At 38.1% G+C, this 144,179-nt stretch overlaps 2 protein-coding genes across 3 annotated transcripts; one reads left to right on the plus strand and one right to left on the minus strand.

The window, feature by feature from the left end:
- Positions 1–231: 231 nt before the first annotated feature.
- LMBR1 (limb development membrane protein 1) lies at positions 232–74,882 on the plus strand. Of its 2 annotated transcripts, XM_076331920.1 has the most exons (17): positions 232–587; positions 16,149–16,221; positions 18,998–19,037; positions 21,514–21,653; positions 28,060–28,163; positions 49,355–49,481; positions 49,906–49,974; positions 52,499–52,563; positions 53,725–53,797; positions 59,913–59,993; positions 61,046–61,122; positions 61,370–61,447; positions 62,338–62,411; positions 62,661–62,751; positions 64,249–64,315; positions 68,634–68,795; positions 71,475–74,882. In XM_076331920.1, exons 1-17 carry the CDS (start codon positions 525–527, stop codon positions 71,555–71,557), a joined length of 1,467 nt encoding a protein of 488 aa, XP_076188035.1. In that variant the 5' UTR covers positions 232–524; the 3' UTR covers positions 71,558–74,882. The 2 variants fall into 2 exon arrangements, with proteins under 2 accessions (XP_076188035.1, XP_076188036.1); XM_076331921.1 differs by lacking the exons at positions 232–587; positions 21,514–21,653 and having other exon boundaries at positions 16,146–16,221.
- Positions 74,883–81,590: 6,708 nt separating this feature from the next.
- On the minus strand, positions 81,591–97,904 carry RNF32 (ring finger protein 32). Its single transcript, XM_076332367.1, has 9 exons — positions 97,875–97,904; positions 96,918–96,977; positions 96,136–96,406; positions 91,307–91,449; positions 89,576–89,608; positions 89,014–89,138; positions 88,685–88,793; positions 82,376–82,540; positions 81,591–81,995 (listed from the first exon to the last, which is right to left on the minus strand). The coding sequence occupies exons 2-9, from the start codon at positions 96,939–96,941 to the stop codon at positions 81,756–81,758; spliced, it is 1,110 nt and encodes a 369-aa protein (XP_076188482.1). The 5' UTR covers positions 96,942–96,977; positions 97,875–97,904; the 3' UTR covers positions 81,591–81,755.
- Positions 97,905–144,179: the final 46,275 nt, after the last annotated feature.

Genomic DNA, 144,179 nt, shown 5'->3' on the forward strand with positions numbered 1-144,179 from the left:
CACGCCCCTTTCCAGCCTAACTCCGCCTTCCTTTTAGCCACACCCCTGGACGTTGGTTCGCCCACCCTTTGCTTGAGGATAGACCCCGCCCCTTGCTCCTCCCCCTCCCCGGGGCTGTTTGGCCACGTCTTCTGTCGTTTAGCCCCGCCTCTCCCCCGGGCGGTTGGGGGCGGGGCTGTGGTGTGCGCGGGGACGCTGCGTGGTGACGCAGCAGGAGGAGTTGAGGCGGCGCCGGCCGCCCTTCCTCCTCCCTCTCCTCCCTCTCCTCCTCCTCCTCCTCCTCCTCCTCCTCCTCCTCCTCCTCCTCCTCCTCCTCCTCCTCCGCGCCCCGCCGGACGGTGACAGAGCGGCGGAGCCAGCCGCGAGCGCCGCTGCCGGGGCCCCTCAGCCGGCGCCAGGGCCCGGGGGAGCAGCCGGCGCTGCCGCTGGCCATGGTGGCCCGCCTGCCACCGGGGGGGCAGGAGCAGGAGCAGGCGCGGCGGCGGCGGCCGCCATTGCGCGCGGGGGCCGCGGGACTATGAAGGATGGAAGCGGACGAGGTGACGATCCGCGAGCAGAACTTCCACAGCCAAGTGCGGGAGTACACGGTAGGCGACGCCGTCCTCGCGCCGCCGCGACCCCGCGGCCGCCCGCCCTCGCAGCTCCCCGGCTGCGCGATCCCCCCTCCCGCCTTCCTCCCTGACCTGTCATTGCGGTGCCGCGGAGGCCGCGCTGCCGCGGACCCCCCCCCCCCGCCTTGCTGTACTCTCCGCCCCCCCAGCCCCCGTCGCCGGGCAGCCGTGGGGTTGTCTCGCTCTTCCGCTCCGTCGTTGCCTGCACTTCGCTGCGTTGCCCCTCGCCCCAGCTGCCGTGCCCGGGCTGACTCGGGTGGCCTGTCCCGTGCGGGCATAGCTGTGCGTGCATCTCCCCCTCCGGGCTGGGCGTGGGGGCCGGCAGGTGAGGATCCCAACTCTTACTCGTTGTGGGTCTTCCTCTCCCTGTGCTTTCGGCGGAAAGGGGAAACACAGTGCGTACGTGCAGGACATAGGTGTGCTTCTGAATGTGCTCCTTCGGGCTGCGCTACGCGTTCAACACCTCAAGCTTCAAGTGCAGCCCTGTTACTGTAAGGTATGCATGCGATTTCGTGTTACCGCTTGTGATACTAAGATCCTCCTGTCTCTTGCTGCACTGTTTGCGACGGATGTGTGTAACCTTCGTGTTTTCCCTAACCCCTCGTGCCGTTCTCAGTGCTGCTGCGTGCCCCATGCTCTCCAAGTGGAGCAATAGAGTGCGGTGCCTTTGCTGTCCCATCTTCTGCAACCTTCTGTAGTCAAGTGCAACGCTACACCTTACGTGCAGATGGAGAGAGCTGTTGCGGTTTCCTCTCTGCCTGCCTCATCATTGTTTTTCAGGACTATTCAAAGCCGATAGAGGTGTTTTGATGGAGCTTGTCTCTCTCCTGCTTCAGTTCAAGGAAGGCAATACATGCTGCACATAGGAGGCATGCAGTGTTGTCTTCTATGCACATGCTATCCTAACTCAGCTGGGTAATTGCATTTTCTTTGCAGTTACTGCTGTCTTGACTTCTGAAATAAAAATATAATTTCATAATTTAGCTTTAAATATTTTTCAGCTGTATTGGAAGACAATATTAAATATCACTGTTAACTGATTTATGTAGGCCTGTGGCTAGGTTATTTGATAAAAGAGACTTGCTTGGATCCCTAGTGTGTTAATTTATTTTCTATATTTTAAGAACCCATACATTATGACCTTCTTCTTTTGGTGAAGTATTATATTTCTGGGATATCTTTTTCTGAAGAGTGCAAAACAAGTCTGTATGAAGAGAACTGTTACTTTAGGAGATTTTCTGGACCTTTGCTTTTCTGTGAGTGGATGTAGTGTACGTCATGAGAGCTGTGACCGGTGGAGGGGCATAAAAAGAAAAATACTGTTTTGTAAAGAAGTCTTTAAGCATTATCTTGATCTCCTTTGTGCTACGAAAACACAGGTGTATACACAAATCATGTACCTCTTCGGGATGCTAGCCTCCATCTTTTCCCTAGTGTCCATTTTTCCATTTGTATTTCTTTGTGTGCTAATTATCTCCTACTTGCATCTACCGGAGTCTTGTTCTGATACATCGTATCCTACGTATTGTGCTTTTGTACATAGTGGGATGCACAAATTTTGAGTCTGAAGGAATGGCTGTGTGCAGCCTCTCCAGGTACTGTTGCGAATAATGAAGGTCTATTAAATTCTTACAGAACTAGCTCACCTATACTGCAGCTACTTCTCTAAAGCTTTTTCAGCCCCTCTAGAGCAATTGGTAACTCTTCCTATTGGTGTAATCATGTAAGAAATCACATAAGACATCAAGAACTTGTATTTTGGAGGTGCAGCGTTGCTTTATTTGGCTGGCGGAGGCAGAATATTCAGTGAATGACTTCTTGCTCTTGAACCTGTACTTTGATCTTTAATATTGATGACAAGCCATCTATGTTATTGTTTAATCAGTGGGGATAATAATAACAATTTTGCCTTTTAAATCGTGCATTGGTACAGTTGTGATCTTGTCTTTAATTTATGTTGGAAGACCACAGGGTTTTATGAGTGCATAAACTGCTGCCATCCACAGCTGAGTATACAACCTTCTTGTGGCTCTTGCATAGCTGCAGAAACATATTGCAAGCATGATTACACTTGTGGTTAGTTTAAGCATAACAAAGTACACAGAGTATGTTGCTTACATGTACCATTATGTTAACATCCCCTCCTAATCATTCCTGCCCTTGCTGGTCATGTAGTTACATGGTGAATATAATTTCTTAAAATATGCAAATAGACAGTTGTCGTGTGGGTGTAGTCATCGGCCCCTCAGCTGGAGGAGGGAACATATTCCACTTTCTGACATGTGCACAAGACTTTCATTCCAGCTGCAGGTGGGCTGGGGGCAGTGGAGCAGTTAATAGAAGGATTTGATGTTTGTTGTGTAATATTACAGTGGAGGTAACCTCTATATGCCTGTAAGAAGTAAGTCAAATTTATGGACTCTAGTAGTATTGTCTTTGGAGACCGTGGCCAGATCTTTACTGGAAGCTGAAATGATGCATTCATGAGAGAAGAGAAATCAAAGTGGGTTGATGCAGTTGAAAACCCTTTTCACTTTTCTCTTATGAATTTTCTTCATTTTCTTTGAATAGATACAGAATTTCTAGATTGTGCTTTCTGATGGAGTCCTAAGGGCACGCTAAGCTTAACTTCAGTGTAATGCTTCATTTCTGTTTCATCTGTTCTCTGAACTGGCAAGCTACAAACTTGTTGGTAAAGTTGTGTTACGTAACAAAAACTACAGGCTTGTTATCCTTCTGCTGGTGGTGCCTGTCTCTTTCTGTGGGTGCCGACTTGCGCTAATTCCACCTTGAAAAGAGAAATGTTTCTGACACATGTTTATAGATTAAGCAAGGGTAGTAAAAGATTATTTTTTTTAAAATAAACCCTTCATCTGCTTTTGAGGTGACTGTCTCTGTGATTTAATGCTTAATTTAATTCGGGCCCATTCACTCTTGACCTCGTTTGGAGTGTCTGTATGGTACCTGTTTTTTTTCAAGAGGGTGCCTGTTTGTAAGAAAATGATCTGCCTTGTATTTTGTTGCTTCACGAGGATGATCTTTTACTAATAGGAGGTTAACTCCCTAGCCTAGTTTCATCATGGCTCTTCAAATGTGAATCTGCTGTGTTGAGGATCTGTTGTTTGGAATAGTTATTGAAAACACCCAGACTCTTTCGGACTCGTATGAACTTTAAAATTCGGAGTCGGTAAAGTAAACATGGAGATTGAGAACTGATGACCCAGTATAAGAGACATGGCACAGCCATGAGTTTGCTCTAAGTCAGTGAGAGCCTTGACTTCAATAAAGCTGGAGTCATACTCGGTTCTAACTAAAAGGGGCATCTTGCTGAAAAACAGCTTTAGTCGGTTACAAAATATAGAAGAGCATCTGTGGTCTGTACTTGATCAGTATTCGTATGAAAGAGCTGTGAAGGCTAGACAATGTTCTGTGCTGGTCTGATACTATCTGTTAGTTTTGTACCCTTAATTAGTTTGCCTTTCTTGGTCCTTTAGATTCATTTATAGTTTCCTGAGATCTTGCCCATCCATGGAAGATATTTAAGCTTTTAGGGAGCTGCTTTTCCCTTGTGTCCTGTTATTATGTCTGTTTATACAACATAATTATAAAGTGTTCCATTTTCTGCTAGTATTGTTGTGAAGTGTTTATTTCAAATGTGAATCAAGTAAGTGCAATGGTTCAATCTCTTTGTGTTCCCCTGGGTTTACTTTGTAGAATATTCTTGCACTTTTTTTTTCCAGTTTGAGTCTTCTATTCTGCAATATTAGTTTGTATTTTTAAAATTTGGATCTACTTTTGGATGTTATTTTTCCATTTACAAAACGTAGGATTTTGAGTTTGTAAAAATAGACACATACACTTGGTTATGAGGTTTCCTTGGCAAAATAAACACGCTATGCTTGCATCTGTAGTGTGGGGAAACCTGCAGAAGAAAACAATTTGGCGGCCATAGAATTATTAGTTAGAAAGCTTAAGAACAAACATACTATATTTGGAAATGACTTAATTATATTAAATATGTCATGAAAAAAATCAGTCCTGGCAGAACAAGTTCAAATACAAAAGTGCTATTATAACTCTAATTGCTTTGTGCAAGTCCAGGCAGACGTTGAAATTGGTGTAATGTGTAGTTTTATGATTAATGTCGGATGCTTCCATTTGAAGGACTAAATATTTTCAGGGGTGTAGGCCTCAGATGCTACATATTCAGAGAAACATAGTTTCTCTACTTCTTAATGCAATTCCCTCTACAAGGCTTTTTTTTTTTAACCATACCACTTTTAAGTTTATTTTTGCCTCAGCTATATTAAAGTTTTTTTTGTTACAGGTGATACGATGGTTATTTAGCGTGTGTGTGTAAATCTGAAGCTAAAAAATAACTTCCAGCAGTTTAGGAAGGCCTTTTTAGGTAGTTGCAACTGTGTTACATCTTTGATTTTTGTATGCAACTTTACACTAACACCACTGTTCTTGTTTTCTTCTCTAGTTTCTTTTTGCACCTTTTGTCCTCTCATCCTATTTTGGGGTAGAGAGGTGTTCAGGATTCTTCTATATGAACTAGTGCAGTTTGGTTACTGCTGGCATTTGTGCCCTATGGCTGTAAAATGAGAAAGCCGATTTTAGCACAGTACTCCTGTTGGTAGTGTGCTCTTGTTCCTGCCCAGCTCTGCTTCCTTAAATTTATGCCCCCAACGAAAACTGTAATCTGCACAGACCCTTTTTTATGCTGGAAGTGATGATATTCTGATAGTGGGCCAGGAAGAAAATGCTGACTAGAAGCACAGGTGATTTTTTTAAGAACAAACTTATTACAAATACTGAAACATTTTTGTTTGAATATTTATGCAAGTTTTATCTCTTATTCAATAAAATTGATGCCTTTCAATTTTTTTTTTATCCATGCTCTGAAAATTTGAGGAGTGATTTATATCTTAAATGGCTTCTTGTATCTCAAAAGTAACTTTGCCTACGTTTTTCAGTATTGCTTCTTTTTTTCAATGCTTTGGAAAAGCATTGTAACTGAATAAAGGAGTATTTGTGGTAGTGGCATGAGATATAAGTCTGAAAGATTGGTGCACATTTAATGTAATTACGTATATAAAACATTCTGTCATCTTAAAAGTATACCTTTACTTGTAAACATGGGTGCTGTACTGAACTTTTAAGAAGTGATGAGTCATATTCTGGCTGCTGGTCCTGAGGATCAGCACTGGTGGATCCATCTGGAATCAATAGGCATCTCCAAATACTTGGCGTAGGCAAGTGGCTAGAGAGATGCTTATTCCCAAAACAGGAACAAATTTTGGCGAGTTCCACTTTTTCTGTTTACATAAAATAAGCATGAAAGGCTGAAGTGTAAAAAGTTGCTATTAGTTACAGTTCAAAATAATCCGTTTTGAATACTGGTGTGTTTATTTGTGGTAGCAATTGACCAAAAAGGTGACACACTTCATGGAAGGTACAGACATCTGTTTAAGAAAATTTGGATTAAGGTGTAAATTAGGTTTGAGAAAATGTAATGAAAAGTGAAAGAACTGACAGCAAACAAAACCAGTTATTGATTACAAGACCACAGACAAACATATCCATCTTGGGTTTTGTTTGGATAGCTGGTCATGTAGTAGAGGGACTGGATAAGATGGCAGGATGTAACTGGGAGATTGTAGGGTTGTAATGAATGTCTCAATCTTTGCTGCGAGGTAGGTGTGCTGAGTGTGATTGAATTTATAAGCCCAAGACCCTCTGGAAAGAAGTGTTTTCAGAGATGTTGAGGGGTGGGTGAAGCGGAGAGCAGAGCAGCAGAGGAGATGGTGGTAATGTCAGAGCGGAGGGAAAATCTGAAGCATGTTGCCAGTGAAGTTATGATAAGAAAGTGAGAGTTCAGTTCTGGTGACATAGATGGGAATTTGGGTTAAGGAAGACTAGCTAAAGAAAACATTTCATTCAATATAAAAGCGTACTGCTTTTATTTGAAGGTTATGTAAGTGATTTTTTTTTTAAACTGCAGTGCTTTCTTCTTTCCTGTCTTTCACCCTCCCCTATTTCATTTGGTATTTCTCCTCATTTAGGAGGGCAGTGATAAGTCTTGTTGAGAAAGTCTTAACTTCTGCGATACTCTCTCCATGCCCTCCCCCTTACCTTGAAAACCACTGAAGCTTTCCTGTAAACATGTACTTCTGTCAAATGACTAGGGATGCCGACTTCTTGGTAACATTAATGTGCAAGAATTTACATAACTTATAACACAGGAACAGGAGAGACTTTGAAAGTCATGATTGTAGTTTATGTTTATATGCATATAATAATTAACAGCCTTGGTGGTTGCATCACCCTAAAAGGTAAGCATGCAGCTAGGTAGAGATGATCTGGAATAAGTTACTGTTGGAAGCCCCTTCTTAGTCATTCACATGACAAGTGAAATTGCTTCATACTTTGAGCAGCTTTGGTCTGTTGCTCTTTGGGGCCCGGTTTACTCTCATGAAGATGGTAACAAAACCCATGTTGACGTTTCATCAGCTTGGTGTTGCATATGTATTGTAGTGTTGCCGAGCTGCTTCCTACACAGAAATTTCTAGTTTCTTGATTAACTGAATATATTAAAAGTGGTTTCTAACTACCATCAACACGGTTCCAAGAAAAACCCCAGTGCTTTGTAGTGTTTCAATATTCGAGTGCATTGATAATAATTTGGCTTTGAAAATTTTGATTAACTGGAAAATATTATTATACAAAACTTTGTTTCAGTTCCTTTATTTCCGTATCAAGTGTCCTCTCCACAGCAAGTAGTATGTGTATAGATGGCATTGAAGTCTGTGTATAGCTGAGTTTAATATACAAAGCATAGAAGCAGTATATGTGCATGACTTCCACCCCTCCTGCCCTTTACCTTCTTGTCTTATGGTGGTGTGCCTTCCGGTGTTAGGCTCCACGATTGCAATCGAAATGTGGTGCTTCAGTTTTACTGTTGATTTTAAGTGCCTGTTTATGCATTGAGTATCCCATTTTTTTCCATTACCTAACTGTACTTTCTATTTTTAACATATTTAGCTGATGGGAAGAATTAATGCTCATGAGATTGTGTTGAATTTGACAACAGCAGCATGTCTAAAATATTTCCTGAGTTTAAGACTGTGATAACTTAGGTCCAGTAGAGTCTGCATAATTGGTGAGAATTATGAAAACATACAAGTATTGCAGTTTATGTTTTTGTTTTGGGAGTGGGGGTGGAAAAAAAAATGTGCTACTTAAAAATTCTATAGTATGTGTGAGAAGACAAGGAAGAGTTTTTATGAGTTAGGAGGAGAAAATTCATTAGCTCTGTCTTCTAAGATAGTTATGAATCTTGCCCTGGAAATTAATATTAGCCAAAGAAGCTGTCTTAACACAGATTGTTTACCAGGTTTGTATTAATGAGACTTTTGAGGTTATTTTTTCAGAAAAGAATTTTTAATGGAATGACTCTGAAGTTTTAATATAACCGATTATTATAGCCTGGCTGTAAAAGGTTGAATAATACCTTCATTCAGTGGCAGAATGTTAGCATGATCTAGGTTGGTGCTATTGTTGTTAATTCTAGAGGGTGTTTTTAAATCTTGCACTAATGCTGAAAAATATTCATGAATACAATTTTAATGGCACTGCTGTAGCCCATACAGGTCAAAGAAAAATGACTTGCAGTCATTTTTTGAGGGGTTTTGAATGTATCACTGGGTATAGAATACAGTACCCTGAACAAAGCTATCTTGGACCTATTACTAAGGGTTGTGGAGGTGTCATCAAATATTTGTTTTTCCCTTTACCCAGCAACATAAATATATTCCCATTAAGTATATAAAAGGGAATGCAAAAGCTAACAAATTCATACATTGATTTGAATTCCTTCATTGGAATTAAGGAAGCCCCTTCAGTGGGGCTCTGCTGCTGGTGAAGTTAATGTGAAGGTAGTTTTAAGTGGATGACATATGGAAGCTACCTTCTGAAGGGCTGTAGATGCTGGGGGGTTTTTTATCTTCAGCTGAGTACTATTTCTAGCACACGGAATATGTTTTTGGATTTTTTGTACTTTCTGTTAGATCCTGGATTTTTTTCCTAGATGAGCAAGTCTAGGCACCCAGCCTCTGAAACACTTGCGATTTCTTCATGACTTGGGAACCAACAAAAAAAGTGGTTCAACCTCTTGCCACATGTCTTAAGCCAGGGAGGAGTCATGAGAGGAGACCATACATGTGGGGGAAATCATAGGTGTGGAGGGCTGTGTTAATGAGTAAAATTAATCTGTAGTCATAAGATGTATTTGACATTTTCTCATAAGCTTAAACTTGGTGTGTCATGCTAAGCGTAAAAGGCTGGCTGGGTTAGAGTGAACTTAATCTAACCACAAAGCGCAGCGTTTTTAAGAATAAGTACTTAATACCTTGTTTTGAGAAAAATGAGATGTCCAAAGCAGATGATATTATGAATGCCAAGGTCAAAACTCAGAGCGGAGCTAAAAACTTTAGTTTTCTTTAGTGTACATAGTTTGTTATAAGTAACTGGATGTTGACACATCCAAAACAGGTGGAACACCTTGTTTGCTTTTTAGATGTCAATGGGATAATGGAGTTACTAGAAATAGACCGAGGAGAACTGCTTGTCTTCACCTCTATTTTCTTGCTGTTTATTCCTGCCATCCTTTCCACGAGTCAACATAAGTAGTTGCCAAGTGGGACAGTAGGAGGAAGCTTTTTAGTTGCCGTGTGGCATTTTAATGCACATTTAAAATACTTTAATAGCATGAGAGCAGTAAGAGATGGGTGTATGATGCTATGTTTAGTTGTTTCATATTATAGAAATTAAAACCCAGAAACACTACTACTTTTCTGTAGGTAGTAATTACAGTCAAGCAAAACACTGACAGTTCCGTTTTCAACTCTTAAACATGCTCTTAGATGTATTCTACAGGGTGATGTTACCCAGGGAGACTTCTGCCTTCTCTTTTCTCTGTGCTGTTTTTTCTATTTAGGGAAAAGGACGTGTTCTGTAAAGTAACAGCAAGAAGTGGAGATTATTCTTTGTTATATTCTTCATTATGTCTGTAGCTCTTTTTTGCTTATCCTTTGTCTAGAAATGCTAGTGGATGTAATAGCAGTAACTTTTTTGCTTTAATATTGACATAGCCACTACTTTATTTTAAAGCTATTTCCTTCCTTCCCTTATTCCTTAGTTTTTTGGAGCTTCTTGATCTTTCGTTTCATATGTAGCATAGTACAGTGCTGTTCACTTCTTGTCTGTTTTCTCCTCCAGGTTTACTCTCCTTAATCTAAATGCTAGTATGCAGTCAAGCGGGAGGAAATGATCGCTTGTTCGCTTTGATGCTTTTCAAGTGGAAATCTTGAACCTGTGTTTCATGCTTGGAAGGGTGTTGTTATGTCAAAGAACATTACTAAGGTCTGTGACTCCTTTCTACAAAGGAGTTCTGTGGTGGTTCCTTGCTGCTAAAAGATGTCGTTCTCTAAGATGTCCAGCTTTTTCGTAGTGGGAGGACATCCCTGATGCAGTCCTTCAGGGGCCTGTGCTTACACTAGTACTTTTAAACACATTCATAAATAACCTGGAGAAGGGTATGAATTATGAGGTGACAAAGTTTCTAATGGTGCTAACTTATTCAGGATAGTAGAAAAGAAGGCTGACTGGACCCCAGCCTCCTGCTCAAAGCAGGGTCAGCTATGAGATCAGACTAGGTTACTTAGGGCTTGAAAACCTCCAGGGGTGGAGATTGTACAACCTTGCTGGGCAACTGGTTCCACTGCTTGGCTCTCCTCAAGGAGGGGATTTCTCCTTACCTCCAGTTTCATCCTCCCACTGTGCACCACTGTCAAGAGCCCAGCTCTGCCGCCTTAATGACCTCCTCATAAGTACTGGCAAGCTGCTATTGGGTCCTCCTGAAGCCTTGTTGTCCTCAGGCTGAACAAGCTGAGGTCCTTCAGCCTGTCTGCACCAGGCAAGTGTTCCAGCCTCCTGACCATCTTAATGATCTTCCCTGCTGCAATAACCAATGTCTTTCCTATATTGGAGGCTCAAAACTGGACACAGCAGCTATGTGTGACCTGATGAATGCTGACTGGAGAGAGATAATTACTTCCCATGATTATTGGCTTTGCTTTTGGTAATATAGCCCAGGATGCTCTTGGGAATGTTTGCTGCCAGGGCACACTGATTGACAGGTATTGAACAATTTTTGGACAATGCAGCTGTATGCTTTTTTCCTAGTATAAACTACAGCTATAATTCCTGCACAACAGTTGGGAAGAATATTGTGCTATATAAATAGAAGTGTTGATCTTTCTGTACACAAAAACGCAGCTTTTAGTGCACACACACGAATTACAATGTGAATGATGGTTGTATCTTGTGCATCAGGATAAAGAGAGAATCTTGTGCATTTTGAGCATATTCTTTCTTAGCATGAAAGTATAGCTCTAGCACTTGCAACAGAATATGATGCTTTACCATTCTGAGGCAAGAATTTCAGTGCCAAAATTTTAAAGATCATCCACATGGACAAAATAATGTCAGCTGATCTTTAGTAACTATCAGTGGGATAAGTACAATGGAATTTGAGTTAGTTCAGACCTTTATTGCTTGTGTTTAATGCTGGACTCTTCAGTGCCAGCCCCTTAGGTGCACATAGTTATGAACTGAAATACATGCAGTTTATCTCCAGCTCCATTCTCACAGGAGCTGAGAGCTGTCTGGTACAGATCCAAAAGTATGACTTGGATCATATTTGGATGACTTTGGATGACAGATCCAAAAGTATGACTCTTCCACAGAGTTGGATACAAGATACCTAAGAATGTAGTGCAGTGCATCTCCAGAAGTAGCCTCTCTTGGCATGTCTAGTGTGTAGTCTAAGCAGGAACATAAAGCACTTCCTTTCCCAAATGAAGATTAAGAACTACAGGGGACTTTTGCTTGTCCTGCCAGAGGTTGTATTTAGTCTGTGCAAAGAGAATTACATGCTCGAGGACTGAAGACTTCTTAATGTGCCACTTGTTAAAAGGGAGCCCCTAGATGTAGCATAGAATCCATGCATTTTGTTTTCAGTTACTGAGTGGTGTGGAGGGGGAAACACAAAAAAGACATTAAAAAATTAAGAATTGTTTTGCTTGACTGTTTGGCTATAACCATATAAAATTCTCAGACTCCTCTTTATTTCCTTTATATTTTCATGCAGCTGGTCAAACATGGACTAAATGTATTTCCCCTATAATGTGAGAAGGTACCATAGCTGGGTTTAAAGTAGTTTCCCAGGAGCAGTCTAACTTTGGCAACAGATCCACAACTACTTTACCCCTCTGTAAAGTTGGAATGAATTTAAGGAAATAAATTTTAAAATTGGAAGTTATTATTTGTTGTTTTAAGTGGAGACTATCGGGGAATGTCAGAAATCCTTATTCGTTACAGTTGTGTACATTCTCTGCACGGTGTCTTCACTGTCTCCTCAAGTCAAACCTGGAAGAGCTTCATTTGAGGTCCAGTGAAAAACTCCTTGCAGAGAACTTAGGCTTATGAGGAATATAGCTTGTCCTAGATTTGCTGCATTTGCAGCATCCTTAACTTTTGTCAGCTCTTATTGTAGAGATGGGTGATGGCATAAAACACTGCTTTTTGGTTGAAAACGTGGCTTGCAGTATGATTTTTAATAAGTGATTAGAAATGAAAGTTAACAGATTATTTAGAGTACTATGAACATATGTATATGTGAATTTGCCCTCTTCTAAGTTTTTTTAAGAAAGTCAAATTAGGAGTTGTTAACTGTATTTTCTGAAGCCACATGACTATTGGTAGAGTGTTTCTTTTGCATATGCCAAGGACTATATCCAGGAAATGCATTGAAAGGTATTTCTTAAACCGGGGTCAGTGCACCTTAGTAGAAGAGCTTTAAATGAATAAGAAACTGGCTGTAGTGTACGTGACAATAGGTGTTGCGTTTGGGGGGGGGAAAGCTACTATTCAGTTTCCTCAGGTATGAGTATTAAGAGCAGTCTTGCTCAACTTAGATGAAAATTAAGTAAAACATTCTGTTGTTAGCACAAAACCAATTCTTTAGGAGATATAGTCAATACAAAGGAGGGTTCAAACATGGTGCAGAAAGGACTTGATGACCCCAGGATAATAATGTAGTATGAAATTAAGATGTGGTTTTTAAAAGGAAAAAAAAAAACAAACCAAACATGGTGATGAACTTGAACCCTAAAACCAAGTTTCTACTGTAACTTGGGAGCTGCTCTGCTGGAAGCAATTGGGGAGGACAGCGTGGATGGATTCAGTGATTGGAGGATAATGCTAAGTTGCTAGTGTGATTCTCAGGTGAATGTGTTGAAATATTTTCAGTACAGAAAGGAAGGCTTAGTGCTGTTATATGTAGCCATAAGACCTTACCTGGAGTACTGCATACAAGCCCAGTCATTCATAATTGAGAAACATGAACTGAAGCTAGAACAAGTACAGACAAGGGCTGTATTTTTTTTTTTTCAGTACAAAAATATCCTGAAACAAAGAGCAGTATGAGGAGTAAGTACACAGGATTGCAGTGTGACAGGACAGTGGAGTCTATTCTTTGGCTATCATGGGCATCACATTCCTTTTCCCCAACTTAACTGAGTTCCACTCTAAAAATAGTTAGGATGCTGGCTTTTCTACTCCCTTTAGAAAGCTGTTCAGAATGCATGGTTAGAAACCCTTCAGGATCATAGGTTTCACTAAGTATAAATTGAGATTGAAGTAATATTTCTGAGTTTGCTTATTGACTTGTTTTGGTCAGTATGAAGAACTTTTAACTTACGCTCTTTTGCTAAGATCCTAAAGCTTTCACTGATTATAACTTACTCAAATCTTTTCTTGGTGATCATTTTAAAATTATGTATATTTTCAGTAATAACTTTATCAAATACTTACAAAATTATTCTCAGTTCTGACAGAAGTAGAGGGATAATTACACTGAGATACATAGTTACACCTTATTGCTGAGTTGCAAAGTAGCTGTCATCTAAAACTGGAAATACAGCATTTGGCAGTTCATGTTACTGGACAGCTTTTTCCTGCTGTGCCCTCAAAATACCTGTTATCTCAGCGGTACCTTATAAGTACAGACCCACTATCACAGATAGAATAAAGGTCATCTATTTTATTTGAAGATACAAACAAGATTGCTGTAACTTTTATTCTTGTTTTAAATAAAATTAAACAAAAAATGAGCTTAACTATATCTTTATTTTATACAGGAACAGTATTATTTGGGTCTGATAGATTTTTTTTTTAAAGAATTTTACTGACCCTGTATATGTGATACCTAATTATCAAAAGTGGATGCCTAAAATTAGATGTCTCTATCTGTAGCCTTGGTCTAGTTTTCAGAGGAACTGGAAACCTAGAGAAGGACTCTTCTTTCAGCACTGGCATTGCGTTTTCCGATACTGACAGGACAAGCTGTGTCAGAGTACTCTGAAAACCCAAGGCTGTTCTCAGTTTCTTTTGTTCTTCCCGATTCAAAAATATACTAGCTTTTTTTATTAAATCTTAATAAATTTATTTATTAATAGAATTCTTTGTTTAAAGAATTAAATTCTTTGTCAAAACCCTTTCTTCTTTGAAGCATCCTCTGGAAAGTTGGAGCGGTGCACTCTATTCAGATTGAATATTTGAATTCAGAGATCTAGTTATGCAATCTAATTTCCAGCATCTGTATTTCAGATATCAGCACTGTGTGTTGCCTGCGCGGAGAATGAGCTCAGTTGCCACTTTCAGAGTGGCACCGTAATACTTCTGGGGGACATCCGTAGGGCAGTTGCAGGCACTCACATGTCATGCTCAGACACTTGGCTATGCTTTGGGTTTTTTGTCTAAAATGTCTGACTACACAAGAGAAATAACTCTCCCAATTTATTTTTATTAGTATTTCTTAAAAAGTCTGTCTTTCCTGATTGAGCGATACATTCTTTCCCCCTCTGATTCTGCCGATTTGGATGTAATAGGCTTATTTAGATGTAAATTTTCAAGGGATATCATCACTACCCTCGCTTTCACTTTTTCCTTTCTCTTAGGGTAGCTTTTCTGCTCCTGATTTTTTTTGAGACAGTAAGTTCTTAAAGGCAACAAATCTTTAAATGACTGATTAAAGAAATAGTTCAGCTGTTGCCCAGTGAAGTAATTTTGCAATTTCAGATCACAAAGGAGATTAAAGCTCAGACTGAAGTAGGACACATTTAGGGTGCCAATACTATGAATTGCAGATCCAGGCAGGGCCAATTAAACAAAACACCTTGTACGGGTAATAAAGCAAACCCAATTAATAGTAAAAACTGCTAAAACAGTTTTGCCTGATTCAGTTGGTTAACTGCTGTGTCTTAAGACTTATTTGGTGGCTACAAGTGTTGTGCACAAGCAAAAGAACTTAACAGTTTGGACTATGTCAGGTAGCTTCTCAGCCTGTGGCGTGTAGGTAATCTGTTTCCTGCAAGCTAATAAAAAGCAAAATACACTGTGTTGATATACAGCACTGTTCACTATGGCTGCTTAGGTACTAGTGAAGGCTAAGGGCCACAGCATCACAGAATGGCACGCTTCATTCTTGTTTTGTTTCTGACTGACTCATGTTTTTAATAGGTATCAACAAAGAAGATTAAGGAAGCAGTGTTGAGCCACTGATGCCTCATTCAGGAGCAAATAAAATGTTTTTTTTTCTTTTTGTTTCCCACAAAGGCTTGGAGGGTTAAAACTGTCTTGCTGTTCGATTCTTTTCCTCCAAGATTTCCAACATATTTGTAGGTGTTTTGGTATTAGGTATTACCTTATTGTACGGAAATTCTAGTGATAAATCTTAGAAACAACTTGATGCAAGTCACACTGGGCTCAAGGTACATCTGACCTAAATAAGGTACCTATTTTATGAGGAGGGAAGTTGTGCCCTTGGCTTCTGACTGTAAAGGAAATGTGTTTGACTAGCTTATGCTTGGACATCCATTCTAGGCAGATGAGTGTCTCTTTTGTGTGTATTGTTGCCTGGAATTTGTTTGGTTCAAAACACGATGGAAGTAGTAAACATAACTGCTTTCTTCTTTCCACAAAAGTTGATGGCTTACTCCAAAATAGATCTTCAAGAGCCCATCGTATAAAATATGATTACCCTTAGGTTACATGTGAAGGGGAAACAAAGCGTGATAACTTCTACAACTCAAGTGGATTCAAACTCTAAAAAACAACCTACCCCACCCACCCCTCCTCCAAACAAAATCACACTGTAAATAAGGCTTTTTTTCTTAATTTTAGAGTAAAACTTGCTGGGCGTATAATTGATCCAATGCCTGTTACTCTAATTAAACTGTTCTTATTGGTTTAACTTTCTATTAATAAGATAAAACATAAGTGTTGACACTTACATAGAATGCACTTTTGTTGATCTGAATTCAATTTGAAGTTGTTGATACTGGATTTCCTGTTTTTTATTATAATCCAGGCATTTCTTCACAACCTAAATAATGCAATTTTTTTTTCCAGATCTGTTTTCTCCTATTTGCTGTTCTCTACATAGTTTCCTACTTCATAATCACAAGATACAAAAGGAAAGCAGGTAAGCATAGACTTTTTAATATATTCAAAAATAATTTTGTTTTTCAAGTGAATAGGTGATTCTTTTTCTCTCCTCCTCCACAAGTAAAGCGGAAGAACTAGATCTCTGACCAGAAGTGTTTCCCAGGCTGCTGGTCTATGGCAGCCTGGACTGATCTGGTTGCATATGCTGCTGTCTTGCCCTCTATCTGCTCCCTTTGTCACTGAGCCACGAGTTTCCATCGCCTCCCTTGTGCCTGCTGGCACTTCTCAGACACTTCAACGTGCCTTCTGGTATCCCTAACTAAGGGAGGGAGTGCACTGAAGCATCTCAGAAAAGGATCAGTGAGTGCTGTAGTTGGCGCTCTGAGTGAGAACGGGTGGCTGTTATGGAGGTGGTGTGGATGGCCACAATCAGTTGTTCTGTTGTGGCTCCATGGCAGACTAAATTTTAACGGTTTTGAGAGGGAAGAAAGGGGAGAGTTTCAAGTAGATGCTTCTGCCTCCCTTGCCTTTAGATCCTGTTGTTCTCCTTTCATGTCAGCTTTTCCAGAATAAGTATCTTTAGGCTGTGTTCTAGCACCAAAATCAAGTTTAAAGCTTTAGCTGGTAAAGTGAAAAGGTTGCCAGTAATACAGAAGGGAAGTAGCAGATTTCTTCTAAAAAGCCTGCTTTGCTCAGGTACAGTTATTTCAGTGTTCTTAACCTGTTCCTTATGACGTTAGCACTGAAGTCTTATTCCTTGAGATAATCCAGTATTTTTTTCTTTAGAAACATTGTCTGTCTGAAACTAATCTGTAGGGACCCCTGTCATTTTCTTCTATATTTCTTCTAAAGACAAATAGCATGAAAATCAGTATAAAATGGCAGAATCTTTGACTCTTGACAGCTTATGTGGGACCTTGGTGCTCGGTAATACTCAGTCAGTCACGCTGGGGAAGCATTCTTATGCATGATAATTTTGGCACTTTGAACTTTGATAGGAACTGTTTATTGAGCTATAGTGACCTGTGTCATGCTAGAGTTGCTTTCATAGATGGACTAATGTTTATAAAAGTAAACTCTTCAAGAAATTTAATACCTTTAAAAAAAAAAAGTGCACCTCTTTAAACATAGAAAATAGTTAAACGAGTAAGATGGATATTATCTCCTGATCCTGATATGTATTTTGGATACTACAAAGCTGCTACCATTTGGAGATAGGAATTGGTTTGGCAAATACTATTGGATGTAAAGACACTTCTATTATCTTTTTGGCAGTTGATCTCATCAGCTAGGGAGAGGAACTGCTCTGCAGCTGTCCTGACTTTATGAAAGTTTTGTGAGCATTTTGTTAGGCTAACTTTGTAGCCTGCTAGGATCTTCCTGATGAGACACATTTGAAGAGTTTGCACTTCTGGAAATCTTTCAGGACAAATTGTTTGCTGTTTCTACAACAAGCTCTTCAGCCAAAATGATTCATAAGAGACCTTGATTTAGTCTCTCAAAACACCATGAGATTCCCATGAAAAACCCAGAAACAATAACCCGATGTACTTTCACAGAAGAATTTCAAAATAGTTGTTAGTTGTTTCAGAATGTTAGTGGCTACATTTTTATTTCAAGTGTGTGCATGACTCTTAAGAACTTGAAACACCTGGCTTTATTTATTCTTAGATTTTAAAATAAAATTGAGTTACCTCTCATGGAAAACCTGGGAGACTTAAAAGAAGAAAGCTGACTCTAGAATTATTTCAAATGCAGAAATGCATACGTTTGTGTACAGATGTGTGTAGAGAAGGATATAAAGAATAAATGAAGGATATATTAGTGATTGACCTCTGAGTTAAATGTTGATAATATTTCAAAAAGTTAGAATATTAATTGAGGAATAAGTGAACAAAAATGGTCTAAAATGTGAAATTCCAGAAGGGAAACAATGAGCATGACATCCCATGGTATGGAATGTCCCTCTGGCCAGTTTGGGTCAGCTGTCCTGGCTGTGCCCCCTCCCAGCTTCTTGTGCACCTCCAGCCTTCTCAGTCGGTAGAGCATGGGAAGCTGAAAAGTCCTTGGCTAGTGTAAGCACTGCTTAGCAACAACTAAAACATTGGTGTGTTATCAACTTTGTTCTCATCCTAAATCCAAAACACAGCACTGTACCAGCTACTAGGAAGGAAATTAACTCTATCCCTGCCGAAACCAGGACAGTATCTTAAATCCAAACCAAACAAGAACAACAACAACAACTCCTCTCCTTCCCCCTTTCCCCCAAATCCCCAGGAGCAGGGGGGAGGGGTGAGTAAGGGGAAGCAACTGCGTGGTCGTCACTACTGTTCTGGGTATGCTTTCTTGTTTTAAAAATACATTAACACTGAAAAACATCTATTTAGGGATTTATAGTAGTAGTTAGTAGGGACCCTAAGACTTTCCTGTAGCTTGCCTGCTCTCCGTAGTTTCAGAGATGCCTGAAGGGACAGTTCCTAGCAGCAACCATGGTAGTTGTAGTCTGAAAGCTTGTTTGCTGTAGAGCCTTCTGGAAGATGTTGCCAGGAAGTTTTGATCTGCATATTTAAATAAAGTGAAATAGCTTTGTGGTTACATTGATTGAAAAGAGTTTAAGACTAGCAAAAAAAAAAAAAAAAAGAAAAAAGAGTATTCACTTTTGGTAGGAACATTCTTAAAATATTGATGCTAATAAATTGTTTTAGAAATTCTAAATTTTAATTGTAAATTAAAATTATTCCTGTGTATATACATTTTAGCCTGAGGAAAGACAACTAAGTATTGAATATAACCTGCTGTAATTTAATTTTCAGATGAGCAAGAGGATGAAGATGCCATCGTTAACAGGATATCGTATGTATAGCTCTTTTTTGCAGAACTTCTTTTCCTGAATATATCATTATGATAGGAATCTTGTATGTTTCCAAATAAATAACAGTCCATTTTAAATGTGACAGCAAATAGATTGCTAGAGGGCAGTGGAAAAAGATTTGATCAAGTGGCACCTTGTATTATGAAAGGCGTGGCAAGAGGCAAGGCAGTTTGGTCTAGGGCTTTTTTCACCTGTGGTTTTCCTGGTAGGCATGAAGTTGGCCAGAATATTGCATGAGGAGCTCATGTAAGAGGTGGAATTCAGTGCAAAGACCTGCACCTAAGTTTAGGTCTCTGAAATGTAGGTATTTATATGGGAGGTAGGTGTTTAAATTCCTACTGTAGTCGATGGAAGTCCTGTCAAGGGAGGCAATGGATCCTGGAAAGAAAGTTAGCTCACCCTGAAGGAGACATCTGTATTTGATCATCTTAAAAAAAAAAAAAAAAAAAAAAAAAAAAAAAAAAAAAAAGCTTAAAGAATAACAAATGGAAGACAAACACTTGCCAGACCTGCTGGTCTGCCAGCAACTCTCTCTCCTCTTCCTGTTCCTTTGTAAAGATAGATATTAATCTCTCCTATTAAATATGTCTGAGGTTTTACAGAACGTCTGTGAGCTGTTGCTGCCCTCTCAGTTAGGTGATTTGCTAAACTAAGTGGACTTACTACTTGCTTATTACAATGTTCTTAGCTCTTCCATGGCGGTACTGTTATCCTCTTGGAAGGAGAGCTCATTGAGTATTTTATTGATTTGTCTTGTACCCTGGGAAAGTGCTGAGTACATTGCAAGCTGTTCACTTTTAGCTGTGCATTTGTGGCAAGCTTGAAAGATGTACAGACATGATGTAAATCTTAGGCGCGCTTGTCCCAGTAGTGTCTGATAATATTTTTTCAATGAATTTGAAATGCTTATTTGCCACAAAGTCTACTTCAGATCTAGAGAGAGAAAAATACTTTTAAATGCTGTGAAGCTCTTCCCTCTCAAGCAGAGGAGCATCTCTCCTGTGCTTTTAAGACTACAGCGAAGGCTCTTCTAGATCAAATAATTTTCATAGCAGCTGTGGTCTTAGCCTGGTTCTGAATTTTTCAACATACGAAGAGTAAAATTTGTCTTGTTAACTGTTATCCCCCTGCATCTATTTTCTAGTTTAGCTCTAAAATACAACAAATATCAATTGTAAATGCTGTGTTCTTCATGCGAACACAGCGTAAGACAAGATTAGCACTTCTGTCAAGAGTAATAGCCTTTCATTAAAAGTGTTGTTATAAATATAAAATGCTTCTTGTTCTTTCAGCCTAAGCTTTCTTGTTCCTTAAGTGTGCATGTTATTTTCCAAAAAGCAATAACTGTCAAACATATGCAGATTGATATTTCTTTGCATGGCATAATTGTCAGGGTGGGGGGAGAAAACAATGGCAAACTGCTGTAGCACCTTGAAAGGCTATAGTGTGTTAGGTTTCACAGTTCTGGCTTAGAATACTTAAACATCCTTAAATAAAAGAAAAAAACACCTCAGAAACCAACAACAAAAACATATAAGAATATATTTTTAAAATAAAATTAGTTACCCAGACTTTATTCTGTAAGTTAAGTATTGTGTGAATGAAGAATAGATTTGTGGACTGTTAAGGAAAAGTAAGATATCTCTGTAAGCAACTTACTGACATTCCTGTTGTAGGAATGATCTATTTAAGTTTATCTTTTTTGTCATGCAATTTTGAGAATTATTTCTAATTTTCTTCTAGCACTGGATTAGTTCTGTAAGAATGTTTTTGTTGGTCTTTTTTTTTTTTTAAGAACACAGTTTTTTTTTTAATGCCACGCGATGGCATTTGATATAAATTGTGTTTGGGATCTGAAAAGAATAAGCTTAAAGATTTTAAATAATTCTGACAATTTCTCTGTATTGAGTTTACAGATATCAGAGAAGCCCAAGCTATGAGATGTTACTCAAATAACTAGTTTCTTAAAGAAAAGCGCTATTTTTTCAGTTTGGTGTTAAAATATTTGTTTATGTATAATTATACTCACTTTTTAGACATTAAAAAGCTGCTCTGCTTTTAAAAATTGTAGTAAGAATATAGACGGGAATTTTTTTCATTGAGTGTGTATGTGGGAAATGAAAACTAAAATAGGAGACTTATGAAAAGATATTCCATGAACTCCAATAATTGATCCTGTGTATGACATTGGAATTGAATGCGTGCAAGTCCCAAGAGAATAATTGTGGTAGCTGGTAAAAACTAATTATTTTTACTGGATTCTGTAAACTACTTGGTATTTGAAATTTGCTTTTTGGAAGGGAAATATTGTGGAAATCAGTTTCTCCTGCCCCTTTACAATTTAAGAATGGGTTGCCTTCAGATGCTGATGAATAGGTAGGCTAACTACTTTTTTTTTTTTTTCCCCCTGTTCAGAGCACGTTGGTGGTAACAGTGGTGCATTTCTTTAAATTTCAGGCTGTTCTTGAGCACCTTCACTCTAGCAGTTTCAGCTGGTGCAGTCCTGCTTCTACCTTTCTCAATAATCAGCAATGAGATCCTGCTTTCTTTTCCACAAAACTACTATATTCAGTGGTTAAATGGCTCACTAATTCATGGTTAGTACTCAGCATAATGTAATTTAAAATGGATGTCTTCATTATACATGCACAGATATGTTCTTATTTTCAAACTAATAATTCCATTTTCATTTAAGATGCTAATTGAATTGTTAATATGTTATTGGCTAGTTGTTTTTGCTGCTGTGTGATATATCACAAAAGTCTGTCTTAACTGTTCTGTTGGGCTTTTTTAAAAGAATTATGCAGACTTGATGGAATTAAACCAAATTCCCTGCTTTGAATATCAATGTAGAATAAGAGCTATTAGAAGCTAACTTGAAAACACACAGTTCAACCTTCTTCCTCATGTGTTAATGCAAGATTAATAAGCCTGTCTGTTTATGATGATACATAAATTTATTCTCAAAATACAAAATTTGTTTTGAGAAGCTTGCTTGCTATGAGCAGTTGGGATTAGATAGTTAAATTCAACTGTTAGTGATTTATTTGTAAACAAGGAAAATTGTAGAATAGAAGTGTATCGGGTGTGGTAAAGGGGCACAATAAAAGTGAACTATTTCAAGGAAAACAAGATGCAAGAAAAGAATATTACTTGTACTTGCAGTGATGATGCCTTGATGTCTGGCAGAGTGAGTTTTGCATGCTTTCCAATATTGGTTAACATGCTTACGACTATGACATGTAATGGATACTAATAGTTGAAAATAATTTGGACACTTCTATGTGTCTAAGGGAAATAACTGGTGGAAACAGGACATTCTTTAGTAGATTTGGATGGAGAAAGAAGATAGTACCTTCACTATGTGAAACTATTTAATCTGGAACAAATAATTTACAAGTTAACTGTACTGTCCTTTTTCTGTTCTTGTGAAGGGATAGTAATTGGGCTTTGGAGGATTTTTCTCTGAAAAATGTACTCTTTTTGCTAAATGTCTAATAATACTCACAGATAGCAAATTAATGAATTCCGGATCCAAATTTTTTTACAACAAATTAAATGTGGATAGGTGAAGACAGGAAATAATGCATATTGTCTGTCATTTTTCTGAAACTAGATGAGTATTTTTTGTGTTATCTGGACAGTAAAAGAATTTTTTTTTTTAAACCCTTGAATAAAGAGGAGCTGACTGTAGGTGTGGTGGTCAATGATGACCTTGACTGTGGTGACAGAGTAGTTTGAGACCTGAGAAAAGTGAGGAAGGAAAACAGTAGAATAAAGACATTAGATTTTAAGAGGGTAGACTTTGTCCCCTTCAGGAAATGTGTATGTGGGACCTTGCTGGAGAATGCCCTGAAGGCAAAGGAAGCCAGGAGAGACTCTTACTTTCAAGGGTAACCCTCAAGCAGCATAATATGCACCTCAGTGTGCAAGAAAATGAGTAGGTGTAATAGGAGGTTAATGTGGCTTAATGGGGAACTCCTGAGCTCAGAAACAGAAAGGAGGTGTACAGAAGGTAGAAGTAGGGATGAACAGCCCAGGAGGGGTGTAGAAATATCACCTGGGTTAATATCCTGGTGTGAAATTGGGAAAGCCAGGGGCACAGCTGGATTTGCAACTGGTGAGGGGTTTGTATAGAGCCAGCTTCTTCTCTGGGGCATGCAGAGAGAGGCAACAAGCAGTGTTTGCAGGACATAAAGCAACAATTCTTCACAGTGGGGGTGGTTGAACACTGGAAAACGTTGTCCAGAGAGACTGGGAGATCTATATCCCTGGAAGTTTTCCAAAACTCAGCTGGCTAAAGCCCTGAGCAACCTGATTGCACCTGCAGTTCAGCTGTTTTAAGCAGCAGATCAGACTACATGACTTTAGAGATTCTTTCTAGTTGAGTTATTCTGTGATCTGTTTTGTCACGCATCATGGGGGATTGCTAATTTGGTATGTCTCCTACTTGGAACAAAAAAACCCAGCTAACTTTCATTTTTCACACATATTTAGCTGCTCAGATTTATATTCTTTACTCCCGAACATGAAAAAAAAATAGTAAATGAGAAATAATCCTTCCTTCTGTGTCTGAATTGACTTTGGAAAAATGACAATAAAATATTTCAGAGAGTGAAAATTACATAATAACCAAGTCAGAAATTTTCACTGTCAGAGTTGCTACGGTACTTGAGAAAACTTGGGTTGATTAGAATTCTGCTGGAAAAAGTAGCTGTCACATAGGAAGGCTTTTGAATTTTCCAGTGACCATCTTCTTTTGATTTTAATGTGATAATCTTTTGGGAGTACCACTTTATGCATGCACAGTATAACTTATGTTTCATAAGTCCAATAGTAATGGCTAGCAAGGAAGTAAATTCAGCATCTTGGTGTTTCCAAGTTTGACTGTGTATTGCAAAGCTTACGCTAGGGGTAGACGTGACCAAACTAAACCAAGATTTACCACAGCTGGTGTGAAGACTTCAGAAACATTCGGAGATTTTGGATCTGACCACGGGCTTCTGTTACTGCAACTTGACAAAAATCGGTGTACTTTATTTCAAAACCTTACCTTGGGGAAGGCCTCCCTCTTGTGGTATTCACTAGGTTTGCACAATAGCATTGCACTGCTCTGTAAAACCCTATTCCATGTAGTGGCATACCTTTTTGACGTTAGTTATGAAGTACCCGCGCAAGTTTTGAGAGCTGGAAGTGCTATCACATGAACATTTTCTGAACTTGAGTGCTTATTGCCATAACACTCTGTCTAGCATAGCCTTCATATGTGGTTTGCTTACTGCTTTGCAAATGTTATCAAATGGGAAAATTTGTATTGCTTTAAAACAGTTTGGTTTTGCTAGATTTATCAATTACAGATATAGTCTGAGGTACTTGAATGTAACATTAAGGGTTTTTATACTGTAGACTGTTGCATTAGTTGTGACATATAGAAAAATAGAAAATACATGCCTCTAACTTTTGAAACTAGGCAGAAAGCCCATACCTGGATCCAGTATAAACACTCTTACCTAATGCATGTTGAACTAAACCCAGAAATACTTCTGACAGCTGGATGTTTGCTTGTGCTGTTGTTGGATACAACCACCAGGTGGGGGTAAAATGTAATGAAACTGCCATGAATAAGAAAGATGAAAAATTGCTGAGGATCTAAGCTGTTTGCCAAAGACTGAGAGATTTTTAATTTTTGTTTTATTAACTTGTTTTATGGGGCTACAAATGCAAAAAAAATTCAAAATATTCCAATAGACTGCTTAAAGCTTTTATATATGTTGATATCTGCATTTCTGTCTCATACAATGTTATGATGCAGTCAGTGTAGTAGTAAAAATAATTATTTTTCTGAGTCTATTTTAATTTGATTTCTGAACTATCAAATTAGGATAAGAAATACAGTAGGGGAAGAAGAAGGCCCTATGTGTTCCTTACTTTAAGGAAAGTGTACATGTATGTCAGCAGCAGTACAGCACTGTCATTACCTCTCATAACTTTACATGCATGTTGTAGCTCTGTAGTTTAATATTCTGTAAATGTCGTTCCTGTCAACTGCTAGTGTGTAAATTTTCAGATTTTAACTTCTTAAAAATCACCCCAGATGTGCACCATTCTCCCCTCCCTTAAAATGCTCTGTACATACTATGCAGCTCCTAAGCACTGTTTCACATTGTAGATACACATGTAATAGAGCTGCTGAAATTAGGACAACCAGGTATTCAGCTTTATATCAGGTAACTGAATGCACTATCTGTCTTCAGTTAGAGAAAACCACTGAAATAAGACCCCCACCCCGATGTAGTAGTATTTCTACTCTAACACTGGTGTCTTCATTTTCTGAAAAAAAAAAAAAGAAAAAAAAAGTACACAGACTGCTTGAGTTAATGTACAGAGGTACGGGCTGTTAATGACATTCTTGCTGATGTTGCTATGTGTGAATGTTCCTTGAATGGTAACAGGAGCTTCCTGGCTAAGCAAATTCAAAAGGAAAAATCCCCCTCTTTGTTAACTGGAGTTTGGCCACCTTTAGGCAGTCTGTTTTCATTAGCAATTGAGTATTATATTTCACGCATCTTTTGGAATTTTCTTGTTTTGTTTTCTGTAGCTTATTTGGCTAAGTTTTGGTTCTTGGTGTCCTGGTGCTATCAGTTGCTGAAGTAGTAGATTTCTTGGCCCACCACATCCCTCCTCCCACCCCATTTTTATTTCTCTTTGAAATTTAATTTCATTTGAAGAAAAAGGAAGTATGTATGGTGAAGGCCTTTTTTTTAAGGGGGTGTAGGTGAAGATAACTGCTAATTATTTTACATTTGGAACTAAATACAGGAATTTCTCTTACTAACAAATTCCCCAGATGTGCAGTAAATGTCTCTTTCCTTGCCTGTTCTTTCCAAAATGGAAATTTCAAAGAAGAAAACGAACAAGCCTCTACATGAGAAGAAATAAACAAAGCTGTTAGTTCAAGTTTTCTTATCATGGGGGATGTTCTTTTTTGGATTTCAGGTGATACAATAGGGTCCTAGAGAATTGTAGAAATGTGTGTGTTTTGGGGAAGGTGGGGGACTAGGCCTGTTTTTCTTAACTACAAAATAAAAGCTGTGTTTTCAGGATGCAGAACATGTGACACTAGTTAAACCTGCTACCTGCAATTTAGTACTAGTGTAGCTAAGCTTCTGCTCTTATAAAGAAGAAACACCGCATCCTGCACAACTTTTGATAGGATGATGATGGGTTCATGTTTATGCACCCAGGAACTGGCTGTTCTGAAAGTGTTTAGCTTACAAAATCTTAATAGAGCAGATGCCCTTAATGGAGATCAGTTATCACTTCAGGTTGTTTTCTAAACCTTTTCCCTTCCTGCAGATGTCACGTGTCTTACAGATGTCCTAGTTTTAGTCAGTTGTTGATTTTTCACCTAGATCACAGAATGGTTGAGGTTGGAAGGGACCTCTGGAAATCATCTGGTCTGCCCCCCCCGCTCAAAGCAGGGTCAGTTAGAGAAGGCTGCTCAAGGTGGTGCCCAGTTGGGTTTTGAGTGTGTCGAAGGATGGAGATTACAAAGCCTCTCTGGACAGCCTGTTGCAGTGTTTGACTGCACTCACAGTTGGAAAAGTTTTTTTCCTTATGTTTAAGTTGTGCTTTTTTGTTTTCGGTTTGTGCTCATTGCCTCTTCTCCATTCACTGGATACCACTGTGAAGCGTCCGACTCTGTTTTCCTTTCCCCCTCGCTCATCAGATATTTATATACATTGATAAAGTCCTCTCTTCTCAAGGCCAAACGATTCCAGCTTTCATAGCCTCTGCTTGTGTGACAGATGCTCTAGGCCACTAATCATCTTTGTGGTCCTTTGCTGGACTTGCTCCAGTATGGCCATGTCTGTCTTGTATGGAGGAGCCCACAACTGGATGCAGTGCTCCAGATGTGGGCCACCAGTGCTGAGCAGAGAGGAAGGATCATTTCCCTCGACCTGCTGGCAACACTTCTAATGCAGCCCAGGATGCTGTTGGCCTTCTTTGTTGCAGGGGCACATTGCTAGCTTGTGTCCAACTTGATGTCCGACAGAACCTCTAAGGCCTTTTCTGTAAAGCTGCTTTTGGGATGGTCGGTCCCCAGTGTGCGCTTTGCCCATTTGTCCAGCCTGTTGAGGTTCACTTGAATGGCAGGCCACTGCTCCTCCCCATTTTGTGTCATTGGCAAACTTGCTGAGGATGCACTCTCTCCCATCACCCAGGTCATTAATGAAGATGTAAAACCCAGTGTCGATCCCCTGGGGTATGCCACTGGTGACTGTCTTCCAGCCTGACTTCATACTGCTGGTCACAACCCTTTGAGCCTGGAAGCTCAGCCAATTTTCAGTCTGCCTCAGAATCCGCTTACCTAGCCCGTACTTCATTAATTAGTCTGAGGAGGTTATGGGAGGTGATGTTGAAAGCCTTACTAAAGTTGAGATAAACAACATCCACTGCTCTCCTCTTGCCCACTGATCCTGTCATCTCATTGTGGAAGGCTGCTGTTGCTGTTACCGTGATATCTTCTTTTAATTTGGAGGTGGTGATGGCATTTGTGTATTGCTGATGTTAAAATCCATGATTTGTCTAAGTTTGTCTTGAGGAAAAAATATGGGAGGAAGTGAGTACACAGAACTGAATTTTGCAAGATTCACTGATGGGAGTAAAATACTTTTGTCCTGAAAATTTTTTGAACAGTTATATCTAAAGAACCTTGAGTGGAATATTGTGGAAGTAGTCCACCTGAGTTTGCAGTCTGTCTTCCAAGACTTCAGACAGTTGCTGCTGTTTAAGTTGGTATTCAATTTTTATTTGAAGATTGTTACGCAGAGAAATGGGTATTTTTCAGCAATGACCTGTATATAACTATGTATCCATAAAAACCTGGCTTCTGTTAGCACTTGTGTGTGTACTACATTGTTATATGTAAGGGAGGAAAATGTAACATCTTTAACTTTTACAGCTGAGAAACTTATGTAAACTTTTTCTTGTTTGTTGCAGGTTTATGGAATCTTGCTTCTCTTTTTTCAAATTTATGCTTGTTTGTGTTGATGCCTTTTGCCTTTTTCTTCCTGGAATCGGAAGGATTTGCTGGTTTAAAAAAGGTAGGAAAATACTGTTAAATACAGAGTAATTACAGTATATATTCCATTTTCAGCCCTCGTTTCTGATGCAACTGAAATTACAAATTTGGGAGGATTTGGTGCTGGGATGTGTATGCTTATGTGAATGTTTGTGTACAGATGTGCACTCTTGCACAAGCAGGTGAAGCGAGTATGCAGTGTGTGGCTGTGAGTAATCTTAAGGGGGGAAAAAACGTCCTTGAAAAGCCGTGTATACTGAGATCAAGAAAATTACTTAACTTGTAATTTTTTTAATAATGAAATGGTTTAATCAAGATTTTATTTTTTGGAAAATTATTTTGTTGGGATGCTAAAAGAAGAGAAGGTTCAACAAATGCACTAGAAATAAAGTAACAAGGGAAAGTACAGGCTTCTTACTAAAGGGAAGGATGATTAAATAGCAGATGACCCAGAGAAAACAAGCTTGATTTGTGAATTTTAAAGATTACAAACATCCCAAAAAAGGTTCAAGTGTAGTCAGTATTAACAATAATATGTTAAAAAACTACTTAAATGGGTAGAGAATAACTAAAAATATTCAACTTACTTGAATACATTCAAGTTGAGAGGGCTGAATATTTCAGCAAAGCATGGAATTTGGCAAAGCAATTTCTGAACAATAAGATGATAACGATTATATTAATATGTGAACTAAAGAAATATAATGAAAAATTACTATAATGGGAGGCACAGCAAAAGGAATTTCAAATCGTAAATATCAAATAAATTAAACTGGAATGACTGTCTGGGGACCAATTATAGCACGTTTTCATTAATCTTTATCATTGAAATGATTACACTTTTGTTTTTAATGATACTACACTTGAGGGAATTCTGCACCCTTTGGATGACAGTTATTAGAAAGCAAAGGATCTTGAAAAGTGGTCTGAAATCAGGAAGATGAAATGCATTAAAGATGGATGCAAAAGACTGAGTCATTGGTGGATCGCACGTAACATAAATCAACAAGGGGATGATTGTGGTAGGAAGGAAAACATAATTCCTGGTTGCATTGACAGGAATGTGGCATGGAGGCAATGAAGTTGCCATTTTTGTTCTTGGTGGAATTGGGGAAAACTCAACTGAAGTACTGCATCTAATTTGGGATTCTAGGGTTCATGTAGACACTTAAGAGAGAAAACAGAGGACAGCAGAGAAAATAAGATACTTAGAAAGTACAGCACGAAGGAAAATTTTAATTCGGGGAGAATAATGTGAAAAAAATGGAGATTTTATTCTATGGCTGAAGCTACCGGGAGATTACATAGGCTGAGCATTATAGCTGTGTCAGAAGGGACCTGCCGGACCCAACCAGGATGGTGTGTAAATACTTGTTGGTGTAGCCGTTCTGAGCCAGCGGATGCTACCGCAGTGTTACTTTGTATTGACTGAACTGTAGGTGTATCCACCTTCAGTTACGACTTTGGATGACCAAGCTAATGAGTTCAACCTCAAAGGAGTTTGGTGATGGGCAAGTATTGTCCTTACTACTATGTTTAACTCTGCTTGCCCAACTTGGCTGGAAAACACTCTCCTCTCCTCTTCTTCCTTCACTTCCAGTATCTACAGGGCTAAGAAAACTTCCAGCAACTCAGTTTGTCCTTTCAGTTTTTGGGTGGAGGCCACTCCATTTTCCTTTTGACTCTAAGTATCTAGCCACAGCTAATGTGTATCTTTTCTTCTAAAAAAGAAATGTTAACTGGGTTTAGTGGGATTTGTCTCCTGCAGTCCAACCAAAACCAAGGATTCTGTCGTTGGTGTACCATGTACAGTACTGCTGGTGTGTCCCCTTGACTTGTAGATTTCTGTTGGCTCCAACAGATGCATTATGTATCCCAGCTGCATTAAACTTGCACTTTACATACAACTTTAATAGTTGCAGCATAACTTTTAAACTTACGGTACTGGCTATCAATAAATCCCATTCAAGATAAATAGGATCACCATTGCGTGTTTACACTTGGAAGCATTTGTAACTCCAGATGAGGTAGAACCATAATCTGTCTGCAGATATCGGGGAAAAAGACAACTGTTGGTGCCTTAGAGCAGTTTTGCTTCTTCATGAGGGTAGATGAGATCAGATTTTAGTATCAAAACCTGCCTATTATGAGGGGGAGGAAAACCCAATTTTTGGGATGTTTGTTACTTTAACTTCTCCTGGATGTTTCTGGTACATCCCAGAAGCCAAGTGTGATTCCTAGCACAGGTACTCCAGGCCTTTGTCCAATGTCTGTTCTACCTGGCTGTTCTATTTAAAAGTATCCAAAATGGATGCAGACATACACTGAACTGTTTTACCAGCTTTGAGTGAGCCCTAAAACTATGGGTGAAGATGTAGGAATTGTAGTCCATTTTTATATGAACATACCTTGTCTTTGGTTGCTTTTCTTAGGAAGTAAGTGGCAAATGTCACTTTTGGACTAAGTAGACAATTAAAATTGACTGTGCTGTTCTGTTCAAATTCTGATGCAGACAAATGATTCTGCTTGCAGTAAGTACTATATATATTTAAAAGAATTACATCACATAATAGGGTGATTGGAATCTGGGAAAATTTATGCTTAATTGAACTCAGGATTACATGTAAGCTTTTCAGTTCTAGAATCCATGAATGGTACTTCCCATCTTTTTTACTTTCTTTAGATTTTGGCACGTTGCTTATCTCTTTCAGAGAAAGTTTTGAGACCATGATCACCTTGTAGAATTTCGGTACTTTAACAAATTATTTTGGTTTTGATTATACCTGTGCAAGTTTAAAAAAAAAAATTGTCATATTTTGTCATTCACCACATCAGACTAATGGGCCGGAGGGATAAAACATCATTCAAATGCTATTACTGTTAACTGGCAAAATCAGATTTTAGTGATCTCAATTTAAAAGAACATTTCATACATTTGGCAAAACTTGCAGCATTTAAAAGAAGAGTGATCTACTGTAAATGTGAAGACATTCAGTAAGGAGGTTTGGCACAGGATATGTAGTCTTTATCTTTCAGTTGGGAGTTGGATACACGGAGTAGGGAAAGCAGTTGATTCTAGATACCTAGCTCAGCTCAAAACTTGGATAAAAAGGCTGTTCCAGTGGAAGCTTTTATGCAGATCATCTTGAATTTGTCACAGAATTATCTTCATTATAATGAATAGATAGGTCGCTTAAGATTTAGGTGTGCACAGTCAAGATACCTATTTGAAGGTGTTCATATAAGAATTACTTGTTGGATTTTAATAGAAGTTCTGAAAGTTAATGATTAAAAGAGGTTCAGTTCTGAAATTGAATGGATTTTTTCATTTTTTTAATGGATTTCTTTGTTCAGCTGAAATTAAACTAAAATCAGCGTAGTCATTATCACATATGGGTCTAACCCCTGAAGTTTTTAGCCATCTGTTTGAGTATTTATCATGGACTATGCTATAACAGTTGGATTTTTATCTATTCACTGTAATGTGAACTCTCTGCAAGCTATGAGATTTCAGATAGCTCATAGGTTACTACTACAAGCTTTGTAGAACTTTTCTTTCGGTGTTCTTGTAAGGAAGTATTGCCCCCTTAACTGTTTTAAGTTTCATGAATCAGAATGGGTTTGATTAACCATCTTCCAATTTACTATGGCTTTTTTTCTTGGTTGCTAGTATACTTTCTAAATGGCACATGGCCCCTCTTATAGACTCTTTTTGATTCCCCAGGGCAACAGTTTAAAGCAACCAAGGACTTGCATATTGTGCAGAGGAGAGAAATACGGAAATTAGGCACTCACCATGGACGGATGCAATGTTGTACTGAAAATCAAACTGATTCTCTGCCTAGTTTTTAATTAAAACCACTATGTTAATTCCAAAAGGGCATTTTTGGGCCTAAGGGGGTTGACCATGCCCTTTTAAAGAGCTTAAGTGCTCTTCCTTGCTATAGTTTATATCCATTTAATGGCAGTTGCAGACTTCTATTATCAGGAAAATAATTATAAAAGCAATCTTGGGGGTGTATAATATATGTATGTGTATATGTATATCTTTGTGTATATATGTGTACATGCCATGTGTGTATTTATGCACACAATGTATTTTCATGCACATGTGTGAATTAGATTTTTCAAGACTATTGAAGTAGTTGGAGGTCGTTGTGATATATTACACCGTAGCCGGTGCTATTAACTGAGCTATTGGAGTACCTGAAGTAAGTTTAATCTCCTGCATTGGTATTAAAAACTTCTTCATATCTTTCTATATTCTTGTCTTCCTTTGTAGAGTCTGTGCATAAAGTTGTATTTCTTGTTTAGATAATCTTTCAGTTCTTTGTCACTGGCGTTCTCAAATTCTGTAGTACAGTTATGAAACAAAGGTGTCAACCATGTTTCTTCATGTCAGAATTAACCTCATTCTTTATCATTCTCTCCAAAAAAGGAAGATTGTGGTATTTGCAGTTGAGCATCTGTAGTTCACAGTGCTGGTGTTTCCATGTGTGATAACAGACTGCACAGAAAATTACGTGTGTACTGCTGTGTGAAGGAGGCAAGCATTTTTGAGGAGATAATTGCTATACCTTTTCTTGACCTTTAAAATATGCTTTCTCTTGATGTAACTTCAACCGAAATTTGTATTTGTTTGAAGTTGACAAAGATAAAGATGTTTAGGAGTAATTTCCTTGTAAGAAAATACAAACAGTGCAATTTACTGCCATGAGAAACTGGAATAACTAGGTATTGCATAATCACGAGTGTAGAGTTTTTAAAAAGGCTTTATGAAGTATTTTACCTTAATACTGATCTTTGAACTTGAAGTCATGGCATAAAGTTTAACATGAGCGACAGCAACATCCTGACCAATTATCCAAATTATCCAGACATCCCAAAATGTTCAGAACACAACACACAGAGTCTGTGGATTAAGAGGTTAACTCCTGAAACATCAAAAGAAGTGCATGATAATAAAAACAAATAGTACAAAAATTTGAGGTAACTTCCTTGCTTAATTAATTAGGTAGACCAGGTGGAAGCGAAGAGGCCAGAGCTGGTGCTCAGAATGTCTATAAAGCTGAGCAACATGACAGCACAATGGAGGAGGAACAAAGATTTTTTTAATATACTTCTATCCTGTGTCACAGTTTGAAATTGTCCTGGTTTATGTCCCTTTTGGCAAACTTACATAAAAGTGACCCTGTACTGTATTTTATGACCAGATGACTTTTTTCCCCAGTGGCTAATTTGTATCAGACCCCCATCTTAAAGAGACACAGAAATGAGTAGGAAGTCCAAGCCGGTTTGTCTCAATGAGCTTTCATTGCATGCTTTCATTATTTTTGCTCGTTTTTGCCACTGATCATCCATAAATTGTTGGAAATGAGTGATTAAGGAAGTGCTGCTTAGTGTTAGTGGCACATGCACATTCTTGGTATGTTTTTTGTGGGTGAGAGGAAATCGCGTACTGCACAAACAAAAAGGAAAACTCCTGCTGGGAACCTTTCAAGGAAATTTAACTTGCATAATGTTTTGATCTTGGTGTTTATTACAGAAAATAAGAGTAATATTTCACCAGCTATTGTTATGTGTCAGCTAGTCTCTCCATCTGCTTGCCTTTCCTTGAAATCTCTTCCCAAATTCTCATTGAGTTTATTTTAATAAAAACACCACTTAAAAATGTAGCAGTTTATTCATATACTTAAGGCAGGTGAGATGGGCCAGTGTTCAGAACAGTTTATTGCGTAGTGCTTGCTACTGTATAAAGATTTGGCTGTCATGACTGCAAAGTCCTGCCTGTTAGCAGTTGCAGCTTAGCCTGTGCAAGTAAAATGTGGTGTGTAGGTTCCCTTCCAAATAGTGAAATACAGTGGTTTCTGCTGTTAAAGGCAGATTTCTTCCCTTCCCCTCTTTCGTTGGAGCAAGGCTTTTAAAAATGCGTTTCATAAATAAAATGACTTATTTGGGGAGGGAGTGAATCGTTGAAGCTTTGCAAAAATACAGTTACTAGCATTTTTTTGAAACTGCTTTTCTTGCTATTGGTAAGGTAAGCTAAGGTAAGCTATTGTTACCTTGCTGAGCAGCTGCAGCGTGTGCGTCTTCCATCTCCTCAGTATTTGAGTTGATTTGATACACTCTATATTTATCAATAGCAATGACTTTTCCTAGTCATGTTGTTATATAAAAAGACTGAACTAAGCTTAAGTTTCTAAAGTGTTGTGTTGCAGTGCATTGTATTTGCAAACTCTAGGTACCTAAACATAGTAATAAACATAAGTGAAAAGTAAACCTGCCGCTTTTTCCTTTCTTGGTGGGTACAGAAATTCTAATTTCTGTATTTTTCCATGTAGAAAAGCTGTACTCCCCAGTTTTGCTGTGTGTACCAGTAGAACTCTGGTACAGCTATAGGTGTAGAGCACTGTAAAATGTATTTTCAGTATGGGATGAACATATTTCCTACATTGGCTTCAAAGTTAGTTTTGACGTATTTACTTCTAGAAAGTTTTTTGCTACTCTCAAGCACTATTCCATGGAAAGCAATCGTTCCTGTAATACAAAATACTGGGGAAAGTGGCTTGGAAATCCTTTCCAATATGAGATTATCTCTAATTAAAACCAGACAATTTTCTAAATTTGTCTTGATTTTTCTGGAAAAGTGATTTGGAGAGCACAAGAGTCTTGAACCTTGTTTGGAAACAGCATTTGACTGTGTTTTATGCTTGCGTGTACCTCCAACTGCAGTACCCACGGGCCACCGTGTGTAATGGCTCACCAAATAGTCTTGAGGTACCCTGTTAACAGTGTATGTTTATTTGGCATTTAAGCTCGTATTTATTTGTCTATAAAATCATTCAGCATGTACTGAGACTTTAGTGCTCTGATCTCCATGAAATTTTTACTAGTATGTAACTGAATTATTGTACATTATATTACAACCCTTTACTCATTCCATTAGTAATACCAGAGACAAAAGTTGTTTAATCAGTCACATCAAAGGCAGCTGTTTGGTTTTGTATTTTTGACGTAAGCTAACATCTTAAGTTCAGATATGAAGTCCAGTTCTTTAAACTGGAGTCATTTAAAATGACACCACTTAAAATTTATTAGACTTTGTTGTTGTTGTTTAGAAGCAGATCCTGATTATTCTGGGATTCTGATTTGGCAAGTAGCTTGATCAGGGTTTTTCCTCCTCCCTATTAAAATAAAAGCATACTTAACTGACAGTTATACAAACCCGTAACATAATCTGTAAGATATAAGGTGGGTAGTTAAGGACTGTCTTTAACGGTAAATCTTGCACTAAGAATGGTGCATACCTTGACTCTTCGTATGCTTCCTGATTCTGCTGAAGTCTCAGAAATGGCGTGTACACAGCTAAATGTAGAGTCTGTTTATAATTTGTAATGTAGAAGACAGGCACATTTAATATTAAATTTTAGAAGAGCTTATAAAATGGCAGGAAATGGAAGATGAGGAGGTTTAGCATACTTGCTAGCATGTCACGTTGACAAGTGTCTACACTAAGCTCTGAAAACATGTTAAAATTATAGCTTTACACTACTAGGTCCTTTATTTGCAGTTCTGCAGAGGGGAAGAAAAAAAAAAAGAAATCTTACCTTACAGGTATATTTCAGCAAATAAGTCTGAAAAGAGTTATGTGAGTGTATAGCCTGCTTTTGAGGACCCGTGATTGGAGTATGTAACTATACTGTAGATTAGTATGAGATGAAAATACATTTGTCTGTAAAAGTATTGCAGGGATGTCCGTTTTTCTGTCCTTTCACAATGACTGTAAGACAAGTTAAAGACAGTAAGAACATGAAAATTACTACAGGTAGGTCAAGAAGAGGTTGGGAATGTTGGTTGTATTAATTTTTGTATTACAAAGCCTAGACTTCAGCATGCATAATCTTTCTTTTTTTTTTGTGTGTGCCTGTATTTAGACATTTAGGAACAAAGGCTGTGCAGGACCGGTAAATAACACGCAGGTATTCTTCAACTTAGGGCCATGTCATGTTTCGATGAGAGATAAAAAGAAATTCAAGAATCAGTGGCTAGGAGAGAGAAACGTGTGGCTGTTGAGGAATAATGGCTTAATGTGAATTTGTTTTTGTAGATATATAAAACATTTTATAAGGTTCTATAAGATGTCTTAAGTCAGTTGGGACATCGTATGCAAAATCTGTCCTTTTTATTTTACCATAAGGAGATCTATGGTTTGTTGAATATATGTAACAGTTGTGTATCTGGGGGCGGCTGAGGGGGAAATAAGTGGATGTTGGTTGTTGCACACATTGGATCAAGATGTGATGAGATGTGATCTGTGCTCCGTTTCATTGAAGTAGTTAAATGTCAGTTGGTTGCTTCCATAAATTAGAATGTACTTCTTTTAAAGAGGCCTCAGTGTAAGTTACAAAAAAATAGGCTAACAGGAGATAAGCTAATGGTATAGTTTATCTGGCATAGCTTTTCTGCACTGCCTGCCTCACTGCGACTTCATTAGCTGAGCAATGATTCAGCCTTTCTGCAGTAGTTTCTGGGGTTAAGATTATAAATACTTTTTTTGACCAACTCTTTAATGTAGATAGAAAAGCAAAATGTGTCCGGTTAGTCTGTGTTCTTGCAACAATTTCATGTATTTGAGCTATGGAAATTAGTAGAGTAACAAGATGAAATGAGTATACTCGTTTAGTAATACTGGGGTAAAAATACTGTGCAAAAAAAATCCCAAACATGCTTAGTGTTATTTCAAAATGTGTTGGTTTTTTTTTTCTGACCGTTACTCCTCTAGCATACTGTGAGATACTGTATTAGGTGACTGATGCATTATGAGTAGAGTCATCTGTAGAACTAATTAGTTTTAGAAGCTAGCACTGGAGCATTAGTTTTTCCACCTCATCTGAGCCAGGAACGAAATGCATTGCTGAACTTTTGTGCTTTCCCCACTCCTACGTCGTTCTGAACTTGTACATTTCTGCTGTATTTAACATGCTTATGTTTTGTGGAATTCCCATAGTTCATTGCTAAAAGCTTTAACATGTGGCTGGAAGCCTGCAAATGGCATAAGATGTGAATATTTTTCTCTGCTGCTCTCTTAGTGAATAAATGGAGTGGTTTTTTTACGTTACAGTTTTTATTTGTTTTTAGGATAACTTATGGAGTTCTGCATGAGTAAAAATAGACATGCTAAATACTTCTACTACTTATAAAGTGTACAGGTGGTACAGCTACCAATGCTAAGCTGGAATGTCGTCATTTATCATTGATGTAAACTGAAGCACTGGGTTCTAAAATACTTTTTTTTTTTTAAAGATACTTTTTGTTTTTTAGGCAGAAATTAGTAGTTTTCAAATTTTGCTTGGATGGAGCATTCTTAATGCCCTCTGTAGACCCTTCTGTTTGTGGTAGATGATAGCTGTATATCTTAAAAACCCTTTCTTTTTTTTTATTGTCAGTTTATAATAAAAGTCATATAACTACTTCATTTAAACTAGAAAATGTTGCCATCCTTTGGGAAGGAAGGAAGTATTCACACATGCAGGATCCCTGAAAAGGCTGTGATTCAGGGCATCTTAGAAGCCCCTTCTCTTAGTCGATGGAAGAAGGCAGATGCCTCTAAGAATTTGGCATGTCTGAGTTAGAGGCTTCGCGAAGGCAATGTGAACACCTTTCCATCTCAGTGTTTGGGTTTCTTTTATTAAATGGTAAGAAACATTAAATTGATCTGCTGCTGTTTTTATTTGAGCATAGTGATTTGTTTTATAAAAATGGCTGGTTTATGCATAAGGAATATTTTATTAAGATTTAAATATTTTCACGTTAGTCTGTGTTTTCGTTTGAGTCTTCATTGACATCAAATAGTGACCTTTCAGGACAAGCAAAAACTTTGTATCTATTTTAAGTCTTTTTATGCACTTTTGTTACTTTATATAAATAAAAAAGACTTTACAGATTTAATAGGAATGTCATTTTAATTCAGAAAGGAAAACTGCCATATAATTTTATATTGATAGTGGCAAGTTTTAATATAAATATCTGAATCATAGAAAGGCATGAAACAATTTTCTAATAGGCTTCCTTTTATTAAATGAGGCTTTACTAGGTAAACACCACTTCTGATTCCCTCTCTAAAAACAATGTTTTTTTCATTAATACCAATAACCAGCCATGTGATATTTAGACCTTTAGTCTATATTACTAGAAATACTCCACATTAAGGATTACTCTATATTAAGAATTACTTACTCTGAATTGACAATGCAAGGAAGGAGCTAATGCATCTGTAGTGAGGATTTGTAAGGCAGCCAACAACTTTATTTACAAAGGAGGGGAGGAAGGAGGACCAATGAGTTTGTCTCACATCCCTGGCCCTCTTTTTTTTTTTTTTTTTTTTTTTGGGTGTAGCTTTTCGAAGGATTTCCCAGCTTATTAAAAGGAACTTCCAGCAGCCTGGTGCTTTGGCCGATTCCTAGAAGTGTGCTTTCTTCTTGATCTTATTCACCCTTGCAGGGGGTCAGTAATAGACATTGACACCAAAAAAACTTCAGGTTTCTCTTTATTTTAGAACTTTAATAGGGAACTGTGTGCTTCTACGTGTCATTTGCTTTTGGGAACTGTCTTCATGGTTTCTTTCTGCCAGAAACACAAATCACAAATTCCAAGTCTTTCTTTATACTTTTGTGTTACTTATCTTAATCCTCTGCCAAGCTACAAAGAAGTTGGAAAATATCTATTTATCTTCCTATCACTCCAGTCTAGCAGGAAAGATTCTTTCTGATCCAAAAGTAAATGATTAGAAGGAGACTCATAGTGTCAGAAATCCCACAGCTCCCAAGTTGTTGTTGCAGGTGGCTTTGGAAAGGCTGGGAAACTTGGTAGGTGGAGGGAGTGGAGCATCTAAGAGCTAATTAGTGAGGGCTGGGCTAGTGAATGAAACAACAGAGGAAACTTGTGGGGGAAAGGGGTAGCATTGGGACAGTCGTCATTTCACTATGTGTACCCTTTCATTTCTTACTTCCCTTCTCTCCAAAAGGTTTGGATTATATGCTTTTACTGTAGTGTCAGTAGATCTGCATCTGTCCTTTTTAATAAGAGCTTTGACATAATCCTGTTTTTGGGCTGTTTTTTTTTTTTAATAGCTCTTTCTGCAAAGGAGGGAAGGGCAGGATGCAGCAGCGTAGTTACATACATCTGACAGCTGTAGGCTGTAATTATTTTATTCCAGCTAGTAGGTGTTTGCATTTTCTCTGATATTCTGTCTAGCTTTTCCTCGTTTTAAGAAATTGGTATGGCTTCTGTTACAAAATTTAGAGGGAATGTTTTTCTAATATACTATTTCTATGTTAAATATGCAAGAATAATACCTACATGTGGAAGAGCCAGGTGTATGTTCTTTCCTTAAGTAATTTGAATCCATGTATTTGAAACAATACTGAAACAATTTGAAACAATACTGCTAGGCAATAAATGAATCTCACGTTATCATTCTCACTGGAGTCTGTCTTGTACTGGATAATTAAATAGGTCCTAGAAAAAAAAGTGAGAAAGAACTGTTTTTTATCCCAATCGTGAGGATGCAGGTCTGCAAGGAGTCCATCTTTGGTTCTTGGGTTATTTCAGTGAGTTATTTGCATGCAATGATGTCAACAGGAAAGTTTGGCTATGGACCCCAAAATATACTATAGCACTGTGGTTTGGGTACTCTTTTGGGACACTGGAGAAGAGGGCCTAAGTTTTCTTTGGCAGAGGAGTCACTCCAGTGGGTGTACTGCATCCTGGATAGATGTCCTCTTCATGAGTCTACTAAATAAAGACATCTTTTTTTTGACCTCTAGTTGAGTGATTTTGGTCCTTCACTTCCAACTTGGCAGACATAGCTCTAATGCTTATTGGTACATGTCTTTAGCCAATACCCAAAGAATTAATCATGTTTTTTTTTCCCATCAAGTTCCTTTAACTTTCATTTTGTTTTTCTCGCTCCAGTTCTTAGTTTCTCTTCGAAATTTCTGTTTTTTGTTACTTATACTGTGTAGCTAAGTTCTATACAGTTGAATGATTTCAGCTGCCTCCTCTTGCTCCATTGACAGAATGGTAACCATCATGAAATCATTTGGGAAAAGATGCTAACACAAAAATCAGCTGAAAGTTGCTGGGAATGTTTTGTGACTATAAATTTTTAAGACTTGTATTGTGGGGAAAATAAATATAAACTTTAAAATACGCTCATTGTGTTGTGATGAGAAGTGTTCATTTTAATCTTAAAATCCCCACAGGCTGGAAAGATCATCTGTGAGGGAAGAGGTGGTGTGGGAGAAGACACAGTCAGCACTGGTTAAAGTCTGAAGTCTTTGGTTCTTGCATGGGCAAGGAAACTTTTCTCTGATTGCTTTAATCTGATGCCTGAATATATTATTTCTTGATTAAAATTTTTTAGCTCGCTCTGTGAGGGTTCTGAGTCATTGGCTTCTACATTCTTAAAATGAACTGAGTTTTCCTAAAACTACAGCTTCTGGGCTTTGACTCAGTAATTTCTGGTAGTCTCATAAGGTAATGACCCCTTGACTAAACATCAGTGTGCTAAATGTAGTATGCGTTTCCATGTTACCTGATGGAAAATGGGTCTCCTTTACTTACTAAAAAATTGTTTCTGCACTGCCTTGAATAGGTCAGAACAAAGATTGCTCAAAGTATGGTTTCTAACCATAAAAATGGTTAGAATGCTTGAAGCTGATCTCTTCACTAATGCTCACGAATTGAGAAAGAGTGGGTATTGCTAAAAATGTTATTGATGTGAATATATAACTTCCCCAACCTCATACCTGCTGTAATTCTCGTTCTTTTTTAGTGCTTCCATTTATTTTCTGCAGATGTTAGCGTGCATGTTTGTTGCAGTCGGCCTCTCACTGAACAAACCTTAAGGTTACTAAGACTCCTTTTTGTCACATGAAAACAATGGGCTTCATGTGTACTTTAAATGTGCCATGATTGCAGAAATCTTTCCCAGGCTTTCCCCATGGGTCAGGGCATGGTGTAAAAAGTAATGTTTACCTACCTTGCAAGAGGTCAAGATGTCCAAGCAGAACTGTGTTCAAATATTCAGCACCATAGAAACTTTGTTAGGACTCTGGTTTTGTGTGTAACGTGTTGTAATTTTTACTTCATTGATAGTAGGTTTTTTGATTTCTTTTTTTCATGCACAATTTGCAACCAAATTAAAATGTAGAATTAATTAGAATTAACAAAAGCCATACCACGTCGTATGTTGGTGATGTAGTTCCAAAAACGTCTATCTTATAGGAGCTAATAACGTGTTCATCAAAATCACTGTAGCCAGGTAATGTTCCAGCAAAGAAATGCTTCTTCTTGAGGTAGGGGTGGGGCTGTAGTTCTTTGGTTTTACCAGGAGTTTTGCCTCTTACGGAAAGAGAAAATGGCAGGTTGCAAGTTTTTATACTCCTTCATCAGTGTTAAAACACAGGAGCTCTTGGTAAATATTATCTGTACATGTATGTTGAAATCCTTATAGCATTAGAAAGCATTAAAAATTATGCTTATATTGCTGGAAAATAACACTTGTATTCCGAATCACAACTGGCAGAGCAAAAATTGGCAAAAAATGGCTTGATTGCTTTCATTTATGTAATCATTCTTTCCCAAAAAGTAACAACTTGTGAGTTTCTGGCACAGGGTTGTGTCACTGCTTGGAAGATAACAGTTATCTTCCACAGTGTGTTTCCTGGATGTATGGTGTGTGTTTCACCTTAGCTTTGCAAGAATGGCAGTGGTCAGAGACTTCCTTTTAAGCCTTTCCAGATTTTGCATGTGACTCTTAACGGAGAGAGGAGCAGTCAGCAGGTTTCTTGCCTATGCGCTGTCCTAGTGAGTCCCTGTAGTCAGGAGAGATCCCTGTGCTAACTGCTAGTTACACAAGACACCTGAAACCTTGTGGACAACCAGCGTGCAGTGCAAGGTCTTCACTTGTTACCTATGCTAGCTTAATGGCAAAGCATTTTGTATTGTTACATTTATGTCATTCAAAATAGTTATAAAACTTCAAATGGGGAAAAAACCCAACACTTCTTACTGTCTCCATTATCAAGAAATCTCCCTTTTCCTTATTGAGAAGCTGTAAGAAACTATCACCAAACATATGTGCTCTTATAAAGTAAAAACCAGCCTGTAGGTGTTATTGTGTGAACACACATAGTGGGAAAAGTCTTAATGTGTTGCAACTGGCCTAACAGTTGTCCTGCTTAACACAAATGTACTGGGGAGGAGAAATGGTTTCCTTAGTAATTATACTTTTTGACTTTCTTGTATGACATCCATCATCCCTTCAGGACTGTTGTTGCCATTTGTACTTCATTGGGCTTTTCAGCTGAGGAATTACCTTTTTTGGCCATGTGCTGGTTTTTAATGTTTTGGATAGTTATCATCCAGGATGACTTACCTGTGCTAATCATAATAGGAAAGAAACATGGTAAGATTTTGATGATGCCTTCCAGAGTAGCAACTAAAAATTTGTCAGAACACTTCTAGAATAATTAAAACCTTTCTTGCTAAAATTAGGCTTTTCTGGAAACATGAACCCTTAGGTCCGCTCTGCCAGGCAGCGTAAGTAGCTCAGGATTAAACAGTCTAAAAACTTCTAAATGCCTCAGCTATTGAATTTTAAAGAAGTAGAAGTCAGAGTCAGATATCTTTAAGGCTGTACAAACCACAAGATCCTTAGAATGTGTTTGTAGGACAGCATTTACTTGTAGGCATGCCTTGAGAGCTTCAGATGCTCTTTTTGTTCATCTTTTGTTTTTTAGGGTCCCCCCCATTAGTGTACAGAGAAGATGACAAATATTACTAGGCTTCTGGCAAGTTCCAGGCTGCTGGGACTGGTGTGTTAAACATCTTTCCTTTAAAAAGTATTTCACTTGGTTAAGCACTCATGTTAAAGAACTAGGCGGATTTTGAAAATGCGCTGTGAGTAAAAATGTAGGTGAGCTGTTGAGTCTAAACTGTGAAACTTTGAACTTTATAAAACAAAGGTGGGGTTAGAGGGTATAATCTGCCAGTCTTTTTTCCCTGATTTTTCTTGATAAACAGTTTAATTGTAATTTCTATCAGATTATAGTAATTAGCTTCCAAAGGTTTTTGTTGACCATATTTTTTTTTTTCATCCTCCACAAGAGACTCTTTTTTTTGTGTCAAGTTGGCCTGTATGATGCCAACCTTCTGCTTCCCTGACAATAGGGAGCCACGTGGGTAATTCAGTTTCAGACGTCCGTTTTGCCTTACGGATAATCTGAGACTCACTTGAGGAAATTGCGAGCTGTTGGATGTGTTTTGTTTTCCTGTTTAGCAGTTACCAAAGATCATCTTATGTGCTTGTAGTGTTGGAAGCAATGACAGTTGACGTTTTGTTCTAGATACCTTCATGGAAAAAGACTTTTAAATTGGGCTGTTAAAACTAAAATCACTGTCCAGCAAGAGAAGTGCTACCTTCCTTCAAATTGTGGTTCATGTTTCCCAAAGGATGGCCCTGAGTCCATCCTGAGAACAACATTCCTCTCATTTTCAGACCTACAGAGAAATTTATGTTCAAATTGAAGACCAAAGATCAGATGCTTCCTTCCAACACTTCTACCTTTCTTTTAGCTCGCGTTATTGCTGTCCGTTTCCCTTTTGCTCTTTCTGTTTCACTTCCAGTTCATGTCTTTCTCCTTCTTCTTAGTGTTTTATAGCCTTCCCTCCTCTCTGCATATCCCTGGGGAGTAGGAGCAACACCAACAGTTACAAAAGTGAAGATGCTTTCTGAGCCCCTTCTCCATAGTAAAAAAATGTGTTCATGTCATGCTTATTTTTTGAGATCTTCAGGGAGTGTCTGAAGAAGTAACCATGGCCTACATTGCTTCATCCACTTCCTTTGGGGACTACGTGTCCTGGTTACAGATTCAGATTTTCTAATTTTCCTGACTGGCAAATAATCTTTCTAATCCCAGGCTTTATTCTAGACAAGTTTTTTTTAAAAGCAATATAATTTTTCTAGATCCTCCTACTTCCCTTATTTCTTTCCCACTCCTCTCTCCTCGTGCACACAAACATAAGTTGAAGTCACAGCAATATTCTCAGTGTGTAGCAGTGAAAGTATAAAAACCCACCACCTTAATGTGTATTTCCATTCCCCATTTAATTTTATAACTTCAAGCTCAATTACATTTTGTGTAGTTTGTGATTTTCTTTTTGATATCTGGTATCTGTAGCACTGTAAAAAAGACTTTTAAAATCTTGGTGTGTTTGGTTTGGTTTTTTTGTTACCTCTCCAACTTAAGCAGCATCCCAGCAGTAATTGGCCAAGAGAAAGTAAGGGATTTGACCTCCTTAAAATTGACATGCTAATAGAAGTACTGCAGGGGTCAGCTTGTCGTACTGAAAATAAAGCAAGTGTATTGCCTGAGCTCACTCTTCTCGTTCAGAATTGTCTTATTGCCGTATTTAAAAACAACCCAACTTAGCCTGAGGTGGAGTGGAACATTTTTAATTATTCCTAAAGGCTATGGTTGTGTTCATCTCATAAATCGACAGCATGGGAGCGTTACTTAAGGCTGTGTAGTTAATGCTGTACTGAAATCTGAGTTTGATATTTTAATTAATAGTGGTGTCAAGGTTGTTCTGCTTATGCCCCCCTTAATAAGCTATATAGACACTTATAATTTGCTTCAGTCTGCATCTTACGTTTGAATTCTTTAAATACTAGAATGTAGAATAGATGCAAATCAGTCTTTTTTCCTCACTGTGTCAGTATCCTGGAGGTGTCCTTCTGGTGCTTTACTGTGCAGTCCATGCTTGGTTTGGAGATAAATAAATCCCTTCTCCCTTAAAACAGGTTAAACTGTAAGTGGAATTGCATTAAAATAATTCATAAGACAGTGAATTAGTTGTGGTATATGCATTCTGTTCGTAATGAAGGACACCTTAAGAATGTAGTAGTAGTTGTGTTCTCAAATGCAGGTTTGAAAGCTGAGATCTGGAACAACTTTCTGAAAAACCTGATGCAAGCTGGTTGGTTGTATAGTGCCTACTTTCCTTGTTCTTACCTGTCAGAACCATTAGGAAAAGAAGACTAGATGAAGACTTGGACAACTTAATTTTCCTTCTTGAATACAATATGGAAAGCTAAAAATACAAAGTATTTTCCCATTCCTCTTTCTTATAGTCAGTTTAGTTTCCATAGGAATGTTAAGCAGCGATCATAGGAGCTCATGAAGCAATTTCTCCTGATTAAACAATCGAACTGGAAAACCCTGATGTAAAAGGTGACTATTTCTCCCCCCCTTCTTCCCTTACCTGCCCCTGTATGTGTACATACATATGCACGTGCATACACACTTACCTTGCTGGGTAGGCCACCTCCTTCATTTGTGTGGTAAAGGTTTCCTTTGTTTCCAGTTACACACTGACAATGAGGAATCACAGAACTCTTCCAATTGATTCAAATGCAGTCACTTTTTTGACACTAAGATTTAGTGCTGTATGACTATTTTCCCTTGCTTAGTTAGAATGCTAATTTGAAGTAGTCCTATGTACCTACACTACATGTTTTTTCAGGTTGTATTCACTTGTTAATTCTGTAGTCAAGACAGATACGATGGTGTAGACCGAAGATGAACAATAAATGTACTCTTACAAGCTGATTTGAAACTACCAGTTTTAGATGGGATTGTTGCTGGTTTTGAAGATGGTAGACTCTAATGCTCCTTTTCACACAAAGAAATGTGAGGAGTAATTGGATTCAAAAAGTGCAACAAGTATTATGTGAAATAGAAGTGGCAATATCTTCCATGCCATGAAGATATGCCGTGACATTTGGTTCATCTAAGAAATCTGAGTAATATAATGGGGCTGTGGGAGAGAAATGAAATGACTCCAAGAAATGTTAAGCCAAAACCAAAATGTCAGTGAAGAGGTTTTTGCTCAGGAAAAAAAAACAAAACTCAGCGTTGAATTTCAAGGTTTATTTGCATAGTTTTGCTTTCATTGAAATAAAATGAAATGTTGCTTGTATTTACCTGTTTTTCTCTCTGTTCTCAAAGTCAGGAGTATGGATTTTTGTCCAGCTCTTAAATTAGTGATGTTACTAATGATAATGTTCAAGCTTTAAATTTTTCACCTGAAAAAACAAAAGTACCTTCAGCAAAAATAAGTAGTAGTAAGGGTGTCTAAGGCTCACTTCTCATTTTTTTTTTTTTTTTTTACTGTGAGGGTGCCTGAGTGCTGGCACAGGTTGGCCAGGCAGGTTGTGGACTCTCCATCCTTGGAGGTACTCAAAAGCTGCCTGGACACAGTCCTGGGCAACCGGCTCTAGGTGGCCCTGCTTGAGCAGGGGGGTTGGACCAGATGACCTCCAGAGGTGCCTGCCAACCTCAACCATTCTGTGATTCTCCAGGAGTTTTGTGTGTGTGTGCGCATGGGGGGAAATTCTATACCTCTCATTCCTTACAGACAGCAGCTACTTGACAGGTACACTAATGTGTGTGTGAACTAATGTGCCTGGAACATTAGTGTTTTAATAGGGCACAGTTTTAAGGGTGCCTAATTGAGATTTAAGTATTTACCTAAATGCTTTAAGCATCTTTTTTTTTTTTTTTTAAATCCTGGACTCTTACCAGGTATTCATTAGTGCCTATGACAGAATATTTCTACTTAGTCACTTCACTGAAGTTCTTCAAAATGTTACTATTTTACTATTTTTAAATGATCATCAGTGTGTGAATCCTATTGTGTGTGTGCTGTGTAATATAAAAATTGTTCTGCCCCTTGGAGTGCACTGTCAGTCCTGCTTTTCAATACATACATGAGACTGTAGTATCAGTGATGTATCAGATAGGTGCGGAGATAAGTGTAACTAGTGAGAACAGAAGGAGATTGATCCAACTTTCTGAGAATCAAAGATTATTCAAACTAGAATGGAAACCAAAAAATGGGGAAGGCTCATTAGGCAGGTAACAGGCTTTGTCTAGAGTTTGTGCCAACGGTACTTTTGGCCAAAAGCAATGGTTACCTCCAAGTACTTGCTGTGGTCATCTCTTTTTTTTGAGAGAGTGTTTTTGTATTGTCCTAATCTTACCTGTCTTCAGAGAACACTTACAGTAAATATGAAAAAATGTTATTTACAGTTGACCATCTCCATCACAGTGTGTTTCGTGTTTATCTGTTTTGACAATTGTGCTACTCCATCCAAGGGAGGAGGATTTGGTGTTCGGGTTGCCATGTAAAATGAAATATTTTCCAGGTTTGTCCAGAAGAATCTGTTGCTGTGAAACTTGAAGTCAGAGAGGCTGAGATTTGTGCATGTGTCTCATAGTAGGGAAGTAAGGAATCCACTTTCTGTGGCTAAAGCTTTCAGAAACCCAGAAGGTAGCTTTGTATTTTCCTCTTCCTAGGAGAGAAAAGGAGTCTTCAAGGTTTTTGGAAAGCTTGAAGCAGATCTTTGCTCATGCATCCTTGAATGTTTTGGGTTTTCTTCTAATCCTGTGACTTTCTTCTGTGGTAAAGTGAAGGCTCTATATCAATGCTCAGTATTTAGACTGTAATCTGTTAGGTTCCTGGTAACTTATTGCTAGAGTTCACAACTTTAATATTAAACATGTGGCTATTTAATCTTCAAGTACGTATATTTGGCTTAGATGCTCACCTTCAAAATAACTCATAGAAGACAAAGTTAGTTTCTGAGCACTACAAAAATAACATTTTAATAACTTAACAACCTCAAAGCCACTTTTATTATACACAAAATACATTCTAGGAGTAAATCCATATCTATCCATACTACCTTTAATTTGAAATTTGCTCTTTGAGATCCTTTATGGAGTTGGACTTAATCTACCCACTTAAGCCTTAAGGGGAATTTTGTGAAGGTCTCTTTTTGTCTGTTTTTTCCTTCATGCTACCTTAGCTGTTCTGCAGACGGCTGATGGCGGAGAGGAATTGGTGTGCTAGAAGAGGTCAATGCTCATGATTAGGATGCCTGAGGTCCTCATTCATGGTTGGATGCAGTGGTTATGCAGGGAGCATAATTTTTAGGGTAAATGCCATGTAAAGGTTACCCTCTTGTGTTAAGCAGTGAGGGAAGAGGTGATAAAAGTAGACAAACAATAAAGTAAAGCAAACTTTCTGCTTTTAACTATAAAGTAGACCTTTCAGTGGAATATGCCCAAGTTGGGGTGAACCTATGTGAGAAACGAGATTGGGTTTGCTTGTGGAGATGTATACTGGCAAGGGAAGAAAAATAAAAGTAAAATTGTTATGTGAACAGCAATCTGATGGTCCCTTAATGGCAAGGATGTCTGAAGAAAGTGTCCCAATAGCTTTATTGCTTGAAATCATTAAAACTGGTGTTAAAAACACGGGTAAAAAAACCCTAAATATGGTTTTGTATATTATTTTGTATATTTACATTTGCAAATCTAACACTCAACTATTAGAGTGTTGTTACATTTTTAGAGTCAAGAGCAAATGCTGTGATATAACCCTGTAGAGCTGCGATTTGTGTATGTTGTAAGCGAGACGTACGTGTTTCATTCAGCGCGGAGCATGCAAAGATGGGAGGTAATGCATGTGGTGGCGGCGGCAGCAGCAGCGTGTGGGCAGACTAAGACCGAGCAGTACTCCGACTGTACGCTTGAGGGCTCTGAAGACTGTGAGGAATGGCGCAGAAGCAATTGCAGTTTAAGAATGTATTTTAACTAAATTGGTGCGTTGTACCTGCGCGGGGTTTAATGCTTGCTGGGCCATTTGGCTGTTTGCCATAATTGTCTTTCCATTCCCTTGATTGGAATCATAGATAAAAATTTGCTAATCCACTTTCTTTGCTGAAAGTATTAGAAAAGTAATCCATCTTTTAAAGATGCTTGAGCAAAATCATATGGTATAAAGAATACTTTATGGAATAATGAGATTAATGAGAACTGTAAGGCGTACGCAATTTAAAACATTCTTCTGTGGTTTTAAGGGGAAAAACGCAATCTGGGCACTCTAAAGCCATAAGTACTTCCTTTTTTTATGCACTGCCTTTTAAATGTGCATTACGTGTTATGCTTTTGTCTACATGATAAAATGTGCCTATATATTTAAGAAGGAACTGCTATTTATTTGTATTTCTTATGTTTGAAAATATCCGATTCAAAGTTCTTGGCTGTGTTCTTTCCTCCCTCTCCCCTCTTCTGCCCACAGGGCATCAGAGCACGCATTTTGGAAACCCTTGTAATGCTTATTCTTCTTGCGCTGCTTATCCTTGGAATCGTATGGGTGGCTTCAGCACTCATAGACAATGATGCTGCCAGTATGGAGTCTTTGTATGGTATGGAATTTAAAAAACCACCACACTAGTTTCTTTTTAATTATGGAAATGGATGTTTTCAATTAAATGTATTTCTAGTAAATGCTATGTGAGTATTGCACAGGTTGTGAAGAAGCTGTATTAATTTAGTCAATACCATTTTTTCTGTTAAATCAGTTTTTAGCATGCTGAAAAGTTCCATGCTCATGTGGACACGCCGTATATTAAAAAGTGACTTAAGTGATAAAAGCTGAAGATATTTTCCAAGCTAAAGTACTTGGGGATTTAGTTGCCTGCAGGATTATTAACCTAGTAATTCTTAGTTTATACTTGAAAATACAATTGTTCAATCCTGAACACTTAAGAAAAGTTAATTCAGTTGTGTTTGTGACATAAGTAGCCTATTTGTAATAAGCTAAGGCAGTGCTCGATACTTTCTTTACAGACCTCTGGGAATTCTACCTCCCGTATTTATATTCCTGTATATCACTGATGGGATGCTTGTTACTTCTGTGTAAGTATTCTCCTGATTATACCAAAAAGTGAATGATTTTATTTATTTTTTTCGAAGATTAAAAGAAACTGTTTTTCATTGTGAAAATTAAGATTGTTAAAGTTGAGTGTGAAAAATGGTGGTTTTGTTTTTGTTTTTTTTTCATTCTTAAGTTTAAATTTATATCTAAATTTGTTCGGTTTGGGTTCTGAAGTTTGTGAACAAATGCTACCTTACGCTTTCAGGTTTTGAGGAACTTCACACCTCGCCCAAAATAATTTCAATTTTTAACTTTTTAAAGCAGGTATTTGAAAAATAGGGACTCCATTCTGCAAAGAAAAGCACAATTTTTAAATGAAGTGTCTTCAGGAGGTCAGCAGTATGGAGAGAAAGTTATTTTGGAACACTTAGTTTGTCCTATATTCAGTAAATGATCCTTCTTCCTTTTTTAATTGAAAAATCTTCCTGTATAGACAAAAGTTGGAACACAGTGCAATTAGCTTTCATAATCACAAAACTGGTATCTGGCCAGTCTGGAGGTCAGTTATACAATTACATATAAAACAAATGCAATAAAAAAACCCAACCTTATGCCAACTGGTCCTAACCAGAGTTCAGTCATCCATGTTTAGGGGAATAAGAAAGATGATGGAAGGCTCCAAATTCCACTTGTAATTTCAGCCTCTCCCCCACCCGCCCTCCCCAAATAATTTTTAGAAAATTGCTGAGAAGAGGACAGAACATCTCACTTTCTAGATTATCATGGTTTCACCTGTTCTCCAGGCTTTACAGGTTTACAGCTAACACTTACAGGGCTGTCACTGTGGAGAAAGGGTAGGGAATGACAGTTTGAAATTATAATTTCCTTAAGTTAAATAACTTCCTTAAAACTAAGCAGATCTGTCTCTGAAAGGTGTTGCTCACAGAGACCTCGGTGAGTCTTCTTATGTTCTCTGTACGTGGAGATTCTTAAATCCACTTTAATGGAGGGAGAGGGGGAAGTGTAAAAAAAAAAGTGGTTCTGAATGTCTCATGTAGGCTGTTTAAGAGTGTGATTCACAAGAGTTGCTGAATGTTTTAATGGGGGAGTTGGCTTACAAACTTCCTACATCTGTCTTGCAGTTTGTTTCAGCAGAGCTGAAAACACAGCATGTGTTCTGGGGCTATTGTAAACCAGTTCACCAAAATAATTGGGATTAAATGCCAATTTTTGGAAGAGTTATTTGTAATTTATACAAGCAAAGCACTGAAGTTATTTAAGGCCCTCCAAGCTGTTATATCTGTGTAGCTGAAAGGGCAGCATACAGCAGTGAGAAAGTGGTAGATACCAGGGTAGAGTTTCATGAGATCTTCAGCTGGCTTAATTGCTGAAGCAGTGTATGAGTAAGGCTTATTGCAGTGGTGATTTGGAGCATCGCTTCCTTTCTCTTTTCTCCTTTGCCTGCAGGCTTCCTCTGTAGTAAAGGAAGACTAGCTTAAGTTAGCCTTTTTGAATACTCTTGTATTTTTACTGTAATACATAGTAGTCATAGTGAAACACTAGTTAATAAAAATAAATGTAATCCTCACTATAAAATCTTGCGTGCTGCTTCTCTTTTTTTTTTTTTTGACAACACTGTTTTATTGTAATGGAAACTACAAATGTATATCCTCATCCATACTGTTACAAATTCCTTCCATCTCTTACACACTTCAGTATTTGAAGGCTGTTCTCCCTAAACTGTTGATTTTTACTAATAATTTTCTATTATAATGATTTGAACCTTTCTCCCAACATACATAGATGCACCATACCTGGAAACCATTACAGGCTATGATCGCAAAGGGCCAATTGTTATTTCATAGAAAAGTAGCTTAAAATCTGGTAGCTGAGCCTACTATTAACTGAAGTTGCAGTATAACTTTCAGAGCAAAGCAGCTTCATGATCTCTTGACATTACAGCGACACCTGTGCTGATAGATTAAATGTGCCTGAGATGTTCTCCAGTGCTGTGGCCAACTAGTGTTGTTCCATCCATGACATTGCAGTTTGCGGAAGGTGGCTGTGTATGTATTGCCTCATGATAATGGTTCCTGGACTGCATGAACTCCAAAACTGCACCTGGGAATTGTTTGGGAAAGTGCTAACTGGCCCAGGGCAAATCATGCCAGGGATAGTTCTAGCAATTTACTGGTGTAGACAATCAAGTCTTAATGCCCAGGAATGTATCCTGGCACTGCTGAACTTACTAGTGTAGACATAGCCTCTGGTGCCATGTGCTTTGAATAAATAATTACTTGAGCAAGTTTAAGATATCTGATTATATGGTGTTCCTTGTTGACAAAAAAAAATTCACAGTTATGCTCTTGGAGGTGAGAGATGCTTGTCTTGTTCAGAATTCATATGATAGCAGTGTGTTTTAAAGTTCGTATTGGAGTTTGAAGCTCTTGTAGTTCTCTTCAAAACCATACTGGGTTATATGTAGAACAGCACATTGAACATCCAAATAAAAATTGGTCTTTGGCTTACAAATCACTGTTTTGCATAATCTTTCTTCCTCTGCAGTATGCACGCCGGTGGGACTTTCACGGATGTTTACAGTAATGGGTCAGTTGCTGGTGAAGCCAACAGTAAGTGTTACACAAATCTGTCCTCGTGTGCTACCTGTTAGAAGGTAGAATGGCATTAGGGTACTTTTTTTTAGAATGCTTGCACTTCTACATAATTCTCTCTTCAGTGCATCAGAGTTTCGATAGTCAATACCTATGTACTTGCTTAAAATTTTTTGGATAGCACAAAAGCCTATGTTTTCCACAGAAAAAGGTTGTTTTTTTTTTTAATAGTATAGACTTCCTCTGATTTTCTAATTTATATAACTGCTACTGGTATTAATATTTATTGCCAGTATTGCCTATTATGTCTGTTTCGCAAATGCCTGAAAAGTGTGGACTTGTTCTGAATTCAGGAGCAAAGGATACAAGACCAAAGTAAGGCTGGATGACAAGAAGGGTACCTGGGTGTACACTTAGATGGGTGAAATGTAGGTAGTTGGCATCTGTAAGAACTTGTTATATGTAGATACTCTACTGTTCTTGTACTGAATGCTGTGAGGGAAGGGAGAAGTTTGTACCATGTGCAAGTGCTCTAGTGACTCTGCTGTCATGTTTCCTAGTTTGTGTTTACTAAAATTTGGGTGCACTTAAGTCTTGCATTCCTTTTCATTAGTCAGTTCAACCCTGAAAATACAAAGTAAATATATAGTGGTTTGCTATCTGTAAGCTTTAAACTCGAAGGAGCTAATAGTAAGGTAGACAGACTTCATTTATTTGGTTTTAGCTCCCAATATCAATTTGTATTTGCTTGAAATGTTGGCTTATGTGAAAAGTCACTTAATATACTTTTTCAAAATCTGCGGTTATTTTTGTTTAAATCAAATTAAGTATGAAGGTTGATAGGTTGTTAATTTTTTCCCAAGAAATTATTTGAATGATTTGAATATAGGTCAGATGTACTGTCCCTTCCCCTGTTCCCTAAGTCTCTTTAGATGGAAACTGAACATAAGAACTTTAATCTGAAATGAGAACTTAACAGAAAGTTTGCTTGCAGTAAAGAAATAGATCTGTAACAGAATGGAATCTTTCATGGAGTTCTTCTTTGTGTCAGTATTGTAAATTTGTAGACTATATATTTAAAATACAGGTTACTAAAACAAAACAAACCTGACTAGTGCAGTCAGGAAAAACAAGTGAGACTGATACTCAGTCAGTTCATGTTTCTGTTCCCAAATACAGATCCTTGAAGACCTAGATGAGCAGATGTATATCATCACGTTAGAGGAAGAAGCAATTCAGAGGAGGCTTAATGGTATGCTTGTTCTGATACTGCTTTAAATACAGTATTTAGAGTAGAGTGGTTCTGGTCACGAGTATTGATCTCACTGTTACATAGCCTCTTCTCTCAAAATAGAAAATTTCAACATCTTAGTAGGTAACAAGCATTATATAGGCTTACATTTTATTGCTCACTGTGTTGTTCAAGATTGGCTTTTGTGTGTGTGTGGTTTGCTTTGTGTTGTTTTTTAACATGTTCATCAGCTCTAATATGTGAATATTCTGAGACTGAGAAAGTAAATTGAGTAGTTGACCAGACCCACCGTCCTTACTGCAAAATAATAGTAAATGACTGTATTTTAGCCTTGTCTGAAGAACAGTGAACTTAACTTAGAATAGCAAGAGGCTCAACTTCCTGTATTACGAGTTTTGTTTTTTGTTTGGAGGGTTTTTTCTGTTTTAGTTCATTATTATTTAGAATCTTAAGTAATAATTCATTAAACATCAGAGCAGTCCTTTATATTCTAGGAGCTATTTGGTGAATTTAATAATTTTAATAATTCTAGTAATGAATAATTACAATGAATAATAATACAAGAAGTCTAAAACGTTTGTATAGTATTACAATTTTGCACTTCTTGATAAGATGTTTGTTTTGAAATATTTCAAAAGCAGTATGAAGCTTTGGCTTCTGAGAGAGGGAGTATTGTAGCATGGCAGGTACCAATAATGGAAAATATATCAATTTTATAAACCTGGAAATCGTGTTGTACAAATTATTTTCTGAATTGCTTTTAACTGCATGGATAAGCCATCCATCCACAATTTATACAATTGCTTCAGGTTGGAAAACCAAAGAATATTCATGTCATGACACATCCATTGTTGTGTTGTCTTATGACTTATTTTAGCCCTAATTTTCCTCATTTCCTGCCTTTCTGTCTTACTCTTCAGTCTTCTGTCATGTATCTCAATCTTTTCTTCTTTCAAGTCTCAGTAAGTCTTCTTTCGAAGTTGCTTGGTCAGCGAAAGTACCCTTGATAACAGTAGATCGTGGTTGTCATCTTTATTCTGGTATTTAAAATTTGTGGAGGAGTAGTGACTTCTTTGTGCTGAAATCAGCCATGGTTTCAGTTTGAAAGTAATGTTCACCTTTGCTGTTTTGGAAGCTTAGGTTTTTATACTGACACAGGTATATATATGCATACACATACAGACACGCAAAAGGTGCACACAGTGAATGTCTTTGAAGCTGTGATGGGATAATTATAATTGTTCTGTGTGTTTGATGTTAGCTAGCAACTGTAAAATATTTGTTACTGAATATTTTATGTTGTCATGGTGATCGTGCTTATGTACAAGAAAAGTGATACAGAAAAATGACCCAATAGTTATTCAGGTATCTATTAGAAGTAGTGCAGAGTGGTTTCCACTATTCTGGTGGAGAATGTGATTATTTAGGTGATGATTGTCTGCTGCTTTTCTGCGTAGAAGTCTGTGACAGTTGCTTATATTGCAATTTAGTAATATCACTTGTGAGGTGGACCTAGTCTGTTTGTAGGCATCTATTTAATTGGATCTGGATTTAGGACATGTGCAGGTGGCTTCCCTAACCACTAGCCGAAAGACTGGATTCTCTTTCAGTGGATCGGTTAGGATTCAACGTAAAGTGGAACTGCAACCCGCCCATGTTCCACAGAGCTCTCACCAGCCTGCTCTTGAGAGGTGAAAGATGTGGGGCTTAAATGTCCTTTGACAGGAGAGGGAACTGAATTCTTCTGTTTGACGTGCTGAGGGAATGGTACTGACACCGCCATCTGAAGGAATGCTTGAAAACCCATAGTTTGGTGTACAGAGAAAATTAACGGACTTAAGCTGAAAAGTAAATAAAAATCTAAACTTGGATAGAGCATGTATGTGGAGGGCAATATGTTATATGCACAAGAAGATACTGTGCAAGATTTTTGTGAGTAATTATTTAAGTAATTTTAAGAATGGTTCTCACTTATGTGGCAAGCATGGAAAGCTTCATCTCTGCCAGAAGTCTTCTTAATACATACAAATTACACCAGAAAAACCCATAACATTTTTGTCAGAACTCTGAAGACTCACGTTTATCATGTTTGTTGCATTTTTAAAAAATGTGTACAAATGGAGGTGTGGTGCTAATTACATCAATAAATGTAGTGCTGTGATGTTAGAGGCCATAATCGGTGACTTAACACACAGGTTGTGTAAGTATTTTTGTTGCTGTATTGGAGCAGACATGTTAGGCTACGCGCTTCCCGTGCCATGGCTATTGCAACTCTTCCACAGTTGTGGTAGTGGAAATATATGTGCTTAAGTAACCCTGCTGGAGAGTTTTGCAGTAAAGTGTTCTGAAATATATACTCCATTTAGATGTCTAACCAAAGAGTTGAATTTTTAGTAAAGCTGCAGAGGACCAGAGCACAGGCTCAAGCAATACTTGGTGATTGTCAGTGCTGATTTTTCTTTTTTCTTGGTGGAATAATTGCTATCACACTCCTAACGCTGCTTTGCCCTGTCCTAATTGATATTTCCTCAGACAATGCCTGGACATAGGAAGGGGGTAACATGAATCACTGTTCCCGCTGAATAGGCTGGGTAAAGCCTCTGTTTTCAGAGGATGAAAAGAGTTTAGCTGTGTGAGCTGGTGCCCTTCTTGATTCATATAGATGTAACTGTTGCGGCGGTGATGCAATTGATAGAGCATTCTGTAAAGCTCTTCGTATTTGAAAATAAATCTAACTGTGAAACTGCATATCTTCTTTGCGGAAACTAATTTTCTTCCTTCTCAGATGTCTACAGTGTATAACTGAAAATCAGAGGAGGAGGGAGGGGAAAGTTTGATCGTGTTATCTAGCCTAGTATTTTTATCTATTGAAGAGATACTGGGCTTTGGGAAAATGTTTGTTTCCAGTGTATTATATTTCAGTACCCACATCACTCCTACAGTCGAAGAATAAAGCTGGGACTTTTTTATATTAAAAGAAAAAAGTTGCCTTCAGCTATTAGTTTTCCTGAATCCAAAGAGACGGGTGGGGTAGGATCAAAAATACTTACTTGATCAAAGTTATTGGCTCTGAAGGTATCCTTACATAGGTAAGAAAGATGAAAGGTGTTGTTTTTATTGCACGCTAGTAACAGTGTAATTTTGAACTAATTGGTGTTGAACTGCCAATCACCTAGGGGGAATGCAAATAGATACTCTTACAATTTCCTTTGAGGTACTGAAATCTTATGTCGGGGCTGGAAGAAAAACAGAATAATACCGTTAAATTGACCTTAAATGAGCTGCTTTGTGGCTTTCTTGGAGAATCCCTTCTAACTTTTCATTGCTAGTCCAAACAAGTCTCGTCTACCAATTTGATTTATTGGCTAGACAGCGCTGACATTGAACTTTGTGCGTGTTTGAAACAAAGCTAATGTTATAGAGCTTTTAAGAATTTAGCTGCATCCTTTTCAAATACTCTTTTGACTGATCTGAAACTTTGCCTTCCCCTCTCGTAAAATATCCTTTTGTATAGCAACCTGTTGTTTGCTACTATTTTTAAGGAGGAACTACAACAGCACTTAAATATGATTCAGAATTTCTACTGAAGTGCCTCTTAGGTACCTAATGTGATCACGCTGACTTTGTTGGAAAGACTCCCATGAATATCAGTGTGTTGAGCTCTGGATTTCTATATTGAGGGGAGGAAACAACATATATCTTGAATAAAGCTTTTCCTCAGAGACCCCTAAATCAGTTATGGAGAAGAAGAAAATGTCAGATGCTAACTTGAGTTTTCTTACTTTTTCAACTGCTTCCATTAAAGTTCTTGAGACTTTTTCCACTGAGCTCTGTAGCTATCCTTTTTTCTCAACTCATAGTAATTAGTCATTCCATAAAACGTTTTAGACTTTTTCAGAGGGAATGCATCAGCACAAAAGCTTATTTTTATAATGATAATGAGATTTGTGGTTTGTTTTTTTTTTTTCCAAAAAAACCCCTTTTTCTAAACCCCCCCATATTATGATTACTTATTTAAAAAACACTGAGAAATTAAACTGACATTCATATTGCAGGTACTTCAAGTCAATAGAAGTTGCTACAAAACAGCATTTGTAGGTCTTACTGCTTAGTCCAGGGATTTGAGATACTTTTATATTTGAAGCCACTGTAAATATTACCACATACACATTATATCACTGATATCAAAGATAAATATTTAGCCATAGCACAGAGGTTATGTGTTATATGCAAAAATGTGTGTGAAAGAAGCAGGTAATTAAACATTCAAAAATTAATTTTTGAAGCAGTTGGATGCCTCATTGATAATTTGACTGCATTGAACAAATCGGTATTAATACTCTGAAATAAAAAGAGTAAAAGTTAAAAAAAAAAAAAAAAAAAAAAAAGTCCAGGAAATTCACTTGTATATCTTGGTTTTCAGGTAGGACCTCACTGTGCTGGAATATGGAGAATGTGGGGGCTGGATGGGATGAGAAATTTACCTTCTTATCTTATACTGAGATTGCTGGATGGATGAGCAGACAACAGAAAATAAAGAAATAATGAGACTGGACTATAAAGTAGTGTTAGTGTACCAGCAACCTAAGTGCTATTTAGTTTTTTTAGGCAAATGATCAAGATATGAGATAAAAGCCTGGACAAGACTATTAATCTCATAGAAATTTATTAGAGAGTGTTTAAAAAAAAAGTATCTGGAGCATGGTGCTATTACAGGTTAGCCCGCAATCAAAGGTGAGGCTGAGGGTAGGGGATGGCCAACAGGTGAAGGGTGTCAATGTAAATCAGGAAAGAAGATAACAGAAAGGACTTAGGGTTTATTAAGACCCTGAACTGTCACTGCCACAGAGTGTTTCTGCAGAGTGAGACTGGCCTGGAATAGACAGGGATAATATGAGCCCTCTTAACTTATTTTCGGCTGAGGTTATTCAGAAATAAAAGAGATGAAAGTGGGGCAAAGATGAGTGGAGAGTGTTTCTAACTCATCCCGGGAAGAATATTTCCGGTTTGTGATTGCAAAGAGTAAAAGTTAAAGTGGAAATTATGGGATCAGAACTGAAATAGCAGATCTCTGGTCAGCATTTCAGAGCTGCATCGTTGCTCGAACACTGTGCAGTAGAGCAACTGGAATCAAGGAGAGAAACCACAGTGTGCTTGCACTGGAAAAGATGGGTGGTTGGAAGAGAATGGGAGGTTGAAGAGAAAAAGAATGGAGAGGGGAAATGGGCTGGGTCTCCTAGAGCCCGTGTAGGGGTAGGAGGAAGAGTTGCTGAGCAACTTTTAGACAGAAAATTAGCAAGGGAGAGAGGAATTAACATTATGGTTGTCAGTTTTCAGCTGGTGTAGAGGAGAGAGCTTGAGGAGAGAGTTGCACAACACTGACATGCACATGCTGTAAACTGTAAAAAGGAAAGTGAAAGAATATGGTCTCATGGGTGGTTGCGAGGAAGATCTGATTGTGGTTGTCAGAGGGAGCTCTGCGGCATAGAGAGACCGACCAAGTCAGGCAAACTGATACGAGCAGAAGATATGTCAACAAGCAGGTCAGCAGTATGGAAACTGAGTTTGCGGAGTAAAAAGGACTGCGGAAAGGAAGGGAGGAGCAGAAGCTGAAACTGGAGGTTTGGCCACCAGCTTACTTATTTTGGAGGCAAAGGTCCACTTTGTTTTAAGTTGCTAAATAATAATGCCCTTGAAGGGCATCCAGAGATTCTTTACATCTTGATATACGAATCATATAGAAATACAAGAATGAGGCATTTGAGACATCCTATGTCAGGCTGCCACACCATAACTGGTTTTTGGACCTGTGTGACAGTTCTGCAGTAGCTGTTCTCTTAGTTCTTGCAGCAGCTGGTCAACAGAATAGGCAGGGATCACAGAAGGTCACACTGTGAAACCTCTGATGTGTTGAACTCTTCTGCTTAGACAGAATCAGAGGGTTCTTGACTAAGCCTCTGCTTTTTGAAAAGTAGTTGAAGAGTCTCAAAGAAACGCTGCAGTTTAAAGTCACAAGTGTTAATGTGATGCTTCCTAAATCTGAATTGTCACAGTGTGTCTTACAGTACTATAGTTAGTCTCATCCAAAAGAAAATACTGCCTTCTGTTTTGAAAGGTGTATCTTCCACGGTGGAATACCAGACGGTAGAGTTGGAACAGGAGCTTGAAAAAGTGAAAAGCAAGAAAACGAATCTAGGTAATGAACTTTTTTCTGCTGTTCCATGTGGATTGTAGTTTAATAAATGACCTTAAGACGTTGTTTAGCTTGTAGCAGTCATTTGATTGATTCCAGTTTGTTCTTAACCAAATTTGTGCATTTGCAGTCCTTTCAAATTGTCATCGTTTCTACAAATACAGTACACGGAACCATTGCGCCCCTCTAACAAACAAATTTAAGTAGGGAGTCTGATTTGGATCTTATTTTTAACATAATTTTAGAGAAATTGTAACACTCTCGACTTCCTTGCATTGAAGCTCAATAGCATGGTCTTTTCATATATAATGATATGCTTATGATTATTTGGGATAATCCAAGACCTTACTTTCCTCTACGTTTTTGAATTATTTCTATAAAAGTCAAATTGTGTTTAAGAACAGTAAAATAATTCTTAGCAGGTTTGTGTCTTTTAAAACTGAAAAGTGATACTTCTGGTAATGGCAGCCACTCAACAGGAACCTCCTTCCTTACTCAAAGGCTTGCAGGATTTTGCATTTATCAGTGTGTTATATGCAAAACTAAGACTGTGGTAAGAAAAAGTTGTTGGGTTTTCTTTTTAGACATACTAGTGATGTCCAGTGAGGTAGTCTTGTCTTTCTTGCCTTATATAAGAGGAAAATACTGTTTAGATATTTGAAATTCCCTTCTGTCCCTTTGGGTTGTACTAAAATATACGTACATATGCTCATGTAAAGAGCATATTTTTAAATTCAGTATATTTTAAACTTTGCAGAACAGCTGTATGCCAGGGGAAAAAATGTTATGGTGAAGCATGCCTATAAACAAGAAAGAAAAATCTGCTTCTCTCTGTCTCCCCAGCGTTTCTCTAAAGAGGCTTCGTATTTTTGGCATTGCTTTGTGTACAGCTCTTCAGGGTGGATATTTTTATGAAACTGGTTGGTGTCGGTTCAAGATAAGATTACTTTTGTTACCTATAGTTATAACAAGCTTATAGATAGCTGAATGATTTTCACTTGTTTTATTCTAAGGTGATCTACGGTATTAAGCTTCTGTTTTTCTCTTCTGAACAGAACGGCGGAAAAAAGCTTCTGCTTGGGAAAGGAATTTAGTCTATCCAGCTGTTATGATATTGCTACTGATTGAGACGGTAAGAATTTTTACTCTTTTTTTTTTTTCCTTCTTTTTCCCCAACAAAAAGTATGAAGAATTGTTTGGTCATTTGGGGGAATAGTTTTAAAATTTTTGAGTGATGTATGTTTAAGGAATGAACTTGATATTCTTTTCTTGACCACTTTAAAAGAACTTAACATTATGAAATCTGGTGAGGATAAATGTATACATTTTTAAAATGTGGAATACTTTTAAATAACAAGACTGTTTCTACTTCTTTATAGTCCATCTCAGTCCTCTTAGTTGCTCTCAACATTCTTTACCTCTTGGTTGATGAGACTGCAATGCCAAAGGGATCAGGGGTAAAGTAAATTTCTCTTACGATTTTTTTATAACTTTAGTAAAGCTTTGGAACCCTTACAAAAGTGCAAGTGAGAACTTCTGCTTTAATAACATTGAAACTAATGAGCCTCAACCTTGACTTCACTTCTAGGTTTCATAAAACATTTATTACATGTCATGTTATAGTGAGTTCTTAATAAAACTAGTCCAGAATCTTTATGAAGATTCAGGGATTCAGTAAAGTAAATCAGTGATCTGGAGTTTGCATTTTACTCACATCTCCTACTTTTATACGGACTAGAAATGTTCCATTTAAGAAACTATGTTAAAAACCAATATGAAAAGCCTGTCTTGGTTTGTGTTCCTCTTAGAAAACATGACATTTTTTTCCTCCTTTATTATAAAAATACTTCAAGGAAGTAAAGAACAGCACATTGAGTAGTAGCATCTTTAATCATGAGGGTTTTTTTATTAACTTGGTAATGCTTTCCCCTGTGTATAGCTGTATATGAGCTTGCAGAGCTATAAAAGGTTGTGTGTTGTGGTGATGGCCACTCTGCCTGTGGTATTGCGAACAACTACAAGTGTCGTCTTTTGAGACCTCTTATTTTAGTTTCCAAAGTAATGGAGTACGTCTAAAATGCAGCATGGTGGGTAGATGCAGCATGCCTAAAATGTGAATCATTATACCTTCTGTTTTAGTAATACATTTCACTCAAGTTTGAAAGCTAGCTGATGCAATTGCATAGGATGGGAGACTTGTAGGTTAGAACATCAGAATGCCCCTTAAATACTGAATTGGGAAAAGGCTGTATTTCATGTAAGACGTTAGTTTTTTTGGTCCTCGTAGAAGTTTATGAACAGTTGCATGTATCTTATTAAATTATGCGAAGTATTTTTCTCCTTGTAGGGGCCTGGAATAGGAAATGCCTCCCTATCCACCTTTGGTTTTGTGGGAGCAGCACTTGAAATCATTTTGATTTTGTATCCTTTCTTTAAGAATTCTGTCTGTTAACAAGTATTCTGTCTAGTTTTCTGGGACACTGGTAATTTACTAAGACGCTTGCCTGGAAAGAAGAAAGAGATAGGCCAGTTCTTCTCAAGCACTCGAAGTGTGTTTTTTTTTTTTTTTTTTTTTTTTTTTTCCTTGGTTCTTAAGACTTTTAGGAGACTGCTGAGAACTTGAGTGAATCTTGCATTCCTTGGAGGTTCCTTTTTCCTTGATTCTCACAGCTATCTTATGGTATCCTCTGTCGTCGGCTTCTACAGTCTTCGTTTTTTTGAAAATTTCACTCCCAGGAAGGATGACACAACTATGACAAAGGTAAGGTAAAGTCTGTGATGGTGTTGGCCCCCTCCTCTCTTTCTTGCCACCCAAGACAAACTGGCTCTTTTAGTTAGTAATTGCCCTGAATGGCTCATTTGCAGTGATCAGTATTTGTTTGTAAGCTGCGTAAACACAAACTGGAAGATTTTCAAAATGCTGAATGAGTGGGAAAAAGGATGTGCTCTGTTTAGTTTGGATGGCATCCATTCACTTGTAAAAAGCTGGGAATAGCAGAGCTTGTTAACTAGCTATAGAAAAGCTAGTGAAAGAACTTTTTTCAAAGGAAACGTATTGCTAATGAGTAACTTTGATTGTGCTAACTGTACTTCAGGGAGCTTGTTTGAAATCTGAAGAACTTGGTTGCTAGAAGTAATACAGACAAAGTAATTCAAATTTGAATAATTAAACTAAGACTGAGGAGGTCTATTCAGCAACATTTTGCAGTCTGAGGCTAATTTGACTTTCTACAATTTAGCACTGGCTTCAGAATAACAAATGCTGTTACCTAATGCGGAGGAACATGCCTAGGATTTTGGCAAAATATTCCCACAGCTGACAAGGGGAGGCAATCAGTAACCAAGGAACAAATGTTGAATTTAATTATTTTTCAATGTGTTTCATTGTTTGTTTGTGTGTTTTTTTTTTTTAAAGTAATGGATAAATACATTTTTACCATAAATTGTTGGAAGTGAGAAAGTAGGTAAAAACACAGAATGGTTACAGTAGATAGGTAGTAGGGAGTTGGAATGTTCTTAATGTTTTCTATTGGTTGTTTACAGTACACCAGGAATAGTGTAGAAGTAAATAGTGAGTGCACAAATGTCTACCTACTTTCAAGAAGTTTTCTGTTTTTTTTTTTTTCTTTTGGATTCTGATAGAATTAGAACTGAAGAAAGTGATCCCTTGTGAGAGAAAGTTTCAATTACTCTTTAAAGAGGCTTCACAAAAACTAGAGTAAAATCTAACAGCTGTGAATTTTTTCGTACTATTTAAAGTAGTCAACAGGCATTCAATTGAAAGGAAGCTCTTTGTTGTAATTTTTTAAATAATGCTAATCCTGCAAGCAGTTACATACAAAGCTTAAGCTGATGTATCAGTCGTCTATTCTAAGCCCATGGAATGGTTCTTTTATTAAAAGTTTGCAGGAATTAAGTAAACCGGTGACGCTTTGCAACATGGTAGTTTTGAATTATTTTGAATCTAAGTGCGCATAACACTTTGATTAAAAGCAAATGATTACATATTTGATTTTTCTTTTAACTTGTCTCTTGGATCATCTTCATCTTGTGTAACACCATATGGAGGAGTGTGACAAAAGTAAGCCAGACTAACAATATGTTATTGTAAATTGCTTTAGGTTCAGTTCGAAGAATGTAATTTTTAGGAATTCTTCTTTTTCATCTTGACCGCTGTTTTTCTTTTTTTTTTTTTTCTTTCTTTCCCCCTTCAGCAATCCCATTTATCATTTAAATGCTGTTTGTTGTTTTCAAACAGATCATTGGAAACTGTGTCTCAATCTTGGTGCTGAGCTCTGCCTTGCCAGTGATGTCAAGAACACTGGGTAAGTGAAATGGAAGTATAAAACATTGTAATAAAGGATGTTTAATTGAGTTAAAAAAAAAAAAAGGAAAAAAGAACAGCCTGTAGCTGTACCTTTCGTGGTATGTATTTAATTTGCCATTGCTTTCAATAGAAAGAGCATGTATGTGTGGTCGCCTTTTCTATACCAACATGAGCTGTTGAGCATACATTCTAAAAAAAGATGCTAAGTGTTTTCTAGAGAATACATTCTTTTAAAAAGGCAGGTCAGATTTTAAACTTATTAAAACAGGAGATGGTGAGAAGGTTAGGTATGGAGACTGCTTGTTTAGGGCAGTATAAAATAGTTTCATGTTCACTGTGAAATTACAGTGCTCGGTTTTTGTGGGAAAAAAAAAACATTTGGGGATTTCAGGCATAAAACTTGAAATAACGTTGAGTGCAAATGTCTTTTTAAAAACAGTTAATGAATCTTCATTTATTAAGTTTATCAGCAATCATACCAGGCTACTTTCATTTTCCCTAAAATAATCTGCTTGCATTCTTTGTTACTTCAGTTTTCAAATATAAAAATTTGGAATCCAGCATAGTAGAACTGAAGAAGTTCTGATTTTATTGTTAAGAACTGGTAGTAGCATTTGAAGTGGAAAAACTATTTTAACCAGTTGGAAAGACAAGATGTTTTGTATCTTCACTTTGTTTAACTACGTCATCTTCAACTTGGATTCTTGAAGTTAGATTGCAAGGCTATTACATATGTAAGTAGTGCAGAATACTTGCAGCTACTGTGAATTTCATTGGGAACATTAAACAGAACAAAACAAAAATCTTCACCTCGGGCTGTATGAGTCTTAAGTACAGGCTTAGGAGTTTAAGCTCAGGCCCACAGACCAGTAATGTGTACCCCATAGTTCTGTAGATTATTTTCTTTTCAACCAGAATACTGTCAAATCGAGTAGTTAATATTTTCTGCTAAGCTATACTGTATATTTTCATTCTGTGTATACCTACAGATGATGAGTTTTATTAGATTTACTAGATCATTTCTATAGCAAACAAAAAACCCTGTATTACATATTGGAGGGTTGAATCTTAAAATACACATTCTAGAGCTCATGTTTTAAAAATCTAGTAAAAACTTCACAAAAATGCAAAAGAATAATTCAAGTATTTAAAGTAGTGCAGTTTTAGAATATAGCCAGTACGATAAAGATCTAAGTAAAACAGTTCTAGCACTTGCAGCGAGATGTTATGCTGAAAAACTAGTGTTTTAGAATAGAATTTTAACATTAGTATTGTGTCCACTAAATTACTGCATTCATCATTTGTTTAAAAAAAAAGAATTATTATTAATGATCTAGGAGATTAACAGTTGATAATAAACGAGTTCTGTGGAAGTAAGTATACGTGCTGGGTGCATTGTTGTCTCATAAGAAACAGATTAATGGTAAAACTCACTTAAAAAAAAAGACTAACAAATGAAATTCCTGAATAGTTTGCCATAGAGATAAATAAAAGCAGAAAAAAGATGGAACAATTAACACACAGCTAACAAACGCACAGTCACAGCTGTCCAAACAGGATTAATAGAGTGTATTAGAGTACAGTGAGTCATGTGGTGCTTTGCAAAAATATCAACATGTGTTGCACTACATGCTGCCGCCCTGTGGCACTGAATAGATGAAAAGAAATAAATGTTAAGCAGATTCATAGTCTTCTCACTTTATTAAAAAAGTGAGTTTCTAGACTATACAGGAGAGACTAGACTTTATCGTTATGGGAAAGGTAAAAAAGCAAAAGTTATCTAATACGTGTACTGACCTTTTTCAAGTTTTAAAAATGGAAATAAGAGACTTTTTTACATGTTTCATAGCATTCTCATTAGATATGTAGGTGATGGATGTCTCTAATCTGTTATTCTTTTAGAACTCCAGGAAAGTTTTTACTAAAATAAGTTATTTTACTAAAATAAGTTAACTAATTTTTTCCAGAACTCTTCAGCCTTTTAGTTATCCTTCTTCAGAAATGTTTCCTACCGACACCATATTGCTAACCGCTGAGAAACAAATTGGGGACAGGGCACTCAATAGTCAAGAATACAGAAACAATTGCAAACAAAATTGAATGTTCTAATATACAAAAGTTTTCCTAGAATTCTACTCTTGAGTATTATGGCTCAAGTAAATAGTGATTTGCAACTTATTTGTATGTGCAGTCTAAAAACATAGTATTTATTTGTTTTTAACCGGAATAATTCTTTAATAGTTTATTTGGTAAATTGTCACCAACTTTCTTGGACATATATTTATGTCCACTGGAGATGCAGCTTTCTGTTCAGTTACTGAGTAGTTTTTCAAACTGCAGTCTTGAGGAATTTTTTTCTCTGTGGGCTGAGTAGATACTTCTTCTGTAAGAAAGTCATCAAAAGCTTTTTAACCGTTTTCTCCCACAATTTTACAAAATGATACTGTGTCAGATCTTTTCTGATGAGCAGTGACTTTTTTTTATTTGTAACAGGAAAATGAGTGTAATTTATGGACAATATTTTTCCCACCTACTCTAACAGAAGTGTCAGGCTTCATTCTTGTTTGTCCTTATAACGCCTGCTCTATTGCTAGCTATTCTTCTGAACCTCTTTGTGTTAAGAGTATTATTTCTTTTCCAGGGAACTCTTTACCCAGTGCTCTACCTGTTTCGTTTCTTTTCCTTTAAACATCTGGAAGCCTATATGTTCAAACCTGACTTTCTCAATTTTCCTGTCGCTCTACAGTCTGACTGAAACACTCTGCTGCTTTGAAAATGTTAAGGGCACTGTTTGCCTTCAAGTGCAAAAGCAACTCTGTGTTTATTGTCCTTCATCTGTTCACCGGTTAATTCAGTCAGCCAATTTCTTCTTCTTGTGCTAAGACCTTCTGTGCTTTTTTGACATTTCTCCCTGCCTCTCTTGCTATTTTGATCACCTTCAGTGATTTTTTTTTTTTTCTTTATCCTTTGAAATGTCTCCTTATTTTCATTTTCTTCATTTTGGCATGTTTTCCTTAGATACCAAATTTGATTCCCATATTTTTTGTTTAAATGACTGATGCTGAGTACAAGAAGCGTGTGTATCTTTTAACATTGTGATAGCTGGCTGTAAGTCTTGGGTATCAAGGTACGATGAGATTTGTAAGTGCCAGTTTTACCCTTGAAAGGAAGGTAACTGACCTTTAATTCTGTCTCTCTTCATTTATTAACACTGTTGAAGTCATAGTTCTTAAAAGCCGCCAAATCCTTTCAAAATAAGATGATAGAAAACTCGCTTTCAGGAACTTCAGAGCCAGGGTTATTTTCTGATTGCCTAGTTTTCTGCTGCTGTTTTAGTTCTGGGGCGAGGTAAGCTTCCTTTGCACTGCGGGTCTCAACTGTGAGAGTGCACATCGCTATGACATCATCTGTGCCAAAAGTTTTTTGGGAATATAACGGCTCATCAATCCTAGACAACTGTTACCTGGGTATCATCTCAATATCCTGCCCTTTATTCAGTGCAGTACTCGACGTACACCTGGCAAAGGCACAACCTGTGGTTCTTTCTCTTCTGCCTTCTGGGATGGACCCTGTCGCCTGTAGACACTTCCATGTTTCAGAGAAATTGTGCTCCCTTAGCTTTAGTGATTGACTAGCCTTTGATCAGCACAAAGCCCAAGTGTCAGTGTTATGAGGTCCACGGTGAAGAAGACCTGTCAGCACTATCTTTCAGCCAAACTCTTTTCCTTCTGTGCAAATGCTCTGTGGCTACAGTGGTGGGTAGATCGAGGAGAAAACAGCAGTTGGAAAGATGTCTTTAAACTTTGGTTTCAAAAGCAGTGGCTCTGAAAAAAACACTTGCAAAGGCTTAGTGTTTACTTGTAGGATGTTGTGCCTCTCGTGGACAGGCTTTTTGCTACCTGTATTTTTTAATAAGAAAGCCCACGGTGCATTTCATCCTTTTCTGGAACAGATAAAGATTTTGTAGAAACTGATATTTCAGTTTTCATACTAACGCTGATTTTTTCCTAGTTATATTTATTGACGTTATAAAAGCAGAATTCTTCTAGAATAGACAATTTACTTCAACTCAGATTATTCAAACGTTTTACTAGGAATCTTAAGAAACATTTTGATAAGTGTCTTAGTTTTATAGTGGTCAATGAAGTGGAAAATGACCTTGAGAACATTGTCTTGTGTGTTTAACCATGTGTTTCGTAGCGTGTTGTCTGAAGGAATTTTGCTTCCATGTGTAAAAAGTAATAGAATGAAATTTTTGTGTTTCTTAAAAGATGTAATCAAGATTTTGACGTAAATCTTAAATGCAATTTTAACAGGAATCACCAGATTTGATCTGCTTGGAGACTTCGGAAGGTTTAACTGGCTGGGAAACTTCTATATTGTATTATCTTACAACTTGCTCTTTGCTATCATGACAACATTATGTCTGGTCAGAAAGTTCACTTCCGCTGTGCGAGAAGAGCTCCTGAAGGCATTAGGTAATAGAGCACTGAATTCAGTTTGTACTTGAATGTTTCCTTTCTCCAGCATTGATGCCTTGATGTGCTACTGTCAAAGTTCTGTTACAACTCACAGGAAGCATTTTTTTGGTGGAAGTTTCTGTAAGTTAAGGTGAGAATGCATAGCTTTTGTGTTATTTTTTGGAGTCGAGAGCTAAGGTACAATGTTGATCATGGCGATACGTCTGTGTACTTCTTGATCCGCAGTTAGATTTTCACCCTTCAGAGAGCACAGAAACATTCTCATTGCTACTGAGCAATTACTCCAAAATAAAACTTCAACTTGTGTGTGGGTTGGCTTTTTTCTTTTTTGTTTAAAGCAACTTACTAGTTCCCTAAAAATAGTTTAGTGGAAGTCTTAGCTGCTTTGTTGTGATGCTTTTTTTTGAGCACTACATGTGCAGAAAATCTTTGTACAGAATATACAGAATCTTAGAAACTGGCTGAGTGGAACCTGTACTTGAGATAACCAAAATTTTGGTCAAATTGTGCATTCATGTTTCTTGGCCATAGAAGAAAGGCTTGAAACATATTTGATACTAAGAGGATAAAATGTACATAATTAGCAATTGTGTTGTTACTACCTCTTATCTTTACTAATTGATGAGGCTCCTGCCTCTTTAGAGCCCTAGAGTAGTATTTACTTAAATTGAGAGGACTGATGGTGAAACTTCAGTGTTTGTTTATAACTGCAGATTCAGTTTGCAGTGTACTAAAAGGTACTTACATTAGTTTTCACTGATTACTGCTTTCCAGAGTTGTGACCCTGGTAAACAAAATCCAAGCACTTCCTAGAGAGTACCTCTGCTGGTGGCAATTAAGTTAAAATCAGACCTAAATAGGGAAGTATGAAATGACTGAGAGTGTAGGATTAAAACAAGCCATTCTGTGATTTTTTGATGCTAAGTTTTGAAGCTCCAGGGGAACAGATTAGTGGGCCAGGGGTGTGTAAATCTGTCCATTGATTTTTTTTTTTTTTTTAATGCTAAAAATATTTTCAGAGAAGTTCCACTGTTGATTGAGACAGATACATGATGCGAGTATGGGGTATTTGACATTATCCCCCAGCTCTTAGTTAAGGTCATTTTATGAGAAGACCTTGATTCATCTCTTTCAGTTGACTTGCATAATCCTATTTTTTGTGCAACTGTATTAACTGTAAAGGGATTACTTTGTATAATGTAATGGCTGTTGCAGAGCTCTGAAGGAAATAAATTAACATCAGTCAGCATGGGCTTATAGCCACAGGTCTGGTAAAACTTTAAAGTTTCCGTCTGAAAGCAAATGGTGTAAAAGATTTATCTTGAAAATTCATGGCACTTTACTGTATTAAACATACAGTGTTTAATAAAACGTGTGTTGAAAGCAGATTAACAAACTTCAAAATGCAGGCGTAGCAGGATAATGGTCATTGGATGGCATCATTCTAGAGGATTTTTTAGGGATTTTTTTGGCCTCTTGCTCTCACATATTGTGTGATTTTGTGTAAATATTGTGATCAAAATGGAGAAGTAAAGTAAGAGGTTTGCATTTGACACAAGCGGGGAGTTATAAATCCTGAAGAGCACAGGTTCCTGGCACAAACTGGGTTTGCTTTCAACGCTGTGCATAACAAACAATGTCTGTTTAAAAACTGTCACATGGAATTCAAAGAATGAGAACCAAAATTCATGTGCTCATTTCTCCCCCATGCTGAAAACTGTGACACTGAGGACTAGAGGTTGGTGGAACATCATAGCTAATTAGCGGAAGGTAAATTCCTGCTGCAGGCCTGTGACGAAAAGAACTCGTGTCGTATTGGGACTTACAAATCATACAATAATGAGTAGATGTTGGGTTTTTAATAGTGCAGTCAATTTTCGAATACCAGTTATGCAAGAAATTTAACTTGGTACATCATGGCACTTCAGTAAAACGTTCGATATGGTCTACACTAAATGAATAAGAAGCTCTTTCCATTTTTGATCCTTAATTTTACAGACTTTGTAAGAGACCTCAGAGAGAAACTGTAGCAAGCAAGCAAGGAAGGACTGACATCATGCCTCTTGTGAATAAAATACGGTTAAACTTACCATCCTTCCCCACCTCTCCCCAAAAAAGAGTAGTTTAACTAGCCTGGGACAGGATGGGAGACTTTAATTAGCACTCATAGAGAACTATGCAATAAGAACAAATGGCTGGAAATGGAGATAAACAAATTAGTAATAACGTAGGCCTAAAAATATTATTAGACATATAAACAGTTTAGAGAGGTGATGTGGTCATCACCAATGATCTTAAGATCAGCAATGGATGCTTTGCGGAAAGATGCTATAGTTTAAAGGAAATATTTTAGGTAATTATTTTGGTCTTTGTAGGTTGACAGAGTAAAGGTTTGCAAGTCTTCCTCTGTTCTTTAACATCAAAGTCTATGATTTAAGCAATGTGAAGTTAGGCTTCTCTTGCTTCCGCACTTGTCCACTTTCTTCACTTAAAACGCAACTGAGGGAATTTCCCAGAAGTAATTCTTACCTGAGCTACAATGTCAATTCTGGTCTTCAGCAAATGCGAAGTCCGTAATCACAAAGTAGAATTTGGTTTGTATGTGTTCTTTTGAATAGCTGTATGCATGAAACATGGGAGAATCTCAGTTTTTCCTTACTGTGTAATGTTTTGCAGGATTAGATAAACTTCATCTGTCAAACAATCCAAGAGACTCGGAGACAAAGCCGTCTGCAAATGGGCATCAGAAAACACTGTGATTAACAATCACCTGCAATCAACAGAGCTGAAAACATCAACCTCATGGCATTCCTGTCATCTCATCAGCATTTTTATATTGATTTTATTTGTTGACAATTTGGGTCCAACCTTGTCTCATTTTTTGATGCTGTGTGCTTCTGAGGAAGTTAGGTATATCAGATTCTTCTCTTTCCAGTGAACTTTTGGTCTGCTTGTTTATTTCCCAGTAAGTTAATGCAGGAGGTGCCTTGAAGACTGGAAGCTGAAGAGAATAATGCATTCCTTTTTATTTGTTGACAGTCTCATATCTTTAGATATAAACCTGCTGCCATTTGAATGCACAGTACCTCCTGTGTTATATAGACGCAGCTATAAAGAATAACTTCGGGACTTGGTTAAAAAAAAAAAAAAGAAGAAGAAAAAAAGATACACTTGAAGCCCTATATGACCCTTACTGGAAATGTAAACTACCTGGAGTAGGTATCCTCGACAGTAGATAAACAGTTCCACTAAGAACGTGTTAAAAATGAAAGTAACTGGTAGAGATCACAGTTCCTTTCATGCTGGATACAGCAGGCTGTTCATAGTCTAATGTCACGAAGCTTTCTTGGAAGGCCAGCATTTTCAGCTTTCTGTTTTTAGCTATAAATGCCGGGTTGCTTTACTGGTAGTCAGACAATGTCTTATCAAATAGAGCGAAGTACAAGATGAAGATTAACTTAAGTGTTAAATCTGAGCCTAGTATGCTTTGTAAAAAGCTGTGTAGACCCCCAGTCACAGCTCTTACTGTTCTGTAAGCTATTGTGCCATGGAGGTCACTTACCCTACCAAGTATATCCCTGTAAAATTCTTTATGAACTACTGTGTATAAGCAGTACTTGTAATCAATGCAAGTAGCACAGGCCTAGGAGGCTGCAATTGCAGTTTTTTACAATCTTCTTTTAATTTGAAGTAAATTATTTCTCTGACTTTATACTACAGTTACCAGGATTTCTGTTCAGTGCCATAATCCAGTATCCTTCACTAGCCTGTTTTTTAATGTACACGTGAACATGTATATAGGCCTATATGTGTAGATATCGTAAATTAAATTCTAAGCTTATAGAGATGACATAGGTGGCTTGGTAAGTAAAACTTGTGTGTTCAATCTTGGTAGTTTGAATTTCTGCGGCGTTACAGTTTAACTGCTCAGAGGCCTTAGATTCAGGATGGCACCGGTGGGTGGTAACGTCCTTTTTCTTAGCATTACTCCAGCCTTAGGAATCCTTCAAGCAGTTTATAGTAAAGAAAAAAACCCACCAACCAAACCCCAAGTCAGTATTCAAAATCCAGTTGCACTTCTGTCCCGCTCTACCACAAGTAATCTTCAAACAGCTCGGAATGGGGACACCTTCAGTGTCTGCCCGTTATGTAGCAAGTCAGATAACGTTCCTGTTTATTTCCCATTTCTGTAAAACAAGTATGTCTGTCTGCAGTTTGAGGTCTTACACGTGATCAGGCGGTGACAACTAGCTCTGCAGTGTGGTTCCGAGATGAGATAAACCTTGTGTCAGAAACTTTTTGGCTGTTCTCCTGAGATGACTGCTCTGGGCTGTAGACCTTACTGCTCTGTGTGTGAGTGTGAGCTCCCCCCCGCCCCCCAGAGTGCTTCAAAAATCAAGCTCCAGTATACATGAGGATTTCTCAGGTTTATTTTGCGGCTGCCTTTTCTGACTTGAACTGGGGCATAATGTAAATATTGCTGTAGTAAATAAGATGCTAGAGTTACTTTTTTTTTTTGTGTATGATTAGTAAAAATTCAAGGCTTATTAAACTGACTATTGATGTGTTGTACCGAGTCTTGGAAGACAAAGTAAAATCGCTTGATTTCACTAAGGTTTACAAGCATCTTTTCTGTTGTTGGAGTTTAATGCTGACATTTTAGTGAGAAATCTTTATCCGAGTCGAAGTTCTGTAACCAAGAACAGGGAGCTGTAATTAAAAGTTGTTTTAAAATGTGTTTACATTTAAAATACTGGGAGATTTATTATTAGGGGTGTCATTCAGGTATTCTCAGAGCTTGTAGCCTTATGTGTTAGCATTATAGTTAAAAATAACTGAAATGTATCCACTTGTCCATGCAAGTGATTGTGTGACCAAAATCATCCTCGTGTCTTAATGGGGCTGGTGAATTGTGGTGTGTGAGGCTAGTTAGCTTTACTAAAATATTTCTATTACAACTTTAAGGCGGTTATTTAAATACACTCTGTGAAACTGAAGAAAGGAATTTAAGAAATAAATCTAGGGAGTGTGAACCAGCATAGGTCTTGCTCTTCACGCTTTTGGAGAGATGTTTGTCCTGGCATCAGTGACCCAAGAGCATAAAAAAAGATGGGCTTATAACGTGTGTGTGGTTTCTGAACGCGAGTTGGGCAATTATTTAAATCGAGCAGAGACAGTTCCTGCTGACAAGCACACAAGTTTCAGGCAAGACTTTAAAACTCTCTTTCAAAACAAATGTTACAGCCTTGCCTGTCCCCACCCCTTCTGCTGGATTCTGCAGTCAGAGGTGTATGGGTTAAGGCTGCGTTAGTGAAGATTTTACACTGAAATATGGAGGATGGTTAAGATGCTGCGTGGTTTCCAAGGTGGATGAGAAATTCAGAACTACCCTGTGCAACGACTGACAGTGTTTTGTTTTAAAAGCGGCTGTTTATATTGTGACACTGTCCACATTAAAATACGCCTTTGGCCTTGAAAATGACGTGCTTATGCAAAACTTCTTTACAGACGCAATGCTACAAATATAGTACGTGTAAGATACAGGTCGCTATATACTTTTCACAGAAGCGTATGGTCACTTAAATACAAGCAACTGGTAATTCATTAATGGATATTGACGATACATTCCTAGTATTTTGACTCATGTAGAGTCAGGTGGTCTATACCTTCAAGGTATATACAGCTGATCTTAGTAACATTAACATCTGCCTCACTTCTTATGAGGCAAAAAGCACATAAATGCTTCCATCTTCAACTAGATACCACACAAGACCAAAAAGTAGATGTAAACTAAGTGTTTTAAGTTAGCCGTTTCTTGGCTTTATTCTGTGTTGCTAGCACGATATTAAATGCAGTGGCAGAACTGTAATATTGTGGGATTTCTAGGCGTAAAGCACACATACTTATCAATTTAAGCTAAAAAATAATAGTATTGGTTACCATACCAGTAACAGTTTTTTGCATTCATAGGAAGCTTTGTTTACTGTCTGTAATGTGATGTTTATCTCTGGCCCTGTTCCTCTGATACCTTTTACCCTGTTGACTGTTTTAGTGTCATGGAAATTAAAGGATTTGACAAGCTGTTTTCCTTGTCTGGTTCCAAAGTACCACCCCGAGTACCGTGGAGGCACGGCCGTCGCTGTGCAGACGGGAGCTCGTGCAGCCGTGTGCTTAACGGGATGAACACGTGAGCGGGTGCCGTGGAGTGACACTGTCTCCAGTGTGTCACCAGGAGTGACGAGTGCGAAGGGGGCTGCAGCCCTCGTCTGTCCCACCAGGTCTCTCCTGCTCGCCCATGTGTCTCTGCGGCAGCTGATGCTGCTTCAGGTGCTCACGTGTGCCCACTGCTGTGCAGTAAAGACAAGATGGCCCTTTTTCTTAAAGAATTTACAGTCTAAATTAGAAAGGAATAAGGTAGAAACAAAGAGCAATTGGCTGCTTCATGCATGTGACTTTCCTTGACTTTTCTAAGAATGTTCTAGGCTGTTTTCCTTTCTCTGTCTTTTCCTCCTCTTCCAGAAGCGGAATGGGCTCATCTAACACTAGCTAACCTGCTAGTGTTAGTATTTTTTTTTTATGTTAGTGCTGGCTTGAGGAAATATTGCATACACTAACTTCCCTCCCCAACCCGGGTATTTCAGGAGCTGAAATACCAAATACAGGAAGATGGCTAAATCCTGTTGTTTTACATATACTCTGATTTTTAAAATAGCAGTTTTTTTCATCTAGGTAGTCATTTAATGCTAAGGCCTTGTTAATAACCTCTTTAAAAAGAAATGTGCTTAGTTTTGTTTAAAAAAGTGTTGATGTGAACTGTGAACCTTTAAATGCTTTAAGGAAGTAAGATTCCCTACCCGCTAGTGTTAGTATTTTTGTGTTATTTTAGTGCTGGCTTGAGGCAATGTTGCATACACTAACTTCCCTCCCCAACCCGGGTATTTCAGGAGCTGAAATCTTGAGCTCCTGAATATTGAATTTACTATTGGTAAACTGGCAAGTTATTTCAGTCGCGTTAACAACACTTGAACTTTACAAAAATGCTGCTTTTGAATTCATCCCATTCGCGGAGAGCAATCGAAGCCAACAGCTGTCGCCCAGATGGTGATAACCTCTGCCACTTTTTTCTACCTTGCCCGGTGCCCTTGCCACAGGCAGGCAGTCTCGGACACTGTCATAAGAAGTTGTGATGCGCCTTTTCTCTTCACGGTGTGAGGAGGCCAGCCCGTGGTTCGTCCGTCTGCCCCCCACAGTTCTAGTTGCTGAATTGGGTTACTTTTGATTGGGACTGCAGACTCTCGGGGTTTCCAGGCGTGTTCTTGAACTGTAGCTTTTCTCTTTCAGCTCTGCTTTGTTGGGACTAAGAGGTCATTCAGGATTTTCTGGTTGTATGTTTCTGTGCCGGCCATTCTGTGTTTGAATGGCTTCTTGCTGTCTCAAGAATGCTGCGTGGTTCCAACTAGAACAGTGTCCCCCCAGACCACATCCAGAGAGGATCTCCTACAAGTTTCACTTCAACAGTTAAAGCCTGACAATACCGGTCAGAATCTTAGGAAGGAGAACACATCTGGTGGGGAATTAACACTGAATGTGACTTCCAGAGTCCCCACTGTGCCCAGTAATTGGGGGGGGGGGGATGACATGGAGCTCACCTGTGCAGACAGTCTGTTTTCCATTCTTTTTCTAGTCGGTCTTTAAAATTCCATATTACTAAAAATATATTTAAAATCCTTAAATTCATGAAATTCAGGGGCTGATGAAACTTTTTTTCCTAAATCTGGCCTTAATTCTTGAAAACATCTAACATCTCGGCTTGCATTCTTTTTTCATGTTTTCAAGTCATTCACTATCTCATTCAGTGGCATCGATGTTAATAACAGGTCCTCTTCCTGATGTAGACAAAACGTGAAATAACAGAACAAGAAGGATCTACACAGATCTGATGTGTGGCCTGTAAGAATATATACCAGCAGGAAACTTAAATGGGGTGTTTTTTTTTTTTTAAACGTTTCGCAATGGAAGCACCTCAAACTCTCCTTTCAACAGGAAGAAACACCTGTATCATTAGTATATGAAAGTTAATTGTATGTTCTCCAAATACGCCAGTAATTCACTAACACTGAAAAGAACTTACTAAGTTCTTCTAAAAACCAGCTTTGTGTTTCACAGTGCAACAGTATCCTTGACTTTAAATTTATAGAAGCCTGTGAACTTGTGAAGATGGCTCTTATGTGGTAATAGAAAACCTGAGGATGCGTGCTTGGTCTGTATTAATTACCGTCTGTTTCTAAGTAACTTTTTCAGTTTCATTTATTGCTCACAGATTATTGTTTTTGTATACATAGCATTAAATGTTTTAACAAATAACAGAAGGTGACTCCAAACAGGCGAAGAGATCGTGTAAGAAATATCCTGTAAATGTTGATAATCCTGACGTATCTGAATCCAGGCTATTTAAAAGCTGTATCTGCATTGAGACCTCACGTAAACATAGACATCAGGAAATCCCAGTTCTTAAAGGCTTCAGGTATCCAACTATTCATTTGTACCCACATGAGCACTTGGGGAGGATACTGCTTCCAAATTGCTTCTAAACATTTGTATATTAACCTCAAGCGTTGCTGTTGCCCCCCCGCCCCGTGACATTAGGTTTTATGGTTGGCATCACTGGCTGAAGCGCCTTTCATGAGCAGTGCTTTATTTTGCATTCCCCATATTCACTGCTTCCATAGATACCAGCTGTGAAGTATCAGGGCACTTGCTTTGATTTTAATGTATCTCTTTTCCCACATAGGCTATACAGAGACATTCCCTAGTTAGAAATGTTCTTCTGTTATGAAAATGTTAATATTTATTCATTCATTTGTGCTTGAACTGTTTTTTACCACTAGATTCCGTTAAAACAATCCTGTCATTAGCGTGGGTCCTCTAACAAATTACCAAGAGCTCATGCAAGTGGAAATGGTTTAGTCACTGCATATATATGTGCTTTTAACTTTCAGTAGCGTGAGGCAACCGGCCCACTTCTCGGCGAGAGAGTAACGTGCTCGTGCAGCCGATTTGAGCCCGTGCCGATGGCAGTTACTCTGGAGTAGCTGACGAGTGGGACCGCTCTTCAGTTACCTTCCCTGTAATTCGTAGAGTGAGACTACAGCTCTGGCTGTGCCTTGCTGCCTTCCTCAGCTGGAGACCGGGGCGCGTCCTTCCGCTGTGTCGGCGGTGTGTAGCCCTTTCATGTTTTGATCAAAGTCAGACTTTGCATGGTGCCAGGGTAAGGCTCGTCATGTGTTTTCTGCACCTTTTGTATTTCGTGCGTATGAGCGTGCTTTGGACCTTCTCTCTCCATGTGAAATGGTCATTCAGAACAGCGGCATGGTGGCGGTACCTGTATTGTGAATATGATGGATGTGTTTAAATCCTTAAGGAAAGAATTAGCTGGTGGATGCTGTTTTTCCCCCTAACCCTAAATTTTCCCCGTCTGGGCCAAGATACTTAAATTCACAAAACCTGTGCGAGTAACTTTCTCCTCCCTGGCTTTATATGACAGAGCAAAGTTGAGCCATTTTCCATTTTTTTAAAGGTAGGTTTCAAAGTATTTGTAGCTAATTTGGCCTGTCTTCTATTGCTTTAAAAACAAATGGATAGAAAAAGAAGATACACTTGGCTCATGGATTTGAAACCTTAAAGTGTATGAAACACACACTTGTACACAAACCATATGGCTAGATTTCCTTTTACTGTCTTGTGGGGTTAGGAACCCAACCCCGCGTTACCTAAATAGAAAACGCACATCGCTCTTGTCTTCACAAAGCTTTGTCCCTAAAATTCTCACTGAGGAGACTGAATATTCTCGGCGTGCTGCTGGCCATCTCGTCACACGGGATCAGCTTCACGTGGACTTGGGAGACGCGACCATAAAAATCCAGTTCGGAACTAGCGTTTCTATGGATGTTGCTACTGCGGGTGCTGTAACGACGGCAGCAGACCTCTTCTGTCGTGCACTTTCAGGTTTTTCACTGCAGTGTTACCGGTTAAGATTTCAGTTTCCAAAACAAAATTACGCACAATCCTAACGGCGTGTGAGGCTGGGAGATGTTGAGGGGACTCGGCGGTCCCCTCTTGGTCCGATTTGTGCTGAAGGCTTTGTAAACTCTGCAGTCTTGAGCAACTGATGTTTCTTTCACGTGGATGTATCTTGGGCCAAGGTAGAATAGCTGAAAAATTATGCTTTGAGTGTTACTTTAATCAGAACAATTTTCTGCGTACATGCCTTCTCCCCACCAAACCCTTCCTGGTTTATTTTTAGGTCATCCAGAAATACATTTTAGAATGTTCTCAGTTGTGGGTACTTTGCTGTGTTACAAAACTAAATGAAAGTACTTGCCGCCTTAGCCAGGCTGATTTTTTTTTTTTGTGAAAAGCAGCGGTAATGTGTTTTTGCCTTTGTTTGAAATGTTACACTGAATGTTTTGTAGGAAGGTGGTTTTTTTTTTACTGTATTTTCAATAAAGTTAAAGTGTGATTCATAGTGGAGATTTGCTTTTTTTTTTAAATTTTATTTTAGGCAATGAAAAAAAAAAATCTCTGTGGCATTCTAAATTATCCTGTCAGTAGCTGGTGTGAATAGTTGCAGTTCTCTCTCTTCTTCCTTCCTCCCCCCAGTTTAACAAGCTTTTGAGATTCTCAGATGGTCAGGTTTTTAAAATACATGATGTCTGGTATGTGATGGAGATTCCTGTAGGTTCGGAGGCATTGCAGCCCTGTGTCTGAGGCGCACAATTAATTTGAACCCTCAACTTCAGGCAAGTGGGGTTTGCTCATAGAAGAGTGTGCTGGTTACGTATGTATGAGTCATTTTCAATAGCTTAATAGTTTGACTGAAGGGCAATTTTTATATATTTAAAAACCTGACCACCGTGTTTCCTAAACTGTTTGAAACGTGAACAGCTTCAGACTTTCCTTTCCATTTCACGGGAGATTTTAGGCTGTTTTTAAAGTTCAGGAATCAGGTGGCTGGAAGGGACCTGGAGATGTCCGATCCGTTCGGCTGCACAGATCAAACATCCCTACGATATCCCTGGTATTTAACCAGCCTGGCAGGGACTATCTGCGATGTGATTTCTGTGCTGTCTCTAGGCAGTATATTCCGGTGTTTAGTTGTCCAAGGCTTCCTAAATGTCAGACGTGAAGGGCCCTTGCCACGCTTTGAGCTTGAATTTGGTTCTCAGAGGCCCATAGTGAGACAAGTCTTTTTCCACACCTGAAAGGTTACATTTCCCTTTATCTTCTACCTAAGAAGCGACCCCCAGTTCCCTCAACTGTTTCACGTAGGCCTCTCATCGTCCTTCTGGCTGCCTGTGGGGACCCTCGTGTGTTTCTCGAAATGCGGAGCTCAGAACTGGAGACGGAAACCTCCAAGCCTGAGCCCTTACACTACATCGTGTCTTCAGTACTTTTTTGTTTGGGGTGTGGTTTTTTTCTTTGGTCTCCTTTTGCAACATCATTCATTCATACTGAACCTGTGGTCTCAAATATATTTCTGGATGTCTTCCTACAGAAAGTCTCCATATTGCTACATACCTAAGATGTGAGGCATCTCATACATGGGGCTACTCCTATGTAAGCGTGTATTTTGCACTTTAATTTTTCGTGGCACTGTGTTTTCTGCTTCATCTGCAGGACTGTATCCTATCACAGAAAAGGCTTGCTATGTCAAATACTGGTTCTTTTTAAGTAGTTTGTACCAGTGTTTTTCTGGGAAATGGAGTGAAACTCAGGTCTGCATTTCCCCAGGATTTCTTCCCTCCTCCCCAGTCTCCAGATAGGCTTATCAATTCCTAGTCCTTTGGAGCATCACGCATTCCCCACACGTTCCTAGAGACAACCAACTCTGAAAGCCCTGGAGACAGCTTTCTGGCTGCCCAAAAGCAGAGTCGATCAGCAACCGATCTGTAAAACGCTTTTTTGTCTAATGATTCTCTAACACAGCCTTTCCCACTTGCAGCTTCAGACTGTTAACCCATACACCCGGTCTTGCGGTGACCACCTCACTTGATGCATGACGTAATTTGATCTCGTCAGTATTTTTTGGAAACTCTCTATCATTTGTGTAGTTGATCAGTTATTGCCTTTTTATGCAAAATTTTCTTTTTACCTTGATATGTTGCTGTTTCATTTTGGTTTAGCTTCTGACTTTTGTCTTTACGTGCTCATACTTTTCTTGTAAATTATCTGTGGTGACCTGACTTAGTTTCAGCAATGCACAGCTGAAAAGTCATAATCATGTGTTTGTTTCTCTTGAAAGTGGTCAGTACTTACTGTGGTTCCAGGTTCTCTGAAGTTCTGAAATGATCCTCCATCTTTGAGGGCCACTTCTGTCCACCTACAGCTCTCTGGAGTTGCTCAGAGTCGTTCAAGCAGAAGCAGCAGCCGGGGTTCTAGTTAATAAATGTGGCTGAAGGAAAAGGGGGTGGGGAAAAAAAAGTGTTTCTTGCTACAACTAGCAGTTGCAGTAGTGGCAGTCCTTGTGAGCGGGAACCTGTGCTGCAACAAATCAGGTGTAAAACAAAACAAAAAACCAAAACACCCCACCCCCCACACCCCCCCCACACCCCCAAACAACAAACAACCAGCTGAGGGATAATAGCGGGGTACTGCGGAATGAACACAATGCCTGAAACAACTGTGGTTCATCTTTGGGAGAGGGAAATGAAAACGGAGGAAGGTGGGAGTGACAGAGGGAGGAAGAATAAAAATGCTGGAAGACCAAAGGTGAAACTGAGTATAAAAGGGGAGCAACAGCACCCTTTTAACTTTTATTTCTCTAAACACAAGGTGAGTACCATCATCCATACAAAATCATCTGTTCTTGGAAGATCTGGCTCTGAAAAGGCTCCAAAGGTAGAAGTACACGTGTTGTCAGCTACGACCTAGGAGATGGTTCATTATCAGCTATATGTATCAACACTCGAGGATTTTCTTTTGATAATGTGAGCGACATAAAGGACAAATATGTCGCTGTCCCAAGGAAAACTCTTCAAATGCTTGAAGACAGGCATGATGAAACAAATGTGAACAAGAAAGCAGAACAGTCTGTCGTGAAAACTGGTTGCTGTTACCAGAAAAGAGACAGGCAGGATGAACTGCAGGGCTGAGTGGCGTGATACAGATAGGACAGTCAAATATCTCCTGCCGAAATGCCTGAGTAAAAACAAACAAACCAACCTGCAGTGAAACAACGGAAGGTAAACATATCAGCAATATGCCAATTCAGACATTCAAATTTTATGACTTTAATGTGTTTTGAGAAACTGTTAACATTTTGATTCTCAATTTTGTCTACAGCCTCTTTGGGCTCTTTAACTGAGTAGGAGAGAGACGCTGCTGAGGTAAACCTCTGAACTGTAAAAACTCTTTAATATTTCTGATTTGGAACAGCTGGACCAAAATTTAAGAAAACAGAAAACACTCAATTGTGCTGAAAAGGCTGCCATGCCTCAAATAGAGCGTAAAAGAGCTCATAAATGCAAAACTACTCTTTAAAAATAAAAAAGGCAAACAAAAAAAAAAAGCCAACCAACCTGCATCTGGATCTTCTCCCAGTCAGTTTCACTTATTAATATTTCTTTTCCTTCCAACTGCTGAAACACATCTCGACTTGCAGCTATAGAATAATCTATCTCAGAAAAAAATTCATCTAGGTTGATGTCATAGGAACTCAACAGTCGATTGCTGATCTGTTGAACCTGAAAAGAAAATGGACTGCTGTTAGATTTGGAGTTACTTATAGGTAGTTCATACGTGGATGGATTGTGAGGGACTGGACAAGTGGGCCCGATTAGCTGCATGATCTATGGAATCTTGTTCCGATTTGCAGCTGGCATCTGTGCTGATTTAGAGGTTAAAAGCATCAGGTCCCCAGACTCCACTGACGGACCGTTATCCTTCAGAGAAAACACGGGATTGTCGTCACTGAACTTTTTTAACCCATATGGGTGCAGCACAGAGGGTACAGCTGTGTTAGAGAAAGGAGCGTTGGTTATTTGATGGGAAACCAGTGCATCTGCTGTGGGGTTAGCTGAAGGCGTGATACCCACTGAGAGAAGAGGCATCTTAGGCGTTGTCCTTGGTATGGACTTTTATGACCTACTGCCTTAAATGTGTTTCTGCATATTGCACATAGGCCTAAGCAATCTGGTGGTCATATCTGGAGATGCTCCCATCAGTGCTCCGCAAAATAAATACCTAAAAGCAATGGATGCTTTTCTTAATCATCTCCTTGAGTGCAATCCCAGCTCACTGTGGCCGCTTTCTCTCACTGCTCCCACAATATCTGAAAGTTCTGTAGGGAGTCACACAAGCCTTAGAGGTGTCTTTTGTGACTCTGCTCGTAAATGCTTTCAGCAGTTTTAAGGAACATTTCGACACCTGTATCGTGACCGTGCAATGTGAGCCTTTCTCTCCATGCATCCCCTGTGAGTGAAAACTTGATAGGAAAACAGGGGGCCACTTTTTCAGGGAGGATGAGGTGGGAAGTGGGAGGCGAGGTGGCAGAAGGGTTGTTGTCACGGCCAGACAGCCTGATGGTACCTGAAAACTCTCCTATTCTTTCATTTCACTGGGTTTGGTTTTTTTTTTCAGTAGCTTTTCTCTACCAGGACATGTGCTCCCTTACAGCTGCTAAAGTGACCCTTCATAGCATATATCAGAATATTCAAAGCGAACTTTTCTAGACCCAAGGAATCAAGAGCCCAAATCCCACAAAAAACCCACAAAAACTGTCTGAAAAGCTCACTTAACATTCCAAGATTTCATTTAAATTTTGAATTTCCTAAATTTCCTTCTAAAACTATGAAAAAAACCTCATCAGTTAATGTTTGTCTTTTTTTTTTTTTAAATTAATAGAATCATTAAGGTTGGAAAAGACCTCTAAGATCATCAAGTCCAATTATGTCCATAATGTGCAAGTACGAAAGTGTCTTCCACTGAAACCCATAATGTTTCTGAATAAAGACTTTAGAGACAAACATTAGAAGCGTCCAGGTAAGGGCAATGGTGAAAACCATCACGTAAGGCAAGTTGTTTGCTTCTTGACATTAGATTTGATCCTGTGTATTCTTTTTATTTTACGGTCTGATTCACCACTAACTGAGACCTATTATGACTTACTGTATTTCCAAATCATCCCTAACACAACAGTATATTGAAAGGATGTATTCATTTGTCAGTACAAATCGGATTTAGTTACCTTGTTAGTTAATGCTGATGTATCAACACGATTTAAAGACAAAAAGAAAAAGAAGAAAAAGAAAAAATCCCCTGAGACTCCTTGTATAGCGTATGTATTTATATCACAATGCGATAGGAAAAGCAGCAGCCCCTTCTGTACGCTGAGAGAATTCCATGTCTAGCAAAGAGCAGATGGGTAATCCTGTGCTCCCCTCGTGACTGACAAGAAAGAAAAAAATCTGATTCTGTCCCACGCTGACCTTCAGTGCTATGTGTAAAACAAAAACCAAACAAACAAGAATCCCACCGCAGGCCTCCTTCAATATTTACACTTTGTGGTCTCCAAACAATCCCAAAAGATGACACTGGTGGCTTCCTGAATGAGACATGAAACACTAATGCGTGACACTTTAATCAGGTTACATCTTTAATATTTTAATGTGATTGTGTATTTAATTAAGCAGTAACAGTCCTAGTAAGTTTTACCCGAACTGTTGTTACCTAGGTTCTAGAACTGAATCTACTCCGCATCGCAACTGTAACTGCTCTTACTGATTTCATTTTAAAATCTGATTTCAGGAAGAACAGGGTAAGATTACACCTAAACCTTATATAATTCATGGTTTCTCTTCAACATCAAGTAAAGGTTGATCCATTTGAAAACACTTTTGGTCCTGATTTAAGCTTAGTCTTCATTTATACTGGTATCAAACTTGAACAGACCTGAACCGTTTTCATAAGAAAGCCCGGGGGATGTAATAGGAAGCTAGGGCAGCCATGACGGTGCTTTCTAATAGCCTCTCAGGACCCAAAGCGTGAGGAAAAGCAACCATGTTTCACCTCTGTCCTTACCTGGTGTCTATTTCTGTGGACATGAGAGCAGCACAGACAGTATGCGGCCGTTCCAGGACTTGGCCCGTCTGTGAGCTACACTACAACTAGACAGGCTGCTGAGGAAAGCTAACCACCAAGGAGAGCTGAAAGCGGGGGCCAGGGAGGGGCTGGGGTTGCATTAAGCGAGCGGTGCCCCCTTTCTGTCTGTGCCTGTGCTGCTCGTCCCTTTTCCCCTCAGCGGGGAGAAGCCCTCCATTTCTTCCCTGAGCTTGCACGTGTCTTTCTCTTCCCCATTTCACTAAGTCATCCTGAAAGTCCTCTCACGAGCCTCCTTGAGCAGAAACTGTAAAAATAAAAAGAAAACTCTTCTCCTGCCTGAGACAGTGATCTATGAAGTTCCCCTGCTGCTAAGATACTATCTGCTTTGAGCTACTCCTGTATTTTCTGCAGTATGACCTGACCCAACCCATATCCATCAATCAGCAAATAAAGTCTAAGGTTGGGAAGAAAAAAAGAAGCGTAACTGAAATTTAACCCAAAATTTTTGCTGACTAGTGCGAACTATCAATGTGAACAGAAAGGAAATAAGCATTTTCTATCATTTGTTAGTGTTAACATGTTCTAGGATTTAAATATTAAATTCTGCTGTGTTTTAATGCATAATACTGAATAACCTTTTTTTTCCTAGAACAACCGAAACTGATTAATTGAATTTATTTCTGGAAACACTGTATCTCTATATTTTACATCTGTGACTTCTTAAAACTTGAACAGAATGGCATAAACTGAATATCAAAATACTCTATCGGTATGCATAGACTGACTACATCAGTCATCTGTACAGCAGCACAAGACTATGATAAAATAAAACGATGAAACAAAGCACCGAGGTGAACTTTGTCCGCAGGGAAGCCTTTTTAAGTGATCCGATGTCAGCAAATTGCTTACTAATGTGTTGACTTATGGCAACCCTCAAAAGTAAAATGAAAAGACTGGAATTTACAGCATATCAATGAATCAGTTGATAAGCTTTTACTGGTTTAATATCCTCCTAGTTTTGCTGCTTGGAGCCACTTCAAGTTAGCAACAGAATGTTTACCATCTCCATGTGATAAAGGAAGTCAAGCGACTAAACAAATTCCAGGACCATTATACTGTTTGGTGAGATTTAAATTAAAATCGTTGGGAGAAATCATGTGGAGGGGGGAGGAAGAAACTTAAGTCAACTACATCATTTCACAATTACTTACCTCGCTTCCTAAACAATGGCAAGATTTTTAGCAAAGCTGGAGATAATGTAATGCATTTGAAAAGATTTAATTGCACCAATAAAAGACTACACCACAATTAAACGACATGCAGAAGTAACTTTATAGGTAGGATCAAAGAAATTCACTACCTAACATGCTGAAGCAACACCCTGCTTTTTGTGTATAGTAGTGCTAAAAAGTAGCCTACTGTGGTTTCAGTGACCTTTCTTATCTCCTTCGATCTAGATTATTAAAAATTTTAACGATAGGTGTAATAGGGCTACTGCAGCACCCTGAAACAAGTAATATGTGTCTTTCCTAGTACTAATATTTCAGAGCTTGTTTTTTATTTTGTGATATTTATTTAAGCGTATGAAACTTGACGTTTAACCTTTGTGATCCTTCCAGAGGAGGTAGGATTATTAAAAGTTAGATTTTTTTTTTTTTTTTTTCAATTGTGATGCTGTTTGATTATGCTGATGTTTGGGGAGTGACATTTTGAAAGCACAGCACAAGTTTGACAGGCAAAATTTATCTTAGAAAAGCTTTTTAGCATCTGGAAATGGATAGTTCCTCGTGAAAAATTTCTTTATAGTGTTTTCATTAACCAACACTTAAAATTATAAGAGTGAACAGCAGGAAAACTCATCTACAATTCCTACTTGAAAGCCACTAAGAAAAATAAGTATATATCCTTTAATCACAATTGGTACTGAATTCATTTAAACATGGCAAATCCATACGAGAAGACTTTATAAATTTATTCCTAATAGAAGGTGAAAAGGTAGTGCCCATTTTGTTCCCTGCAAAATCCTGAAGGTTGAAATCATGAGAATGATTTCCTAATGCTGTGGACTATATATGGAAACTATGTTAAATGAAGACCTTCCCATGGCTTATAATCATGTGATGAAATGCGGGCAGTCTATCAGGCTGTTTCTCCCTAAAACAGGTATCTAAGATAGGGGCCCTAAAAGCTAGCCCACTGTAGGTAGCTTGGTGGACTGCTACTGTAGCCATCTGAAGTTCGGTGAGAGAAATTTTAGCAAATGACACTCAGTGGCAACTTTCAGCGTATTTAGAAGCCTTCAACTTCCCTTTACCGAGACCCTGTTTATAGCTAAGCATGGTATCTTGAGCCCACAGAAAATTGACAGCCTTATTGGGAAAGAAGCATACGACTGTTTCCCCAGTCTTCCATGCAGAAAAATCTAAGTGTTTCTGTTGGCTGTTCTCATCGTGCTACTTGAGGACAGTCACAATCCACCCAAGGATTCACTTCTTCCAAGCTTAAGTGTTTGAGCACTTTCAAGTGTAACATTAGCTTTCTTCAGTTACCTCCATATTCATTCTGTTACAGGGAACAACTTTGCATCGATTACAAAGGTAGCGTAGCAACCAGCAAGCTGTCTCAGCGTTACGGCTGAGAACAGTATTTCCTCTCTCTCCCCTGCCACTGTTACCACGCAAGCAGAACAGTGGTACCAGTTTTGTTGCAACAGTCTGCCAGATCACCTCTCGGGTACCAATCTCACTATCATACACAAATGCATAATATAGGAAGAGAGGGTCTTTGCCTCCAAAGCTCTTCTCCAACAGGATACAACCAAGCAAGCGTGAGAAATAACGACAGACAGTAACAAGCGTTTTTCTGCAAGCACTCTTCAGTTTAACTAAAGCAGTGATTTAAAAAAAAAAACCAACAAACAGCCGATTTAAGTATTGGTTTAAACCTACCACTGATTTAGCTTGCAACTTTGGCAAGAGTATTTTCCTAGTTGCATGCACTAGCTACGTTTAAATGGCTGTCTTGCGTGGCTTTGTTAATCGCTGTTAACCAGGCTGTTTGATAATCTGAACTGGAAGGCAGCTTCTCTCGTTCCCCGGGGGATGGTTTGGTAATTGCTGAGGATGCGTCAGAGCAGTTTTTGTCACTGAAAAGCTGAGCTGGGCTGGCTGTTACTAAACTGGGGGAAGACTGGAAGTTGGCAAAGGAGGACTTGAGGATTGCACAGGGACTCTGCAGCAGCTGTGTGCTTAAAGGCAAGCAGGGTCATCGCAACATGCCTGCACCTGATTTGGCCTCATTTGTACGGGGTCAGGACCCCAATTTATTACGGTCCGACTTGCATCTGAGCGGAAGTTAGAGAAGGGCAAAGCTATGGAATGGAACTATCCAGTTCAGTGTCCAGTGAGGGAACAATGAGAGTGAAAAGAAGTTATGATTGTTTATGGACTTACTTGTTTCTCCCCTTACTACACCCCTTTCATATAATTCTATAGGAAAACACATTACTGTGATTTATCAAAAAGAGAATGGAAATACAGAGCCTCACAAAAAGCCCCACTATTGCTGGCCTAGGCAAAAGGCAGGCCTTAAAATTAAATATTTAAATTATTTTCCTTACTTCTACATTGTAAAGAGGATGGAATGAACAGACTAACAAAACAACCGAGTGCCTCCAGTGCTGCCTGTTTGATATGAACAAGAAGGAACAAATGAAGAGGTAGAGAGCTGATATTCAGGAATTTTCATTTAAGGGAGATGAATCAGACCAAAGCAGCAATGCAACATACCTTTTTCTCAAAGAATTGCTTTCTTAATTTGCTGTCTTTAGGAGGCACTGTTTTTCTCAAGTTTTTATACCATTTTCTAACAGTATATCCCCTCCAGGAAGCTTGAATTCTGCAAGACACAATTTTGCTCAAGAAGAGGAAACTCAAATTTATATAATTTTATTATTTATATGAAACAATCACTTCATGCATTTTTTTTTACACTGTAACTTTTGTAGTGCATTCGTTCTGTCTAGTTTCGTATCATATTAAAGTTTTAACACATTTGGAACATTATTTAGAAATAAATATTGTCCAGTGACAACACCTGTAGCAGAAGTAAGGCTTACCTAATAGCGCACTTTATTTTAAACAAGCGTGCCCCATCATGTATTACTCTGGTCTGATACTGCTCTTTTCTACACATAGGACAAGACTTTTTACCTGTAAATTTTTCAAAGGCTTTCAGGCATGCCTGAAAAAATAATTGCAATTACTTACAATATATTTCTTATCATTAGAACAGATGAAACAGGATAGATTACAGAATGTAAAAACAGTTTATTCATTAGTCCATGAACACTCTGCAAGATGCATATTTTTATAATTAAAATGTTAAGAGAATTTTGTAAATCTCCATATATTCGCGTGAAATTTCATGAATTAAACTATTCCCGCGTAGTATACAAATGTATAGCTCAGTTACAAACTGTTTTCCCATATGGTTTTAAAAAAGGTAATAAAATGCCTCATCATAAAATAGCCTTAAATTATATTTCTTACCATAAAAATCTGGAATCAAAATTACTTTTCAAGATGATTACATTTAATTCATTAAGATATTCACTTAAGTAGTTTAATTAAAATACTTATGTATTACGTGCTTGAATAGTTATATAAAAAGGTACTCACTTTATGGAATACATGGGAACATGAAAGCAGCACCTGTTTTTCAAAGGAAAAAAAAATAACCTGACTTTAAACCATTCTAAAAGCTGAAAAGTAAAAAATGCTGACAAGAAAAATTCTGACTGCCTGAAAGGTCATCAGTTTCTTTCTGTTACTACTGCAGTCTTTTTGGTGAAAATAAAATTAGCCTTCTATAGAAATTACTTAATATATTACATCTTAAACCAATATGTGAATTTTGTGTTAACAACGCATGGAGTGGCAGAAAGAAAGAAATGCCAACTGCTACTAACCGGAGGAAACGATCATAAAACAAGTACTTAAAAGGAAAGCTGATTAATTTTTTTCCCTTTTCCCCACAGAGACGTTAAATTTCAAGAAGTGATATACATCAAATGCAGCATGTCACACATACAAAAAAACAAAAGAGAAAGCATGTTCACAGGCTACAAGAAAACTTCACCTTTATCTGACCTAAATTCCCACCAAATGCTGATGATCTCCATCCTGACAAAAGATACAGAGTTGGACAAAAAAGGCAGTTGGCTCTTAGAAGAAGGAAAAACTGGGAAAGGAGTGAAAACCAGAACAAGCAGTGTGCACTATTGAGCTGGCAAACACAAAAGGATTAATGGCTAGCAGCCAGCTGAAGGGAAAGCTTTCAGATACAGTGGCTTTTTTCCCCTTGAGGGAGGAAAGCTAACGAAACACTGAGGACAAAAAGAATTCCAGAGGCATTTCCCTTTTTGTGCCAAATCTAAAGTAACCTTTTTAATGAGTGCTGTCTTTTGCTCTCTCTTGTCAAGCTTTAGACTTTCAGGGTAGCCAGAAATTGGCAGAGTGGTCTTTTGCCAGATCCACCCCACCTGTCTGTGGACAACAGTACACCTTCAGTTAACGTTGCTGTAAAAGGAAGCAAAAGCCCTGTATCTAAGGTTATTGAAAGACTTTGATTCACATCACAAACTTGGCTGTAAAAAGTCTTCAAGAAAAATTAAAAGAGGGAACAGGCAGAAAAAAACGCCCTAAGATGCAATGTGGAAAGAAACTTGCAAGCAGTTGGGATAATTCTTCTAATTACCATCATCACCTCTCTGAAGCAGCACTCCGATCAGTCACTTGACCCTTTTGCTTAATATTTTCAAGATGATAGATGACAGAATCTAAAAAAGCATGATGTATTTATGCTTATGCTACACACATGCATTGAATAAAGCCATCGAGGTAAAATGCAAGCATTTCTTCAGATCACCTAAGGAAGTGACTGACCGGTATTAAGAGTACACCTACCTCCATTTTCCAAATAGAAATAACTATTGAACTAAACTGCGATTAACAAAACTTGTGAGAAAACAAAATATATCTTAAATGGTGTAATTAGTGAATGTTTGCCATTCTGATGAATGAAGGCTAGGAGCATATCTAACAGGAGTTTAAATGAAGCGAAAAATAGCCTACACCTGTTTTGCAAGAACAGATAAAAAGGCTGATTACCTTTTCCTCTACTGTCATAACTTCAGAAGTGAACAAACACTACCAACCTTTCTCTACCATGTCCAAAATACTTCCAGAGCTGGCCACTGACAGCTGGGTCCAGCTATTAAATGCTAAATGGCATCTTAAAGTAGAATCTTTCATTTCTTTCCTTTCTTCCTCCAGCTAATGATTTTTAGCAGTAACTCTGGAAAATTTTTTTTAAATACAATTGTGTAGTCCACACAATTATACATGTACCTGAGGTTGAAGTGCAAATTCTTCCCTGCATATTGCACAAGGCTGTATGGAGTCTCCATGCTGTATGGATCTCTGCTTTATTTTTACCCATTCTTCAGCAGTTAGTGGCAAGGAAGGCGGCCCAACTAGGCCCAATTTCTGAGCTGTAGACAGTAACAACAACAAATCACTGAACAAAACCCATTGGCAGATGCAGACAATGGATTTTCTTCACGTGAAATTCATTGATGATGCACTTATTTGAAAATACTTTATACAGATGCTTCATATAAATCTATCATCAGACAAACCACTGGCAGGCAACGTACTTCTTACTATTAGTTAGCTATTCAGTAATTGTCAGAACCTCTTTTACAGACAGGATTTATACAGGAAATTTTAAAACGTAAACTTTTATTTGCCAAGTAATTTGAATTTATTTTGATATCTTTCCACAGCCATTATGATGGGGAATATTAACTAGACAATGTAACAATGCACAGTAACGTAATTTTGTTTGTACAAACAAAATCTCTGTTAGAATTCATTTGTGAAGGTTTCATCAACATTACATTTTTGTATTCTCAAAAATAAAAATGAACAGTGGTATAATAAAAAACTTGCTGGTGCAAAATGCTGAAGTGTAATGAGACTGTGACGGATGCAAGAGAAATAAAGAGCATAAAGAAACAAAGAGATGGTTACAAGACACCAGTGATAGCCTCACTGTGATAGCTGAGCTTGTCGATCTCAAATGGTAACTGTGAGGTGCCTTGCTGCATGTCCATGTGAAATCTCTGCCTTCTCAAAGAAGGAATTGGTGAAAATACTTACAATATTCGCCCCCAACCCCACAAATGGCAGATAAAGTCCAGTGTCAGTATCTCAGTAGTAAAAAAAGATGCTAGTAGGTACAGCAAAGAATATATCTTTGTCATCTTTGAAGACCAGAGGAAGCAGCTTGTGTGGACTGACCAAAGTCAATGGAGGAATGTCCAAGGTATGTGTAATAAGCCAATAAGATGAGTCCACGATGAGGCCTCAATGGTATTTGCTAAAACCAGAAAGGAAGAGGGACATGCAATAGTTAGAATGCAAGCCGATGACACCTAGATGAGAGTTTTAGTTCTAAATGGGAAGGAAAGGGTCAACTCTTTCATTCATACCAAAATCTTTGCATAAACCAGACATTAATAAGCAGCACTTACTTGTTCTGTATAAGCTTTCAAAACCCCATCAGACAGACTGTGTATCCAAACCCATTATACTAGTTAGTCATGAAGAGAAAAGGAATCCTAACAAATCAAAGAATGGGGTTTTGGTGATCCACTTGCTCAAGTATCTGATTATTCTAGGATAGGATTTGTTAATTTTGAGACAAAAATGCTGCTCCTGAGCTCATCCATCTACAGATGTATACCATTAATCATTTAAAATTTGCACAAAACTGTCTTTGATCTTTTTAAAGAACTTCTGTGAGGTACTAAAGGAATTATAAGGAATACTTTCTTCCCTTTAGTTGAACTATCTGCCTAACCTACTTCCTTGTGAGCTCATGACATCCTTCAAACGTAAATCAATTTGATTCCAACAACAGGATGGTTTTGAGATTTCAAGCTGGGTCAGTTTATGCTTTTGGAACTACGTGGAAAGTGCTTTCTCTACATATGGTTTGGTTCACATACACCCCACCTTGCTACTTTTGTTACCCTTGTAAAGGTGTCAAGTCAAAAGTAAGCAATGCCTGTAAACCTAAGTATCAAAAGAAAATTTGAATCAATGAGTGCCGTGGATGACATTGGTGGTCATATATGAATTGTCTTAGAGGCACACTGTTTCAGTTCCTGGACAACTCAATACCCAGACACAAATACAGCACCTCCACACGTGCAGGAGCTCACAGCTCTGCCTGCAGGCTATGGGCTAGAATTCAAACCACTCCGTGTCAAGCAGCAAAGCGCATACGTATGTATTTACGGCATCGTAATTTCAGAATGTAAAATATACACTGTATTAACATAAAATAGCGTTGTCTATCAATTTTTGGTGCAGTAAAATGCTTTCATCTGGTGCTCTTGATGGTGAAAAATAATATGAGCTTTAAAAGAAGCATGAAGGATCCTGCAAACTTTCTAGAGTCTAAAACCTAGTTCAGAGCATGTTATTTTGCTTAAAGCTTACGCATGAATTGCTGAAATTGGTGGCCAAGTGACAAGGAAGTTTTCCTAACCACGAGTGCTTTCCCTTTTGACCATTCAACCCTTGAAGAGCATATATTGCACAGAACAGTGTTTCTGCTACAAAAGAAGAATCAAATTATAAAATATATGATAAAAGTTTCAGTAAAAACATGTATCAAGTTTCATCTGACAGTAATACCTAAGAGTTTCAGTGAATAAGTAAGGAAACAAGATCCCGTTTTGATAGTCCAATATACACAAGCGATGGTCTTTATGATGAGAAAATCTGGATACAAGGGGAGAGCAAACCAGTCACAGCATGAAAGACAATATCACAACATAAAAAATGCCTACCCTTGATTTTCTTCAAGCACTGTGGTCAGAGACTATTTTAAGGAAGACAATGAGATAGCTTTGTGGAAAGCCTTTTGTATACCCCCGGGGTAAGAAAAAATACTTATTTAAAACTTTCACAAATGGATGATTAAAGCTGCCAAATAGGAAGAGATTGGCGGCAAAACCTAACTTCTAAATAATATAAACCAGATGGGAAATTTGTGAGGGACAGGTTATACAGGTGTTCAGAAGGAAAGCTTTTATACAACATAGTTGATGAAGGAAAACTGGCAGCAGGACACACAAGAAGGGATATGTAGTTGAAGCAAAAGGCTCTATGAAGATATTCTCAAAGCAGTACTTTGAATAAATACAAGCAATGAAAGCCTACACTTATCACAGCTCAAGACATCCAAGAGTTTTCATCCTAATGCATCAAGTTTACAAGCCCAACCCATTTACTGACACATCCTTTACAACCAAGTGAGTTATTTATCCTAAAATGAACATTAGCAAAGTGATTACATACATTAACCTTTAAACTATTATTATTTGATTTTAGGACTCAAGTCCCTATTGAGAAAAATTTAATGATAGAGGCCTGTGACATTTTGTTTGATTACCCACAAACTCAAGAAGAAAAAGGGACATTAAATTACATTTTCAAAGTTGTTTCACAGCTGTAAGGTTTAAACCACACAATTCTTATTAAGAAGAGAAAGCTTGACACAAGCATTTTAAAATAATGAGAGACTACAGGTGAAAATACTAATAAGCAAAACCCAGAAACAATTGCAAATTTTTAAAATCTTTCAGCACATTCTTTCGAATCACTTGCACAAGCATTCATATGGGATGTTTCAGTCAATGCTGTGATTTAAAGAGAAAATACTTCGTCTTTCTTATAATTGCAGAGAACATGCTCACACTTGGGCTGCATTTTTTCACCACAACCTTTAGCTTCCATAATCACTCATTATTTATATTTGCGTTAACCCCAGTACCTCTCTGCTGTTTTTTCCCCCCACTATCCTCTCTTCTTTCAAATTCCTCTTCAAAATGAACCAAAGAAAAAACCCTCCCATCTTTAGAACTATAACCATGTAAACATAGTAATAATCACCTTGTCTTACTACCTTTGTCCTATCACTTGTTACACTCACTTGTTGTGTATTATCTTAAGTTACCCTCTTAACCTTCAGCTGATTCCAAAAGGCAGATGCCTGTGCTTGTACGGAGCCTCATTGATTTACATGGTTCTCTTTAGAGCTGGGACTACTGTGACAGTTACTATAGCAAAGGCAACATGATCTTCAGAGAGGCCTAAGGGCATTTTTATGAAAAAGAATAAATAAAACAATTATTAATGATGATGAAAGTGTATTATGCTTAAAACTGCAAACTGTGGAGCCGGAAGGTCCTTTAAGAAATGCCTAATCAAGACAACTGAAAGGATGGAGACAAGAAGATGTTCATGGCAAGAATACTGCAGAAACCTTTAGAAAAGGGAAATACAAGACTGAAACTGATAGGTGGGAAGCCCATTTGGACTCCTGGTCTGTTAAGATGCTCCCTGGCTTTTTTTTTTTAAGCAATATTGTCTGTCGCTGCTGTACAACTGTATTATTATAATACTATTTGAAAGTGAGTTTTCTCACCAGGCATCATTCCAAGCCCTCACATCTGTGACTTTTATCTTGTTGCACGTTTGCTTCTAAATTTGAAAAAGATATTTAACTACAGGTGTTAATTCTTCCCGGGTTTAGCCTCAGGACCATTGTAAAAACAAACCTTTTTAACTTTGAGTAAAGGTAGGTATATATTAATAAAGAATACATTTAATGCGGCACTAGTAAATGGCTTTTTACTGAATAAGGAATAAAAAAACCCATTTCAAATAGACTTAAAAAAAAATCTTAATACTAAAACATTCCCGCAAATAAATACAATATCAAAATCACTGATGTTTGCTTGAGAATATAAGGTAAAGAAAGGTATGACAGTCAATATACAAAACATTAAAAAAGTGTAAAAGACTTCCCCCTTCTTAATGAAGAATTCTTCTTCATCAAGATGCACTAGCTTCTTCATTTTTACCTTCGTTGTCACAAGAATAATATTTTTTAATACATTTCAGATATGAAAAGACACATTCAAGCTACTGATGGCAATTTCATTGTTTACCTGATGGCCAAAACTGCTGAATTTTGACAAATGTTAAAACAAGATTTCATGCTGTTTAGCATTATCTTATTGAACAGAAAGCTTAGCTTTCTCATTTTAGTTTATTTTAAATAAGAACAAAAATTCACAAATCAGAATATAATGGTTTACCTAACGTTAGCTGTGGAGGACTGGGATCAAGAACATACTCCTTTTCTGCATCTTCCTTGTTTTTGTGGTGAGTACTCTTTTTTCTTAGTCCAGTATCTACTACTGCTCTGACCATTTCTTTGTTCACGGGTTTGTAAATGTTCTTGGTATTACTTGTCCTTGACTTAAGAGGATCTGCTAATGAAAGATCCTGGAGCCGATGACTGTGTATTATATGATCCTGTAAAGCAACTGCAGAAACTGCTATTGTCTCTCGTTTGGAGGAGCGGCCCTAAAAAGAAAAAAAAAACTTGAATAATTATTGTTATAAGTGATTTTAAAACATTTGTATTATACTAAATTAAAAGAAATTCTCCTCTTAGCCAATTTTTGACTTGTCAAAGGCTTTTATACACACGCAACTCCCATACTTGAAGCATAACATACAATTACCATAATACGAAATTTAAGATTGATGTTTCTGACACATCCTAGTTTTAACTTATAAAAAGTCAAATGAAATCTTTGATTTATCATTTATATTAAATAAAAGTTTTAAGTTTTAATTACTGAGCCCATAATTATTATATGCAATAAATTTATTATGGACTATAAAAGTTTGGCATGCTCAAACACATTTTTACTTCAATATAATTAAGAACAATCCCAAAGGCTAACCTTGCCTTCCAGAACACTGAATATAAACAAGAATATATTATTTTTATACAGGGAATGGGCTTATCTATCTATTCCTCCACTTCTCCCAACCCTTCTGCCTTATTTTAAAGGATGTGAAATCGTACCTTGTAAAAACCATGATGCTCCATTGATAATCTTTAGCTGATTTTACAAGAGTCGTGTGGCTGTACAGACAGACATGTACAAGAACGTGAATAATATTTCTCAGCAGAAACAGCCTCATCAATAGCAGAAGAGAAACCTACAACTTCACTTGTTTTCTCCTAGGCCTACCACAGGAGACAGCTTAACACGTATTCCAGGCACAGAAGTTAACCCTGGATCCACAAATCACCAACTGTGCCCCTCTCCTGTCAGCCTCATCTCACCCCCAGTGGACTGCCCATAATGTACACAGAATAGCTTCAAAATGAATGGCAGTAATCACAAATTTCAAGCTGAACCGAGGAAAAAATATGGCCATGGCAATAAACCCCATTGAACTGTTCTGCCAGATGAGTTTACTGTAGACAAGGAAGCCTGTGATGCATAGAGCAAGGATGACATTAGCAACCCCGTCGGGGCTGAAGCTGCTCCTCTGCGATCTCAACATCCTCATCGGTACAGCAGAAAAGCCTGCGGTGTGGCTCGGTAGCGCAGAGGAGGCTGACAGAGGGGGTGAGGCGACACCCTTTAAGGCTGCCTGCGGCAAACAGGAGCCACTGCTTACAACGCTGCTCTGTTTCAGCGGGTAGTTGTTCCTCCCGCCACCACAGCCAACCGTCTGCTCCCCGAGTCATGGCTCGAGGCTGCCTTCCTCCTCTGGGTGACCAGAGTGGCAGCGCTGTCGCCGCCCCAGCCCCTCACACGGGGCAGCCCTGTCCCCGGGCGGGCTGAGGGCGTCGCGCCCAGCCAGCCAGGCCACGCGGCCGGGCCACCTCACGGCACTGCTGACCCTGCTCCTGGCCTTGCACCAGCCCCCTGCCCGTGGCCTCGTTGCTCTTTTTTACCTCTCGTACCGTTTAGACCTCACAGACCGCAGCCCCGCCGCCCCAAGGGCCGCCCCGCGCACCGGCGCTCACCCGCGGCCGCCGCGACCTCCGCGCCTCTCGCGGCAGGCGCCGCGTTGCCAGGCAACGCAGCTCCCCGGCCTCGCAACGGCGGCCGAGCCTGCTGCGCAGGCGCCGTGGGCGCGCGGGAAGGCGCTGTGGGGAAGGGCGCGGAGCGGGAGACGTCCTTCTCCTCTCCTCAGGGGGCTGTTGGCTGTTGCCTCCCCTGGCCCGGCCCGGCCTCAACGGCTGCTCGTAGGGACGCTCCTGCGAACGGCTTGTTGCTGATTTTCCCCCAACACCGAAGCTGCGTGCTTTCCTGTGTCGTCCTCGCTGGTTAGTGTTTTCCCCTTTAGATCCTGTGTCTGTGTTATAACGTGGGCGTTGGTAGTGCGCATTAATGGAAGCCCTCCCTGTGGATTTTGACCTGAAGGCTATTTTTCACTTTGCGTTTTTCAATTTTTAATTGTATTTTTACTCTGTATTTTTAACTTCAGAGCTCTTTTTAACCTGGCAGGTGGTAAGATGAGAGGGAGACCCTGCGATTATCATACATGGAAGGACTTCCTTCAGCAGTGGCTTTTTAGCAGAGCTCTCCAGCTTCTCAAAACTTCCCAGCATCGGTGGCAGGGATGCACAGTCTTCAGCCATTTGCTCTGGTAGCCTCCCTGATTAGTGATGAACAGTGAATCACTGTTTGTGCTGCATTAGCACCAGTTGGCTGTTGATCTATGATCCACTGGGGATCAGTTCAGTCATGGGTGGCTCTGGCATGAAAAACGCCTTTAAGGTGATTATTTCCGTCGTCGTGACTGCACCTCTTCCTAAGCATGGCTGGGTGGGGTTTACATTTTCCCCTCCATTTAGCAAAGTCAGGGTGGCCCATTTGAAGTTATGCACCGGTGGCTTTAAATTTTAAGGGAAGCTGCATCACTGCCGTTCTGGGTGACCTGTGTTTTTCGCATGTATAGAGTCACTATTTAAAAAAAAAAAAAAAATTCTATACGAAGAGAACAGATAAGCAGTATCCATATGGATCAAACCAAAGATCTTTGCCACCTGGTGTCCCATCTTTGTCCATGGCAAAAAGTGGATGGCTCAGGGAGACTGTAAGACTGGGGTTAGTGTTCAGCGGCAGCTCCTTCAGGGACTTCCCAGGCTTCAGAGCGTGGCTTCCTGAGCCAGAAGCACTGCCCTTGTTTTTAATAACCACTGATGTGTTTCCTTCAGATCCAGAACTGTGCAAAGGTACTTCTAGCCCCTAGTAGGAGTGTAGGCTTCCTCTGGCCATTTTTCTGGTTATTCTCACTTGGCGGCCCTTTATTTCCCAAGAGGAAGACAGGTACAGATGCTGCTTCAAGTCCAGGTGTGCTGTTTCTTTAATCTTTTGAGTTTAAATAGTTGCCAGAGTCCTTCTCGGCTGTTACTGACTTGAGAGATTTGTTTTCTTGTGGAACTGACACTTTCTGAGCAAAAGCAGTGAGGCTGTCCTGAGAGTAATCCTTCGAGCAGCATATAAATGGAGTGATTAATCCGCTGGATGCACTTCTTCTCTGTAATTATAAGTAATTACTTTAAAGTCAAATCTGCAAATGAGAATATCTTTGTGTACTGTAGGGGAAAATGTAAAAAGCAACTGACGTGGCTATCTTTAAAATGACATTAAAACACTAATTGTTTCTAAAGATGGGAATAAAAAGATAAAAAAATGGTTTTTAAAGTGAATTTGCAAGTTAGCCTGACACCAAACCTGACTCAGTAATACCATAAAGGGATGTTTTACAATATAAACTTGTAAAGATTTTTAGTAATAAATTTTAATTAGCAAATAAAGTAGAAAACTTGATTTTCTGCTGTCTAAAATTTAAATGAAAGTGTAAATGCTGTAATATTTGCAAAAGTAAACCCATTGATGTGTAGAAAAATCATTAGTGTGTATCAATTTGAATACAAAGATACTGAAAAATATCTCTCGTACCTATTCTGGTTTCTCTGATTTGTGCTTGAACTTGGACCAGTATTCTTGTGTCTTTTCAGTATTGCATTACTTCCCCCCCCCCCGGCCCCAGGAATCCTTGACTGAGTTTCTTAAAGCTGCTAATAAGCTTCTTCTAAAATAATGTTTGCTGTCTCTTCTATTTCTGTCATACCTCATTAAGGTGATCTGATACACATGTATGCTTAATTAAGGCTTTTCATTAAAATAAGCCTTTAATCCAGAGGTGCTGGGCCTTAATTGAAACTCAGAGATTAGTGTTGTCTCTTATTTTGGTTTTCACTTTTACTGTACTTCCTACTACTTCTAAACTAAAATGTCTGTATTAGCCTTAGCTGATACGTGGTCAGGAAGAAATTAAAATTCATACTGCAGTCTTCTGGAGAGTAACATGCCTCAGTAATTGCCATTTCTTATTAAGTGCCACCTTTTACCAAGAGCCTCCACTTCAAATGCAAAAGGTTGCTTTAAACACTCCAAAGATGTTAACATAATGAACACACTGACTGTTTTGAGGGTGACTAATAAGTGACTAACGATACCTGTTTTTATCCTTGTGTATAATTTTAAAATGTTAATTGTGTGTTTAAATAGTGCTGAAATCACAGGTCTGTCTAGAATGGTTGAGTTTTACAGAATTCTTTTTAAGGAGATCTAGGAAAAACGAGAATTTTAGCCATAGGTTAGCAGCACTCATCTGAGGTACCACATGGTGTGGTGAGTTCTGAAGCCTTTTTGAAGAAGTAAGACACAGATTCAACAGCTTCTGGTCTTCTAGAACAAAATGCACTAGCTGAAGAGCCAATCCATTTTCTTCTTGTAGAGCTGCAACTGAGCATGGTGCTGCTAATTAGCAGAGGCAGGTGGCCTGCTGCCGTCAATGGGATGAGAGTAACTTTTCAGGAAGAGCTGATAAATTGTGTGGGTTGAATAAATTTGATACAGAAACAGCAATGCTAGGGCAAAGGTTTGAAGTAAACTTTCTAGTATAGTGACTGTAATGAGCTTCACTGAAACTGGGTCTTCATACCATGATACTGTCTGTAATATGTTTTTATGCTTTGCCATGTTAAGGAGTGTAATAAAAATATTAATATATTTGAAAGGAATGTAGTACTTTTGTGGAGGCTACTTCAAATTGATCAACATTTGAATGGCAGTTTTAAAAGAACATGTTATAAAAATGTATATTGACATGATAAATGAAGCCTGTGTTGTAAACAGCAAGAATGGTGAGTGCTATACCTTTTGTAAGCTAAACCTTTTGTAAGCTTATCCCTGGAAGGGTTGTTCTGTAGTATTATAGTGATGTTGGGCTGTTACTGTCTCAAAACCAAGCTCCAGGGTGTGAACAGTGAATAGGATGGGGAATGACCTTTGCATGTGTAAAGATACAGGTTTTTTTTCACTGGAAGTAAGGACACTTATGCTGCTGAAAGTGTACAAGCCAGTAATTCTAAGAATCAAGTGTACTGCTGTTATAAATTATGAGAGCTGAGTCTGAATGCGTTAACGAGGAGTTCCAGCTTGAAATACTTCTGCTGGCTGAGGAAGGCAGGTTTTGGCAAATCTGCACATGTGAGCCGTGCCTTTGACTCAGCAAGGAACACCCTGTCACAGAGCTTTGTAGTTGCCCAGTTAAAGTTTTTTTTAAGAGAACTGAGTCAGACATCCTTAATTATAAAAATACAGTGTCTGCTCTTTCTTCTTAGAAGTTCGAAAATGTTTTGCCTCGTTTACTATTTGTTCAGATATGTTAAATATGTATGTTTGTTTATACATGTCACACACACACACACACACAATGTATTTTTCATTGTTGTGCTATTTGTTTACTTTTTGCATTTTCTGTTGGTTTCTGCCAACTTTCAGGCATGTGTTTCCAGCTCAGTAGGAAAGCTGCATTTTTTTAGTTTGTAAGGGTAGTAGAGATGTTATTAGGTCCCATTTAAAGCCCTTTCAAGTCAGTGAAAAGGCTGTCACTGGTTTATAGTTGAATTCAAAATCTGCTCTGTTAAGTAAATATTTCCTTCTCAGGGAGGAAAAGCTTAATTAAAGGAGAAATTTGTATACGTACATTTTTGGAACAAATTAGATGCCAAGCCAAATGTGATTTCATGCATGACCATTGATTTGTATTGAGCTTATGTCATAGTGAAAATTTTTTTACTCCAATAATGCACATTTTAGTAAGGGCTTATAGATCTGAAGTGCTTTATATTTGTAAAAGCTTTCAAATATTTTATCAGAATGCATTGGAAATTACTTAGGTAATGTTACTGTAAAAAGAACAAAACCAAAACACCGGGTTTGCAATACTTCTGACGTCTGTGTATTAACTGGTACTAGGTTGTGTAATGCTGTAGATGTATGAATGTTTAGTTTTGGATGTATCTGTGAAGTGCTGCGTATGTTCTAATCTGTAATTTCCAGTTAGATGAATATTTGCTTAATGAAGACATTTTCTACTTTGTGGGAAATCCGTTTAATTATGTGAAGGGTGAATTTTCTACAAATGTGTACTGTAGAGTACAAGCCTGGAATTCATACCATTGTCAGCATTTAATGCACTGATATTGTTTCTTCCTCTCTGTTTGTCTTTGGAGAGGTCCTCATTCCTTGAGGATGAAGTAAAGCTCTGGTTCCATCACTGCAGTCTTCAGAATTAGCACTGAAAACACAGAATTCTTTTCCTGGGTTGATGAAAGTAATTTCTTGTTTGCTGTGTCAAACAAAGCATGCTATTTGTCACATTGTGGTTTGTGTATCTTTTAGGAAGCTTTCAACTTTGATCTGAGTCAAGGTACACTCAGTAGCACAGATGACAGAAGTAACAAACCAGTGATGTGCATTGTCATTCATACAAACTCTTTAAGTCAACAAATACTGAGACTTAGATGTAGAAAACCATATTGCTTTTGAGGGGGCTTGTGTATTCTTGTGAGAAAATGCAGACCTTTGCTTTTCTTCTTTCAGACAAAGGTGTGGAACAATTTATTAGTTAAGGATTCAGTTCAGTGTCTGCAATCAAAAGGTGCCTCTTCTAGTCCAGATTCTGGCCCTTGCTTATATTTTCTAGGTAAACAGTTGCATTTAAAAGACATTGTAGAGGTAGGCTCGGTAGCACATAAAAGCTGCTTTCTTCAAACTGTCATCACAGAGGTTTTCAGAGCATGCTTTTAATACTTCCAGCGCTGGTGTTTGTGTCTCTCCCTCCCTCTCTCTCTCTTTTTATGTTAAATGCTATTTGAAACGGGTGTTTTGTGAAATGCAACTTTCACCTGCTTTTTACCTGATCTGTATGTAGGGAAATTAACCTTTTGTGTAACAAGACGGAGAGTTAGAAAATGGTTTCACAAAATTACTGTTTAAGAGAATGCAAAAAAGACAATTATAACAAACAAGCAGTTGTTCTGAATGGTCATGTGATTCTGAAGGTTATATCTTGCCACATGTTAAAACTTTCAGGTTTGAGGCACAATTTGATCATCTAGTCTGACCTTCTGCGGTTGTGCAAGGAATTTTATGCAGTTAGCAAAGTGTAGAACTTAAACCATTTGTTTAAATCGTATCTTTCAGAAAGCCATTCAGTTTTCTTCTGAAAATTTCATAACTTGGGGGAGGTTGTTTGTTCAAGTGGTTAATTATCGTGACTGTTACTCTTTATTATATCTCATTTGAATTTGTCTGGCATCAGCTTCTAGCCATTTGCTCTTTTTATGCCTTTCTCAGCTAGGCTGAAGAGCTCTTTATTAACTGGTATTTTCTCCTTGAAAAGATACATTAACAATGTCATCAAGTCATCCCTCAATTTTTGTTGCTAATCTGAATAGACTGGGTTTGTCAGACCACTCTTGAGACATTTCCCTAGGCCTAGAATATTTTCCTGTCTTTTTTCCACCCTGTGCATTATACAAATTTTCAACTTTAAAAAATTAAAATACCTGAACAATATAGTATTCTGTTCTTTGTTTCATCAACAACTTACACAAAGCAAAAATATTTCTTATTCTTGCTTAGTACTATGCATTTCCTGATAGACCAAACGTGTATGCAGCAAGAAGCATTCTTCACAAGAAAAGAGTGTTTTTCCATAATTTTGCTTTTCTCCTCTTGATATTTTCAGATGAAAACATCCTGTTTCTTACGTGCTGTTCAGACCTCTCATCTTTGCAAAATATACCCAAGAATAGGAGATTCGGTAAGCAACTGGAGCTGTGGTGCAGCAAAGGTGAAAAGTCACCTTTAAAGAGGAACATTTCAATAGAATAATAAAACTTGCAAATACTGATAGAAGGAGCTTAAAGGAAACTCTGGGTAGGGCTTAATGTCTGGCATCAAGATAATATAGGTATAATTTATTGCTTGTGAAATATGGTGCTCATGAAAAAAATCAATGAGGTACAATAATTCATTTCTGTATACTGTGTAGGAAAGACAGATTTGGATGTGGAAGTGGAAGGCTGTTCTATAAATCCTGTAGGTTTTTTTATTTCAGGCAAGAAAAATGAAGAGTGTATGGGACCATGAGAGAATATCGGGGCTAAATACCACCTTGAATAGGTTAAGTATGACAGTGAAGAGCACAAAGCAAAGGCTGTTTTCTTCTCAATGGGATTTTAAGGAGAGTGTGAGTGGAGGTAGATGACGTCATTCAATGTTGTGTCAAAATGCGTTATACAACACAATATAAACTATACACCTTATAAACCTAAGGTTTGTAACGCATCTAAAGCTTGGAATGCAACTTTTGGTGTGTATTTTAAATAGTAGGTTATTATTATTTCAGAGCCACATTCCTGTAATACAAGCGTAATTACTCTCAAATAAGTTAGAGGAAATCTGAAGAATGTTTAGATTTACAGTGATAATGTGCTGGAAATGCATGAAGAGTCACCACGGCACAAAGGGAACAAACTGAAGAGACAAAGAGCTTATGCAGAAACAAAGTATTTTGATCGCTTAGAACTTCAGCAGAGCAGATCATAAGAAACTACCTGCCTTAGTGTTTGCTATTTACAAACAGCCAGTGTTGCCAAAAGCAGTGATGTATATACAGGGTTTGCAACAACCCATGGAATTAAATGACAGTGAAAGTCAGAGCATGTGGCATTCATCCAAGGAATCTGAAGGAGCTAAAGAATTGCTAACTGAATTCCTATTAAAACTTAGGTAATTAATCAGCAAAATGTGATACAATAGAAGAAAACTGAAGGTAGCTTTATACAGAACTGTTTTGGGGGGAAATGCTTCTGAGAATGATTCCAGGAATTAGAATGGTGAACCTGTCTTTGGTGTCAGGAAACTTAATTGATAAAATCGTTAAAGATTTTAAATAAACTATAAAGAACCTGGATGGAGTATAATTCTAAGGAGAAATAACTGTGACTGTTGCAACAGTATATCTTACTGCTCCAGCCTTATAGTATATTTTAAAGGTTAACAATTTAATGGAGAAGGTTGGCAATACAAGTACATACATAATTTTATCAAAAAGACATGAGTTCCACAAAAAATACTAGACGAGGCTTTTAGACAGTAGCTAGTAACATAGCTAATCATAAAAAAAGAACTTGATAACTAAGGTGACACAAATAAAGCCAGCATGGGGAAAAACTAGGTTGGTGATAGAAAGCGAAAGATTTCATCAGAAAAATAAATCAGTCAGTGGAATGTCCAAGGATCATTGTGGATGCGTTTAAATTGCCATCGAGACAAAGCATGTGCCACCTCCTGTTCTGACGCAGCACAGTAAGCAGGTCTTACTACCTGAGACGCTGTGCAAGCTGCACTATGTGCTTCCCTTCCTGCACCATGCCAAACCATGGAGGTATAGCAGCCTGGGACAGCACGGTTGCAGAGCTTTTTGTGCTGCACCCTATTGTGAATCTGTGTTTGGAGGAGAGGCTAGAAGTGGTGACTAACGACATCCCAATCTGCTGCTGAAACAAAATAAAGCATTTTATCAGTACATTTCTAAGATAAAAACCCAACCTCAAACACAGGAAGGGTCAAGGGGGAAAATAGAAATGATTAGAGGCATGTGGGGAGCTTCTTTGCAAGTAAATTAACAAGAATGGTCCAGATTTGCAGCTGATGAAAATTGGCACGGTTCCACTAGAATCAATGGCACAGTGCCAATTTACACCAGCAGAGAATCTACCCCAATGCTTTTTTAATATGAAAAACCAGGGCGATTACAGCAGAGACCTACAGTAAAAGACCAACATAATTACAAAAGCAAGGCTGTGAAGGTTAGGAAGTGCCAGAATTAACACTACATGTGTCTGTAGAGGTGCGTTCTTTTTTGAGTGTTGGTTAGGATCAGTTTTTACAGTCAATGCAAAGTTGCTTCCTGTTTTTTGCTGTAGAATGTAGATTTCTCCTGTCTTATCCCAGTCTGCTCCAGTCTAGGCCTTTCTCCTACCTTCTCCCAGTTCCTATTCTATACTCCATTGGCATCAGGGAGGTTTTTTTAACTATTCTGCTTAGGCACCACAGAGCAAAAGGGGGAGCAGTTGAGAGCACAAGAGGCAGCTCGAATGCCCATACTGCTGTCAAGATGTGCCTGCGGGTCTGCAGTCATGCCCAAATTAGCTTTAAGATGGAGAACTCGCCTTCTGCCTCTAAGTCTCTGCAACATATAGCTTAGTGGGCGCTGTAAAATCTTTCTGGAAACCTGATTTAACACTTAGGTGGTTGGCCCACACTGATCTTAAGGCAGACTTGGCTGTGGTGTTAAACTCCCTGGGTTGTATCGCCCAGATGTGTACCTGCAGATCTTGGACTGCAGTGTAAGACTAAAAGCCATAGCTTTTCTGATCTTGGTTCCTGTGCTTCTTACACTGGTGTCTCCTGGTTGCAGAAGAAGTCCTGCATAGACTTTTAGGACAAGGATAGAGAACAGTCAGCTGCTGGGGTTAAAATATGGTCGATGTGGATTTATTTTCAGCGCTCTGGGAGGATGGAACGTGTTAGCAGTAGACAGAGGCTTTAAATCTGCCAACTCTTAACAAGACTCTCTTGAGCATATGTAGAAGGACATGCCCAAATTTTATATTTCTTCTGCAATTGTCACACCAACAATATCAGTGAAAGGCAGAAGTTTTTGAATGTAGACAAAACAGTTTTTCCACTCACATAGGTTTTTACAGAAACTTTCCAGAAAATTTTCTTCCTGAGACAGAAACCTGGCATGGAAAACAATTGAAGTTTGGCAAGGTTGTAAGCAACTGAAAAGATGTAATAAAGTGGTGTTAAACCACTTAATTGTAAACATAGTTACCAGCTAAATAATTTGCATAGTGAAGATGTGCTTGATGCAGCTAATTGCACTTCCTGATACTACCTGAAATAAAAAGTGAATTAATGAGAGGGAAACACAAAGTTAATGAAAGTTAATAAGATACAAGAAAACGTACATATAGATACATCCACATGGGGGAGAGAGAGAGGGAATCCACATTGTTTCTGTAGGGCAAGCTACTGCATAGAGTAGAAATTTCTTCTATAATTCATTTTTTCCCTGTAAGACTTCAATTTGTTTTATCAATCACCATTGCTTTATAAACTCTCATCACAGTCTTTCTTGCTTGTCTTCTCATTTGCCCTTGCCTCCTCACGTTATTATTATTTTTTTTGTTTTGGCCTGAGTGGAAGGTCATTCAAGGAGTCAAGGTGCTCATCTTAGAGAGAGGAGGAGGAGAGGGATACCTTAGATGCTGGCTATTGCTTGGCATTGTGTATGGCTATCATCGCCTTATGTGCATATCCAGCTTGACAGGGTATAAGCCATTTTGGAGGGATAGGTGTTACTGAAGAACCGTTTCACATGAGATCGTTAGTATCCAAAATGATTTGTTTATAGTAATAGTAACTACGGCTGCTGTACAAGTTCAGATAAAACCAAGATTTTTCTCGTAGCATCATACTGCACAATAAGAGAGCTTTTTAAGGGATTGTTTCTTCTTCTAAAACAGAATTCACTTAATATTTTAGAGAGTGGTCACTGGGCTATTGGTGCACTCTGATACCCTGGAATTTCTAATTTTAAATTAATTTTTCTCCCTATTAATTTTTAATAGAAATTTTAAATTTCTATTTGTAAATGCCTATTAAATGCCTATTTAAATGTCTATTTAATTTCTATTTTAATTTCTTAGTAAAAGAGAGTTAAAAGATAGTAAAGCTGCATCTTCATCCTCCCTTTAAAATTTCCTAATGACCCTGATATTTCTAATTAGAGTTTATCTCAAAGGTGGAAGAACCAATAAAAGATTTGTTGTGTAGGAGACACAAATGCTGTTGCTAATAATGTGGTAGTAGTGTAGCTATTGTGCCTGTGTGAGGCTTATGTGCCTGAGAGAAAAATAAATATTTATTCCAAGTATATCTGTTAATCTAACAAATGCTATTAAGTCATATATATACATGTATCATCTCTCCTAAGTAGAGCTTTGCATATTTTTTTTCCTAAAGGTTATATTTCGGATTTGGAAGAATGAGTAAAATCAGACATTCTGTCAAAAAAATATGCTAACATTTATGGTAGTCCATACAATTAAAAAAGTAAATCACAATTTAGGTTTAGCCTTTATGCTGTCAATACTGGTGGAAAGGTAGATGAGTAGTTCTTGTTGAATGAGATTTTCTGTAATGTTTAAGCCACCAGTAAAACCCCCAGTTAAGCCCTTCATAGGAAACTTAAGAATTGACTGATGGGAGTCACATGGCTAAATCAGTGCTTGTTATTCATAATTTATTCAATGGTTGATGGAAAAAAATTGTCCAATTATTTGACAAATACTGCTTGGCAAGATGATTTACAGAGAATAATGCAAGTATTTGTTGAAGAATTTAAAGTGACAAAAAATGCCAAAATTACGGCCTTTATTCTCAATGCAGTGATTAGAGCTGATTGAATGATATTCAGACAGTTTGACTAATTTTGAATAGTCCTTACACAGGCAATATTCCCATTGACTTCAGCTGGAATTTTGCCAGAGTAAGGACTACAGGATTGGGCCTTTGAGTGTAAATGTCTTGAAAGGGTCCCTTTATAAAGCAGCAGCTTAAATTCTGAACTGCAATGAAAACCCATTTTCACTTTTCTCTGTTACTTTGCCTGTTCTGTGGAATTGCTCTGTATGAATGTTAATCCCATTCCCTCTTTATCAGTAGAGGGTGCTATGGGAGTTTTGTGCTCTCCAGTAGCCTTTTGTTTATGCACAGTTCAATCTAATTTAAGTTGAACTGACCATTTCAATGGGAGTCAAGTGTGTATTTAAATGGTGTGTGGGAGAGCCATAATTTAATGGCAAACCATTTCCTTAATTGATTCAAGTTAAAGAAGGGAGACATTTTAAAGTGGATAGTTTCAGATTCCTGGTCTCTACCCTCATACCCTCCTAAACGGGTCACTGAACGTGGTCTTATAGCCTTATGTGATAAATGATAGCATTTTCACGTATTTTTGAAAGGCAGGTTCAGTATTCCAAGTTACTAGAAATGTATACTGAACTAATATTTTTGAATATAAAGTTCAGTGACTTTTTAAAGTTCCTGATTTTTTTTTAATATTAGTAGGACTTTAATACAAAAAGGTGTTTACAAATCCCTGACATGGAAATACTCAAAAGTGGAAAAATGGTTTTTGGTAAGCCAGTATATCATATGCTTTGTTATGAGAGTGTTAAGGTTGTAAAGTCAAGTGTAGAGAAAACAGAAAATACATAGGCAATCTTAATTCTGGTAATTTTTCTGATTGTTCATCCACATCCTGACAGGGATATTAAATTACATGATTGCATAGCTACTTTTTTCTGAGATGTCTGTGCCTTTAACATATACAATAGACACCACTGAATAGGAGCTTTATGAAATGTTTCTTTTTATCTGAATTGCTCAGTGTATGCCACTGAGTTATTTGCTGCACACCATTCTGTCCAGCATTGAATGCATGATTATCGATTTCCTTAAGTATCTTTCTATAGTGCTGCCATAAGAGGGTAGTTTATTAATCCTTTGATTAATCACTGTTTAATGTATTTTTGCTATTTAACACACAGGGACAGAAAAAATGGTGAAATGCAAGGTAAAACTGATCACTAATTTTATCAATCCAATTTGAGATGTCTTAAACCTGACTCATTTCAGAATACTTTGCACTTCTTGTAGCAAAAGCAGATGTGTAGCTGACTCCTCCTGCAGTTTTGAATTCTCAGCCCTTTCATCAATCAGATTCTGTGATCTCAGAAAATCTGGATTTTCAGAAAGTAAGGGCCAGACAGTCAGAGTTCAGCAGTGAAAAGTTCAGGGTGATCTTTTCAGCATCATATAGGCTGTGGTCAAAGCTGAGCAGACTCCAATACTTGAGGATGGCATTTTTTAACCTTAAGACCATGCTTTTTCCTTTCCTCACGTACTGCCTGTCTTTCAACTCCTGCTGTAAATGAGAGAGCATCTTAAAGATGGCAGCCTCATTTCCTGCATAGCTGTGATGGGTTCCCAGACTATTGGCCTCTTGATACACTGAATGAAATGGCTTCATGTGGATGAACATGTAATAGTTAAAAACTACCGAGGTGCTGAAGGAAAGTTATGGAGGGATTCCAGAGTGTTGGGTTGGTTTTTTTTTTTTGTTTTTTTTTCCAGCTTTAATATTTATAATGTCATCCTGTGGAGGGACATAAAACTTCAAAATTGTTGGAAAGGTGGTTGTAAAGCTGCACCTAGAAACATACTGATTGCCTGAGATGCTGGCAAGGCCAAAATCCTTGGATGCACTGGATGGTCTGCTGCCATTTGTTCTTCATTATGTGGCCCAGCTTCTGCTGTGCACTTTGTAACTGAGCTGCTTCATCCAGTCATCCCCAAACTTTTCTACCTGATCCTTGTTCCACTGTGGTATTTTGCAATATTCCTTTCTAACCATGACCGAGGAGAGGAAGGATACAGACAGAGGCAATAAAAAGCACAGGAGGGAGAAAATTTACTGCTTTCATTCCTAGGCAGTGGGCCTGGTGGCTGCACATAGTCAGAAAGGCTTGCAAAGCTCTGCCAGGGGATGGACCTGCAATTCAGGAGGATGTGGCACGCACGCTCCAGCTGGCCCAACAGGTTTAAGTGTGTGGAGCTTGCTGCTTATTATCTGCTATACAGTCAAAATTTCTGCTCAGTCTGTGTGGGCAGATTTGTAGAAGCTCATAACTTGCCTGAATTTGCGGTCATTTTCACAAGAACAACAGAATATTGACACTATGGCAACTGCTATGCCATGTTTCCAAATCCTGATCTGGGTCATGGGGCGAGCTGTAGCATCTCCACCAAACAGCTGTAAAAGGTGGTTTTTATTTAAAAAAAAAAAAAAAAAAAGGTGGGGGAGGGAATGGGGGAAGCAATGTATTCATCCTCTCATCCCTAAGAAAGAGCAGAATCATTTTAGGTCAACATTTCTCAAAAACTTCAGCCTTAGTCAGAGCTATTTTCAAAACTTTCAGCCCAAACCATTACAGTTTGAGGAAACTGTGAACTCCTGGAAAGATGGTCTTTTAACGGGAAGTCTGAGACAGCCTTGTTTAAGAGCACCGTCCTCTGCAGACAGTGCATTCTCTACTGTAAACCGTGATCTTCTGGCTGTCAGAACGTTTTGTTGATTACTTTTGTAGTGCCTCCTAACTGCCTTAGAAATACATACTTCGATTTATTCCAGTCCTTGTTAGTTTCTGCTCCACATGCAAATTTCGTTTCCTCTGGCATCATCAAAAGCCTTTTTATGGTTGGGTTTTTTAAATAGCAGTTCGAAATCCAAAGGTGACTTCTATATTGTTTGAGGCTACTGCTAGAACAGGTGTGAGATGATGAGTTCTCTGAAAATGTTTGCAATAAGATAAAAAAAGTTTGCTTTCTAAATTGAAGACTATCCATCTTTTTTGTTTGACACTGTAACTAATCAGTATGCTTCAGTTCCAAATGTACTTAACGGGAAATTTTGCTTATTGCTTATTTTCACAGTTGTATTCTTAGTGCTTCCAATAATAGAATTTTCTTGTAGGTCAAGTTAATGTCATTCTTGCTTACTGGTCTCTGGAAGGTAGCTTTCTTTCCAGCTACTAAGGAATAAGGACGTTATTGTTAAGGATATTATTACTGTGACATGGCTTTCAAGTACAGAAATGAAGAATTTCTGTATTTAGGTAGGTATTCAGGCAAAGTGATACAATACTCTTCTTAAACCTAGTGCTAGAGGAAAAGATTTGGCTTGTTTATTTGCTTATATTCAGTGAATTGGAAGAGGATTTTAAGTGGTGATCTGTACTAGAACAAAACAGATGCAGAGGAAGTAAGTGAAAGAATTGAACCTTAGCAGATTTCCTAGCAAATCTCTTACTTTTACCCCATTAAATTGTTCATCCTGAAGGGACTAGTAAAACGCAATCAGTGACCAAGCCCATCATCATTTGAGTAGAAAACAAAGCAGTTCAAATCATGTCTGTATGCATACTTCAGTTGTGGAAGAGAGAGTGGTCAGATTTAGTCATGTTAAAACTCTTCTTTTCTTAGGGCCTGATGCGTGCTTTTAGTTTGCTTAAAACTGATGTTTCCTATGTAATGAGTGCATTGTCACTCGGGACCTTATCTGAAAAAATGTTTGAGCATGTGCTTAACTTGCAGCCTGTGAGCCAGTCTGTTCATTTAATGTATACTTAAACATCTGAATGTAGGTAAGATTCACTTCCAGGTTTGACCCTGTGGCATCATGACAGGTTACCTGCCGTGAGAGTGAGTTAGGAAGGAAGGTCAGTGTCTGAGGTATATTGTTTGCATAGTCTTTGCTAGGAGCTTTTGATGGTGGGCTGTGACAGTTTATTCAGTGTTATATCTTCAGAGATGACCCAGCTGAAGCTTGTAGGCGTCCTAAATAATTTTATTTTTCAAATATTGTGTATGTTTTTCTGTTTCCAAAGTTTCTGAATGAAACCTCAGCTTCTCAAACAGTTTTTTAATTAGTAATTCTAAGAGGAAGTGTTATCTATAGCTATATATTTTCAGATATGTGATAACTTTTTGTTGATAAAGCCCATGAAAATTTTTACAAATAAAGGACTGGTCCCTGCACCAGTGAAGGCAATGTTACCTTGTAATTTGCTTTTGTATACCAAGATCATTTTGTAGACTATTTTACTTATACCCGTTGAGAAGGTTAAGTGAAGATGGAGATTTTTCATTGCGTGTAAACATTAGGATGTGTATGTGTTTTTACTACTGCTGTAATTCTCTTTAAGAGCTGCTGAGCACTGAAACATAAGCAGTCAGGAGAGAATAAACTGATAAAACTGTGCTTGCTCATCAGGAGGAGCTTTCTTGCAAAGTTCTGTAGCATAGAAAATGTTTTGTTAATTTTTACTGTTGTAAAAGCCTCTTTAACCTGCATTTCTGCAGGTTGCAATAAGGAAGCCATCGATTTTCTCATATGCTTTCCTAGTTTGTTCAGATCACTTGCAAAATTATTGGCACCAAACTTAATGCTGCTCCATCCTTTTCTTTATTTTAATCATTACTAAGCTTTTCTGCCACGCTGTGCGTTCTTATTTTATGTTATATCCATTGTGAGCAGAAACTGTCCTTATGTTGATCCTTGTGGTGACCTGCTAATCACTTCCCTTTGCCCTACGCTTTTCCATTCACAAGGGCCTTCTTTCTTTGATATCCTCCCAGTCCAATAAACAGCTCTTTCCCAGTGCTGGGGATGTTTAACTTTTAGATTAGGGTATCAAAAGGCCTTCTTAAATCTCAGGCAAATTATATCCAAATCTGTTTAATATCAGCATTTATCAGATCCACACTGGCTATAGTCATCTGTTTTTCCCATTCTGTGTCTCAATTATTTCTGATTGCATCCCACTGATTTTGTTTCTTTTTCAGCCCACCAGTAAATAAGATCCCCTATTTTCAAGGATTTTGATTATTTTTACAGTATATTCTTGTGTTGAGAGCATTTGAGCATTCTTTCCAAGAAGGATGGGAAAAGGAGGCACTACAGAAGGAAAAACTTACATGGATGAAGGAACTGGAAGAATGAAAGAAGAAAAGAGAAAGCAGAGAAGTCTAGTTAATGATCTCCCACGCAGGTACGGTTTACAATTAGAAGTCAGAGCTCCATGTGGAAGGAATCTATTTGTTCCTTCATTACATTATAAATGCGATGTAATATCCTTTTGCCAGGGCAGTGTACAATATCTAAAGTACACCTGTAAAGTATTTATTAGGTATCAATGCATTTGGATTTTGGCTTGAACACCAAAGTGACCTAGAATATTTTGTTCGTGATGATCCAAAACCTGCAGGGGGGCAGATCTTTCCAGTCTGATTCACTTAGATAACACAACAAAATCAAAAGGCCTGGATGTTCAGAGGGCAGAGCACTTACAGCCTGAATTGGGAAAAGTGCAAAAGTGGGTGCTGACCTTCTGATAAATCTTTATGAATAAACACTTTGAAAATAAAACAAATTGGAAAAATTATTTGGAAAAACAAATTGGAAAAAGATGTGTAAGGTTTTTTTTCCGTACGGTTTACTGTGTTCACTAGTTACCTTGCCAGCTTCTGTCAGGAGGAACCAGACAAAAGAGGACTCTTTGCATATAAATGCTAGACATACGCTAGTGTGATTGTTCCTTATTTTGCAATAAAGCCTTATAAGGAACTGGGACTTAAAATTCCAAATCCCACTGATCTGCTGTTTCCTTGATGCTAAAGGCAGACTGCCTGGGGACTACCAAAATATGCCCCTATTCAATAAACAGTGTAGGAAATTCCAGTTTCTCCTGCTTATGGAGGCGTAGAGTTAGTCTAAAGGCCACCTGAGGTCATTATGTATTGCATTATCTCCCAGTGCCTTTATCCTGGGAATTCCAGGAAGTCATTTATCTCATGATTCAATAGCCTTTGGTCAACAGCTTGTATCCTTTGTACAAAAAGTAGACAATGGCCAGTACTAACAATATTGTCCTGGGAGTATGGGTTGTAAATCCCTCCCAGTAAGTCTGGCAAATACTTGGGTATTTAGCATGAGTATTTGAGCTAACTTCATTGAGGGTAGCTTGTGTATGGCTTTGTGCATGGCAGTGACAGTGGTGTAGATACTGTGCCAATGCACGTTAAGTTTGAGTAGATGTTTGCCAGCATAAACTCCACTCATTTAATTACTGACCACATTTCTCTAATGTGGAAAAGTGTGGTGGAGAAAATTGTCCACAGTACACTAGCAATTCCGTTACTATTCTTGAATGTTAATCAAGGACAGCTGACACTTTGTCATTGTAAATAGTATTTCATAATGCTGATGTTATCAGGTTGCTGCTTAATTCCTCATCTGTCACCTTCGACCTTATTCTAGTGCTGGCTGAATAAATACACACCGTTCCTTTGTAAGCATTCTTAGAACAGTGAAAGAATTTTCCTATATTTCAGTTTTTCTGTCTGTAGATACCCACTATCATTCTTTAAAAAGTCTGTTGACGTCACATTTGTATCATCCGTGTAAGTGAAAGAACATAGCTGAGATTCAAAGTTCAGAAGCATGGAGTGTTTTGATGTTCACTTTTTCTTGTTCTACTGCATTTAAAAAAACCCAAAACAATTCAGCTTCTGTTACCTTTTTATTTAGTGCTTGGAGAACCCTTGAGAATTACTTTCCTGGAGATTGATGTCTGTTGTTCAGTCTCAGCTGAATGAGTAATATTGGCACAGGTAGGGGAAGCAAATGCTATGTGTTACACTGTACTATCCCTTTCCTCTTCCTCCAAGACTGTGTGTTAAAACGAGCAACGCTGGAGAGACATGGTATGGATCTGGACATGGAGATCCATGATTCACACAGCCTAATATCCACTTATTTGATGCTTTCTGTTGCTTGAGAATCCTTGAAAGCCTAAAGGCAACAAGCAGCAAGAGTTAGGATTTGGATGGAGCTTGGGCTGTAAGAATCTGGACCATGAGATATTAGGAGCTGAAGTATGACCACCAGCGTGTTTCCTAGAGATACTGATGTGAATAATCAGAGGGGAAAGGAGCTGGTTTTCGTTAATGACTTTAGAGATGTAAAATACTTGAATAGTAAGAGAGTAACAGCACCTTGCAGCGTCTTGTGACTTACTTTAGATTCGAATGGCCAGCTTAGAAGCGACAAGGTCTGTATTCCTTCAGACTTGGGGATCTGAGAGATATGTCTTATTAACACAGTCTGTTCTTTCTCAGATCTTTGCCACTATGTTCCTGTTCATCTGCCATAATGAAACTCTTAAATGAATTAAATTCATTGGAAGCCACCTCTGAAAAACACAGCAAATTTTCTTGAGTATCCAACTCTAAGACTCCAGGAGTGGGAAAACGCTTTGTTATGTTTTCATTGGGAAGTGGGAAAATTTGTGCAGTACAAGTGAGCTAAGGAATGGTTTCTAGGTAGTAACGTTCTTAAATAAAATACAGAAATATTTTTTGATGTCTTTCCAGTCTGTCCAGTACCTTCAGATGGATTTGGCTTGGGTAATGAATGGTATCCTATATCTAACCTTTAAGCAATGACATGATGTTACATAGTATTATATTTTGTTGGCAGCCCTAAAACTTTTCTCTTCTGGGAAGAAATTTCCCAGACTATATTCCCACAAGAAGTATGTTTTAATATGGATCTCCCTGCTCCTTTTTTTTTCTTCTGTTCAAAGAAAATGTCAGCTCTCTTGACAATTGGCCAGGAAGCATTTGTAAGAGGTTAAGTGATACTACAAATATTCCTTAATTGAGTTTAGATGCATTCCTTGCATTTTTACACCAGCATCAAAGAAAACATCTCTCCAAAGATAAGCAGCAGCTTCTCATATTTCAAAAAATCATCACGTATTTTCATCAAGCTTTCAGGAAGGAAAGCTACTGGACTGCTGTGTTGTCATAATAAAAAAGAAAGGTGCACACAGAGGTACTGTGTTCCAAAGGTGACAAGTGCTGAACAAATAGCGCATGAAGATGTCTTCCTAGCTGACAGCATCCATCTTCATCGGTTATTGCTCTTGTACTGGTTCAGATATGTTTGATCAACTTTCAGATGATTATCCTGGCAGGAGCAGGTGAAAGGAGTTATGATACTTTGATTCAGAGTAAAGTACAAGGCAGTCTGAAGGAACCTTTCATTAGCAGTTGATACTCAGTTGACAGTGAGATTCATATGAGGAAGTCGGGATGAAAACAGTTTTCCATTTCCCTCTTTTATAAGAGAGGTTTGGTCAGGGTAGTATGAGTGTAGCGAATTTCTACTTACTGACTTGTGTATTAACACATCTGGTATTCAGATTTACCGCTGCAAGATACGAGTATAGAAGGGAGGCCTTCTGTTCTTTTTCTACCATTTGTTTGTTTGCATCTAATATTTTCAATTAAGTGACATGGTTATTCTTTCATTTGGGTTTATTTTTTAAAAGCAGCTTTGAAACACACCTATTCCTGTGACAAAACCAATGCAATTGTCTGTGTGCAATTTTAAAGCACTCCAGTTTCAAGCAGCTCAAACTAAAACCCAAACTAAACCTTCCCAACAAGAAGTTGATTATATTGGTGGCAATAACATTATGCAATTAAATCAATCTTTTTTCCCCCTTGTAAATCATGTGGCAGATTGGTTCCAATTTCTGTGAATGTATTTCTTTTTCATAAGTATTCACCAAATCATGGCAATTTAATTTCATTTTATAGCTGCTTCTGGACTGTTTCCCTGCTATATCTCTGTTTTTCACTGTATACTTTGGGGTTGGTTACCTAGTATGCATGATAATGGTTTTTCTTTCTGAATAGATTACGTAGAGCTGTTGATGCACATCCCAAGATGTTCACATCAAGTATGAGTCTTTGAAACATTCTGCATTCATGCAAATGAAAATGAGTTCAGGTGAATATGCATGAATGATGAATAAAGAGATTAGAAACCTAGTTAGTCTGAATAGTTTTTGGAATATGAATACTTTTTTCTGTATTTAACCAACTCTAGTGTTAAATAATTTAATTTTGTTGCAGAATAAGATTTAAATTCTTGTCAGGGCTGCCGCAGATGAGGTCATACCAGTAACTCCAGTGGGGTTATGGTTTCACTGTATGTTTCATTTAAAAACTCTTGGAACCTGCTTTTTTTTTTTTTTTTACATTCAAAGCCACTTTAAACAAACAGAAAGGAATAAAGGCTCCATTACACAAATGAGAATCAGGCCAGTAGTGTATTTTCATATCCCTAATATCTGTGCCTCTTTTCAGCATTCATCTGATCTCTTTGTCTCACGTTATAATTTCATGCACCTTCTATTTCTTGTACCTGACATCCTACTGTTTGTGTCTTTTAATCTGTGTCCATCTCTTCATCACCTCTGATACTTTACAATATTATTTGACCCTAAACTTTGAGTGACATAACCTAGGTTAATCAGATGGTTGGGTTTAGCTGGCTACTAGTATTAGCTGCTGACAGTTGTTATCCTATGCACATTTGAGAAAGAAATGCCTTTTGTATTATACCACTTTACATTTTACTTTTGCATTTTATCAAATATTCGTATTTTGTTGCTATTATAGCCTATTAAAAATTCTCTCCTCTGCTACAAGGAAAAGTGATTTTTAAAAGTGAATAGATGCTTATGCAGGCTTTAATGGTTGTAACTTCTGCACTTCCTCCTCCCAGTTTCCTCAAAGAGACAAACTCATCAGTTGTTCTTTATCTTCCCTGAACCATGAATTGTCAAGAGCGAGGTAAGATTGAACCGTGTTGGTGCATCGCAAGAGGTGAAGGCTGGCTGGAAAAGTTGAGCTGTGAAATAGAGTAGAGAGGGTACAAATGGCAACCAAAACCATAATTTGAGTTTTTTACTGTGTCACATTTACATGTGCATTAAAATTGGATTAGCTCCTCACCTGAATAAAAGATAATGAGGTATTAAAATAAAATTCTCTGTAGATAGATTCTGCAGGACCTCTTCTGCTTTTTTATATTAAAACCAGGAACTCATACAAATAATTTACATTTTCTGCAATATCTTCTCAGTTTTTCCTACAATTGAACAAGACCTACCATGAATCGATGTTTAATTACTTATAAAATTGTGAAAGGGTTCCATACCTTATTCTGGATGCCTTGGCATAATATTCTTCAATAAACATGTGAAGTTAGGGTTCTCTTCTGGTATCAATAAATAGTTACAGAGAGCACAGTTAACTAAAATGTGCTCCCACAGGCAACACCCTCAACAAAATATTCCGTTAGAGACAAAATCATCAGGAGCTGAAAGGCCTCAGCACCTTTGCGGCTGTTGTTCTGGGCTTGTACACTCAGGTTCGCAGTGAATGTCTGATTGAGAGCCCTGATACCTTCAAAGTTTATTATCTTTGTTGTCCATTTTTATGGTCTTTGTTCACTGCACTTGTAAATTCCTCTCCTATGTCCTGACAAACTCCTTTAGCAAAAAGAAGTGTATGAGGAAAAGCCTTGAGTCATTTAGTTTTTATTTGCTGTAATAACGAGCTGCATTGTTGACTTTCCATTGTTTTTCGGTGAGGAAACTGTTCTAATGTATCTTACATTGCTTGGTTGTAGTGTGATGCTCAGGTCAGCTGTTGTAAATTGAACATACAGCATTTGCCTTGTAAGGGATACCTGGTTCTTGATGCAATGGGTATGAATAAATGAATAATCTTTCCCCTAATTCTTATCAGTGTTCTTTGGATTCTGATCTAGTTTCTGACTGCACTGGCAGTGGTCTTGAAAGCAATGGAAAGCTTCTTAAAAATAGGAATAATTTGTGAGAGACATTTTGAGAGGATATTTTGAATATGAAATGAATTTTGACACAAGAAGGTGCACACTGAGTGGTAACTTTGAAATTCCGACCCATACTATCCCACCAAATGCCTCATTCTCTATTACATGTTGTCACAAGGTTTGAGTCTTCATTTTTTTTTTTTTTTTTGACAGTGGCACATTACAGAGCAACTTAGAGTATTTGATCCATAAAATGTCCATATTCACTCTCAGTGTTAAATGAAGAAAGAATATAAAGCGCGAAGGCAACCACAAATACATCAATAAGACTTTCAGGCACTGTAACAACTGAAAAACTGGGGGTCTTTTCAGAGAAGCAGCATTTTTCATTCCCACAACAGATTTCCTGGTCATCTTGCAGCTGTACCATTTCAGATGAAACTGAAGCAGCACACAGCAAAATGCATCACAGATTTGGGGCATCTTGGCTGTGAGAGGGGTTTTCCTTATGGTGACATCCGCTGCAGTGCAGAGGCCTGCCCAGTTTCAACTGTCTTTAAGTAATGGTGAGACATTACAGTGATAGCATAGACACAGAAGATTCTTGCACTAGAAAATTTGTAGTAAAAAGCTGTTTTCTTTCACCTGCGTTTACTTCTATGGCATATCCTTTTGCCTGCACAGCTGAAGCGATCATTATTAAGTAAAAAACAATAAAACGTATACCTCCTCTTCAGGTTGTCCCATTTCTCAGCATGACATCAGCACTTCACTGCCACTGGGAAAGGTCATGTTTGGGAAATGCCCGGTTGCTCCCATGCCTTTGGGATGGTTACATACTGTAGAATTCTTGAAATTTCACCTGATTTTTTTCTTTGTTTTACCATGTCTATTTTCCTTCACTGAGTTTGAGTCCAAGGAATTTTTTTGGCCTTTCCCTGGGAAAGGAGGACACCCAAGGCTTTTCTTACAGTTTATATACATGAAAATGTGAAGAGAGATGAGGCAGAAAATTTAAATGCCACCACTCCAATAGTCTAAAATTGTAAATCCCTACAAAGTAACGCTAATTAAAGTCCCTGTCTTCGCTAGCTGACTAGTCATACCCTGTCTTACTCCAAAAAACGCCAGGTACGTGGGGGATTAGTGAGTGCCTGCATTATCAGATATCTGGCATCAAGTAACCAAGCAAGATGTCTAAACTTCTGTGATTCATTGGAGCTGTTTATATTTTTCCAGCTGGAGTAGGCATTCCTCAGCTCTGGGAAAGCAGGGAGGGAAGTACACCACACCTCCAAATCCCGTTTACTTTCTCCTTTCCCACAGGAGAGAATCACTTTGTTGAGAGACAAGGTGGTTAGAAGTTAATTGCAATTTAATTACCCCCCATGTATACCTTTGCAACTGAAGGAAAAGACAGCCTCTCAGTTACTACCTTCATGCTTTCAAAAATAGCCCAGTGAGGCTTTCAAAAGAGGTCTGTAAAATTGGGGTGCACTTTTTACACATACAGTCAAGCAGGTCCCCAGTCTTGCTCTCACAAATGCTATGGGGCAGCATAGGTTTTTTGGGGGAAAGATGTTGTGTCTCTGGTTAAAACTGTAAGATTTCTGAGACTAAGCTAGATATTTTCATCAATCAATTAACACAATACCAATGAAAATATTACTAGTTTTATTTATTATTCCTATGATGTTGACACATAGGATGACATCTTCTTTCCTCCAGGTGCTATACAAGCATGAAATAAATAGACAGCCTCCCTCCAAAAGAACTTAAAATCTTAAATATTCTCTTAAGGAGCAAATTTTCAGATAAACCTCTGAAAATCTAACCTATTCTATGGCCATGGTCTGTTTTAAAAATAGTATAGTTACTAGGCTGATAAAGACTGCCTTTTAACAGGTCTTTATTGTACCATTAACTTGAAAATACTATTATTGTAATATGATTTTCATTATTACAATTAAAGATTGGCTTGATTTTACAGGATTGGGTGTAATTGGGTTTTATAGAAGCCTCTGTAGTGAAGTTCAAATATTTATCTGAATTCAAAAGCGTGTGTGTTGGTATGAGATTGTAGTTTACTCAGTATACCTGGTACAGAGGTGGGGTGAAAATATGTGTAACAAAGCAAATGTTAGAACCAGCATTTTCTGGGGAAGATTGATGTGTAGTAGATACGGCAGAAGACTGAGTTTCAGGAATCAAGTGCTGCTTTTTTTGTTGTTGTTTTCATTGTAAAATGTTTTAAATTCTTGTGTGAAAAGGCCTATGTAAATGCTTAGTATTGGCTTGTTCCCATTTCTTCCACTAGCTCCTTGTTTAACCAGGGACTAATAATCACTTAGCTTTTGTATGGCTGAGTTTACTCATGAATGTATTCACTATGAGTATTTTGTCAGAGGTGTCTTTAAGTTCCATTTCTTTTTGAATCTGAAGATAAAAGGCTTTGTTTTAATAACTGGCTAATTCCTGAAGCAACACTGACATATTAAGTAAAATAGTACACAATTTTTATAGTATCTTTTATTAAAAATACTAAGCCCTGAATGTATTTTGCAGACATATATTTTCTCCTTCATATTTAAAGAAGGGGAAAGATGTACGCTACTAGAATTTTTGAAATACAAGAAGAGCTGATGGTAACACACTTGCTGCATCTACAAACAGCGCTCTGCAAAGCTCTGAAGCCTGCGGACTAGTCATTTTAAACTGTAAACCACAACATTTAACCTCGGACACCCTACGGGATAGTTTGGCACTACCCGAACAAAGTCCTCAGGGAAAGTGACAGGAATAATACTTTGTACTTGCAATGCCTTTTCACTGGACTAGCTCTTAGTAGTGCATTTTGCAGAAGGGGAAATTGAAATACAGAGGAAAGGCGAGGCTCCAATGCAATGAGACACTAAAGCACATCTTTATTATGAATGATTGTTCTTTAACTTAACATGTGAGCGTATGCTTAATTTTATGCTGGTCTGGGGCTGAATTGCTTGTTTAAGGTCATAGAGCAGACAGTTCCAGCATTAAGACTATTGGAATCTGTTGATTCTTGCTACTCCGCTCTTTTCCTAGATCATGGATAACATCAACAGCAGAGATGAGAAAATGCAATCATTAGAAAAGAATAAACCTGACCAGCAGGTGGTTAACACTTTTACAGAATATGACATTTTTCATCTTTACTAGCATTAAACAACCAAGAGATGCTGATGGTCATGGAAGAGAATATACTATGAGAAAAAAATGCAGTTCAGGGCATTTGATGCATTCAAGGCTATATTGAAGAAAGACCGTTGAACTCTCCTGAGAAGAGTAAAGTTTTTAGTAATACTGTGACATTGAGAGATGATGTGGTTATTATGCTCTTTGACATTAATCCTCACTAATGCTAACTAAAGTTTTGTGCGTGCAGTTATATGAAATAAATATGTTCATTTGCCGTAGAATTCCTGCAGATTGACAGCTTTTGTTACAAAAAAGTGTATAGTGTTCAACAGACACTTTAGCAATAACATATTTTTTCTGCTTTTATAAAGAAGATGTAAATTGTTCAGTGCAGTGTGTTTGTACAGCTAAGATATTTTATTGATATCAGGTTGCCTCAAAGTCCGGCTTTGGGCTTTGGAAGGGACCAAATGGTTTCTGGAGGTTTGTTTTTGGTTTTTTTTTTTTTTTTTTGACAGGATTAAAGAATGTAAAAGACTATTTGTATTAAACAGATTAAGCTGTTAGTAAACATGTCCCCTTTAAATTAAGTGGTGGTGAAGACAAAGAAAGTGCTTTGTTGTTGTCAGATGGATTTGTCTTAAGTCAAATGGGCAAACAAGTTAAACATCAGTCCTCTTTAAATCCCTAATGGCTGTGCAGATTAAATCTCAAAAGGTCTGTAAAATGAGTAAAAAAATTAAATTGCTTTACTTCTTCCCGTCGTTTACTTTGGCTAAAGCATTTTTCTTCTTCCTTTTCTTTTTTCTTCTCATCCAGCTTTAGAGAACTTTGTTTTCAAACTGCATTAGCATACAGACAAATATTAAACAAGAATTTCACTTCTCTGCAGTCTTGTCACTTGTGATGAATACGTCCTTGCTCGGTAAGTGCTGGTGACACATCATTGTGGCAGCTTCTGCCTCTCAACAGAAGGATAATTAATCTTGCTATCAACACTCCTAAACAGGGGTAGCTAGTTCAAAGTTTTATTCCATAGAGCTGCTTTGTGTGGGGTGGGATTCCTTCATTTGAAATGGCTGCCTGTGAATCATGGCCTTCCTGTGATTAGCTTTTCTTTAATGCTGGGGGTGTTGGTCTGTGTGGGAACAACAAAATGAGCAGGCTTTGTGCTGTTCTGACCTGGCACTTTTATGCCTTAATAAAATGGGTGGGTGCAGCATGCAATTCAGAAAAGATACCAAGAGCTAAGGTGGCCTCGTAGGAGTGTTGAAATGAATTCAAGGTGTCATTCTGTGGGTTCTTCTTCCATCCGACTGACTACAGTGGGAATTTGGGTGGTTTGGTTTCTGGCAGGAAGAGATCTGGGGTGAACACGTTGCTTATACATCCCAGCTATGAGCGTGAAAACATTTTCTGTGCGCATCCAACAGCTGTCAGCATCAGAAGTATTAGAAGGGGGACAGACTGCTAGCTAGCTAAGCATTTAAGACTGAGTATTCACAACTTTTTCCCCCATGAATTTCATCATTCCAGCAGCTCTGTGATGATGAAAATCAACCAACAGAGTATTTGCTCCAATTGGATTTTCATTCAGTTTATTAATGATAAAGAAACCCAACTTCATGCATATTAAAGGAGTGTTGATTGAAGGTCACAGAGGTGTTAGCTGTGGTGTCCTGGCTAAATTCCAGTTGGCTAATTACAATCTGCCTTCCTAAAACTCCCTTGTAGTTTCATTATTTAGATCATTAGCTCTTCATATTTTGTTCCAAACTCTTAGTAGCACGGCTTTATTTTTGTTAAAGAGCTTTCACTGTTGAGCATGTTGGTTCATCAGAAGGCAAATAGTGAAGCCAACTTTCTGCCTCTTTGAATGCGATATCAATGATAAAGATATGGGATTTAAGTGGGAATACATCTAGCTCCAGTAAAAATCAACCGAGGCATGTTTTACAATGTCATGTCACACTCTGTGACTGTCATTTTCTGTACTAGAATCGGATGGCACATGTGTGGAAAGGTATATTTTTTTGCTATTTTCTTCCAGTTATCTAAACACATCATTTGACATAATTTTTCCCCCCACTCTTTCATTTTTGAATTGCACGCTACTTACTCCTGCTTGCCTGATACTTTCTACCTTTCTGGCAAGCATCCTTTTTTTGCAAAGGTTTGTTGAACCGAGCAGGTCAGATGGGCAATCTCTTTTTGCTGCTTGTCTCATACCAGTCGCTTTTTCCAAAGGCATGTGAGCTATCTGTGGCCCTTCTAAAGGGATCGTGCTGGGAAACACATAGGAATATATTTTCTATTTGGTGGTGCAGAATACGATTGCCCTCCACTCCAGACAAACCTCTGTTTGGTCAGGCCTCCCAAAGCTCTCTGTAGGAGAAAGATGGGTTCTGAACTCAAGCAATCATGTTGCAGCTTGCAGAGCTGATCCCTAAAGTTAGGTGGCATTTGGTATCTGCAATATTGTTTTCACACTTAACAGGGATCAGACATCAATGGTGGTGTCTAGTAGTAACAGACTGAGATCAAATTTGGCTGTGGTCTGTACTGACTTTACTGATACTCCACTCGTGATTTTTGGCTGCTGAAGGTCCGCTGTGAACACTGATGGAGGAGAAGCAGTGAAGCAGCTATTTAGAAATGGGTTCAAATGCAGTTGAAATAATTGGCTCTAGAGATTAGGTCCATGCTCTTAATTGAAAAAGGGAAGGAAAATGATTTATCAATTATTCAAGATGTTTTCTTTGTACAAAACACTGAGGTTTTTTGTAAGTATACATGTCTCAATATAGTGTTTTTATTGAACTATTAAATGTAATTACAAACCAAAGGTAAATGGTGTCTCAGTGAGTCAAGAAAGCCACGGAGGAGCTGAGTGGTGTCTGTAGCTTTCTGAGCACTGTCAATTCCCCACGAAGCCTATCTAAGGGTGATTAGCTCTTTACTCACGCTTACTTCAGCTTGTTTCTAACTAATGATGATTTACCATTTTGCTAAATGCTAAGCAGCATTTGTTTGACAGAGTGCAAAGTGCAGGCTTAGAGAAAAGCAGGTAAAGATTCACTACAAAGGGCCTGTCAAAATACTTCTAAAATATACTGTCATAGTGTTAAACAATTTATTAATAAGCCTATTAATACCCAAGGATTTTTTTTGTGTGTGTCTTGAGGTTCTGTTAAAAACATCGGTGTTTAAGATGCTATCCACACAGGCTTAATGCCAGGGAAAGCAATCCCATTAAATTGGACCTCATAAATATTTCATGAGGTCCAATTTAAAATTAATCTTGGCATGAAGCCACACCAGGCAGTATATTTGCTACTGTATTAAAAAGAAGCAGCAGATGAGGTATTTTTTCACAATAGTAATCTGACTGGATTTTTGCACAGTCCTAACAATATTTTTAATAATACAGCTGTTAGTTTTGGCAGGAAGAAATGCATTTCTTTCATCACCCGTTCATGCAAGAATCATACTGCAACTAGCATATTTTAAATGTCATCATTCTAGAAGATGATTTTTTTTCCTGGTGATGAAATCTCTGTTTTCTGAAAAAAAAATTTCACCTTGTTACTTGAAAGGAAATAAATAGTCAGATCTGTAACTTAACAGTGAGAGTGTAGGTTTCTTTGGGAAAGGGCTATGAAATAGTCAATTTTGAAAAGGGATTTAGGCAGGTAGGAGGTTTTCAATGTGATTTGGGTCTGAAGTGCTGAAGTCAACTGGGAAATAGCGTTTATGTTTTTAAGTCATTTTGATCGGATTGTGAAATTTACTTCTGGTCACAATGTTAGTAGGCAAATTGGAAGAGCTGCGATTTGACAGCAGTTGAGACTCAGTAAAGATATATCCCTAGGTATGATTGAAATCTTCCAAGAAGGCCTTTATATATTTTGCAGAGACAGTGTGTCCTGATTTAATGCCTCTGAGTCAATGGGGGTTTTAATTGGTGGATACAGAATCGGAACGCATAAGACACAGGCAGAGAAAGGACAACTCGTTTACTTTGCTCATTTAGGAGATCAGATGGTTCTGGGGGACTGCCTGATGGGAAAAGTATTCAGGCTGCAAAAAAATCATTGCAAAAAGAAAGTCTCCTACTCTTGGCAATAAGCATCAGATGAGGTCTCTAAATAATTGCTCATTTTTGACAAGAATATTAGGAGACTCTTTCTTTTCTGTCTTTCATATATTGCTTGTTCTCCTAATCTGTGACCAAATTCCAGTCTCAAGAATTTCCCTTATACATTTGGAAAACACTTAAAACTGTGTGTGTGAGCAAAGGGAATAAATAATAAATACAATGACAATATAAGAGCTTGAGTAACAGTTTGTGTTGTATGGCTTTAAAACTGGTTTGAGGATGAAGAAGAAAGCCTTTTATGCTAGAATAATTTCTGGGAGACACTGGTAAGGAACAAGATTACAGGGTGTTTAGAGATGTGCGTTTCAATAAGGAGCAATCACCATTCATATGCATACGTTTCATTTAAATGCATTATATACACTAGCAGATTGGGAGGCAATCCTGAGACATTGAACATAATTTATTTGGATTTGAAGAAAGCCTTTGCTTTTGTGCCTTACAATGGATTTGATTTACTAAGTCAGGAGACATAGTGGAATCATATTCAAATGGACTTACATTTGTCTGAGGAAAGGGGAAGAGCAATAATATCAATGTGGAAATGGACAAAGGTAACGTGTAGGAAATGGCATGGGGTTCAGCTCACCTGACTTGCTGCCTGAAATTTTTGTTTAGAAGTAACAGAGTGAAGGGGGAAGGGAAGCCTTCTTCAGATAGCAACTTGTGCCTCCTGTCAGAGATGAATTGCATCCTCTTGTGAAGGTGCTGCTCTACCCCATTTACTATAGATGGAGCCTAGACACCTAGCTTGGTCTACATGCCTCATCTGAAATTAGAAGAGGTGAATCCCAAATTTTTTATTTCCTATGTGTGTTAGTTGTCTCTTTTCTTGATTGCAACCAGTGAGAGATCTAAGGGTCCATTTAATTCATCTGGACTCTTCTCCAGTGGGTTTTGGACTGGGCCCTCTAGCCTTATTGGTGGAAGGGAAGGAAAGGAAATGCTTTCTGTCAAGGAAAGGTGACCTTGATGAAACACTACATACACTGGCAATACTGGATGGGTTATGTAGGGAAGGAGCGATGGGTCACCTCCAAGCTGATAGTGAGAACTAGTCACAGCTCAGCAGTGAGGTGTGTCAAATGCTTCAGTTACACATAATAGTCTTCAATATCTGCATTTAAAAGAGTCTGTAAGATATGAATAAAAGGGCATGTAAGAAACCAGAGGGGCTTGATGCTTCTAAAGAGGGTCTTGTCAGTATGGGGGAAGTGAAAGATGCAGACTTTTGAGAAGTAGGGATTTCATTATTTCAAGGAACTCTAGCCATAAGATCTTCACTGTTTGCAAAATTTGGTCAAAAGTCGAGTCTTGTTTAGCTTTCAATTTACTTTCCAGAGTTAGAATCACAGAATGATTGACGTTGGAAGGCACCCCTGGAGTTTGTCTAGTCCAACCCCTCCTGCTCAAAGCAGGGTCAGCTAGAGCAAGTTACTCAGGGCCATGTCCAGTTGGGTTTTGAATATATCCACGGATGGGGACTCCACAACCTCTCTGGGCAACCTGTTCCAGTGTTCAGTCACCCTTACAGTATAAAAGTTTTTTCTTATGTTTAAATAGAATTCCTTGTATGTCAGTCTGCGCCCATTGCCTCTTGTCCTTTCCCTGGATACCACCGAGAAGAGTCTGGCTCTGTCTTGTGTACACCATCTCATCAGGTTTTTATACACATTGATAAGACCCCCCTGAGCCTTCTCTTCTCCAGGCTGAACAATCCCAGTTCTCTTTGTATGACAGATGGTCCAATATCTTAATCATCTTTGTGGCCCTTTGCTGGACTCACTGCAGTGTGTCCATGTCTCATAGTGGGGAGCCCAGCATTACAGCTAGCACTCCAGATCTGCCCTCACCAGTGCTGAGTAGAAGGGAAAAATCACCTCCCTCGACCTGCTAGCAGTGCGCTTCCTAGTGCAGCTCAGGATGCTGTTGGCCTTTGCTGCAAGGGTACATTGCTGGATCACGTCAAACTTGGTGTCCACCAGGACCCCCCAGGTCCTTTTCTGCTGCTTTCTAGCTGGTCAGCCAGATTATAACTTGAGGTTATTCCTCCCAAGGGACAGGACTTTGTTTCCCTCTGTTGAGCTCCATGAAAGTCCTCTTTGCCCATTTCTCCAGCATATGGAGGTCCCTCTGAATGACAGCACAACCATCTGGTCTATTAAACACTCCTCCCAGTTTTGTATTATCTGTAAACTTGCTGAGGGTGCACTGTGTCCCATCTTCCAGTTAATTAATGAAGATGATAAACAGTATTGGCCCCAGCATCCATCCCTGTGGTACACCACTGGTGATTGGCCTCCAGCTGGACTTCATGCCAGTGATCACAACCGTTTGAGCCCAGCAGTTCAGCAAGTTTTCAGTTCATCTCACAGTTTACTTATCTAGCCTGTACTTCTTCAGTTTCTCTGTGAGGATGTTGTGGGAGATACCACTGAAAGCCATACTGGAGTCAGGATGAACATCATCCACTGCTCTCCTCCACTGTTGTCCTTTGGCCCACCAAGCCAGTCATCTCATGGTAGAAGGCTATCAGGTTGGTCAGGCATTTCTTCTTCATAAATGCACGCTGACTGATCCCAATCACTTTCTTGACCTTCAGATGTATGAAAGTGGTTTCCAGGATTATTTGCTCCATCACATTCCCTGGAATTGAGGTAAGGCTTCAAATGATGCAAAATAAAATAAATCAATAATTATTTTGAATAATTAGATTTTGGCTTAAAAATCGACCTCCACAGGTTAATATTGCTAGATCCAGATAAAAGATGAAATAAAATAATTGGGAGGGAAGATTAAAGGGCAAGGGAGAGTGTATAAAAGCTGCAAGGTCAGTAAGAGAGGTCAAGAACTCAGGTTCTGAGATTTTTCTGCCAAGATCTTTGGCTTCCTTGGACTTGAGGTCATCCGGGAACCAAACAGCAGGCAACTACTAATGCCATCTGCTGGAAAAGGGAACTTGCGATACTGGGTCTGCTTCCCCACAATATTTTTAATCTACTAATCTTGATGAAGATGGCTGTTTTGGAAATAGTCTCATTCTGAGGGAAAAGCCATTATTATGCATCAGCTCCTTGGAAAACAATAACACAAATGGAAGTTACTTACAATGGGAGATCAGTTTATCATATGTACATCTTTATATACTAGAGTACATGCAAGGCCATGGTAATGCCATTGTTATGAGTCTCGTCTTTGCTTTTAGCATTGTTCCCTGCCCAGTCTAGATGCTGTTTGCAATGCCTTTCTCTAGATACCAGATTTAAATACTCAATTATAAGAAGCTAGATTGTCTGTCTGCAGATAATCAGCTGTTTTCATCGGCTTTTTCCTGCTCCTTTCTTGCTCATATCCTCTCAACAGAAAGTGACCCTGTTTTCTTCTTAGCACAGGATGTAAATTCTGAACTAATAAAGACTTCCCTCAGTTATGCCAAAGAATGGAAAGCTTGCAGTGATTAAGAATGAAGGTGAGAGCTCATGTTTTATCAAAGAAAGGATATATTGAATGGTGGTAAAAAGATAACCTAGCTGGATATATAAGAAGGAAAAGAAAGAAATGAAAACAAAATCATAATATAAATTATGGTTAATAAAAAGACAAATCTGCTGTAATCTCAAGCTCACCCACTCAAAATGACAAAAGGGGTAAAAAAGCTGGTCTGCTAGTTAACAACAGGATGACTGTGATTCACCAAAGTGACTGCAGAAAAGGCAAACAGAAAGTCTCAGACACGGTGTTTTCAGTAGTGATGAAGAGTATTAATGTCATCACAAAAAGCATTGTTAAAGCCTAGCATTGTTTAGCCTAGCAAACATTGTGCTGTAAGTGTATACGGCTTCTCTCTGTAAACCTATCAAGGGAGGAAAAACACTAGTGCTATTGAAGCTAGAAGATAATGTTGGCATTAAACAAATGGGTTTAATCATCCATGAGGAAGGCTGGCAATATGAACAACACTTTTAAGTATCAGAAAGAGCAGTTAAAGTTCTGGAGCCACCTCCCATTACAAACTGTGAGGAGATAAAAATTTAAATAGCTTAATGATGGAGTGTGCTCAGTTCATAAAAGAGCATAACGCAGTAGCCTATGACAGCTCACACTATGTCCCAAGAGCTTTCTTCTAGTAAACATATTGCTAAAATCACAAGAGGTGGGATTCAGTTGCCTAGCCATAGGTATCTAGTGCCTTTTGTGATACCTTAGGATATCATGGCTGGCCTTCAGCTGCCACTCCTGAAGGGTGTAGGTCTCTCAAATCCTGCGTCACAGCTGATGGGCGTCAGGTGGATGCTTCAGAGTCTCTATGGTATCTCAGACGGCATTAGATGCTTGTGTCTGGGCAGCTGAATCAAGCCCTGAAAGTCAATAGAGGAGACGTTAGGAAAGTTAAACTCAGCTTTGCTTGTCTCTGGTTTGTAGTGGTAGTGAAATATCAGCACATTATGCTGATACAGTGTGCTCTTGCGTCAGCTCATTAGCTTTGATATGTGTTTAAGTTGGTTTTTTTTTATGAACTCATTAGAAATGAAGGAATTAAAACTATATGAAGCATAGTTTGTTGGTTATGTAAAGATATATCTATTGCTGTCGAATACTAAACTATGCTGTAGAGGACAATATAGGAGCAGCCAACAGAAAATTCTATACAGCACAAACAATTTTTAATTGCTATCAGGAGTCTATATTGTCCCCTTGCCTTCTGCAACTCTTTCTTCAGTAACCAGTGTTCACTCACATTTTAAACTGATGGGTAAACAGTGACGTCTCCAATCTTACTTAAACGTGTCAGCTTCCTGAGATGCCATTATACATCTTTTGTAATAGCTTTACAGTATAAGCCCATTTTAGATCTTTGGTACCAATGAATGTTTGTCTTAATAAAATATAGGATGACTCCAAAGCCTACTGAAATGAATAAAATTAGTTGAATGTTATATTGATTTAGTGAGATTTAGAACAAGCTATACCTATGGAAATAGGATTAATTAATTTTTATTGACTGCAACATAAATGGAGAAAATTCTCCAAGAGGTAGAGGTGCCCTTAGAAGTGGGACTGGATGATATTTAGTGAAACTCTGGAGTTGATATTAGATAAATTTGGCACTCTATGAAAGCAGATCAGCATTCCATTCAAGCTGTCATACTCCCCTTTCAAAAGCAGACTTTTATCTTTTGCCTTCAGAAGGAAAGCATGTGATTTTTGCAACCAGGTGTTTCTGACCATATGCCAATATTATTAATATCAACACATTAATAATATTATTAGAAGATTATCCACCGTGCACAAGGACCTACGTAGCATTTGCAATTTCATATGTTAATGAGCTTTGGGGATAAGATGGAAGTTGAAGTAGATTTGTATCTACAGTAGCATGCAGTGTCCTGACAGCATGCTACTGTTTCTCCACTTTACGGGGTAAGATTTATACCAGACTACCAGCACACAAAGTTGAAAGCATTATCTTTGGCTATATATTTTATAGGGGATTTTTTTTAATAGAAGGAACTTGCTTGATACTAGATAAGAAATTTCTGTGGAAATTATGGAGCTGCAACTCAGGTATCCCAGTTGTAAGCTACACCTGGGAAAGGAGAAAGCATTTGACTGAGTGGAGTGGTGATGTCTACTTATGATAGTTCAAGAATGTCTATGAGATTGTTGTGGTTTAACCCGGCAGGCAGCTAAACACCACACAGCCGTTTGCTCACTCCCTCCGCCACTGGGATGGGGGAGAGAGTCGGGGAAAAAAAAAGTAAAATTCGTGGGTTGAGATAAAGACTGTTTAATAGGACAGAAAAGGAAGGGAAAACAATAATGATGAAAGAATATACAAAACAAGTGATGCACAATGCAATTGCTCACTATCTGCCAACCAATGCCCAGCCAGTCCCTGAGCAGTGGTCATCCCTCCCCTGGCCAATTCCCCCCAGTTTCTGTACTGAGCATGACGTCACATGGTATGGAATATCCCTTTGGCCAGTTGGGGTCAGCTGTCCTGGCTGTGCCCCCTCCCGGCTTCTCGCTGGCAGGGTGTGGGAAGCTGAAAGGTCCTTGGCTAGTGTAAGCACTACTTAGCCACAACTAAAACATCGGTGTGTTATCAACATTATTCTCATCCTAAATCCAAAACACAGCACTGTACCAGCTACTAGGAAGAAAATTAACTCTATCCCAGCTGAAACCAGGACAGAGATACAGGTGATGTACTGTATAATATCAGAGCTTTCGTTTTTGGAAGTGATTTAGTTTCAGTTCTGGCAATGCTTTACTGTTGCTTTTATTCATTCTGTCTTTGGAGTTTCAAGGATGACGCCATTATGGAATTATGGGGTTTATGGCTCTGCTAACTCAATTGTACACTAGTGATTTAGATATTTAATGCACTCATGAACCAAAGATATTTTAGATTTTCCACGGCACATCTAGATTCAGCCAACATTTTAATGTTGACTCACTTTATGGTGTGGGATTTTCTCTGTCTTTGAAATCTATTTAATTTTCCTCCTCTTCCCGCTTTAAAATAAACCAACAAACCACATTGCCTTTAGACTGATTTCCTCTGCGGATATATTTTTAGATTGACCAGTGTTACCCTGTTATTCCTTAACTTACAGTGTCCTTTGTTTCCTTTTATAGATAGATGGCCCTAATGTGTGTTGATGTATTTACATTTCTATATGCAATCTTTTTTCCTAATTTATAATTTTTTTATTTTTTATAATAAATACTGGGATATGTCGTAAGAGACAAAGAACGTAATTCAAATACCTTCTAAAACACATTATTGATTTAAATAAATTAATAAATAAAAGTTCTCTTGTGCAAAATCCACAGTTCAGTTTAGGCTGAGTAAAAATGAAATGTAGCATAATGGTAGGAGAAGCCAGTTTGGACCCATATTTTGCAGATAGATGGAATCTACAATGTGATTACATTTAGGCTTAGTAGAAAACAAACCATTGCCTGCATAGACAGGCTTAGGTTACAGCAGAGGAGCTGTTTCTTACCCTAATTTTATGGTTTTTATGTAGTAGAGATAAATGAGTATTTCCAAGTGGAGTGAAATGTCTTTTGAACTCTTTCTGGAATCTCAAAATTGAAATTACATTGTTCTTCTGGTGTAAATGGGTATAGACAGGTAATACAAGGCCAGGTGAATTGTATCAAGGAGGCATTTTTATTAATTTGGCGTGCTTACAAGATGCTTTTAGTCTGGATGGCAATTAAAGCTCTGAGATTTGAACTGATGTCAAACCCTTAGGACAACTTCTCAGTATTACCACATAGCATGATGCTTGCAGAAAGCTAAAGAAATCTAGCAAGTATCATGTGTTCAATGAGTTTGGCATTCCTAAAGCATTCTTTTGGTTCCCCAAGAGTAAATTGCAGGGGGGAATTAGACATTCATTTTTACAAATATGAGTGGGTAAAATTCTCAGTTCTGATAAAGGATTATATATGGAAGTAAATTTTAAATGTATATGGTTTTAAATGTTGCAGGGAATATGAGGGACTCCATACATGTGCTTAGAGGTAGGATTGATTCTTAGATATGGTTTTATTCCAAAGATCAAGATTTCTTGAAACAGGACTTTGTGATTTACCCTGTTTAAGACCACATCAGCCATAGATACTTTCCCAAACATCAATAGCATGTTATGGGTAAGACGAGAGATACCCATGATTTTTATGCACTCATGCTAACCCGAATGGCTTGTATTTCTAGTAATGGTGAAGTTTTTATTCCATAGATGAAGAAGGAGAGGGAGAGAATTTGATAAATAGAGTTTGTTCCAAACAAATTGGGTGGCACAAAATAAGGAATATACATGAAAGGTTGGTGAAGAGGATGAATTTGCCAGAGCTAAGGAGTGTAGGAGGAGATGAAAGTAGAGATGTGGCTTTGAAAGAAAGCTTTGAAAGAAAGAAGAAGAAACATGGATGTGGGAGATTTGAGGAGACACACTGAAAGAAAGGAGCCGTAGGGAGCTGAGTTTCAAGTGCAACTGAGCCGGAAGGGTTGAGAGTGAGAATGTGTTAATGGAAAATGGGAAATTAAGTTGAGTCTTGGCAGTGAGGATGACAATACAGGACATAGCTGGAGATGTAGAAAGTGGAGAAGCTTCAGGGTCTGGGTATGAGGGCTCCACAAGGGAAAATGATGGGGATTTCAGCAATAAAAAGGCTGGTGTCATCAAACAAGCAATAAGGAAAAGAAATGCAATATTATTCATATTGGATCATATTCTCTTTGAGTTAAATGGCCTTTACCAAAGAGTTTACCTACTGAGGTGCACTACTACATGATTTTGAGGATTAATGATATCATAAAAATGTAGACATCTTAGGTATAAAAGGATCTGTAGAAGGTGGAGAGACAAACCTTCAGGCAGAGGAGGTCACCTAAGAGGCTGAGAGAGGTAATTAGCCTGGAGGAAATTTTCTGAGAGAAAATCAAATGGAAGAGCTTCAGAATGCAAACTGAGAAATGTCACTGGTTTCTATCAGTTCTGCCTCTCCTAATGATTTATAAGAGACGTTTATTGCACCAAGCATTGCTACTATGCTAGTGGACTACAGATACAGGAGCAGAAAGATTGGTGTTTAGAACAGATGAAATTGCCTCTTGAGAAAAATGGGTGATGGTCTGCACTTTGAATTTTGTTTTTAAAAATTGATTAAATCAATTTACATCTTCCATTAAAGCAGAAACAAGTGGAATCCTAATCACATTTCATCAATGTTCTAGGATCTTAGAAAAAAATCTTGATTTTGCTTCAACTCTATTTTGATGAATCAGCATGCATTTTGAGAAACTTCGTATGTAGGCAGACGGGTGCATTTTTGTTTTGTTTTACAAAGTGTGTTTGTTTGTGGTAGGTATGTTCAAATAGACCTTATATTTAATCTAAACCACCATATTTCAGGAAATGATCTAGCATAAAGTCCATAGTTTCTGTTCTCCTTTGCATTTTATATATAAGAAATCACTGACTGATTTCTTGTGAAAAGAATGTATTGTTTTCTTAAAAGTAGCTAGAGAGTAAAGATACTTAAAAGAAGTGTGGGTGTTCAGTATCTTTTGGGTTCTCAATAAATTTTTTTAGCCTCTTGCACAGGTTTCATTAACATTGCTCTTTCTCAGCATAAAAAAAGGACTGGGAGAAAGCTGGTGACTTTTTGAGGACTTCACCATATTACCTTGCTTCTATAATTACATTGACTTAAATCAACTGATTTACTCCAATGTGAAACTAAGTAAGCCTTACTCAGCCTTATCACGCATATTTATCAGCACAGTTCTGTTTTAAAATGCTATTGGCTGTAGCAATTACAGTCTTCATAATTTATGATATTATAATATAAGCTCTTTTTTGCCTGGAGCTCTATAATTTATTTATGTATGTTTTTATTTACATAACATTTATTACTTAGGAAAGACACTTCAGTGGTAGTGCTGAAGAGCAACAACATGGAGTGCATGCACAGAAGAGTGGTTTTGAGGTATGTGCCATCTTCTTTGAGATCATCTTGCGAAGCTGGTAGTTCCAAGCAGCATCCAGAAATGATTAATTCCTTTCTTCTAACTCAGTCTATTTCCATTTCAGCAAATTACTACATAAATGGCATGTTTTCAGCATGCTCTCTGTGTGTATATTTAGCATTTGGACTTCTGTTGATACCAGTAGGACTATATGGCTCAATGTCTGTCCATCCGTTCAGAAATACATATCCAAGAAAATGGGGCCGTGTAGGAATATAAGTTTGGTATTGGTGAACAGACTCACTTTCTAAAAGTTACGCTTGCTGCTTTATAAACATTCCAGGGCTGAGTAATATGGAGCTGTAAGTCTTGAAAATGGTACCAATGAGTGTTGACTCATTGCTTAATGCCTCCAGATTCCTGATTTGATTGTATATTTGTGAGGAACAGTGCACCTTCTTGCTTAATCTTTCTGAGTTATGAGACCCTCAGTATAGTGTGTAGATTCCATAAGCTGTTGGTGCTCCATGAAATTTATCTTCTATTGGCCAACTAGACCAACATTAAGTACTAAAGAAGCAAAAACAAAGGTGCTGGTCTTGGTTTGAAGAAGTTAACTGCTATAAATGTGAAAGTCAGTAATTGAATTTAGCAAAATTGCTCCCAGAAACCTAACTGGTTTCTGCAGACTTGCAGTATAAGACTATGTGTAATGTGAAATTCGTGCAAGTCTGCTCCCAGTTTTTAGGACCTGTTCCTTGCATGTAAGAGTACTTCTAACGTGTATGTGCAGTCCCAGGGAAATCAGCAGAAACACTGAAATGGGTAATGGTTCTCAGATTGAGCCTCTGCTTGTAATAAGAGTAGTGGGTGGATCTCAGGGCAAACAAAAGCTTGTCAATACACAAGATTGTGGCTTCCATGGACACATCATCATAATGAAAATCTTACACTTACTCTGTATCTTAAATTCCAATGGAATATCAAGACTTCTCAAAATGTGATCAATAAGCTAGCCTTAAAATATGACATATTGAAATACAACATAGTGTCTTGCTTTTAAAAATGAATGGGATCAATACATTTTGTTTAGATGTCCGCAATCATGGAATTGATTAATCTTTAATTCTGAAAGGTAAGTGAAAGTGCCTGAAACATTTAATATAATAATACATTAAGACAATCACTATAAACACAGTGAACCCTGTGTCCTAGAGATGCCAGGAAGGAACGTGTTTTTCATAGGTAATGCTTGTTGCTCTGGATGCAGTGTTTCTCCTGTGGGTTGTACATCCGGTATGACATATTAATGTCACTGGATTTCTTTTCAGTATCGCTGATTGCATGGTATTCAAGCGTGATTTTTGCTTTGGTTCAGCAAGGTGGCATGTCATGGGCTTCCATACTTATGTGTGACTTGCAGATAAAGAACTAAGCAATAATTGAAGCTCAGAGTGAAAGTGTTGGCATCGTGTTTTGGCACTATAACTTTAGGTGGTTCCTTGCTTAGATTGTGGTGGCTGGGTAGGAGGGTTCTGTTAAGTTGATATTGCAAGAAATATCATGCTTGACTTAAGCAGACTGCTTCAGAGGCAGTTTAACCAACTCTGTGCCAATCAATGGAAGAGTTGTACAGTAATTAGCAGGAAATTTTTTTCTTTTTTTTTTTTTCCCCAGTCAGTGTGATCGCAGCTGTTGGGAGACCCTAGGCCAACTCTGTCAGCATCTACTGATAAGTTATGACTATTGAACATGGACTTCTGTGTCAGGCAGACTGATGCATTATAGAATATTTTACCCATGCTACTCGTATCAGGGAAGGAGATGGTCCCACTTCGCAAACAAACTTGCCTCGGCTGTAAATGTTTATGGAACACTTTCTTCCTGAAGTGAGTATTATATATTCAATTTTAGGTGGTACAAGATGATTTGTACCACTCTGAAGCAAAGCTGGTTAAAAACAACCAGCTAATGTTAGTAATAAAAGTGATGTCCCAGCAAAGTATGTCTCTAATATAACCTTAATAATCCTTCTATTGCCTTCTGAATAGTATACTTGTTTTGAAAAATGTTATTTTGGGTGAGTCAGAGCAATTTGTGAATTTAGGTTAGAGTGAATATGTTTTCCTGAAGAAACTATCATGACAAAGAATCATGCTTCACTGTAATTACACAGCCATGCCTTATACACTTTACAGTACCCATGCCAAGATTTGAGAGCTTATTTGCTAATTGCAGATGAATATGCCACTTAATTAATTAGGTGCTACACACCCTCAATTGTATGTATCTATCATACTGGTTTAATTTGTAGTGATACATTTGTCTGGATAATTTATTGTCCATGGAGGGAGGTAAATCACGCTGTTTATTTAAGGCATGTAATTTAGGTGTGATTTAGGACACCAGAAGTTAGGAACTTCAGTTTCCCGTGTTAGGGGAGAGTAGCAGGTACCTCCAGAGGGCAGTTCAAAGCATGTACGTCTGGACACATGAATACACTCCTCCTTGTGAGCAGTAGTGATGAAATTAAAGAGTTTATCATATGAAACAGGATGAGTACTAATCACTAGGTGTTCTCATGAGTTGCCAGAGCCTTGGATTCAATTCCTCCTCATCCTAGTCTTTTTACGTGTCCATGGAGGCACCTAAGCTCATCCTCTCTCTCTTTCTGCATCCAGCTCCTATTAGCGATGCGACTGTCCTCAGTCCTACAAGGTGACAGTCATCTGTATCTTGAAAATCTGATTCTTGCTTGCTAAAATGCGATTGTCATTTTGTATGCTTTTTGGCACAATGTATAGTTTGCTTATTTTCTCTCCTGTATCATTATCTGCATGCCATAGAAAAACATGAATCATCTGTGCTTTAGGAATGACCATGATGGGAGCATAGAAATGATTTGGTGTATATATATATATATGTGTGTGTGTGTATGCAGCTAGGTATAAGCTTACATATATGGTACAGGACATTGCAAAGGCAAAGTGATGTACATAGTGTTACTGTTTTTAATACAAGCCTTTTAAGAGTTACCAATTTATCAAGGAAGCAGACAGGATCTTAACTTTTTTTGTATGAAATGTCTATGATCATAAAGATTTTTAAATTAAAATTTTTGCTGAGCTTTGGAGGGGAATCTCACTTACAAAGTATTCCCCCAAATAAAACTAAAAGCAGACAAACAATAGCTACATATAAAGGAAAAGTATTGGTATACATTCTGTAACTGTAACTTTGTTAAGTTTACTAAGGATGCTTATGGTGTGGTTGTCAGAATATACTTGCTGCCCAATGACATATAAATAAATAAATAATGAATCATGTCAATACATTTGAGAGATCTTAATATTGTTAAAGAATTGATTTACTAAATACATAATTTGATGGTTTTAATTAATAATATGCTGTAGTGTGGAGTTCTGTCACAGTGACCCTAAGGTCAAGACCTGTACTTTATGGACTATTAATTAGCCATTAAGTCATTCGCTCATCTGACCTGCAAATCTATCAGATTGATGGATAGCAGAGACCTTTATGTTCCTAATAGGTATTCTATTTAACTTTCAAAATTTTCAAGCAAAGTTTGATCACTGAGTAAAATGAAGTGAGAAGAGAGCTTAATTTTTTTAAGGCTATTTCATCACCTTTCACTTGAAAGCAGGTATTAACTTGAAGAATACCATTGCTGTCTTCACTGTTCTTCCAGGACTACTGACTGAACAGTGCAACTAGTACCTTAATCTCTTTTCCTTAAAAAGAGGAAATCAAAATGATTTTTACAGATCTTTTGAATCGTAATATCAAGCATAAATTTTAATTGCACTTCATTTACTAAGTGGTGCATTACCTCATCCTTTGGTTTTAACAATGGATTTTCTATAAATCTTCATATGGTTAAACATGATAAACTGCTCAACATATCATGGAACATGGCAGTGCTTATTAGCACTTGAGAAGTTATTGATTGCTTATCTTGATTAATCTTTTATGGGTCTCTGTAGTATTAATTCCACAGAAAAGACTTTGGAAGTTCTGTAGCATTAGTCTCCTCATTCATACATTCGCCTTCAATTACATGGATTTCTCTGACTGCTCTCGCCAGATTAATTATAACCTCTTTGTCACCAGATCTTGCTTTCAGTTTATCAAGAATTAGAATTTTAATGAAAAATACATATTTAAAAGATTCTAAGAAAGAGTGGCATTAATGAGACAAGATGTTTCCTGCAATTTGGTAGAAGGAAGGAATTCTTAGGTTTCTGGCATAAGGAGGAGAAGTGTGTATCAATTTTAGAGGCACAGCTTATGATGTACGAGTTTTGCCAGTTATTCAGCTGCTTCATTTCAGATACAGCCTGCGAAGTTTCCTCTCATGTTTTAACTTAATGACAAAGCTTTTCTATAACAAGCAGTATCAGCTTTATCATAAAGAAGACGACGACTGCAGCTTGCTCACCAGGTTTATCTTTGGGAAGTTAGGCAAAGACACAAGACCTGCCGGATAAATGCTGAGTGTGTCCTTGAGGGTAGGTTTCCTGTGTCCCAGAGAAGTACCTGCTCTACTCAGCTATAGGCTATTTTAGAATCTCTTGCCTCTCATTTTTTAAATGGAAATCTTGATATGTTTGCATCTTCTTTCTGGTGAGGAGTGAAAATAAATTCCATGATTCAAAATTTCATAATATCTTTGGGTTTGGACAGTCCTAAAGTTAAAGAGCATAACATACGCAGAATTCACTTGTAGGTCTAAGGACTTTGTAAACAGAGGTCACTAACAAAAATATCCTGACCACAGATTTGAGAAACTGCTTCAAGCCACAAGATCCGAGAAATTAATATTCCAGTTTTAATTTGATAGAATGTCATTGTTTCATCAGTAGTTGACCAGGAATACTTGGATGTTGTGTGGTTTGCCATGACCATCCCAGTGCGTTCCTGGTCTCAATCTCTGCTCTTCCTCTACTCTCCTTTTGCAGTCACTCTAAATACACGTTTAATGAGCACTGGGATTCGGGATTTGGGGAAGAGAAGGCTTTGTAGCCACTGAGTGTCCGGCCTGGACTGTCACGTGGCAACATTATGGACTTTGCATTTGCTACCTTTTGTGTAAAGACGTTAAAGAAATCTACATCTAGCATATGTGTGTATTGAAACCTTAATGGATTGTACAGTTATGGAGGAGTCCTAATCTGATGCTATGAAACAACAACAGGAGGATGTGGAAGTTTCCACTGATTTACAGTGGGGTTGATCCTGCTCCAATTCAGAAGAATGGAAAAACTATCACTGTCTGGAATGGACAGGGGTCAAACTGGTGTCACTGCAGCAGCACTTGTGATGATCTCACTTTCTTACAGATCTAAACCATTGGCAAGAGCAACAGAGCTCTGAAGTAAACAAACAAAAACCCCATAGCAATAAAAGGCTAGCTTTATTCTGATGTTATCATCATATTGAAGGAGTAATGAGTCATCTACCTTATTAATAATGGGCAGATTTTCAATACCAGCATATTTTATTGTCATCAGTCCCTGTTGCATGTGTAGGAGCTGGAGTACAGCCAAAAGGAGAGGAGGAGTAGAAAGCACCCTTGGTTTCATAGGTTAAAAGAAAAAAAAAAAAAGATAAAGCAAATCAATTCCTGTTTCTATTTAAGTTGCAATAAAAACATCTTTTGACCTTGAAAAGGCCAATATTTCACCCTGCATCAGGAGTTTTCCCTTTTCTGTAACATGCTTTTATATTCAGTGCTAGCCGTTGAGAGGTCTGCCATCTTCATAGATGTGCTGTAAGAGGCTTAACTAATCCTCGTTAAGGGCTTCACATGGAAGGTGCCAGGAGAATGCAAATCATGGACAATATTGATGACTGACTGAGTATGCATAGACATCTGTAAAGGAATCTCTCATGTCTGCATTGTATCCCTAGGAGTATTTTGTATTATGTGTTAGTTCTGAAAGCTGTTGAATGTTAACAAGGTTATTACACAGGCAGACCAAGTCAATCCTTCCAGATACACTGAACAAAGAAAGACCTATGGTGACTTCCTGGCCCTAGGAGTTTTATCAATCACATCATGAGGACAAAGATTTCACCACACAAATCCCTCGGATTTCATGTAGTGTCAGGAAGGGCTTGAATGCAGATATTTTATTGTATGGGAATGTGCAGGCCGCACAGATAGATAGCAACCTGCTATGAAATTCTCAGTAAGTTGGCATAAAATAGGATTTATACTTGGGCTGTAAACTAAGTGGATACATTAAGCAAAAGATCCCTATAGGGGAAAAGAAGCGGGCCATGACTCTAGTCTAGCCTGAGGGTCATGGCAGCAGCTGCAGAGCAATTGCTCTTTGTGTCATGCGAAATGTTCATCTTCTCTTGTTTCCACATGGGTGTCTACAGAGGGAGAAAGAATTTATTCTCTAATAGTATTGGGGAAGTTATTCCAGTCATTTTCAAAGGGTAAGCACATGATGTTTCTTATTAAGTTATACTGTCAATTAAAAAAAAATTCAGTCTGAAAGAATCCTCAAGTTTGTTTAACTTTATTTTGAAAAAGTAGATCAGAGAAATGTCTTTCAAATGCAAGATGGTCATGTTATGTCTCTAAATTAGTCTCAGTATCAAGATTATATGAGTGGTTGCATTTTTCAAGTTGGCTTTCTGAACTTCCTAAGAAAATTTGATACGTAGGTAACTAAAACAAAGAGCTGTAAATACTAGGCATGTCTGGAAATGTGGAATTTGCACAGGGAAAAGTTTAGTTTAAAATTTAGTGAGTTGTTTTAAAATTTTACTCTTTATCTCTACAATGTTTGCAGGTAAGAGCCTTCAGCTTCTACTTCGACTTATACAAAAATGTGCACATGCAACACCAGTGTGTTTCTTGAAGTTGGACCCCTATGCTGGACAACACTTGTGCTCTCTCACAGGTCTGCAACATCTGCATGCTCAGAACATCTGCAGCATATACCAGCTGTCCTCTACCTTATGGTGCAGGGTCCCTTTAAAATCAGTAAGGGAAGTCATGTGAAATACTTTGTAGTTTTTGCTGTTTGAGGACCTTTGCAGTTAGATGGTTGTACTATGCTGCATGGTGTTTTTTTCTTTAATGAAAGATGCTTTTACTTGAAAAAATAATTTTGTAGGAAAGCTTTGTTGCTCAAAATCATGCTACACAACATCAGAAATGAACATGTTAAAAATTAATTTTCACTTACAATCTCTTCACTTAAAGGGTAACCCATAATTCTCATAATACTCACTTGAACTTAATGTTTTCCTGTCTTCTAATGGACAGTAATTGAGAGGGATCCATCATCTAAATTATACTCTAGTGCAGAGAATCACTTAGAAAAATGGTGCTATAAACTGGAATCTCTATGGTAAAAATCAATCCCTGGAAGCTGGTTAGTTTTAAGGAAAGATATTACCTATCTGCTAGACTTACAAGTAACTTTATTGTGTTTGTATTAATTTGCATATGGAGTTTAAGTCCATCGTTTTTCTAATATGAAGTAGAATGATGGCCCTCATACTACAATTTTTTTTTTTGTTTCCACATACTTGGAATGTGGAAAGTATGGAAGACTCTGTCCTCTTCACTGACATGACTGGGTACAGTCTGCGAGATTTTTAAGGATGTCCTTACAACATTAATTAACAAACACATTTTTTTCTGCTGAGGGTTTCAAGAAGGGTCCAAGAAGTCCTTTCTTATT

Source organism: Aptenodytes patagonicus, chromosome 2 (genome assembly GCF_965638725.1).
Source record: "Aptenodytes patagonicus chromosome 2, bAptPat1.pri.cur, whole genome shotgun sequence".
Lineage (NCBI taxonomy): Eukaryota > Metazoa > Chordata > Aves > Sphenisciformes > Spheniscidae > Aptenodytes > Aptenodytes patagonicus.

Bases quoted from the DNA above. Each gene is read 5' to 3' on its own strand.
- LMBR1 (XM_076331920.1), top strand. From the start codon at position 525: ATGGAAGCGGACGAGGTGACGATCCGCGAGCAGAACTTCCACAGCCAA. The intron at 588-16,148 runs GTAGGCGACGCC...TTTTTTTTCCAG, and splicing joins GCCAAGTGCGGGAGTACACG to ATCTGTTTTCTCCTATTTGC. The intron at 16,222-18,997 runs GTAAGCATAGAC...TTTAATTTTCAG, and splicing joins AAGATACAAAAGGAAAGCAG to ATGAGCAAGAGGATGAAGAT.
- RNF32 (XM_076332367.1), bottom strand. From the start codon at position 96,941: ATGGAGCATCATGGTTTTTACAAG. The intron at 96,407-96,917 runs GTACGATTTCAC...TTTTCTTTTTAG, and splicing joins AGCATCATGGTTTTTACAAG to GGCCGCTCCTCCAAACGAGA. The intron at 81,996-82,375 runs GTTGGTTGGCTT...GTTTTTACTCAG, and splicing joins GGGAGAAGATCCAGATGCAG to GCATTTCGGCAGGAGATATT.